The following is a 144,179-nucleotide window of genomic DNA, read 5'->3' on the forward strand; positions in this document are numbered from 1 at the left end:
TATTTATTGATTTTAGCAATAGTTGCTCTACGAAGGCTGGTGAGGAGCGAGTAGTTTGACTTGAAAATGAACATTGAAGGCCCATTCACACATTAGGTTCAGCATTCACACAATGAGTGTGTAGTGCAATGTTCTTCATCGTAAGGCCTGGGGTCCAGTGGTTGCCCCCCTCAACCCTAAGTACAGCTCCCTGACTAATTGTTTATTGGGTCTGTGTGACACTTCTTCCAAAGCTGAGAACTCTGCACACTCACCCTGACATCATGGGGAGACAACCATTCCACCACGCAGTGCTGCACTTTGCCCTGCACCTGTGTGTGTGGGGGGGCACTTCTTTAAGGGAAACAGAGCTCTCTCGGGTCCCTGCAGCATCTTGGAAGCTGTTCACGGAGTTCTGGGAAGTGTAGCTCTTCCCAACACTTTCCCCATAGAGCTCTCCCACCACTGGGGAAAGCACAGTAATGTGCAAAGGTTAGCACAGTAGGAAATAGGACTGTGCAGAACATCCCAAGCTTAGAACTGGCTGTTTTGAGTGTTTTGGAACAGAACACCCCTCATTTGAAAGGACAGTTCCAAGCCTGAAAGGGAACTAGCCCATTCCGTTTGGAATGTTCAGAGTGTTCTGACTTAAAAAACAAAATTAAAACAGTGAAGACAGTGCTGGGGGGAAGCGAGAAAGGCACCTTTAACATTTAATTAATCCAAGCTTTTACCAGAAGTACTGAGGGCGATACGGGGGGAGGGAGCAGTGAGAGAAGTGCCGTTAACATTAACTTAATCCAAGCTCTCTTACCAGCAGTACCAGCACTGCAAGCCACCACCGTGGTGGCACTACGGCTGGCATCCCGCATGGTGGTGCATCTCCGGAGCTCACCTGGCTTCCGCACATGTGCAGAGATGCTCTGGAGATGCACCACCACTGTACAGGATTAAATTAATCCAATTAAAATTAAATTAATCCAGATTCTCTTACCAGCAGTACCAGTATTGTAAGCCACAGCGCTCCAGCCCAGTCCTGCTAGTAACTACTGCTAATAAGTACTGTTAGTAATGGTATCCCAGTACTGATAGTAAGAAAGCTTGGATTAATTTAATGTTAATGATACCTCTCTCACTGCCCCCCCCCCTTACTATGTGTAAAAAAAATTTAAACAACAACAACAACAACAACAATAGTCTGAACACTTGGAACATTCTGAATGAAACAATTCTGTTCTGTCAAAACACAGGGTCGCCCCGGTGTTTCAGTCGCTCTATTCTGAGCTCAGAATGGAACATAAAACCTGAGCCATACACATTTCTAGTAGGAAATGACTCTCTCACATTCAAGGTTTTTTTGCCAAAGTGGGCCCCACTTGAAAAATAGCAAAGATGACTGGTATAGTGTACAGAGGTACAGATCTGTACACAGGTACAGTCATTCACACACTATGTTGAAGGCAGGGACAGAAGTACACTGCCTATGTACCACAAATTTCAAGGGCCTGTATCCAGGTCCACTTGAGCACAGGTACATTCATTCACACAAACATATGTATGAGTGTACAGACATCTGTACACTCGTACAGCATAATGTCAAAATTGGGCTTGGATATTTGTGTGTGTATATGTGTGCCTGTGAGAGAGAAGGAGGACGGAAGGAGATCTTTTAAATGTTTGTAATGTGATTGTCAGCATTCCTGGGGCAAGGAATTATCCAAGGCAACCTTTTTGCCCTCCAGCACTAAATTCTAGGCGTGGGCAAAGCCTCAGAGCTGGGGGAGGAGGGAAGTTTATTCACACCCTTCTTCTCCATTCAGCAGGAGCAAAAAGGCCTGAGCTCCTCTCCGGGAAACAGTCAGACCCACAAGCCCATCCTGGCTGATCTCCTCATCCTTGGCAGACCCTGGCTTAAATAGAACCCTGCATTTCAGACACTCCTCCCCCCTTCCAACCTGCTCCGTCTTCCCTGGCTGGGCCAGTGTAGTGGCCAGCCAACCCCTGGGTCCCAAAGGGACTTGTTCTCTAACTCCACCCCCCTTCCTTAATATCCCTGCAGCTGTGGACTTAATATAGTTGCTATTCCCTCTCCACCAATCTGCCGTCTCCTGGGCTGTCTCCACCCATCCCCCAGCAGCTGTTGCACTTCTCGCCAAGCCCTCCCTGACTCCTGAGAGGTAATTCCTGGGGTTGCTTTGGTGTTTGGAAGCCCCGGCTTCCCTTGGCACCCTGCCGTTTGGCTGGGTACACAACCCTGTCTCACGGGGGAGGGTAGGAACTCCGGACAGAGATATTACAAATATTTAAAATGTAAGGAAATTAAAAGTACAGGAACATGGACCATGTGGAACAGTAATGCAAAACAAAGGGATGCAGCTGCTGCAGCAAGCTGCTTCAGTTTCAACTTGTCTTTCCTTGTTCTAGCAGAAACGGCTTTATTTTGCACCTTTTGGCACTGTGTATTATTTACATACTCAATTCCTATGCAAAAAACAAAAAACAAAACCAGTCATCTAGTTCAAGGTGTTTGTAAATTAATATTCTCTTATACTCCAGTTTCATAAACATGTCCACAAATATACCCTTGTTCCATGAGGTATTTATTCAAGGAATTTGTTCATTATTAAAGGTAAAAAATTCTAGGCTTAAATACTAAGTGTTCTTATTTGCTTCATATTTTCCTGAGGGTAATTCATAGACACTAAGATGTGCATAGACACTTAGACTTGGCAACATGGCTATAGAAGGTAATGAGAAAATCATCTATTCCAAATGAATGTCTTTGAAGCTTCATCTGGAAATCTGGCAGCCTCCCTTTGCTTGCTTTTCATCATGAAGCCAGTGAATAATCCATTGCTTCCTTAGGGCCAAACTAGATGTGACTTGAATCATGTCATTGACCACAGGCCCTCTGATCCAAATTGGGACAATAGCACTGAGTAGAGGGGCTGTAATCCTGGCCTCAGTCTGGATTGGGTCTGCCTTCTATTTCCTAGAGCAAACCTGCTCAGTTTAGGACCCCCAGCTGTTTTGGGACTACAACTCCCATAATCCCCAGCCACAGTGGCCAATAGCCAGGGATTATGGGAGCTGTAGGCCAACATCTGCAGGAGGGCAGCCCTGCCCTAGAGGAAGAAATACTCCCACTGGAGCCAATGGAACCTCCCCCCCCCCGGGAAAATGTACAGAAGGGTCTGGGAGGGAGGGAGATTATCATTCCCTGCCCCCTCTGCCATGGTCTCTCAGATGCTATCTACCAGGTGTGGGGGTGGGGGGTGGGGGACAACCACCACCCCTTTAGGGCCAGTGATGTGCTGAATTAAAATGATGCCTAGTTTGGCCCTTAAAGATGACAATTAGCACTCAGATATTTCCAAAGTGTTAAGAGGACAGGATGGAAAGCTATATTTGAAATAAATAAATAAATAAAATATGAACTGTATCAAAAGCTGCATGCTACAGCATGAGAAAATGGGTCAAAGATCAATGTAATCAGTAGGGCATCATAGATTTGATGGCTATTAAAGGATTTTGCTGCAAAGAATATATAAAAAGGGCACTTTTACAGTATGTTTAAAGTAAGAAGAGAAAGGAAATTGTAGGTATGCTCAGTAAGGATGGTGAAGTGTTAAAATGAAGAGAAGGCAGAATTGCAGAAGGTGACAAAACAAAGGTAGAACTGGACAAAATCAATTTTGCTTCCATCTTCTCCCAAAAGAGGAGCTATGTGCAACCTCAAAAAAGCAGCACAAATGGTGAGAAGTCACAATTGGAGTCCAAGACTGATAAGGAATTAGTCAAGAAATGCCTAGCTACCTTAAATTCAAATTAATTGCATCCTACGGTACTAAAATAACTTGCTCGTATACCTCTGTCTAGTGAGATCATTTGAGAAATCCTTGAGAATGTGTAAGGTGCCACAAGATTGGAGATGGGCTAATGTTCTAATCTTGAAAAAGTGGGGAAAGATGATCTGGGAAACTACAGACCTGTCACTCCAACCCTGATACCAAGGAAGATTCTAGAATAGATTATAAAGCAGTCAGTCTGTAAGTATTTTGATCGCAATGCCATGATTAGTAGAAGCCAGCATGGATTTATCAAGAATAAAGCCCGCCAGATTAATCTTACCTCTTTTTCTGATTTGGTGGCTATCTTGGCAAATTGGTCAAATGCAAGCCAGATAATAATACCATCGGGTAGATTTAAAACTGGCTGAAAAACCAGAACTCAAAAACCAAAAACATAAAGCATGCTCATCAGTGGGTGCTCATCAAATGGTATGCCACGAGACTCTTATTGGGCCCGGTACTCGTCAGCAGTTTTATTAACAATATGGGTTAAGGTAGAGGGAATTATTGTCAAACCTGCATATGATGCAAAAGTGGAGTGCAGACAACACTTTAGAAGAGAGGAATACAATTCAAAATAACTTTGACAGCATGGGAAACTGGGCTGACACTAACAAACTGAATTCAACAGAGACAAATGCAAAGCTCTACACTTAGGTTTTGAAAAGTGTACAGGTATTTATTTATTTATTTATTGTTAAATTTATATACCTCCTTTCACTAAAATAATCACAAGGTGGTTCACATAGAAAAAAACACGACTATAAGAATTACACAATTAAAATTTGCTAAAATATAAACACAGATCTAATTTAAAAAAATTAAAATACATACATAAAAATACCATACAATAAAAAAGAAGCAGCAATGGAGACAATCACATAAAAGTCTGAGTAAAAAACCAAGTCTTCACATGCTTTCTAAAAGCCATGATAGAGACCAAGGAGCGTATAGCCACTGGGAGAGCATTCCAAAGTCTGGGGGCAGCAACAGAGAAGGCCCTGTCCCACGTGCATAACAACCGAGCTTCCCTCATTGTCGGCACCAAAAGCAGAGCCCCCTCAGATGACCTCATCAAGTGGGCAGCAACCCTTGGGAGCAGGAGTTCCCTCAGGTATCCAGGGCCCAAACTGTTAAGGGCTTTAAAGGTCAAAAACAACACCTTGAATTGGACCTGGAAACAAACTGGTAGCCAGTGCAGCTCTTTCAAAAGGGGAGTGATATGCTCCCACCAGGCAGCTCCAGACAAAAACCTGGCTGCCACATTCTGCACTAGCTGCAGTTTCTGGGTATTCTTCAAGGGCAGCTCCACATAGAGTATGTTATAGTAATCCAGCCGTGACGTGACTAAGGCATGGGTAACCGTGGCCAGATCTGCCTTCTCAAGAAAGGGACACAGCTGACGCACTAGCCGAAGCCGTGCAAAGGCACCCCTGGCCACTGCCTCCACCTGAGCTTCCAAAAACAGAGCCGGGTCCAGTAATACCCCCAAGCTGCGCACTTGCTCCTTCAAGGGGAGTGCAACCCCATCCAGAACTGGTAAAATCTCCTCATCCCGATTGGCTCTCCTATGGACCAACATTATCTCCATCTTATCCGGATTCAATCTCAGTTTATTAGCCCACATCCAACCCATCACAGCCTCCAGCCCCCAATTCAGGACATCCATTGCCTCCCTAGGATTAGGTGACAAGGAGAGATAGAGCTGAATGTCATCTGCATATTGCTGACAGCTCAGTCCAAATCCCTGGATGACCTCTCCCAGTGGTTTCATGTAGATGTTAAACAGCATGGAGGACAAAACCGAAACCTGCAGGACCCCACACGCCAATGGCCATGGGGCCGAGCAGTAGTCCCCCAGCACCACGTTCTGGACCCTCCCTCTAAGGAAGGACCAGAGCCACTCCAATGCCGTACCTCTGATTCCCACACTCAAGAGGCGGTCCAGAAGGATACGATTCTTCCTCCAGCATCGGTCTAGCCGTCGCCCAAGTTGTTTCATCGCCCTAAGCTCTGAGGAAAACCAAGGAGCAGATCAGGCTCCACCAAGCTGGAGAGGGCATTTAGGAGCAACCGTGTCAACAGCCCGGGCTTTATCCATTCCAGAGATTCACCAGGGCCTCGACAGGGTCACCAGGTCTGGACACTGGAAACTCCCCGAGGACCATCTGGAAACCAAGCGGATCTTATTTATTTGTTATTTCTCTGTGTGAACCACCCTGAGCCATTTTTGGAAGGGTGGTATAGAAATTGAATAAATAAATAATAAATAAATAAAATAAGCCTCCGGGGGCGGAGCATTCTAACCAGTCCACCACCCCTGCAGAGGGCAGACAGAGCAGTCAAACTAAACCCCACCAGATGATGATCTGTCCTTGACAAGGGAGTTATCTCAAACTCCCCCACCTCCAGATCATTTATTCCCTGGTCTGCAAAAACCAGATCCAGAGTGTGTCTTGCCATGTGGGTAGGGCCCGATACCAGCGGAGACAGGACCATGGTTGCCACGGAGGCCATGAAATCCTGAGCCGCACCTACTAGGGGGGCCTCAGCGTAGACATTGAAATCCCCCAAGACAATAAGTTGGGGGAGCCCATGGCCATCTCCAAGACCACCCCCATTAGCTCAGGTAGGAAGACTGAAGTGCAGTGGGGTGGTCGGTACACCAGCAGAATCCCCAACCTACCTCGGAGGCCCTACCTCGGAGGCCCACCATCAAGGACAAACACTCGAAATTCTGAGATTGCCTGACTGGGCACCTGGAAATGGGAAAGGTCTCTTGATAGATGACTGCAACGCCCCCTCCCCGACCCTCCAGGTGGGGCTGCTGCATGATCAGGAAACCTGGAGGACAGAGCTCAGAGAGATCAACCCTTCCCAGCTCATCCAACCAGGTCTCCATCACACATACCAGGTCAGCATGCTCATCCACAATCAAATCATGAATGAGAGATGTTTTTGCATTGACCTGGCATTCAACAACAGCACCCTAATCCTTAAGGGAGTGTTCTCATAGTTCCCAGGGGTCTCAGGGTTGGGAGAAGAGCTGCAAAAAGGAACAGGTCTCAATTGCCTGGACCGTTTTCCACTGTAATGGCCTGCCAAACTCCCACCTCCATATCTCCCTCTGCCCACTATTTGTGATATTGCTGCCCCCACACCATCTCCACTTTTCTGCTCCCCCAGACACATCCCCTCAGCCTGACCAAACACAGCTCCTCGGCTTAATAAAAACCAAATCCAGACTCATGCAGTCTCTCGTTCAAACTCTTGCTGGTTTCTTGATAGAAGAAAGGAAGATCCTCTGGGCCCCAGGCAGCTCGCCCCATAGCTGAGAGCCACAAGGATGAGAGCCCTTGTGCTCTTGCCCTTTGGCTCGCACCAAGAGGCTCGCACCCCTGGCTCAGCCTGCTCTATATAGCAGTAGCAGCACAGCCCCAGAGATGTCACACACCTGGGGAAAGGTGGGGCAGAGGCAAAAAAAAGCAGAGTCAGTACCCCACCCAAGCTGGTCTCACCTTGGTATAAGGTATGGGATACCTGGCTTGGCAGTAGTACATGCAAAAAGGATCTTGGGTTTTCACTCAATCACAAGCTGAACATGAGCTAGCAGTGTTCCTGCAAAAAAGGCTAATACAATCTTAGACTGCATTAATAGAATCGTGACATGGTTTCCATGACAAAAGAAGTAATAGTTTCACTTTGTTCTGCACTGGTTAGATCTCATCTGATGAGAAGACAGTCAACAAATTAGAATGGAGGCAGGCAAAAAAGGTAGCTAAGGGTCTGGGAAACAAGCCATATGAGGAAAGTTTGAAGGAACTGGGTATGTTTAGCCTGAAGAAGATAAGAGGGACATGAAATCATTATTATTCAAATACAGTACCTGAAGAGCTGTCTCATAGATAAGAACATAAGAGCAGCCCTGCTGGATCAGAATTGTATGCAGTACTCCAGGTGTGGCCGAATCATCGTTTTGTATAAGGGCATTATAATATTCGCTGTTTTATTTTCAATCCCCTTCCTAATGATCCCTAGTAGGGAATTGGCCTTTTTCACAGCTGCCGCACATTGAGTCGACACTTTCAACAAGCTGTGCACCATGACCCCATGATCCCTCTCCTGGTCAGTCACCAACAGCTCAGATCCCATCAGCGTATACTTGAACCTGGGGGTTTTCATCCCAATGTTCATCACTTTACACTTGCCAACACTGAACCGCATTTGCCACTTTGTCGCCCACTCACCCAGTTTGGAGAGATCGTTTTGGAGCTCCTACCAAAAAGAATTTGGTATCATCTGCAAATTAGGCCACCTCGCTGCTTACCCCTACTTCTAGCTCATTTATGAATAAATTAAAAAGCACTGGTCCCAGTACAGATCCCTGGGGGACCCCACTTCTTACTTCCCTCCATTGTGAAATCTCTCCATTTATACCTACCCTCTCTTTCCTCTCCTTCAACTAGATAGCAATCCACACATGTATTTGTCCCCTTATCAAATCTTGGCAAGTCCAGTATATAAAATTGCAGCCCAGTATATAAAACTGGACTGCAATGTTTTCTCAGGAGTCTTTGATGAGGAACTTTGCTGAAAGCTTTTTGGAAGTCCAGGTATACTATGTCAACTGGATCACCTTGATCCAAACACTTGTTGACACTCTCAAAGAACTCCAAAAGGTTAGTGAGGCAAGATTTACCTTTGCAGAAGCCATGCTGGTTCTCTTCAGCAGGGCCTGTTGTTCTATGTGCTTTACAATTTTATCCTTGTGAATGCTTTCCATCAATTTGCCTGGAACGGATGATAAGTTAACCGGCCTGTAATTTCTCAGATCGCCCCTGGATCCCTTTTTGAAAATCAGTGTTACATTTGCTACTTTCCAGTCCTCCAGTACAGAGCCTGATTACAGGGATAAGTTATATATTTTTGCATTTTAAATTTTTATTGGCTTTTACAATAACTTTACATTCAATTATTGAATTATTGACATTGAATTAATAAATAATAATAATAATAATAATAATAATAATAACATTCATTCATTTAATTATTGACTTCCCGCTTATCTATCTGCGCAGTTCACGTTAACTATACATATAAACCATTGCTATAATAGTTCAAAACATAGATACTCCACATTACTATTCAATTTTACCCAACCCAACCTGCTGTTATTACTATATTTCAAACCCTGCCGAAAAGTCCATATTAGAAAAATAGTTCTTTAAGTAAAAAATGGTTCCCAATCTTCACTGAAAGATTCAAAATTTTCATCCCTTATAAGTGCTGTAAGCTTTGCCATCTTTTATCAACCAGTCTTCTTTTGAGGGCATCTTAGTGTCTTTCCATTTCTGCGCATATACTATCCTAGCCACCGTGGTTGCATACATTAAAAATGTTAAATTTCTTCTGGAAAACTCTCCTTGGGTTATTCCCAGCAAGAAGAATTCTGGTCTCTTAGGAAATGTCATTTTAAAATTTTTCTTCAACTCATTATATATGACCCAGGGTTCCAGGGTTTTTTAGCTGTTTGAATTGTTGAGTTTGTTTTATTCTGTTTTATAGTTTGATTTTAACTGTTAACTTGTTTTAATTGTTTTTATTGTTCTGTAAACCACCCTGAGCCATTTTGGAAGGGCAGTATATAAATCTAATAAATAAATAAATCACATGTTGGTGATTCCCTTTTAAATGTTGAATGGCCATTACTGTCTGATCCAGTTGCAATGACAAACCATGCTATATCATTATGTACATGAGCTACAGTGAATCTCAGGCTTGCATATTCCCCTGCCTTCTTCAAACACAAAGGGAGGAAACCTGCTCTTGGCTTGGTATCTTGGTTTGTTAATTAACTAAACATTGGTTTGGACAATACTGCCTGACTGGTTTACTAAATCATATGCAGAGTAGCACATGCAGACACCTCTACTACCTGGCATGCCATTCCACCACCATACAATCATGTGGGAGGATGGACTGTCCAAATCGCTCTTGGCTGCACAATTTAAATACTATTTTCAAGATATATTTCAATTGCATGGTAAGGGGCAGTTTGGACATTTCACCCTCCCAAGTGACCATGCATCAATGGGACATCATGCAAGGGGAAGCAGGGCAACACATGTGCACTTGTTTGTGTGTCTGGGCAGCCTGGTCCCATCATTTGTAGAAAGCACCCTATTCAGACAAAAAGGGAAACTGTTGTTTGTTACAAACAAACCATGGCTGGAAGCTTTAGGCTTCTTCCCCTTGTGATTCGAGGAGGAAAGCAAAGGCTGCACATAAGCCCAAGAGTTGCTGTGGCTCCTACATGTTATATGTCATTATATAGCAAACCACTTTGTCATTACATCTGAATCTGGTCAATAATTGGTCAAAATTCATACACTATCCCAATCACCCCACCAGTTATTCAATAAAAAATGATTTTAATTTTTTATTTTATTTTAATGTTAACCACCCTAATCAAATCAATTAATCAATCAATAAAATCCTCATGTGAACCCATATCGCTCAGCGATGAAATAACAAAGTCATGAATATTTTAAATGCATAATAAAATTAAGCTTTTAAGTTTTCTTTCCACGGTAGAGTTGAGGGGGGAAATTCTAATTTTTATTCTGCTACTCATTTTTGGGGACGTCACCTCCTCTCTCTAGCTCTAGTGTGTCTCTGTGGCCCAGTGGTAACTCTCTGTGACATTATTAGGAGAGAACATATTTTCTATTTTCAGGAACACTTGGGATTCTAGAAGTGGAAGGCTTTTGATGTTCATATTGAGTATTAATAATCATTTGACATAAATGAGTCAGAAATAGGGAAAGCAGGGGGACTCAAGTCCTTGTAATACCTGATATTACTGTCAGAGACTTCTACTGTCACAGAAAGCCAGGTTTAGGCCACTTAAAATGTAGAATAATAGGCATCTCTCAAGTCAAAACAAAGGTGACTGAATTTCTTTGCATCTAATTTCACAGCAGCAGCAAACTGCTGGGACAATCTGTTATTAATTGATTTGTGCTCGGTAAACATTTGCATACAAATGATGGAAACTTTACAAAACACACATCTTATGTTGGCTTTATGTTTCCAGAATGATAGGACCAAATAAGATATTTCTTGCTTCCAGTATTATATGGGTGACATTGTTGTGGCTATTGGTTTGGGAAGGGTTATTCCCTCCACCTCACATACCACCAAAGATCTTGTGTCTTTCCTCCCCTTTTCTAGGAAACGGCAAATCAGAAGCAGAATGCTTGATGGGGTGATCAATGCAATTTTCATATTGGGTGTAAAGGACATTTAAAATTCCTGCTCATGGCAGGTTCCTGACTCTGACAAGCTGGATTTGTGCATATACCATACAAAACTAAGCTTTCTGCATGACATTGCAAATGTTGCTTATAGCTATGTAAAAGCTGAATCCTTTGCCTGACACTGAATGCACATACTTGGCTGGGAGTTGGGAGCCAGCATGTCAAGGATTTCCCCATAGCTACCATGGGCTAAAGTGGTGTAACTGATCAATGCATCATCTATTGTGAAGGAAGTTCCCCTTCCCATTAGGTTGGCTGGAATGTCATAGGCTTGTTTGGGGTGGATATGCACCTTCCCCTCTGTGCTTTGTGCAAATGCTAGGGCAGAGGGGAGAAATAAGATTTATGAATCAGCCTCGTGACATGTAATCTTATTCTTGAGATAGTACATGGGGAGAATTAAAGGTGTAATGTCTTTTCTCATCCTCCTGAAATCTAAATTGTGATCTTTCAACAGAAATAGTTTGTATGATGTGGATGAAGTCACCTGAATGGAAGCACATCACAGTTATAATATTATTGGTATGTGGCTAGCTTTGAACCAGTACAAATAGCTGAATCAGCTTTACTGGCCCATGGAGACCTTAAAAAAAAAATCTGGCTCTCCCACAGTGTTAGGTACTGTGTATATCAAAATAAATTAGTATGTACTTGCAATATGTATTTGCTGCCTCCACCTTCCTTGAATGAGTCTTTCTCTTTAATTGGTTAATTAATTTATTTTTGGCATTTATATATCACTTTTCAGGTGAACCTCCCAAAACAGTTTACATAAAACTTCAATAAATAACCATACATCAAGCAACATGATATATCTGACATTGATATATTTGTTGGAGAAAGCACTTCCTATGGAGCAACTATAGTCCTTAACTGTTTATGTTCTTCAGAAAAGGAAGTCAGAGGAAAGGGGAATCCAAGCAAATCTGTTAGTACTACATTAGGGCAAATGCTGGAGTGACCTCTGTGGAATAAGAACTTTCAACAACTCAACAGAACTTTGAGCAATGAAGGCAAATGGTATTAAGCAACTGACAAGCTAAATACTGCATATTTCCTCCTTCCACTACCCAATTCCATTAGAGTACACAGAATAAGAACATAAGAACAGGCCTGCTGGATCAAGGCCTATCTAGTCCAGCATCCTTTTTCAAACAGTGGCCCACCAAATGCCTCTGGGAAGCCCACAGGCAAGAGGTGAGGCCATGCCCTCTCTCTTGCGGTTGTTCCCCTGCAACTGAGAGGCTCCGTGCCTTTGAGGCTGGAAGTGGCCTATAGCCACCAGCCTAGTAGCCTTTGATAGACCGGTCCTCCATGAATTTGTCTAAGCCTCTTCTAAAACCATCCAAAATAGTGGCCATCACCACATCCCATAGCAAAGAATTCCATAGAATAATTATGCACTGTGTTAAAAAGTACTTCCTCTTGTCAGTCCTAATTTTCCTAACCTTCAGTATAATGGGATGACCCCTGGTTCTAGTGTTGTGAGAGAGGAAGAAAAAATTATATCTGTCCACTCTCTTTACTCCATGCATAATTTTATACACATCGATCATTTCTCCCCTCAGTCACCTCTTTTCCGAGGTAAAGAGCCCCAGATGCTGTAGCTTAGCCTCATAAGGTGCTCCAAGCACCTGATCATCTTGGTTGCCCTCTTCTGTACCTTTTAAAGTTCTACAATAATCTTCTTAAGATACGGTGACCAGAACGGTACACAGTACTCCAAATATGACTGCGCCATAGATTTGTATAAAGGCATTTCGATATTAGCATTTTTATTTTCGATCCCATTCCTACTGATCCCTAGGCCTTTTTATTACCACTGCTGCACACTCAGTCAACACTTTCAACAAACTGTTTGCCATGACCCCAAGATATCTCTCCTGGTCAGTCACTAACAGCTCAGATCCCATCAGTGTATATGTGAAGGTGGGGCTTTTTGCCCCAATATGCATCACTTACTTGCCAACATTGAACCACATTTGTCATTATGTTGCCCACTCTCCCAGTTTGGAGAGACCTTTTTGGAGCTCCTCAGATTGTGATTTCATTACCCTAGTTTTGGATTTCACTGCCCTAAATAGTTTAGTGTCATCTGCAAATTTGGTCACTTCGCTGCTTACCCCAACTTCTAGATCATTTATGAACAAGTTAAAGAGCTGGTCCCAGTACCGATCTCTGGGAGACCCTACTTCTTACTTCCGTCCATTGCAAAAACTGTCCATTTTTTTCCTACCCTCTGTTTCCTGTCCCTCAGCCAGTTACTGAACCACAAATTAGCCTGTCCCCTTATCCCATGACCGCTAAGTTTACTCAAGAGCCTTTGGTGGTGAACTTTGTCAAAAGCTTTTTAGAACTCCAAGAATACTATGTCAATTGGATCACCTTTATCCACATGCCTGTTGACACTCTCAAAGAACTCCAAAAGGTTAGTGAGGCAAGACTTGCCCTTGCAGAAACCAGGCTGGTTCTCCTTCAGCAGGCCTGATCTCTTAAACTTTTAACAATTTTGTCCTTAAGTATGCTTTCCATCCATTTACCCGGCACCAAAATTAAGCTAACTGGCCTATAATTTCCCATACCCCACCCCCTGATCCCTTTTTGAAAATTGGAGTTACATTAGCTACTTCCCAGTCCTCTGGCACAGAGCCTGATTGTAGGGACAACTTACATATTCTTGCTAGGAGATCAGCAATTTCACATTCAGAACTCTTGGGTCGATCCCATCTGGCCATGGCGATTTGTTGATTTTTAGTTTTTCAAGGCAGTTCAGAACATCTTCCCTCATCACCTCCTTGGCCCATTTCTTCAGCCTCTAAACCTCAAAAGCTCAGTCCCGGAGAGGGTATATGGTCAGTATCCTCCACTGTGAAGACAGATGCAAGAATTCATTGAGCTTCTCTGCAATCTCCTTATCCTCCTTAATAATCTCTTTCACACCCTTATTATCTAAGGGTCCAACCATGTCCTCGTCAGGTTTTCTGCTTCTGATATATTTAAAGAAGTTTTTGTTATTGCCCTTGACACTTCTAGCTATATGCTCTGCAAACTCTCTTTTTGCATCCCTTATTGTCTCTTTGCATTTTATGTTGCTTTCTGTTCTCTTCATTTGGGCAGGGCTTCCATTTTCTGAAGGAAGTCTTCTTCCCTCTTATAGCTCCCTGACTCTTCTTGTTAACCACACTGAGGTCCTCCTGAATTTGGTGGTAACTTTCCTCCTTCTTGGTATACATTCCAACTGTGCTTCTAATACTGTGGTTTTAAATAAGTTCCATACTTTCTGGAGTGATTTGACCCTCCTGACTTGCCCTTTCAGCTTCCTCTTTACCAGTCTCCTCATTTTTTTTTAGAAGTAATTAACAGAAACAATTTGCCTTTTGTTTATGAAAATTAATAAATAAGGTGGAAGCAGCTGAATAGCCCACTAATTGGTTTTGAGTTGCAGGGAATTGGTTTGGTGTGCTTGACAATGCAATCCAACTTGCGCAAACATATGGTACTTCAGTTCACATAGGTACTTCAGTGTTGGCTCCAATCCTCTACACTAAAATATCAAGCACAGTAATAAGATAATTAGCACTGAGGATCATTTCACCTGCTTCACTATATACAGTATTCTGAGTGTGGGGAGTCATTCAAAGTAAATGAGAAATAAACCCTTGGCTTTATATAGAATCAGCATGTAATCAATTTACTCTGGTTACAGGCAATTTCACATGTTACAGCAGTAGTTTCGCATGACCCTCAAGGACATATTTTTGTGTTGTAAGGTGGACATCAAAGGGAAGGGGAAATTGATGAAAATCAATTGGTTCCCCTGCTCATGTAATAAACCATTAGTTTATAAGGCACCAGTCCAGTGCTAGTCTGGATGTCAGCCACTTGATTTTTGTATTTGCATCTTTTCCAAAGGTTGCTACTCCTATAGTGTGGAGGTTTATTGGATGGAGTCTTGTTGTCCTACAAGTCTTGTTGTCCTTACATTGAACTAAGCATCTTTGTCATCACCATGTGTGTGTTCAGGTCATCTTGAGGTCACAATAGAAGCATCAGCACCAGTGTTTAATTTCAACATTCATCAATATTGGGCTGTAGGGGGCTGTTCACATGACCAGCCCTACTTGGGCTTGGGCAGCCTTACTCGGGTAGGGCTGGTCATGTGGAGTGTTGGGAGGAGGACTGATTCTAGCACTGCCCCACCAGGTAGCCTAGGTTATCTTGATTGATTGATTGATTGAGTGACGTCAACTCGGTGTCAACTCTAAGCAACCACATAGATAGCCAGGATTATCTGTCATCCACTTGGCCTTTAAGGTTTTTCAGTGGTGCATTCATTGCTGTCATAATCGAATCCATCCACTTTGCTGCTGGTCATCCTCTTCTTCTCTTTCCTTCAACTTTCCCCAGCATTATAGACTTCTCAAGGGAGCTGGGTCTTCGCATAATGTGTCCAAAGTATGATAGTTTGAGCCTGGTCATTTGTGCCTCAAATGAAAATTCTGGATTGATTTGTTCTATGATCAATTTGTTTGTTTTCCTGGCTGTCTATGGTATCCTCAAAAGTCTTCTCCAGCACCAAAGTTCAAAAGCATCAATACTCCTTCTATCCAGCTTCTTCAAAGTCCAGTTTTCACATCCGTAGAGTGTCACGGGAAAAACCATTGTCTGAATGATTCTAATCTTTGTAGGTATAGACACATTGCAGATCCTTGACTGCTGGATCCTTTACTGTTGATGGTTGATCCTAAAAGGCAGAAGCTATCCACTACTACAATGTCTTCATTATCAATGTTGAGGCTGGTTGCTGTACCTGTTGTCATTAGTTTAGTCTTCTTTACATTTAGTTGTAGTCCCATTTTTTCACTGTGCTCCTTGACTTTCATTACTAAAGCTAGCAGATCATCCACATTCTCAGCTATCAGAGTGGTGTTTCTTCCTCCAACTTTAAAACCACGCTCATATTTTTAGGAGAAAATATACAGCCTTGTTGTACTCCTTTGCCAATCTGGAACCAGTCTGTTTCACCATGTTCCATCTGGACTGTGGATTCCTGTCCTATGTATAGGTCGCTCATGAGAACAAAGGGATCTTCTGGGATGCCAATTTTCCTAAGGATATTCCACAACTTGACATGGTCGATGCAATCAAAGGTTTTTCTGTGGTCAATAAAGCACATATTGACTTCTTTTTGGTATTCTTTGGCTTTCTCAATTATCCAGTGTGCATCAGCACTGATGTCTTTTGTTCCTCAGCCTTTTCTGAAACCAGCTTGAACATCCAGCATTTCTGTTTCCACATAGGGCTCTAATCTGCATTGGATGATCCTGAGCATTATTTTGCAAGCATGTGAAATTAAATATATTGTGCAACAGCTTGCTCAATCTGTTAAGTCTCCTTTCTTTGGTATAGGTATGTAGACTGTCCTCTTCCAATCTGTTGGAAGAACAATGTCATACTCCAAATTTGCTGGCATAGTTTGGTTAGAGCCTTGACTGATTCGTCTTCTGTTGCCTGCCATATTTCTGTAGCTATTCCATCAATTCCTGTAGCCTTCTGACTTGGTAATGACCAGAATGCTGATTTAACTTCATCTTCCTGTACTAGAGGTTCTTGCAAGTAGGGAATATCTTCTAGAGTATCTTGGATGTTGATGCCCCTGCTGTACAAATTTTCAGTATACTCCTTCCCTATTGGATCTTCTCTGAATACTATCTGTACTTTGGCATCCCTTAAGATTCCAATTTGAGGTTGGAAATTCCTTCTGAGTTCAGAGATTTTTTGGGAAAATTTCCTTGTTTTTCCTTGTCTATTTCCATCCTCAAGATCTTTACAGAGGTCATTGTAGTACTGCTCCTTGTCTCTTCTAACAGCTTTCTGGAATTCCCTATGAAGTTCCTTCATGAGGTCTTTATCTTTCTTGACTTTGGCTTCTCTCCTCTTCTTGGCAATTTCCACTGTCTGTTCCGACACCCATTTGCTTTCTTCTGTTTCTTGGTCTTTGGCAGTCTCTTTTCACATCTGTTCTTAACAACTTCTTTGATTTCATTCCACAGTTCCTCTGGTTCCGTATCAATGAGGATCAGAACTTCAAAGCGGTTCCTGATAGTCTCCTTGAAAATGGTGGGTACATTCTCAAGATCATATCGCGGAAATTGGATAGCTTTATTAGTCCGGGTTATCTAGACTGGGTGAGATAAACTGAGGTAGAAGAGTGTGAGCACACCCTTCTACCCCACTCCCCAGTTGTGTGGCTGCTCAGTCTGCCCACAGCCCAAGCAGCCAAAGAGTCAGGTGGCAGGAGTGCCTGGCAGCAGGGGAAACCCCTGTGCCCTAGCGCAGTGCATTGTGGGATGCTGGAGGACTTCCTCCTCCCCTGTGTGCCTCCCAAGTGGCAGAGCCCTCAGTAAAGTAGTGATTGTGTTGGGGGAGGCAGATAGGAACCTGCCTCCCTACCAGCCCTCCTTGACCCTGGGTAAGTTGGTTGTGTGAACAATGTTTAGGAGCTGAAATCTGTTAACCTGGCAAACTCTGAACAGCTCAGTCATTCAACATATCAACTGAACAAAAGAAAACAAGTAGGACATCAAAGCTCTTTCAGACTCCGGGATATAAGCATGAGTGGATATTTTCATTCACTCACTCACTCATTCATTCATTCAGTTAGAGTTAGATATGGAATAATATGCTGCCTTTTATTTTTTAAAAAAATCACAAGGTGGTGTACAAAACAAAACTTACATAGAACAATAATTTAAACAACAATTAAAAACACCACAGTACAAACAATCAAATACAGTCAGTAGCAGCAAAGGTTGTACAACATGACCTTCTCAGGTTCCAAAGTTTGGGCAGCAAAATAATCTTTACACAACTCCTGAAGTGAGCAAAGAGGTTAAACTTCCCTGGGGAGAGAATTCCAAAGTCTGGAGGCAACAACTGAGAAGCTCTTATCTTGAGTACCCAACAACTGGACCTCTAAACATCACTATGTGGTGTTTATGCAGTGCCACCTCTGACAATCTTAATGGGCATGTGGGCACATTAACCACATTTGACAGTCATTCAGATAACTACGTCCCAAACTCTTAAGGGCTCTGAAGGTTACAATCAGCACCTTGAACTGAACCCTGTCCAGGATGGGAGAAATATGTTTCTAGTAAGCAGCTCCAGAAAGGATCCTAGCTGCTGAATTTTGCACCAACTAGCTGGTTTCTGGACATTCTTCAAGGGCAGCCACACATAGAATGCACTGCAGTGATCCAAACATGACATGAGTAAGGCCTGGGTGACTTTGGCCACATCACTCTTTTCAAGAAAGGAGTGCAGCTGGTGCACAGGCCAAAGCATCTGGTGGGCCACTGTGTGAAACAGGATGCTGGACTAGATGGGCCTTGGGCCTGATCCAGCTGGGCTGTTCTTATGTTCTTAAAGCTGTGCAAAGGCAGTCCTGGCTACAGCCATTACTGGGCAACCCAAAGTGGCACTGGATCCATCAGCAACCCCCTCCCCCTGCACCTAGGCACTTATTCTTTCAGAAGGCGTGTAACCAAAACTAGAACAGGTTGGATCTGCTCACCCTCATTGACATTTTCCAATAGCACCAATTGCATTGAGTCACATTGCTTATTAGATAGGGAGAAAAATGTTCCTACCTGGCAGCATTGCTTCAAAACAGCATGAAGGTAATGGTGATGTAGAATGCACTGCATTGGAGGTAGAGGATATCTTGATTAAGTCAGCATTCCAGTGTGATGAATACATCAGTCATCTGTGATTCTTAATGCAAAATTTACCCACTTGGCTTTTGTTTCTTAGGAGAAATAACTCATGATAACAAAAGCATGGGAAATACATCTATGATAACTTCCAGCTAGGGGTATGCGGTTCCGCTGGTTTGACAGGCATACTGGACATAATATGCCATCTTTCAGAGCAGGGGCGTAACAAGCCCATGGCAGCCTGTGTCCCCCCCCCCCCCGCCACTACATGTTCATGGGGGCTGGTACTAGCCCCTCCACACTGCCCCCTGCCTTGACTTGCCTTACTGTGCCACGTGCTGCCTACGTCCTCCTCCTCCTCCTCCTCCTCCTCCTCCTCTTCCTCTTGCCACCACTGCCATTACATTCACCACTGTTTCAGGGTGAGTGGGGCGGGGGATGCCATGTGCCTCTTGTGCAAGCAACAGAGGACACGCTCTGTAATGAATGTGTTCTGTAATAAATATCAAAGATACACATGGGGTCGTTGAATTTGGTCTGTTTACCAGATCATTTTCTACCTTGCCCATATAGGTGCTGGTGGATGGATCAGACATAAGACCCCACTTAAACTAGAAACCCACTGAAGGGACCACCAGGTTTTCAAAATGCCTTGCCTCAGTTAATGCTTCTGAGAATGGCAGTCATAGCATGTTGCTTCTGTGTTGAGGCTTATATTATATGATATTATATGTGAGAATAAAAGACTTTTAATTAGCACTTTTAAATCCCATTAATAACTCTGAGAGACCATTAAGCATGTGTATTCTGTATTTTAAATCCATGGTTCTTAAACAAAACAAAACAAAAAATAAAAAACATTTGGCCAAATAGGAATCATATCCAATTTTTACCAGGAACAAATGGCTTGCAATGACAACAGTGGTAGTGCTAATATCTGATTGTATAGATAGCAGAGCTGTGTGGATAAAGGCAGCATAACCTGAAAGACCATCCTGATGGAGCAGATGCTTGGTTAACAAGTAAACAGCATCTTCTTAATGAATATTGATGCTCCATTATTTATTACTCTGTAATGAAGAAACAGCATACCAGGGCCAGAAGGAAATGTTAAATGGATGGTGAGGGAACAGGCTCTGTCTGTCCAAAACATTGTGTGGGGCTAGCCACTGGGAGAACCCAAAGAAGATGCTTTGTGTGCTGCTGCCAGAGATTCTGCCTTAATTTACAGCAACATATTTTCTTGCTCTGTTGCCAGCGGGGTGTCAGTGAATGATATAAAAATTCAATTTGAATTCCCATCTATGTACTGCCTGAAAAACTACTTGATTCAGCATCTACTCAAAAGGAGAGTACCACAATTGAGATGAAATACTCTCGCGCTTTCCTTTAGAAAGGCTATCTTCATTTGCCTTACTGGAAACATTATTATTATTTTGTTTTTGCTCTTTGGTGTGATTCTTTTTTTCTGCCTTGCACTTTTTATTTCCAAGTAGAACAGAAACAGGAAACAAACCCCAACAGTTACTGATGCTGCCTTGTATACAGAAGCAGGAAAGCAGAGGCATAGGATCTGTAGGAGAAAAAACACATTGCTGAAAGTGCTCTTTGGGTTATAGGATGCAAGAGTTTCTGTTAGTGGGTAACTCTCCATGGAAACTGTTTGAATTATGTCTCGTTTGCTACATTGAGGCCCAGGCTCAGAATATTATGAGAGTAGGAGGAAAACATTTTCTCAAAGCTGCTTCTTGCATAATGACTTGGCTAGAGAAACTGAAAAGGTTGCTTGCCACTATTATAAGCTATTATTATTATTATTATTATTATACATTTTATAACCTGCACTTCCTCCAAGGAGCCCAGAGAGGTGTACTACATACTTAGGTTTCTCCTCACAACAACCCTGTGGAGTAGATTAGGCTGAGAGAAAAGTGACTGGCCCAGAGTCACCCAGCTAGTATCATGGCTGAATGGGGATTTGAACTCAAGTCTCCCCAGTCCTAGTCCAGCACTCTAACCACTACACCACGCTGGCTCATGGTCACAGTCCTGCCAAAATGTACATGGTATAAGAAAGATGCAAATCCTGTAAATACTGACATGTTATCTCAAGAAGTAATGGAAGGCAAAGTTCTCATTGAGTCCACAGGGTTACACTAGGTGGGTACCTAGAACGACTCAACAGCACTTGCTCAATATTACTCCTGTTAAACCTGTGTGCTTGCATTTATTCAACTGCTAGAAACTTGAAATCCCAAACTGCATGCTTATGGTTCAAAAGGTGGTGGATGGACCCATGGAACTTCTATGACCCACATTTGATTATGTTCCTATGTTGAGAATTTTGAACCTTCAGCATCTCACATTTTACCTTTAGAAATAACATCATGAACAGCATTGTTTAATACTACTTCTGCAAAGTAGGACCCATTAATATGACAAGCTGCATTTTTGTTCTCCTGTAAAATCTTCTCCTGATGTTTTCCACTCTTGTGGTTTCTTCAGTTTCTGCCGACTGCTCTTGATGCCATTGGCTGATTTCCTCTTATGTGACAATGGGGTTCTGAGCAGTCACAGCTCACCTGGCTGCCATTGGCTTAGTTGCTTTGATGTCACCAAGGCCTTTGTAGCCCCCTTGGGCCATGAAACTCATGCTCCAGAAAACCTGGGAGAGTTTTCAAAAAGCATCTTCTTCTAAAGCAAATGAAAATAAACATTGCCTAAATGCTAAGGACTTTCAAAGTGTATACAACGGTTGATTGGTTTAGTCATTTCAGAGCCTTTCAAGCAGGCAACACTCATGTATGATATATAATATTCACATTTCATTTGTTCATCCATTGCCTGTTATCTATATGATCTGATATCATGTTAGATACATCTTCCTTCCCAAATCCAAGTTTTGAGCCCTGGTCTTTGAAACAGTATGAAAATTTCATTTCATTTCATTTCATTGATCTGTAACCTACTTTTCTTTTCAAAAGAAAACTCAAAGCAGCTATTTTGTTAGATTTTTACCTGGCGAGGAAAATGAAATCCCACTGGTACCCCTTTGGGTCAACAGGAGTGCTCTTCCATCATTAGTCTCTGCTGCTCTTCCCCTAATTTCCATCAGCAATTGAAAAGTGTGTTGCATAGTTTGATGTGGGGAAATGTTTCAAAGCTGGTTTGTAGAACTGTAACTGAGATGACAATGAAACCCAATGACAATGAACCCCCAAAGAGGATAATAGTATCCTGTGCAGATTAAAGGCTGAAGGGGGAGGCAATCAAAACAAATTATAGAGGCATTATTGAATGAATGGTCACTAGATTGGGAATGTACCATATACTAGAAAAGATACTCTAGAACTCTGCCTGTAGTAAGTTGGTAGATGCTATAAATGACTAACTGTAAGTAGCTGCTGACATCAGAACTGATGCTACTGCCTTATGCCCCTAAAGTAAAGCATGCCACAACAACCCATTACTAAACATAATCCTACCACAGTGAGAAAATAGAAGCGTGGGGTGAATAGTGCCAAGGGTGGAGTTCTGAAAGGAATATAAGCCTGTGACACATTTAATCAGATGATTTAGGTTTTCTCTCTCCGCTATTCTGTTTGGGCAAGTTCCAGAAGGTGAGGATTAAAAGCATATATCTTGAGAAGGGAAGCATCTTGTAGTTGCCTAGATCTTTAGGCAAATGGACAAAGGTGGTTGCTCAAGAAAGCCCTGGAAATGAAACTCTCTTCTGTTACTTCATACTTCATGAGCATTGCTGTAATGAAAGCAGAAGCTGTATTCAGGATAACATCAAAGGCAGTTTTTCTCTGAGCCAAGGCTTTAAAAATCTTACTTTCTAATTCCATTAGATATGGTCCTTCCAGAAATCAAACCACTTTCTAACTGGTTCTACATCCATAAGAAAGGACAGGCTAGCAATGGAATTTTGACAATGACTTTGTATGCTTGTGTACTTTGTGTTGCTATAAGTCACACTGGCCTGCTCACTGAAGAGGTGATTCCATAAATGGGGTGCAACTACCAAAAAGGACCTCTCCTTAGTAGCCCCTGCCAAACAAGGTGAGACGGATGGCTACTAGGGTGAGGACCTTTTTGGTGGTTTCACCATGTTTATGGAATCGCCTCTCCAATGAAGTTCACTTGGCTTCATCACTTTGTTCTTTTAGATGCCAAGTAAGGACCTTTTTATTTATTCAGGCCTTTTAAATTTTAAATTATGATCTGATTTTAACTGATTTTTTTTTTAAAAAACTTTTAAATTGTTTTGTATTGTATTTTGTATTTTCTCCCCCTGCCCTTTTTTGTGTGTCTGTTATGACTGTGTTGTGTGTTTTTAATCTCATGTTTTAATGCTGTGTTGTGAGCCACCCAGAAAACAATTTGTTATGGGGCGGCTAACAAATTTGTTTGTTTGTTTTATTCACACAGTCAGACAGGTGTTATTGACTGGTTTGTTTTATCCAGACATCGAGTCCTTCCCAAGGACCTGGGATGGATGGATTTTATTGTCAATGTTGTTGCTGTTGTTATAGATATCATTGAAGAATATAGGCTGTTCCCAGTAAAGTTGCTTTTTGTAATTGGCTGGTGGTGATTTCTGTGGCCCCTGTGGTGTTGAGGTGCTCTTCAAGGTCTTTTGGAACTGCACCCAGGGTGCCAATTACCACTGGGATTATTTTGGTCTTTTTCTGCCACAGCCTTTCAATTTCAATTTGTAGATCTTTGTATTTTGTTATTTTATTATTATTATTTTACACAGTCAGACAGGTGTTATTGACTGGTTTGTTTTATCCAGACATCGAGTCCTTCCCAAGGACCTGGGATGCCAGAATTTTATTGTCAATGTTGTTGCTGCTGTCATAGATATCGTCGCAGAATATAGGCTGTTCCCAGTAAAGCTGCTTTTTGTAATTGGCTGATGGTGATTTCTGTGGCCCCTATGGTGTTGAGGTGTTCTTCAAGGTCTTTTGGAACTGCACCCAGGGCGCCAATTACCACTGGGATTATTTTGGTCTTTTTCTGCCACAGCCTTTCAATTTCAATTTGTAGATCTTTATATTTTGTGATTTTTTCTATTTCTTTTTCTTCTATTCTGCTATCCCCTGGTATTGCTATGTCGATTATTTTGACTTGTTTTTCTTTCTTCTTGACTACAGTTATATCTGGTGTATTGTGTGGCAGATGTTTGTCTCTTTGTAGTCGGAAGTCCCATAATATTTTTAAATCTTCATTTTCTACCACTTTTTCAATTTTATGGTGCCACCAATCTTTGGCTACAGGTAGCTTGTATTTTTTGCAGATTTTCCAGTGTATCATCACTGCTACCTTGTCATGCCTTTGTTTGTAGTCAGTCTGTGCGATCTTTTTACAACAGCTGATTAGGTGGTCCACTGTTTCATCTGCTTCTTTACAAAGGCGGCACTTGCTGTTTGTGGTTGATTTTTCGACTTTTGCTCTTATTGCATTTGTTCTTAGTGCCTGTTCTTGTGCAGCCAGTATTAAACCCTATGTTTCTTTCTTGGCTTAAGAAGTTGCCATTCTTAAGCCATTGCCAGGTCTTGGTGATGTCTGATTTTCCACTTATATTGTGCCTATATTGACCATGCAGTGGCTTCTTTTTCCATTTTTCTGCTCGGTTCTTGACTTGTTCTTTCTTGTAGGCCTGCTTTGTTTCATTGGTGTTGAATAGTTTCACATTATTGACCATTTTAAGTGCATCTTCTTCACTGTCCTTGATATATTCTTCAAGGCCTCTTTTCTCCTCCTCTACTGTTTGATGGACTTGCAGCATTCCACCTGAGCTGCGAGGGAGGTATAGCCTATCTACATCACTGCGGGGGTGCAGAGCATGATTGATGGTCATGATTTTCCTGGTCTTACGATCTAGCGTCTCTAGCTCTGCCTGGGTCCAGTCTATTATTCCTGCAGTGTATCTGATAACAGGTATAGCCCAGGTGTTTATGGCTTGTATGGTGTTCCCGCCATTGAGTTTTGACGTTAGGATTTTTCTAACTCTCCTGATGTATTCACTTCCTATTTTTCTTTTAACTTCAGTGTGTGCGATGTTATCAGCCTGGAGAATGCCCAAGTATTTGTAAAGTTCTTTCTCTTCCAGGTTCTTGATCTTGCTTCCATTGGGCAGTTCTATTCCTTCTGTTTTTCTTATTTTCCCTGTGTTCATTATTAATGCAGCACACTTGTCTAGTCCAAACTCCATTGCTATATCGCTACTGAATATATGGACAGTGTTTAGCAGTGATTCGATTTCTGACTGGGACTTTCCATACAACTTCAGATTGTCCATGTACAGCAGATGGTTGATTTGACTTGATGTTTTAGATGTTTGGTATCCGAGGCCTGTTTTGTTTAGTATTTGTGAAAGTGGGGTCATGGCGATCACAAAGGGGATAGTGAGTCCCCTTGGAAAATGTCTCTTCTAATCTAACCTGTCCAAGTATCTCACCATTGATTGTTAACTGTGTACTCCACATGCTCATTGCTTTTTAAATAAATATCTGAATATTTTTGCTGACACCAGTTGTTTCTAAACATTTTAGTATCCATGTGTGAGGCAATGAATCGAAGGCTTTCTTGTAATCAATCCATGCAACGCTTAGATTGGTTTTTCTTCTCTTGCAATTTTCTAAAATCATTTTGTCAATCAGCAGCTGGTCTTTTGTGCCTCTAGTATTTGGGCAATTTCCTTTCTGTTCAGCTGGAAGCTGTTTGTTAGTTAATAAGTGTTGCATCACTTCATCTGCTATTATTCCAGTTAATAATTTGAACATGGTTTTTTATTATTATTATTATTATTATTATTATTATTATTATTATTAGCCAAGTTTGCTCAGACCCATGTCCTATGCACATATTCTTCTTTGATTGCATATTCATAGGTCAAAACATCAACTTGCTCAGGAACCATATATGTTGAAGACAGTGGGAATTACTCAGTTCTAGGAGAAAGCCTGTCCCTCTATTAGGCAGGGAAAAGGCACCTAGACTCTGCTAGATGGGGAAGCAGGTGGATAGCTGCCTGGTAGAGTGAACCCAGAATTACTATCACCAAACTAGCAAGCACATGTAACTTCATATCAGGTCTGGATTGTGAAGCATCATCTTAAAGTACCTCAGAGAGACGGGATAAATGGAAAAGGACTTTTCCAAAGAAATAACATTGTATTTAAAAAGCAAAGCACAGCAACCACTTGTTTAGGCCAAATGATTGTAGCAAGGCTGAAGTTTGCTCGGGGGGGGGGGGAGAAAGGGGAAGCAGAAGCTGAGATAAATCACCTAGTTTGCAGTGAAAATGAACATGAAAAGGTAGGCAGGAGGAGGCACTTGGGAGAGAGGGAGGGAAAGGCAATTATATACCTCTTAGTCTTCTGTCTTGAGAACGATATAGGGGATGAATCCTGGATGGGGCTCCACACTACAGTTCTGTTCATTACTCCAGGGGCAAGGAGGAAGTGAGACTGCTTGACTGGCATCCTGGAGAATGAACCTAAGGAAGGGAGATGCATGGATTCCATGCCATAGTATCGCCTACTACTGCAAAGCTGAGGAAGTTTCCAGTTATTCCAAGCGGCTGTGTGGTGGGTGGGCATTATGATACTGTTTAATAAAGAAGGCCACAGTCGAGTAGAACCAGTATTGAACCTTCAATAAGGGTTCTTGTACAGTATTCTCACTACCCCCCATCACACCTCTGCTTTATAACAGGGCTCTTAACAGCTTTTATATTGAGCAGAGTTTGCATAGGTATGTATTGTTGTGCTACTGGTTCTACTTGACTATGGCCTTCTTTATTAAACAGTATCATGACTGCTTGTGCTAGTGAGGATTCATTTCAATATGCCTGTCTGCTTTCAATGTTTTCCCCACCCAGAAAGCTGAGGAAACGGAAAGAAGATGGCTCTGCCCTCCTGCAGCTTAAGCCTATTAGATCTACTCCTGTACTCTGGTGCAGCAGAAAACAAGTCTTTACCCTCTACCAAAATGGAGGAAAGGTACCATCAAGATTGGGAGGATGCCAGCATGGCTAACAGGTAAAGACAAGGAAGTGATAAAGGGGAAGAAGACTTCCTTCAGAATTGGAAGGCCAGCCCAAATGAAGAGAACAGAAAGGAGCACAAACTCTGGCAAAAGAAATGCAAGCTGACAATAAGGGAGGCGAAAAGAGAGTTTGAGGAACATTTAGCTAAAAGCATCAAGGGGAATAACAAAAACTTCTTTAAATACATCGGATGCAGGAAACTTGCCAGGGGGGCAGTTGGACTGTTAGACAATGAGGGAGTGAAAAGGATTATTAAGGGGGATATGGAGTTTGCGGAGAAGCTAAATGAGTTCTTTCCATCTGTCTTCATGGCAGAGGATACTAAGTGTATACCTGTTCCTGAACCGGTGACAAGAGATAATGTTCTAAACTGTCTGAAAAAATGAAAAAAACTAGCAAATCTTCAGGGCCAGACAGCATCCATCCAAGGGTCCTTAAAGAACTCAAATGTGAAATTGCCGACCTCCTCACAAAAAACACATAACTTATCCCTACAATCAGGCTCTGTACTGAAGCACTGAAAAGTAGCAAATGTAACACTAATTTTCAGAAAGGGATAAGAACATAAGAACAGCCCTGCTGGATCAGGCCTAAGGCCTATCTAGTCCAGCATCCTGTTTCACACAATGGCCTACCAGATGCCTCTGGGGAGCCCACAGGGAAGAGGTATGTACATGCCCTCTTTCTCCTGCTGTTGCTCCTCTGCAACTGGTATTGAGAGGCATCGTGCCTCCGAGGCTGGAGGTGGCCCACAGCTACCAGACTACTAGCCATTGATAGACCTGTCTAACATGAATTTGTTCTAAGCCCCTTTTAAAGCCATCCAAGCTGGTGGCCATCACCACATCCAATGGCAAATAATTCCATAGATTAATTATGTACTGTGTGAAAAAGTTCTTCCTCTTGTCGGTCCTCAATTTTCTGACCTTTATTTTCATGGGATGACCCCTGGTTCTAGTTTTTCTGGATCCAGTATTTACAGGGCAGGCCAGTGAACTTAATGTCTGTTCCAGGTAAATTGATGGAAATCATTCTGAAGGATGAAATTGTAAAGCACATAGAAGAACAGACCCTGCTGGGAGAGAACCAGCATGGCTTCTGTAAAGGTAAATCTTCCTTTACTAACCTTTTGGAGTACTTTGAGAGTGTCAACAGGTGTGTGGATAAAGTTGATCCAGTTGACATAGTATACCTGGACTTCCAAAAGGCTTTCGACAAAGTTCCTCATCAAAGACTCTTGAGAAAACTTAGCAGTCATGCAATAAGGGGTCAAGTACATGTGTGGATTGGTAACTGGTTGAAGGACAGGAAAGAGAGGGTAGGTATAAATGGAGAGTTTTCACAATGGAGGGAAGAAAGAAGTGGGGTCCCCCAGGGATCTGTACTGGGGCTGGTGTTTTTCAATGTATTCATAGATGATCTAGAAGTGGGGTAAGCAGCGAGGTGACCAAATTTGCAGATGACACCAAACTTCCAGCAGCAGCTGGTGGGCCACTGTGAGAAACAGGATTCTGGACTAGATGGGCCTTGGGCCTGATCCATCAGGGCTGTTCTTATGTTCTTATGTAACTATTTTGGGTAGTGAAATCCAAAACAGATTGTGAGGGGCTCCAAAAGGACCTCTCCAAACTGTGTGTGTGTTCCAAAATGGCAAATGTGATTCAGTGTTGGCAAGTGTAAAGTGATGCACATTGGGACGAAAACCCCCAACTTCAAATATACACTGATGAGATCTGAGCTGTCAGTGACATGGGGTCATGGTGGACAGCTTGTTGAAAGTGTTGACTCAATGTGTGGCAGCTGTGAAAAAGGCCAATTCCCTACTAGGGATCATTAGGAAGGGGATTGAAAATAAAACAGCGAATATTATAATGCCCTCATACAAAACGATGATGCGGCCACACCTGGAGTACTGCATACAATTCTGGCCACCACATCTTAAAAAGGACATTGTAGAACTGGAAAAAGTGCAGAAGAGGGCAACCAAGATGATCAGGGGTCTAGAGCACCTTTCTTATGAGGCAAGAATACAACACCTGGGGCTATTCAGTTTAGAAAAAAGACAACTGCAGGGAGACATGATAGAGGTCTATAAAATCATGCATGGTGTGGAGAAATTTGATAAAGAGAAATTCTTCTCTCACACACATAACACTAGAACCAGGGGTCATCCCATGAAATTGATTGACACAAAATTTAGGACCAACAAACGGAGTTACTTTTTCACACAACGCATAATCAACTTGTGGAATTCTTTGCCACAAGATGTGGTGACAGCCAACAACCTGGAAGGCTTTAAGAGGGGTTTGGATAACTTCATGGAGGAGAGGTCTATCAACAGCTACTAGTTAGAGGGCTAAAGGCCACCTCCAGCCTGAAAGGCAGGGTGTCTCTGAGTACCAGTTGTATGCCCTCAACTCCTGCCTGTAGGCTTCCAGCGGCATCTGGTGGGCCACTGTGTGAAACAGAATGCTGGACAAGATGGGCCTTGGGCCTGATCCAGCAGGGCTGTTCTTATGTTCTTAACTAGCTGGACCTGCACAGAACATCTGCATGCTAGGACTTTATTGCTCTCCTTAAAGTCCCGCCACAGCCCCTGCTCTATTATTCAGTATAAGCCACCCCTCTTGCAGCCACTCCCTCTCCTCCACTCGCAGCCACCCAACCCGCAGCCAACCCTCACCTCTCCACCACCTCTTTCAGCCACCCCCTCCACTCCCCCACTTTCAGCCACCCCATTCGCAGCTAGGGATGTGCACGGTCCGGAGCAGTCCAGACCGGCACCGAAGGGGGGCCTTTCTTTAAGGGCGGGGAGGGCTTGCTTACCCCTCCCGCCTCTTTGCCCCCTCCAGCGCCCGTATTTAACAGACAAACGGGGCGCTGGAAACCAGCCGCCCCCGCCCCCCCCGCCGCGAGCAGATTTACCCTTCAAAACTGCCAGTACCCCTGCCGTCGCCTGCCAGCCCTCCCTTCCTCCCTCCCAGCTGCCCGCCTGCCCGCCCGAGGACTCACCCAATGCTTTAGAAAAAACGAGAGGAGCTACCGGACGGAGCTCTTCTCGTTACGAAGGCCTGCTGCATACTGAAGGCGCTTTGCGCGCGCGCACATGCGCGCGCCGCAAAGCACGCCGATCGCCGGAGGCCCGGTCTACCCGCCGGGAAAAGGCCGGGTAGACCAGGCCTCCGATCGCCGGAGGCCCGGTCTACCCGGCCCAGCAGGTGGAGGAAGGCCAAGCCGGGGTAGGAGAGCATACTGAGGACCATACGTGCAGGCTTTATGGTAAGCCTTGGCTTTGCCGTCCTCCTCACGAGGAGATTCGGCGAGGTGTCAGAGGCTGGCGATTGGAGCTGAGTGAGTGAGTGATGCCACTGCTCTTTCTTCAGCCCTCCTGCTCCTCCTTGGCAACAGCTGCCCTTCCATCCGCTCCTCCTCTTCCTCCTTCATGCCCCCCCCCCCAGTGTTGTCAGAACTCTCGGAAGATGTGCCACGTATCACAGGATTTGTTACATACATCCTAAGACTTTTAAATATAAAGATAGCTAGATATGTAAGGGCTTTCATTCAGTTTTAAATAGCTGTTTCTCATATTTAGTGACTGTGACAATCATATTAATTAGTTCAAAACAGAATTTTCAGTTTTAAAATGAGTGATTCACTGCTAAAACTCAGTTGCTCTACAGTACAGGCAATGTCCCTCCACAGATGAAATGTTATACCCCTATACATCTGCTGTTAGGTTCCTACTTTACATCCTTCTGTCTGCCTTCGCAAGCTTCCGTGCAGTTTGCCGTGTCTTCTTATAACTTCTTGGGATCACAACAGTTTGTACACTTGACTAATTTTGTGTTTTACTTTGAGTCCTCCAAGTCACTATGGAGAAGTGGGTAGACCTGCCAGAAACTCTAGCCACCTCTAGTCAGCTCCCCACAACACTCATATGAAAACGTATAAACTATTTCCAGGGATATCATTCTAGAACTCACAGGAAGGAGACATATCTATAAAAACAGAAGCAATTCCCGTTACCACTGATGTTCTTAACAGATAGGCCACTATATTTAATTTTAAATTTTAACCTATTTGATTTATAGAACTTAATTATTTTTAGAAGAATATGGTCTTATATAACACCAATTTAATTGTCACCAAGTTGTCGATAAGACTTTCATTTTGTTCCAGACTTTCAGCCCAGCCCTATCTTGATGTTAATCATACTGCCGTGACAATCAGATGATTTATTTTGATACCTTTGACATTTCTCTCCAAGTTCCAATATTACACCCACTTTTGATGTGGTAATGTCATTACAACCTGCCAGTTTCACAGGGTGATTTTTCCTTAGGAATGTGCCATCATGTATTTAACATACCAGGAGAAAGAAAGGTCTGAAAACTAGCAGGCAGGCTACCTGATGTGATCCAATGCTAGCTTTCATCACACAGAAGGTGCATTCATGGATAATATTCACCATGTAATATTGAAAAGGTCACATCATATTGTGATGGCTTTACTAGGAGTGAGTTCATGCATGTGGTAGTGGCAGCACATCTCCTGCACACACAAATAATCCAGCTCATGCTTGCTCATGTTTGTGTTGAGGAAGGAAGCAGCAGATAAGCCAGAATTGTTCCTGGACTCAATTACATTGGTGGCTACTCAAGGACAGACCTTCTCCATTGCCCTTCTGATGCTTTGTAATATGCTTCCTCCCTGCTGGAAAAAGAGCCTCCCAATTTCTGACAACTTTTTAAAAAGGCTGTTAAGACACATTTGATCATCCAGGCTTTTAACTGCACTTATAGAATTTAACATTGTTTTTAATACTGTTTTTAAATTTTTAATTGTGTTACTGTTCTACTTTGTGTCATTTTATTGTAAGCTGCCCAGAGACATGAGTTTGGGGCAGTATAGAAATATGTTGAATAAATACAGACAGACAGAGGGCTAGTTCTCAGTGGCAGATTATCAGTAAATCTGAGACTGCCAAGCTGCACTCACTTATGTGTCATGTGAACTGAAGATTTTTTTCATTGATCCCAGATCTCCGCCATGACCAACTGACATTTAGACATGATCGTTGATGTGTTGAAGTGAACTCGGCTGGTCAATCCTGTATAAATATCAGTCAGTCAGTCGCAGTGCAGATCTGGGATCAATGAACAAATTCTGAATTCATACAACATATGCTGCAGGATCACACGTGGCTCAGAGAACTCATATTTACAGGCAATCTGTCATTAAAATGAATGCAAGAACTAGCCCATATCTGTGTTGCAGTTCAGCTGCATAGGAGCCAATGTGCTATGATGGATATAACATTGGACTTGGACAAGGAAGATTCTGGTTCAAATCCGTACTTGGTCATGAAACTCACAAGGTAGCCTCAGGCCAGTCATGATGGTACCTAGACTACCCCACAGGATTATTGTGCTTCTAACATAGAGGACATCTGCTGCATTACACTTTTCAAGGAAGGGTGAGCTATAAATATAACAACGTTGGTGGCTTTAAGAAAGAGCTGCCATCAGCTCAGCTGTCACTATATATTTGTATTTCCAGGAGGCTTTACACACAGGGCTTCTGCCCAGAATCTCCTTCACAAGAGAGTGTGTGCATTCACACACCAGCCAAACTTACCTTGAAGTCCCTTCGAGATTTTTGGACCCACTCCACACACAAACCAGGCTTTTGTGATGCGAATTCTAGCTTATCTCAACATATGTCCAGGTTTTTAAAATGTTGGTTTTAAGCTACTTTTTCTGAAAACACCAGAGCAAATAAGAGAGGCACTGACATAGAATCATTAGCATGATAAGAAGGATACTCTCTTTACAAATGCAGATCTCTCTCGGTGAGCTCTCTCTCCCTGTCCCCCATTGTCTAGAAGGAAAACACTGATGCCTGCCATGTGGACTTGTTTCAAAAGAAAATCTAGAGAGAGGTGAAGGGGTGCTTCCCTCAGTGAGTGGACTTCGAAGTGGCTTCGCTCAATGTTTACCCCAAAGCCAAGTGCGAATAACTCCCAGGTCACACACCCTCATCTATGTGAAATGTAAGATGCATGAGCCCAAGGATGCTTTCTTATAGTAAATTCAGCAGCAGATCCACATTTGTGAAAAAGAAATTGTGAGATTCAGTCCTCAGGATTTGTTGCTATTAACAGGTTTGCTGTTTTGCTGCAAGGATAGCATTAGTCTAGATGTTGCCCAATTTTATGTTTTTAAAAAGGTTTTGGGGGAAAGAAGTGAAAGCATTCTGAAAACAATTGAAAACATTCTGTTCCATTTTTAATGGTTTGCCTTTTCAGCAATACAGCTTCTAAATTCTCTCAGAACTGTCAGTTCCCATTTACTAAAATGCACAAGTTATTTTGAGATGATGCACTGAACCCTTCTGTCCCAAGGGAGGCAAAAGCAAAAAATCTGTCATTTGTGGTTCCAAGCAAGCTCCCTCCCTCCCTCCACACTCCATCCTTTCTTTTCCCCAGCATCTTTTGAGGGAATGAAAGAAAATAATTGTTCCATAATCACTGAGACGCTCAGACACATCTAGCTTTATTTGTCCTGTCAGAAAAGGTCAAGAACTACACCAAAAAATACTTCAGTCTCTGCTACCTACTGACATAAAATACATCACAGAATTATAAATTGTCCAGTGGTTGATCTGGGCATTGTTGGGGCTTACCCATGTATTTGTACATTTTAGGTGAGAAATGGATTTACAGATGAATTATGAAGGGGGAAAGGGTAGAGACAGATAAAAAGTCAGACAATGAGATTTGGCACTACAGTTTTGGCTACAGTATACAACCATTTATCATGACTCCTTTTGAACCAGTGTTCAGCTCAATGGGTTGTTTCCCCCCCCCCCCCATTTTCTGCAAACCAAATATAAGTATTTTGACGTAAAACAGATAACTGACTTTGGAGTTGACCTTTTAAGCCTCTCATTTTGTTAGGAATAAATCAGTTCAAAATTGCTTAGTTTCCTTTGAATTCAGTTCAGTTTAATTTAATGGGCATAATTGGGGCATAATCAACCAAGCACTGCTCCCACGGACCACTCCCAAGCAAATCTCATTAACACAAATAAAATTCAGATGGGAATCATGCTTGACAGATCATGCCCTGTTTCCTCCTCCTTCATGAAAGCAAAGCTGACACAAACCAACTTAGTGAAAGCAAGCACTTCTAAATGCACCACTCATCCAGGCAAGTAACTGTAGAGTACAGTACATTACCAATCAGACTATTATCGTCTATATTTTTCATAAGAAAAATAACATAAAGTCTCATTACTTCTGGTTATGTTCCAATTTATGCACCCTTGATCTGCTTGGTGTTTAGGGACATTCAAGTTATTTAAAAAAATTAAATACAGACAGGCACATTTCATGAAGGAAACTTTCATGAAGGAAAGATTGAGATCCTTATAACATCTGAAGGGGGCTTTTATTTTTGTTTACTCACAGATCATTTAGATGTAGGAAAAATGGCACATATAATGTGACTCTATAGGCGGCTTCACATGATTGGTGCAAAGTTCAGATCCCAAGGAGTGTGTACGCCTGGCAGGCATGTCATGCCAACCCACCAAAGTCCAGTTCTCAAGCCTGCACCCAACATTTGGTCAACCCTAACCTGGCATTTGTGGTCGATACTTAAAACAGAGAATGTTAGGTGAATGTCAGGCAGAAGGCTTGGGAACCGGACTTGGGCAGACTCATACAACATGTCCACTGAGAACTTGCACTACCCAGGAACCAGACTTCACACTGTCCTGCATCTCTTTCCCATTCTCATCGCACAAGTAGGGTATTTAGAGTTGGGTGTCACAGCTTATGGGGAAAGTGAGCCTAGAATAGGTTAAAAAATGCATCCTTAAGAATCTAGCCATCTTTGAGCAGGATGAATCCCACGTGTATACAGGAGAGTGAGCACAAATATATTTGGGGCCTTTCTGTCTGTTTCTTCCACATCAGCTCCACACTAAACCACAGGCTACTTTTAAAATTACTTTGCATTTGGAAAAAATGAATTTTGAGGTTCAATGGGATTAAGGACAGCTGAAGAGGGAACAGATGCAAAAACCAGATCTGGCAGGAGCCCACCTCTGGACTGTGTTCATAGAACCTTTTTTGTAAGCTATTAATTATCTGCAGAATATGTTAATTCAACTGGCTTATCTCCCTCAAAATACTATCCAGCACAGGACCCTTCTGACACCTGGGACAGAAATTTGGAGGTTATTTCAGATACCCCGATTTGCCTTTTGCACCATCTGTTCTTTTGAAATTCACATTTTAATTTATTGATTCTCCTCCTCTGGGCCTCCATAGTTAGACACTTCCATTTGCATAATGTGGGCATCAGAAAGAGATAGGGTTGCCACCTGACAAGCTGTAACTTGGTCTGTTCCTAATGAGCTTTGGCACCTTTGTTTTTCGGGGGGTGGGTGGGAGGGGGGTGTATTTTAAACTCACTTGGTAGTCATAGAAACTTTGCACACATTGTATTTCTGAATGCACATATGCCAATGAGCTACAGCCAGTATTTCCCTCTGTGAGAGGTAGCAACCACAGTACGTTCACTGTATGTGCTGAAGCTCCAAATGTACATAAGCAAGGGCCTTCCTTTTTATATCAAGGTTAGGTAGCTCCACGAGCATCAGAGAACCAAGAGAGCCTTGAGATGGGCCACATCTCAGGCACCTGAGAACTATTTGATGTTTCGAACCCATTGTGACATCATAAAGTGCCCCTCCACCGTCATTAGTTGTTACAGATTCCCTTTCACATTACATTCTGACAAACATGTTTGGGGTCATTTTTTTTCTTTTCCTGTTTCAGGGCTCCATCTTCTCAGCCAATTAAAGCCTGAGAAATTATGTTTGCCATTTCTTCTGCTCTCTTGTGAATGTTCTTGGAATTTGCTTTTTTTTTTTGTTTTTTAATTTTTATTTTTCTAACAAATATTAAGCAATGGTTTTAAAAATATTTGTACATTGTAAGATATAGTCAACACCTAACATGCCTTTGTACAAGATCTTGACTTAGTTACAAATCAACGAGAACAATGCACCAAAGAGAGAGAGAGGAAGGGAAGGAAGAGAGGAAGGGAAGGAAGAGACGAGGGAGGGCGGGAGGGAGGGAGAGATCCATTAAGATGACACCTGCACTTGGAGTTAGTTTATTCTTGTTGCACAGATAGCACGGTGCCCTCTCTGAACAAGAGCAATGCTTTAGAGACATGATGTTATTTTCCCCATTCCCCTCTATCTTCACACCATCAAATGGCTTTAATGGCCTTCTGTCTTGGTGGCCTTGGCTTCATGATTTGCCGATCCTGAAGAAAGCCAGGGAGAGACGGACCGCGAGCTGGTTTGCTTGGCCATGCTGTAATGGCTGATGACGGTGTAGAATCTGCCCCTGGAGTTGGAATCCTGAGCTGAATAGTAGGCATCCAGGGAGGCTGGGATGCACCGTTTATGCTGAAGACAAAAAAAGGCAGGACCAGTGAGTAGCAATCATAGTTACAGGCACATTTTATTGTGTAACACACAACTCATTTTGCATCAACCTTGAACATTTCCTAATCCACCTAATCCAAGAGAGCTCTTCTCACAATTTGTGAGAAGAGCTCACGGGTGGTCTGCGGGGAAGGAGGGTTTACCTTACCTTCTCCGCAGATGATCACCGTGGCTTCCCTGGGTGGGTGGACCACGCACCCAGACAACTGGAGACTCACCTGGCAGATCCCAGGACTGGGGTGCCGGAACATGCCACCACGCATCGCCCCGCCACCCAGTGCCCCAATAATGCATCGTGTGAGTGCACAGTGCATTACTGGGATCCCCCCTCCTCCAGTGTGCCAGCTGCGGCTGCAAGCAGCCACGGTTGACACACGATCAAGAAAACAAGGTTAAGGGAGCACTCGGTCCCTTAACCTTGCTTAATGGGGAGGCTTCACAGGTGGGTTTGCTGCTGTGTAGCCACCAGGATCGGGCATGATCCCAATGGTTCACACGAGTGTGCAAAACCGGCTGGGCTCCCTTAGCCCAGGTTTGCAAACTCGTGTGAATAGCCTCAAGGTGTGACAATGGAGAGAATGAAGCTATTATCACGACCAGCAAAAACCGGGCTAAAGGAGCCCAGCCCGGTTCTTGCTGGTCGTGAGAACCACTAGGAGCCATGCGGCTCCTGATGGCAAGCCCACTTATACAGCCACACCTTTAAATGAGGTTAATGGAGCAAGCGCTTCATTAACCTCATTCAATTGATCGTGTGTCAGCCATGGCTGCTTGCAGCCACAGCAGGCACACTCAAGGGGGAGGGAGGGGGATCCTAGGAATGCACTGTGCACTGGGGGCGGAGTGCCACACAGTGGTGCTTTCCTACACCAGACCCCCCGGAGCTGTTGGGCAAGATGAGGCGAGGCACTGGAGCACTGGAGTCCAGCCGCCACTCTTCTGGGCAGGCGATCTGCCCACCCAGTGAAAGGTACATGATTGGCTGCTGGGAGAGTGGGCCAAAGCCACTCTCCCCGCAAACCTTCTCCTGGCACTTCACACTGCTTGTGTGAAGCACCTCCATGTTTAGTTAGGATGTGGCAGACATAGGTTCAAATTTCCAGTAATTGTTGTTGTTGTTATTAATTCAGTTAGCCATGAAACTCACTGGATGATTTGAGGAAGGACACTATGAGGTTGTTCACATGACCAGTGATTCTCTTTATTTAGCAGGGGGGAAGTAACTGGCCCTATCCAGCCCCAGCATAGTACGTCCAGTGACTGTTGCTGGTGTCTATCTTATGTTTCTTTGTAGATTGTGAGCCCTCTGGGGACAGGGAGCCATCTTATTTATTTATTTATTTATTTATTTATTTATTTATTTATTTTTTCTTTCCCTCAATGTAAATCGCTTTGAAAACTTTTGTTGAAAAGCATTATATACATATTGGTTGGTTGGTTGGTTGGTTGGTTGGTTGACCGGGCAGGCGGGGCAGTGAGTGGGCAGAGGGAAGGCTTGTTTAACTCACCTGCCCCCCAGATGACAGATTGCTCGTTGCTGGGAGTGCGGACTGTGCTCCCAGATGATCCGCAGCAATAGAGCTCCCACAATGCACCACACATGTGCAATGCATTGGGGGATTCCCCCAGGAGACGGGCACTCTAGGCGTCCACCTCCGTGTACATCTGGGCTGGAAGCAGCCCGTGCTCACACATGAGCAGCAAGCCCGGTTAAGGGAGTGCTCGCTCCCTTAACCTTGGCTAACGGCCAGGCTAAAAAAATCACACTAGGATGGAGCCCAATCCCAGCAGTTCTCATGCACAGCCTAACCTAGGCTGGGCTTCCCTAGGGAATGTCTCAGGTGTGTCCATACTTACTGCTCCCTGGATCTCCCTCCCTCCTTCAGCCCCACCTTTTTTGTAATAAGACTTTGGAATTTGCTCTCCTATCTTAACTTCATCCAAAACTATATATCACTTCAGCCTACTTAATCTCTCTCACTGATCGGGGCAGGGGGGCTGATATGGTAATCATTATCCTGTGTTTTATATATTCTCAAAACAAGTATCCTACTTAAGTGAGCTCATCCTTCTTCCTTTTCCCTGTGAGCCCAATTCAGCATCTATGGAAAGTCATCTGAAAAGCTATACAATGCACTGTGCAGAAATGTCTGTATTCAAACATTTCAGTGGCTCATATTTATAGCGAGCCAACTCAAAAGGCCAGTTTCTGTGAGCTTATTTAGAAACATGTAGGGTTGGCCATGGTCTTCATGAAGATTTAAACCTGTCAAGTTTGAAATGATTGTGGCTGACGCAGGATGCTGCAAGCTCCTACTTCCTAAAGCACTAACCACTTTTCAGCGTGTTCTTGACAAATGATGTATTTGATCCTGACGGGAAAATGCAGGACTAAATTTCAGCCATGCAGTCAATTAGATTCTACCATTAGCACAGACAGTCCATACATCTCAGACTTCATACCTTATAAACAAATCCATCTGGGCAACTGTGGTCGTAGGTAAAAGCTTTGTATACCACAAGGAACACTATGCAGGCAAGGAACGCAAGGGCCAAACTTATGAGAATAGTGACCTGGGGGGAAAAAGGAATAGCAGTCTATTGACATATGTACAATTTCACAATTAAATGACAACCTAATAGACTGCAATCTTCACCACACTGTGTGTAATTAACAAACCATAGGAATTAAATGGATACCACCAGATCCAATATTATTGGGGGAGGGTGTTTTCTGGGTTTTCCCTCTGCAAGGCGCTAAAAATGTGCATATTATGTGCAACTCTTTTAAAAGTCTGGGTGAGGGTTTTTTTTCCCCTCAGTAAGAAAGCAATAGCGAAAGCCTCCAGAAATTGCTCCTCCACGTCCTTTGATTTTAACTGGTTACCTGCACAACTTTCTTTTGTATCTTCTGTTACACAGCAAGGACAATCATATGTTTTTTCATCTAGGCAAAGTACATATCTCTGGATTTTCCTTGGGATTCAGTGAGTTACATCTGAACCACAACTGAACACAAAATGGAGGACTTAATTTCAATAATTCATAATACTCTTTTCATGCTGTGTTAGCCAGCCACATCACAGGCTAACCACACAATCCTAGGACACTTTAGCCAAGCTACAGAACTAGATAAGAGAACTCCATCTTACTCTAGTTTCAAGCAGCTCTCTTGTGTAAGCAAGAGTATCATGTGCAGACTGTGATTCAGTAGGTTGCTACAAGGAACGTATTTTTGTGCCAACAACAAGGAGTTAAGATCAGGAAACAGTCACTACATAAAACCCACCTAGAACACTCTGGCATGGTGGTGAAACTTTACTTTTGGTTTACACCCAATTAGAGCTGTTAGGAAGGTCTGAACAAACCAAATGACTATGCATATTAGAGGAACTGTGTTCTCATTTTGCAGCTTTAAGACTGATCTACCAAACCTTCCTGAGGGTTGTTTACTTTGCCTGTGTCACTGACTCCAAGGAATGGTCTGACTGCTTGTGACTGATGGTGTAATCACTGCAAATGGACTCAGTAAAACTGTAGTGATAGGGAAGCTTTGAGGGAGGACTAGGCCTCACTAGAGCCACTGCTGGGAGGGTGGGCCTTTCCTAAAAAGGAAAAAAGCCCGGGAAGTTCAAATCCAAGGGACCAATCCAGAGGACTGGGCAGGGATTTCTGGCTCAGCCACCTACTGGAAAGGAGAAAGCTTTGGTCTGAGTCCGGTCTGTTCCAGGATAGTGATGTGCACGGACTGGTCCGGAGGCCATTCTAGAGGCCTCCGGACCGGTCCAGACATGGGCGGTTCAGGGTTCGGGCGGACTGGGGTAGGGGTTCCCTTAAGGGCAGGGGGAGGGTGTACTTACCCCTCCCGCCACTTCCCCCCCTCCGGCGCTCCTTTTTTAGTTAGCAATTGGGGCGGCAGGATACATCCCTGATGCCCCTTCCCCCGCTCAGCTGCAAAAGGCTTCACATCGCGGAGACGTGACGCGTGCGCGTGTGACGTGCGCATGTGCAAAAGGCTTCCTGAAGCCTTTTGCAGCCAAGCGGGGGAAGAGGCAGCAGGGGTAAGTATCCTGCTGCCCCAATTGCTAACTAAAAAAGGCGCACCGGAGGGGGGAAAGCGGCGGGAGGGGTGAGTAACCCTCCCCCCGCCCTTAAAGGAACCCCCACCCCAGTGCCAGACCGCAGCTCCACGGTTCCGTGCACATCACTATTCCAGGAGGTACTGTAGCAGCAGGCTGAACTGTTGGGATTTGAGAAGGGCGCAGCCTGTGAGTAGTAAGGAACAGTAGAGCTAGAGACATTAGGAAAGTTATTTTTCTTTTTTGTATTACTTGAAATCTGTGTTGCCTAAGTTAATGAAAGCTCTCTTTTCTAATTGTTTAAATTGCATACCTTTTCTTTAAATCTAATAACAAACCTTTGTTGTTTAAGTGTGCAATTTTTCATTTGGGTTCATTTTGGTTTTCATTTCACACCTCTGAAAGCCTTGGACTGCTCAGCCCTTTGGGGAGGGTTTTGCCATTTTATCCTCCCTCCAGGAACCTTATATGGACAGTGGGTTTCCCCACATCAAAATAAAGTGGATGGTGGCAGCCTACTTTGAATCCCTTTTCATCAAGGATTCAACTCCAGTGAATAACCCCTCCTCCTGTGGCTCAGGTAGAAGTCATGACAAAAACAAATTCTAAAGACTAATGGTACAGACAGTGTTGACATGCTGATTGGCAACCGCTCCTTCACCCTAAATCAACAGCTGTTCACACATGCATTCGCAAGAGAACAAAAAGGAATCAAGCTATGCATATCTTTTTAAATAAGAGTACATAACTGCAGGAAATGATTGGGTAAAGGCTAGACATGTAGAAGAATGGCTAAACTTAACAGCTTTGATCAGCCAATGAAACAAAAGCATCAAAAGCATAACCATTAAAGTGTCTTAAGTTTGCCTTCTGGAATGTTCTTTGACAATATTTTTTTTTTAAAAAATGCTTTGATTTACAGAAAATCTGTAGAATGTAAGAATAAGAGGCATTTTTTGTAGAGGAGCCGCAGCCCATAATAGGAGGTTTGAGGAGGATGAGGATGATTTTCAATTTTAAAAAAAGAAAGCAGTTTCCATAGCAAAAGGCATGAGAAAATGATCCCCTCTCTCAAAAAGGCTCAAAGTCTAAAAGAAAAATACCATAGGAAACACTAGCAACAGCTACTGGAGGAACTCTGTGCTGGGCTGAACAACAACAGTTCTTCCCCAGCTAAATATGAGGACTACGCCTTATGCCTCTTTGCCCAGTTAGTGGGGACTCTTAACTCTAACAGTCTATTTAATTCTAACTGTCATGCTATTCCTACAGGTAGGCCTAGATCACCCAAGAGATGCTAGGTTTCTACAGGAAGGGAATTTTTATCATGGAAAAGCATTCAATCATGTGATTCCTCTGCCTACATTCCAAAGTTGTACACACCCAGCAGGATTGCCCTACATGTTCCTTTTCAAGATATTAATCAGTCCTTAGGATATAGATTAACCAAGTATGGAAACAGAAAGTTGTGTTAGAAAGACACAAATTCATGAAGAAATGTCAAGAGAGCTATTAAAATTCTGAAGCGGTGAACTCCTTGAATCTCTAGCTTTCATGAAGTGAGTAAGCTGACTAGGACTGATATCTAGTATGTAGGCATAAAAGCATGAAATGCACAATTCAGCACTTGTGTGACTACCATCAATTACAACAAAACAAAGCAAAAATACTGCCAGTTTGTGCTTTAGTTCTGTATCTGGGACAATGAAGCACCTGGCAAGCTGAGGGTCACTTGTGAAATGTGATCCCTGAATAAGCTCAAAAGAAATTGTTTTGAGAATTGACCAAGGAGAACACATGACCTAGAACAGCCAAAGTGGCAGAAAGAAGTGTCAGCTGACACAATGCAATCCAACTACAAAGAATATTCGGTGCATTGCTGATCATGAGTGCAGCCACTAAATTCCATGACCAATGTTTCATATTGCCAATGGTCACAATGCCTGCTTCTACTCCTCCATCTGTAGTAAACCACAGTGCAAATGATTCTTCTTCCCCTCCTCACCAGCAGGCTCCACAAAATATAAACACTGACAGATCTTTTTCCGGTCCCCCCAATTCCCTGTTGTTATTTTCCTCTCCTTCGTTTCTCCATCCCTCCTCCTACTGCTTCTTCCAACATCCTCCCAACCTTTGGTCCCTACTTCTCAGCCCAACCATTCATCTTCCTGTTCTGCACATCAGAATATCACTTCCTTGACTTTCTCAGCCTCATCATGAGCATGGAAAAATGCCAAATGTTATTTCACCCCCAGTTAATATATGTGCATGTGGTTTTAGATTGGCTTTTAACTTCTGGGCATAAAAGTCACTCTACCTAGGGGTTAAATCTAAAAAAGATTGAGGCTCTACAAGCAATCAGTATGCAGAGCCAGGAGAGGTTTGGCAGGGAGAACGGGTCAAGCCTGCTTTTCCCACACACGAGCGGCTAGCCCACCCTTGGTGGCCGGATCAGCCGCCCACACGATTATTGGCTCCGTCATGGAGCCGGTAGGGGTGGTGGGGATCGGGGGCCACCTGGTCCCCAGAAGTCCCAGAATGCCCCATGTGAGTGCGCAGGGCATTCTGGGGAGACCCCCAAGGCCAGGAGGCTTGTTGTAGGCTCCAGGTGGGGGCCCCCTCGTGAGTTGCCATGGCGACTCACAATAAAAAACCTGAGGTTAGCAGAGCGCTCACTCCACTAACCTCGTTTAAGGGGAGGACACCTGTATCAGGCAGCAGCAATATAGGAAGATGCTGAAAGGCATCATCTCATACTGTTTAGGAGGAGGCAATGGTAAACCCCTCCTGTATTCTACCAAAGACAATCACAGGGCTCTGTGGTTGCCAGGAGTCAACACTGACTCGACTACATGCTTTACTTTAATTTGGCGGGCTAGCTGCCATTGAACCACCGGGCTTGCCTGTGAGCCCAGTGGTTCTCATGATGGAGGAAAACTGGGCTGGGCTCCCCAGCCCAGTTTTCCTCCATCATGTGAATAGCCTCATCTTTCAACAGATCACCATAGTTCCACTAGGTTCTTCACAGCTTGTCTAGTTTTATACATGCTCACTGGAGAAGCTGCAGTGTTGAATCAATCTGTGAACATCCATTTTCTTAATCGAGAATTCAGACCCTTCCTCCTGTTATTCTCTCCATCCCTGCATACAGGACTAATCTCCTACTTGTTTTTCATGCACTCCCATGGCATAGCATTATTACTGAAAGCACAGCATACAGACTGATCAAGGATAAAATGTCAGCAGTGCTTTCAATGTAGTACAGAAATAAAAAGCCATCTATGAACTGGAAGGTGACAAGCAAGAATTACAGCCATCCAAGTATTCTAGAAATACAGAACTTCATTAACATTCAAATACTACACGATCAGACAGCCAAACTACCTAATAAACCTCAGTGGGGGTTTTTAAAAGAACAACATGAACCTTGGTGGAAATGAAAGCAATATAAATCCCCACAGAAAGGAAATAAAAATTGAGAGGGAGATAAAACCTACAGATGTTATGAAGTCTTAGTATGCAGACAAAAGGGAATCAGGTCCCATTGCCCCTGTGGCATAATAGTGTATAGCACTTCAAGGGTTAAAGGTTTAATGTGTTAAGAGGTGATGTTAAATAAAGGAACAAGGACTGCCTCCCCTGGGAAGCTTCTTCAGTTTGTGTTCTTCCAAAATGGCTGCTGGTCTTTCCTTGCAAACACTACATGGTGTCAGAAGAATGGTATCCTTTCTTTGAGTCAGCAAAGAAAAAATAATTAGAACGCACAACAAAGGGTGAGTGAAAAGAAAGAAAGAAAAAGAGGAGAGTTTGAGAGAAAATTTAAGGACCTAAGTTTGGAAAGCTATGGATCCTTTAACAAATATGGCCCATCTTCAGAAATTTGATTTTTCAAAATTCAAGCAGTTGGTCCATCTGGGTCACCAGGAGTTGACACTGACTCGACAGCACAACTTTACTTTTACATTATAGGATGGTTTCTGGCTTAATGCAGAAATCACAGGAACACCATGTGAATGCTCTCATTTTTGCAATGGGAGACACTGCAGAGGATACTCTGTGTGCTTTACCCCTCACTACAGAAGATCAAAAAGTTTTTGTGGGCGTAAAAGGTACAAAATTGTTGACTCAACTTCATTTGGATCCTGATATCACTTTGGCCACTGCCATTGCATGGGTGCACCTTCATGAAACCATAATGAAACAGCTGGATCCGCAGGCAGCTATCCCAAACAATATGGTGCCTGATAATGTGGACATTGTAAAGGCTAAAAATTAAAAGGGGAAACAAATAGTTAGACCTAAGGGTCAACTTAAACCATCACCATTAATGGACCCTGGGAAAGTAAAGCAAACAGTAAGAACCTCTGGAGAAAGCCTGTGTGGGCACTTTGGTAGAAAATCTACCCATACTTGGCAACAATGCCCAGCAAAAGATGTGGAACGTAGGCGCTGCCATAAAATAGGACATTTTGCAGTTGTCTACAGAACCCCCCTCAAGAAGACATTCTACAAGCCAGTGATGAAGAAGCAGTGGAACCTATCTTTTTAGGCTCTATATTATCTATTGATCAAATGTCATCATGGTATACCAGCAGTGTTCCCTCTAATAGGGATTCCCAGAGCAAAAGCCATTGCAGCTGACTTTTACCAAGCAAAAGCCATTGCAGCTGGGGATTCTGGGAGTTGCAATCAACAACATCTGGGAATCCCTGTTAGAGGGAACACTCTATACCAGTATCAACTTGAAATGGCGGGGGGGTGTGTGTGGCGGAATCTATCTACCTATCTATATAATTCTCTAAGGCATACCCATGGCTAATCCCGTGTGTGGCAGCTCTCGCGAGAGTTCATGAGCAGAAGCACTGTGGCGATTGGGCAGTGGAGATTCCATATGCAGATAGAGGAGGAGGAGCCTGTGATGATTAAGGTCAGCTGGAATGCAACTGTTACTAGTCGGAAGATGATCTTGATTGTAGAGGAGAGAAATCTATATATAGATAAGGATAGTGGGCAGGGTCTGCAAAGAGAGGGGTCATGAGGGAGGAAAGAGCCCCTTCCGGAGAAGGAGGCTGCTATTGTGCAAATTAGATGAGGAAAAAAGATGAATAATATCTGTTAACTAATGAAGGAAGAGAGAAAAAGAAAGAAAAAAGAAGGGAGGGGAAGAAAGACAGGGGAAGAGTGGGTGGAGGAGAGAGAAAGAGAGAAAAAGAAGGGAGGGGAAGAGAGACAGAAAGAAGGGTGAGAGAAGGACCCGAGCCTGTCAGCGGCCTGAGGGGGATGAGCGGCCATGGTGACGCCCATTGGCAGCAAGGAAGGGCCCAGTCAACTACTGCTACTGTTTGGGGCTACAGAGGCCATTGGTGGAGGGAGGCAGGCAGGCAAGGGACAGGCCCAGGCCTGTCAGTGGCCTGAGAGGAACAAATGGCCATGGCTGTGGCAGCAGCGAGGAAGGGCCCGATCAAATTTTGCTGCTGCTGCTCCTCATTTGTGAAGGAGCAGGAGTGGGGCTTGGGTGAGGGTGGGGAATCTTTGGGGATAGGTGGCTGCAGCTTGGGCAATAGCAGTGACCAAGAGCAGTGAGAGGGATGGAGTAAAGGGATGGAGGAGTGACCAAGAGTAGTGAGGTGGGTGGAAGCAATGGGATGGAGGAGGAGGAGCAAGAGTGCGGCTCAGGTGAGGGTGGAGAGATCTCTGAGGTGAGGGGGCTGTGGCAGGGGGTGAGGGGAGCAATCAAATACTAGTGCGCAGATGCTCTGCGTGGGTTAAGCTAGTTCAGTTTAAAATTGATACAGGAGTTACTGCCATTCTTACGAAAGTATGACCCATCCCGAGATAGATGTTTAATTCCCTCAACCAAAATGTTGGGGGGTGCCAATAATAACCCTGTGCATGTCTTTGGACAGGTTCAAGCCATGCTGGGAAAAGAAGGGCGGGTTCTACATAATCCTGTGTATGTGATACAGGACCTCAATACACCACTGTTGGAATTGCCTGCACTACAACACTTACAACTTCGGCAGAGACTTGACAGTACACAAGACATGACATGGATTGCTGATACATATCCCCATGTTTTTACAGGACTGGGCAAACCTTCAGGACAATATAATGAACCTGCACTAGATGAACCTACAGACTGGTTTGCAGGACTAGTAGCAGTGCCAAAGCCCAATGGGAAGATCTACATTTGTGTGGATCTCACATCAATTAACAAATATATTTGCAGGGAAAGGCACATGCTTCTGGCAGTTGACCAGACATTAAGGCAGTTATCACAAGCAGGCTGCTTGTGAGGAGCGCCAGGATCCGCATGGATCTCAGAGCTCCCGCCCAGCTGAACTCCACTTTTTAGCCTGGCTCTTTGCCAAGGTTAAGGGCACAATCACACCCTTAACCCAACTGCAGTGATCATGTGTCTCTTTGGGCTGCACACAGAGACAGGCACCTATAGCACCCATCTGATGGGAAACTCCATGGTGCCTTGTGGAACCTGTTTGTCAGGGGAATCGTCATGTAGTGCCTTGTGGGATATCTCGAGACTGGGAAAACAAGTCCTGGCCTCTGTTGATCCATGCTGCTTCTGACAGTATGGATTAGGTGGCCACGTGGCTTGCATGCTGAAGACATGAAGATTGATCATCTGAGGGAAGGTAGGTTGAACCCAGCATTCCCCTCTACCCAACCTCCCCGCCCCAGTATTGGTCATGAGAATGACCTCATTGGCTCAATTATCTGATGCAAATGTTTTCTCAAAGCTTGATGCTACAGGAGGGTTTTGGCAAATTCTCTGGCAGAAAGATCTCTACTACTGACTACCTTCATTATTTTAGGAATGTTTGAGGAGAGTCATAGGGATTTATTATAAGAAAAAAATGTATTAGACACCAAAGAATCTAATCACTTCAATATTCCTGAAAAATAAATTGAGTACCCCACTGCCTTGCTGGGGGTGCGTGGGGTGTAGTTGGCACTGTTCAATGACAGTCTAAATGAACAGAAGAAATGAAGGTGTGCAATGAATCCTCATAGGCATTCATTATGAGGAAAAGTTATTATACAGCAAAGAATCCAAACACTTGAAAAATAGTAACTGTACATTTTGCTCCATAACTCCACTTTCACAAGGGCTAGAGCTTAGCTTAAAAAAAAAAATTAAAGCTGGGGATCCATGTTAGGGTTAGGATGGGGCAACTTCAAATCCCCAATAGTGCCTATGGCAGAAATATACAAAATCAGCAAAAGAAAACCTAAAGAAAATCATTAAATATCAACCAAGCGCCCCATTGCCTTTGAATTTGGTTGGTAGCTGTCACCCATGGCGACCTACCCACCACCCAAATTTGGTGTATCTAGTACCATTATAAGTGGTCTGAATCTGAATTGAATCAAATCCAAATTGAATCTGGGGTGATTTGTGGGGACAGATTCGGACACAAAACAAATTGGGTTGAATCGATTTGGGTGCAAATCAAATTTAAAAAATCAATTCATGCACATCCCTACCCATTTACTAATGGCACCTTCCAAGCATCAACCCCAGTGGCCAGATCTGAAAGATTTTCAATGATGAGACATTTATTATTTATTTATTCGATTTATATGCTGCCCTTCCAAAATGGCTCAGTGACATGGAGCATAAGCGATTCCAGCAGCATAATTTCAATGTTCAGCACAGGGTTCAGCCATTATAAAAGTTGCTTCCTTGGGACAGAGTTTGGATGCAAAGTTCCCAGGCATTTTGGATGTGCACGGGGAAGCTACAACACCTAGATCTTATATCATAAATAACCTCCGGGGCAGTGTCCATTGGAATCATGTTCATCTTCATTACTTTTCACCTTCAAATGGAGACATCTCCAGCCAGTAGTCCACGAGAGAGAGGCTGATCAGGAAATCAGAATGGGAGTACAAACCTGGTCAGGAAGAAAAGTCAGATCTCCCCAGAGACTTAATTTGTGAGACACAAATGCCAAATAAATAGTTGGAGAACATCTACTTTCTTAAAATGATAATTTTAAATTAAAGGGGTACTTTTGGGGTTTAAGTTGAAAACTGTTTAAGATTTCTAAAGATGGAAGAAAGGGAGTTGTGGCATAATGGTGTATAGCACTCAAAGGGTTAAACTTTTAACAAGGTAAGAGGTAGAATTAAATAAAGGAAGGAATGCCTCCCCTGGGAGGCTGCTTCTTCAGATTGTGTTCTTCCAACATGGCTGCTAGTCTTTATTTGCAAACACTACAGCCTCCACCCTATTCCCAAAGATGCTGGCCAGTTACTCCTTACTACTCTGGATAGCTAGGGAAACGGATGTCTCTAAAACCAGGGGGACCACTCCCAGCCTTTGAGCTGGCCTTAGTTCTGTCTCCCCTTGGGCCAAAACGCGATTACATCATGCACTTACATTTTAAAACTAGATTGTTATGACACCGGCTGACATGATGATAGAAATTACTTAAAGTAGTCCGATTGAAATTAAAAGGTCAAGTTAATTTCCTTTTAATTTTAATGGGGCTAGTTTGAGTAATTTTTCTCACGTTAGCAAGTGTATTTTAGCTTCATTATCTTTAGGGCAGGCTTAAGTCCTCTTTGGATGTTATAGGAACATGTGGAGCAGGGAATTATGGTGCCAGCAGCTGTGAGCTGGGAGGAGTGGTGGTTTTGATGGAGCACAAGTCAGTGGGTGGGATTATGACCACTACATTTTCCGTTTCCTGGCGTCAACAGATGTGCAATTCTTACATTTAGGTTTCTCAGCCAACAGACTTCCCTTGGAAGGATACACTTGGGAAAGAGAAGACTGGTGGAGGGCTGGGGAGCTAGGTGGTTTTGAACAGAGCCCTGTACAAATTGGGTCTGGATTTAAGAGGGGTCTGGGGCTTGGTTAAGGGGGGAACTTGGGGGGGGGGTGTCTGTGGGGAACATCTGAAGTCACCCTTCCAAACTCCCAGTTAGGACATTGATAACGTAAGTACTAATTGGAAAGTCAGCTCTATACTATATGCTCCAATGAAAACACCAGTTCCAAGTTTGTGGAGACCCTCAAGCGACACCCTCAGGAAGAATGGCCCTTATAACAAATAAAGGAGAGGCTCCTCTCTGTTCTCACTCCTTTTGTGGCATGAGCTGCTCTTCTTCCTCCTCCTCTTCCTCCTCGCTATGCTCCCAACACTCACCCTCTAGAGCAGGGATTCTTAACGTTGGGCCCCCAGATGTTATTGGACTTCAGCTCCCATAGTCCCCTACCAAAGGCCACTGGGGCTGGGAATTATGGGAGTTGAAATCCAATAACATCTGGGGGCCCAACGTTGAGAATCTCTGCTCTAGACCCTCACTGGCAGTGGAGGTGAGGAGGAAGCAACATCCACTAAGGCACAAGGCAGACAAGTAAGCCTTGTTCCCCCACTCAGTGTACATGGCTTGTCCCTGGGCACAGGGCTGTCCTTAGGGCATGGCAAGTAGGGCAACTGCCCCAGGCCCTGCTCTTTTAACCCCCATTAGAATTAACTGGAAGAGGGCCCTGCACTGGCTGATTTGCCCTCTCTGGACAGGCACTCTTGCTTACCCACAAAGGAGAAGGTGCACTGTGGAGCCACTGTGAGGAGCTATTGTGGAGTCCAGCAACAACTTGGGGGGCGGGGGTTTGCTCCTGGCTGGTGCATGGGTTCCCAGTAATTCCCTGGTCATGCCCATTAACACCTGGCTGTATGTAGGCACAGGTCAGGGAGGATTTTCTCTTATAACATACTTCTTTAGGGAGGCCCACCCAACATTTCAAAGAAGCTGAAACTAGAAGCTGAATCTAAGTGAATCACCAGTACAATAAAGCAAAAGCTTCTTTAAGTTAAGTACACATTTAAGATATTTTTCACAGTCATGTTCACCCAAAATTGTTAGCACCATGTAAAATCAGCCGGTTATTCTCTAAAACACTTTCCCACCTTTAAAAGGTCCAAGGATTTTTCTCCTTGCCCAGGATCTAAGACTGTATCATTCAACTACCCCATGACACCACTGCCACAGTTCTGCACATTTTGTAATTCAGAGAGATCTTCCATCTACTGAGGTGACATCCCTGTTGCTAATTCCCATGACCTGCTATCCCATGAGTGCAGGAAGGGCACAGTACAAACAAGCACATCATGTTTGCAAGCAATTTGTCAAATAATTATATTGCCTGTGCAGTAAAGTAGCAGGCTCAATTAGACTGGCAGATCTCCATCACATAATATAATTTCCAGTGGTTGTTTGGGTCCTAATGGATTTGATGTCTTAAAATGTTGGTGGTGCCAAAACACAGCCATGTGACCTATTTAACTGACAATGCAAATCCTAAACCTTCAATGAACAAAGATGACTGTTCACTTTTGCAAGTGCTAGAGAAATCTTAAAACACCTTTCCTATGCAGATGCTTTAAAGCTCTAAATATTTACAGATTTACATTTTGCATAAATATTTTTTTCTTTGCCACTGAACATCTTGAGTTATTCATCTCAAACATTCAAGCAAGGAAGTGTCTGGAATACTTAGGTTTTAGTAGAAAACACTGGGGGGGGGAGTGAAATGGCATCATAGCAAAGATCATGCAGGTATGTAGACAGCAGTCACTGCAAGATAGTTCACTACTGAGGTTGTGGATGTCCAATGATGGACATCCAGACTAATGCACTTGCAGGCACTATGGGGGTAGGACAATTTTTGCCAGTCTCCCCTCCCCTCAGAAGCCCATCGTGCCTCTCAAAAATATGTCATATGCTGGGAGGCACAATGGGCTTCAGAGGGAAGGGGAAATCATTTTTTTAAAAATCACCTCTCTCCTCTAGTACCAGCGCTGTGTTAGTCTGGATGCCCATCACTGTTACTATTTAGAATCCACTTTTCAATTTTAAACAAGTTAACAAGTGATTAAGGATATAAGAAAATGGTTCCCTTCTCCAAAAAGACTAACAATCTAAAACCAAACACAAAGGAGACATCAACAACAGCCACTGGAGAAATGCCATGCTGGGCAGAGCAGGGACAGTTGCTCTCACTCTGTTAAACGTAAGACAGCAACCACTTTAAATGGTGCCTCTTTGCCCATGAGGGGACTGTGTGGAAGAAGTTGGAAACTCTCCTTGAAGTATCCTTCTGGTCTCTGAAAATACAGTTTTGCAGCTTGCATGAAATCCAGAAAGAGTAATGTAACCTAATTCACAGCTAGGAACTGTGAACATTTATTCTCACATTCAAGCTAATGCATCCCTCTGCGAGAAGGAAGAAGCTTTGGCTGAATTTGCAGGCAACATGAAACCAGAGATTAAGGGGCCACCGGGCAACTGCAGTTTAATCAAAAAATGGACCTGCAGTTTCCATTCCCAGACTGTGATTTGTACCTTCAGTTTGTAGTGAGGTCTACCTCCTGGACCTCTGGTTCTGCGGTGCCAGTGTTACATCCAAATGCTGGCACCACAGTCTGGTTGCTTTGCAACAGGAGTTGAAGGAGGAAGCTACTCCCTCTCTCAAGCTGCTATTGGCTGCTGGGACTGTCCTTCAGTAAAGAAGGAAGCCCAGGCATCCAGCTCTTCTGCAATACTTCAAAGAGGGAGCTCTCCATTTCATCTGAATTTGAATGGGATAGCAGGGGGAGGGGGAAGCAGAACCATGGGTCCAATGGACCCACAGTTCTGAATTACTTGTTCTGCCCTCCTAATGCTACAGAGAATGTGGGCTACTGTTAGTAATTAACTATAAACAGAATAGGGCCATGTACTGGGAGAGTAGTAGAGAGGTTTTATTGTCTTGGCTGGTTCAATCCACTAAAACTATTTTGGCTCCATGTAATCTCCAGCATGCATGCATGTAGCTGACAAATAGACATTTGAAGATTATATATCCTTAATATTTAATGGAGAAAACCCTACAGTCTGGTTTGGAGCTATTAACATGAACAATAAAAGTTGCCTCCTAAAGTTTATCCTCTTAGGATCTCTGATGTCAGGGTCTGGAAAAGTAGTTGTTGGTTCTTTGGCTATTAATACACGACAGTAAGAATAATACCCTTTCATTTCCAGCCAAAGTCCCCACTTAATTCCTAGTTTATCAAACATATTTTCTAAATGGACTATCAGGAAAAGTTGTGCTGAGAAAAACTGGAACTAACTTGCCTTTCAAATCACTAATATGAGTAGGTGATGGCTCAGCGGCTAACCTTTCATAAGTGACATTTTTCTTTCTTTCTTTCTTTCTTTCTTTCTTTCTTTCTTTCTTTCTTTCTTTCTTTCTATATACCACCCTTCCAAATATGGCTCAGGGTGGTTTACAACAGAATAAAAACAATTAGAACCAGTTATCAATTAAAATCAAAACTATAAAAATAGGAAAAAACCAATTAAACATTCAAACAGTTAAAAACCATGGAAAACAAGGGCAAACATTTAAAACAATTTAAAACAGTTTACAACAATTTAAAAACCTTGGAAGGCCAGGCCAAACAGATAGGTTTCAAGGGCTCTCCTGAAGGCCAGTAAAGAATTCAAATTGCGGATTTCTGCCAGGAGTGCATTCCACAGCCCAGGAGCAGCTACAGCAAAGGCCCACCTCTGAGTCGCCACCAAACGATCTGATGGTAACTGGAGACAGACCTCCTCAGATGATCTTAATGTACGGTGGGGATCAGGCAGAAGAAGGCGCTCTCTAAGATCACTTGGACCAAAGCTGTTCAGGGCTTTAAAGGTAATAACCAGCACTTTGTATTTTGCCCAGAAACATCGGCAGCGAGTGTAACTGTTTCAAGACAGGCATAATATGGTCTCTCCAGGTTGCCCCAGAGACCAATCTGGCTGCCACATTTTGAACTAACTGAAATTTCCGGACTACGTACAAAGGCAGCCCCACGTAGAGCGCACTGCAATAGTCAAGCTTGGAGGTTACCAGCTGATGCACCACAGTTTTGAGGTCATCCTCCTCAAGGAATGGGCGCAGCTGTCGAATCAGCTGGAGCTGATAGAAAGCACTCCTGGCCATGGCCTTCACCTAAGATACCAGGGTGAGGCCTGGGTCCAGGAGTACTCCCAAGCTGCACTCCTGCTCCTTCTGGGGGATTCTCGTAACTTCCCATCAAGTCGCACAATGTTTCATCTGTGGCAGTTTGCCACCTTCATTACCTGTGAGATTTTGCATTAATAGAGCACTGCAAGGGTCTTTTAGAATTCAACAGTGAATACAAGTCACCAGTGAAATAACCAGAAAATATAGAATCCTGATACACTACAAGCTTTATTTATTTAAAAAATCTATCTTTCTTTTCTCTAAAAAGATCTAAAACAGCTTAATAATGTTGAGTTGTAAAACTACACAGAATAAAACAACATTGTGATGCACATTGTAATACAGTAAGGTTGTTCACACAGCTTTAGCCATGGGGCTCAGGAGAGCTGAGAGGAAGGCAGGTAAGTTCCTGCCTTCCCCCCAGATGAGTGGTGGCCATTTTGGGCTCCACCGCACCGTGCGTCCGCACAGTCACTGCGGCAACAGAGTCCCGAGCTGGGCTCAGAAGTCCTCTCGCATCCCAGTGTTTGTCGCGCAAGCAGCAAAGCAGCTTCTCTCATTATAGCAACTGCCCCACTTGGCACAGGCACTCTTCTCCCTGGCTCACTACCTAAGATGGTGGCAGGCCAGTTGGAAGCCCAGCTACCCAGCAACAATCACACACATGATTGCCTGTCAAGCTAGAAAGAACCATGGTTTTGTTCCACCTCTGTAAAAAGCCAGGTATCAAAGATGGGCTCTGGAGGTCTGAAGCAGCTGGAAGCAGAGGGCTCCCGGTGCTCAAGACAACATGAGCTGCCTGGGATAACCCAGGCAGCTCGTATCATGAGAACAGGCTCAGTATCTAGCTTCTGGTACATTACATTTCTCAAAAACCCAAAGATTTTTGGTTTAATAACTTTAAAATAACCAATTTTTACTCTTTAGTATGAAAGAAAAGGACGGTGATTAAATGTGTCACCACGATCCACTGAGAATGACCTGCAAATAGACCATTTTCACAGATGTACAGACTGATTTTTAAATAGATCTCACCTCATGAGAAGCAAAGTGCTAATGTGAGGAGTGTGGCAGATCTAGCACCTGATGCCCCTGCATTCAGTGTGTGCTGCTGTTATAAATGGATCATTTATACTCTCAGTACCAGAGCATTAATGTTGGCTAATGTAGGAAAACAACAAAAAGTCTGGTGGCAAATTAGGTATTGACTTCTTCAATAGCTATGTTGTCATGTCTGAGTTGGATACAGAATTGATTTAATGGTAATTTTTCTGTCCTTATGCATAGGGTGGCTACTGCACTGCACTGGCAACATCTACATTAGGTCCTAATCCCGGGGTGGGGGGAGGGTGGATTCCACATGATGGAGACAGGAGAAAAGGTTCTATCTGCAACATGGACAGAGCCACAAATTATATGAATTTATGCTAATTCACAAATGTTTGACTTGTCTGTTCTACTATTTCATCCCTCACTTTCATTTTGATTGTGATACATGCCAAAGAATTGCACAGGCAGCAAAAAAATATTTAAGCAGCTACTGTTCCTTCATGAGACTGAACAACAAAGCAAATATGCACCTGAGCTTAGTTTTCTGGGGTTTCGGTTTTTTGTCCTCAGATCATATTTTCATATTTCAGTTTGCATGTGGCTCTGACATTTAATACAACACCCCTCAGAAGTGAGATCTCAATATCAAGATCCCTGTAAAGACTGGGACTTGTTTACAAATAAATGCAGAGAAATAATGTCTCCATCCCAAAGCCAGTGAACTTTTCACTTGCAATGAAATCAAAAAGGCAGTGCATGTGTATTTTAAAGTGAGTTTTAGGACATGTAAACAAAACCAACCTCTTGAGAAAGCTGAGGTAATGAAATACTTGCATTGGTATATATGTATGCCATCATGGGTCATGAAATAAAACTATTAAAGCAGCAGCATCCACTTATGCTACACTGGTTCCTCTTGCACACGATATATTATTATAGATTATTCAGTCTGGAAGACACCTGAAGGCCATCAAGCCCAATCCCCTGCACCACAGCAGCAGCCTCTGTTTCCAGACATCCCAGCAGAGGTGCTCTTACCCCTGGACTTCGGGGCCAAAATCCAGGGCCTTCACAGCCCCTGGGGGTCCCCCAAACCCTCCTTAGTCTGTCCTGGGTGGTGTGGTCACCCAGCAGAGCATGATGATGCTTAACTTGCAGGGGGAGCCGCCAAAGGCCCTTAGGTCCAGGTTCCAAAATTTCCTAGGTGCACCTCTGCATCCCAGTTAGATTCACCCTCTGTTCCTGTCTAGACTAGAAAATGTAACAAGAGGAGAGGGGGGGGGGGAGAGATCAAGACACACAAGAGCCAGGAATAAATTCAGTGCAAGTTTTCTCATGTCTTTTTACCAATTCCCCCAGCTGGAGTTTGGAAAAATGTTTGTATTTAGTTATTTATTTTTGGAACTTGATATCCCACATTTTTATCCTGCCTTTTAAGCAGAAAGGCATCACAGGGAACCTTTCCAAAGTAACAATAAAATGTCACAATAAAATACAACTAAAAAAACACAAGAACACACCAAAACAATACTGCAGTAGAGCCATAAATATGAGTCCAAATAACAGCAACAATTAAGACCAACAGTTCAGGGCTTGTGAAACTGATCTTAGCATCTGGACTGGTTCACAGGGGCATGTGCGCTCCTTCAGATCTCCCAGTCCCAGATCATGTAATACAGGAATCTCAAACTGTGGCCCTCCAGATGTTGTTGGACTCCAACTGCCATCATCCACTGTCACAATGGTCAGTCGTGAGGGATGAAGGGAATTAATTATGAGACCCCTGATGTAGCCTTCAGGGTTAATTCCAGCACTTTGAATTGGGCTCAGAAGCACACTGGTAAGCACACAACTGAAGCTTCTGGACCATCTTCAAAGACAGCCTCACACAGAAAGTGTTCCAGTTATCTAACCTGGATGTGACCAATGCATGGAACATACGAAGCCAGAGGCAAAAAAAAAAAAATGGAGCTATGTTACCAGCATCTGAAAGATTTGTGTTTGCGGGGGGGGGGGGGGTGGGAAGGCTTACAATCAAACAAGAAATCAAGCAAATTATAATCCTCAGTAAAAGGTTCTGGAAAGGGACAAAAATGTAATTACTCCACTGAGAGCCTCAAGTAGTATCTGTCTGACCCTAATATGGTGTTAAGTGCCAAAGGGCAGCTGTTTTACTGCATGATGCAATGAAAACCTCTTCCCACTTTAAAATGACCTATTCAGTTTTACCTCCTGGCCACTTTTTAGATGGCATGCCACCAAAGAGAAAATGCTAAAAGCGCATGCAATGAAGTGACATTTTTAAAACGAATTAAGTAGCTTCGGAGATTTCTTCTGGAAGAGATGACAGTCCTACCCCATTCAGAGCTTCAGCTGCCACTTCTAACTCCATGAGAATATAAGAATAGCCCTCCTGGATCAGACCAAAGGTCCATCTAGCGCAGCCTGCTCAACTTAGGCCCCCCAGCTGTTTTTGGACTACAACTCCCATAATCCCCAGCCACAGTGTCCAATAGCCAGGAATTATGGGAATTGTAGGCCAACATCTGCAGGAGGGCCAAAGTTGAGCAGCCCTGATCTAGCGTAATATAGCCTACCGTGGCCAATCAAATGCCTCCAGGAAGCCTCAAGGCATAAAAGTGACAGCCCTCCCACACAGTAACACATATTTTACTGTGCATACTGCCTCTGAACATGGAAGTACCATCTTGATATCATGGGTAACCACTGATAGATTTGTTGTCCCTGAATTTGTCTAATCCACTACTAAAGCCATCTAAACTAGCAGCCATCACCATATCTTGTGGTAGCGAATCCCATATGTTAATTTTATGCTCTGTGTGAAGAATTATTTCTTCTTGTCTGTCCTCACTCTACTGCCAACCATTTTAAATGTGTGACCCCAATGTGTGACCTCTCTCCACGTTCTCTATCCACTTTAAATGTGTGACCTCTCTCCACTTTCTCTACACTATGCATAAGTTTATAAATCTCTATCATGCTCCTCTGCCTTTAAAAATTCTCCTCCTTCCCTCATGTTGAACCTGTAAAGATTTGGTGCTGTGTAGTCCTTTCATTGCTGTTTGGTCCCCTCCCATGGCAAAAAGCTAGGAGTGCTGACTTGTGGTCAGAGAAAGGAGAAGGACAGCCAGAAGCACAAGTGGTTCAACTTTACAGCCAAATCCCACTACTTCAGCTGCTTCTCTTTTCATCATGTGCACTTTTGCAATGGGAGGAATATGTTTGGCTTGAAGCAGAGCTGTAGGAAGGTTGGAGTGGTCCCTGGGACAAAAAATGGAGATGGTCCTCAACCTGCCCGCTACCTTCTTCAGGCAGGTGAGAGCAAAGAGCAAGCTGTCACTCAACTAGTGGCTCCCCTCTACCTCTGGGGCCCAAAGACATCTGCTCAATTATAGCTATACCCCTGGCTTGAAGCAAGTTTCAGAGAAAAGCAGTAACAGGCAGTGGAAGAGTCTCACTACAAGTCCCAGATGTAAAGTGAGAGATAAAGCAATTTTTCTGAATCTCTCACCTTCTCAAACATACCAAAAGATACAAAATCCCAGCACCTTATTAGAAGAGCTCTAAGTGTACCCTAAATGTTCAGCATGACCAAGGGTCATACTGACAAGGAGCCGGGTCTCACGATCAGTGAGACCCGATTTGTAAGAGTGAGCGGGGAGATTGGGCTAAGCCCTCTCTCCCCGCACACAAGCAGGGCAGAAGCCCTGGGCAGCCGGATCGGCCGCCCACACAACTGCTGGCTCCGTGACAGAGCCGGCAGGGGCTGGGGAGTTTGGGGGCCGTGTGCTCCCCAGAAGCTCTAGTATGCCCTGCGCAAGTGTGCAGGGTTTACTGGGGAGACCCCCGAGCCGGGAGGCTGCTTTTCAGCCTCCTGCCGGGGGTCTACTCATGAGTAACCACGGCACAGAGCCACGCCGCAGCTACTCGCAATTAAAAAACCCAGGTTTGCGGAGAGCTTGTTCCACAAACCTGGTTTAAGGGGCGGGCTACTTGAGTGGGTTACCCAGGCTCGCAGCTGAGCCCGGTGGTTCTGACGGTTGTAGAAAATTGGGCTAGCTGAGGCTAGCCTGATTTTCTACAATCGTGTGAATAGCCTCAAGCATTTAAACCCACGTAAGTTTAAACCCAAATAACATTGAAGTGGTGGATAGCTTCTGCCTTTTAGGATCAACAGTCAACAGTAAAGGATCCAGCAGTCAAGAAATACGCCGCAGACTAGCACTTGGTAGGGTTGCAATGAAGGTCTTGGAAAGGATATTTAGATGCCGTGACATGTCTACACCTACAAAGACTAGAATTGTTCAGACAATGGTTTTCCCCATGACACTCTGTGGATGTGAAAGCTGGACTTTGAAGAAGCAAGACAGAAAAAGTATTGACATTTTTGAACTTTAGTGCTGGAGAAGACTTTTGAGGATACCATGGACAGCCAGGAAAACAAACAAATTGATCATAGAACAAATCAATCCAGAATTTTCACTCAAGGCACAAATGACCAGGCTCAAACTATCATACTTCGGACACATTATGTGAAGACCCAGCTCCCTTGAGAAGTCCATAATGCTGGGGAAAGTTGAAGGAAAGAGTAGAAGAGGATGACCAGCAGCCAGGTGGGTGGACTTGATTACGACAGCACTGAATGCACCAGTGAGAGACCTTAAAGGCCAAGTTGAAGGCAGATCATCCTGGAGATAATCTATCTAGGTGGTCTCTAAGAGTCGACACCGACTTGATGGCACTTAATCAATCAATCATGTTTCTATGGGGGAGCTCTGTGGTTCCTAATCAAACATCACAAAATGTTGCATATATGGAAGCACTAAGTCTCCTACAGCTCCCATGTAGGATTTTTGTATCAGATGAGAAGCAGCGTAGGATGCTCATTCGCTTTAACTTTTGGATCCATATCCCTGCAAATGAGTCGCCCATGCCACTTTTCAGATGAAAAGTACATACAGTCTTGAGGGTTTAACTTTTACATCTTCAACCATCTCTGACATCTTTTAAAAAGTCTCTAAAGACACATTTCTTCACCCAGACTTTTAACTGATATTGTTTTGATTGTTTTAATGTTGTTTTTAGAATATTGTTTTAAGATTTTAAATTGTGTTTTAAATTTCTTGCTTTTAAATTTTTTGTCTTTGTTTTTAATTAATGTTTTACTTTTAATCTTTTGTAAACCACCCAGAGACATAAGTTTTGGGCTGTGTAAAAATATGATAGATAGATAGATAGATAGATAAATAAATAAATAAATAAATAAATAAATAAATAAACCTCTTTTCAGCTGAGAAGTGCCATGGGGTCTTATTCTCTTTAAGCCTTAAGTCCCCAAACCTGTCCATAAGCATCCCATGCTGCTTCTCAGCTGAGAAGGGATTGGGGATTTAAAAGTTAAAGCCAGTGAGCAGCCTGTGCCACATCTCAGCTGAGAAGCAGCTGCAGGCTTGCGGGGTTAATTTCTAAATCCCCAACCCCTTCTCAGCAGAGAAGTGATGTGGGATGCTTATTCACAGTACACAAATGTAGTTACGTGGGTAGTTTTGGTCATTCACGGTGTTGGGGGGCTAAATTCTAAAAAGGGTTTTCCCTTTACAATTTAAATCCCATCCAGAAATTGCACAAAAGACCAAAGCTACCCACACAATAATTAAACTTGTGTACCGTGAATAAGAACGCCACACCACTTTTCAGCTGATAAGGGTTTTGGGATTTAAGAGTTAAACCCCAAGTTCATACTGCTTCTCAGCTGCTCAATAGCACAGGCTGCTCAGTGGCTTTAATTTGTAAATCCCCAACCCCTTCTCAGCTGAGAAGGGGTTTGAACTTTGATGAAAGGTCAAAAGCACAGAAGCTAAACTCACAATATTCAAATATCTCCTGTACTTTAAGCCCCCTTAAGTGCAATGGGACTTAAGTTGTGCTATAGTCTGGATCCTCCCCACCGTTCCTACACTAGACTGGAAACTATACATACAGATCAGACAGTCAATGCTGTCAGCTTGAGGGTGGAGAGATGATCAGCTTGAGGATGGAGGGGTGAATCTTGAATCCACCTCCCTCCTCCATAAGACAAACTAAATGCTGCAAAGAATAAGAGAGAAATTGACCAAATGAGTGTGTGTGAATGTGGAGAACAGAAGGGATAAAGACTCAGTAGTTAAGAAAAGGTGGCTCTGCCTAGGACTTTGGTACTGAAAGAAAGAAGAAACAAAGATTGGGAATCAACAGTATCAGTGAGATGAAGCCTTTCCTCAGTTCCCTTTTGGTCTTTTATTCCAGTGCAACAGCAGGATCCGATTTCAGCCAGAACATCAGCCATTTATGCTTCAGTAGTTTCTTTGCCCCTCGTGCTGTCCTTTCAACACTGTTCACCACCTTTCACTTTGTACTTGGCTTTCCTAGAATTTTTTAAAAGCACACACACACATTTGAACACACTACAGAGTTCTACATGAAGTGACCCAGCTGCACTGACCATTACCTTGAACTGAGTGAGAGAGAAAATCCATGCTCATTAGAGAATGTTGTCTCTCCAAAGCAACAGTAGCTTTGCAGGCTGTAATCAGATTATTCAGCAGTACTGCTCGCATCCCAAAGATAACTTGCAGAAGATGTGGTGGTTGCCATGGCATTACATTATTTCAGTATCATTAACTGATCATCATCTGAATCTGTAACCATTTGTATAAATGAGTTGTACTGTTTAAAATATACAAGGCAATGCTTGTGTATTTCACCTAGCTTAATCACTTTGCTCTTTTAGATGCCAGGTAAAGACCTTTTTGTTCACTCAGGCCTTTTAAATTCTGATTTTCAAATCTGATTTGATTTGATCTTTAACTAATTTTAAAATGAGTTTTTAAACAGCTTTGTACTGTATTTTGTATTTTCTGTTCTTCTTTTTTGTCTGTTATGATTTAATGTGTTATGTGTTTTTATTGTATGTTTTAATCCTGTGTTGTGAGCTGCCCAGAGAACAATTTGTCATGGAGCAGGTAACAAATAAAAGCAGTAGTTGTTGTTGTTACTACTACTACTACACTTCAAGACTGTTTTCTTCTCCAATTGACTCAATTTTATTAGTCCTTGGAAGGGATTGAATGGAGTCTCAGGCATTGCACAACCTGGAGTCTCATGGCATTGCACAGAAAAATGGAAGTATCAAATATCAGAAAGAGAACACTGTAGCCTCCTTAGGTATCACACTGCCAAGGCTACCTTCTTCAATGATAAAGCTTTAGCTAAAGTCCAATTTCAGAGCCACATACCAATGAATGTTTTGTTATTTCTTTCTCTTTTGCTATCTTTCAGAACAGAAGTCCACCTTTTCCTACCATTGTTCAGAAAGCAACCATCGAAGTGTCTTTTACCCCCATGTCAGGGCATATCGAATCCTGAATTCCTTGGCATACTTGAAAGAAACACTTTTCAACATCAGCTTTGATCTAGAGTGATGGCTACAAATAAAAAAGGGAAAGCTCATACAGCTCGTTGCTCTAGAAATGAGATTATTAAAGAAATGGAGAGGGTTTTAGTCTTGTACACAGGAGAGGTAATCAATGCATGTGTCTGGATGTGGGTTGTTGTTGTCGTTTTTTAAGTTATCCTGGTTCCACCTGCACCCATTTTCTTCCATTTGATCCAGGGCTGCAGCTTAATCACAATAAATGCAGGGGACTGGTGAATTTGACTTCTGTAAGAGAAAGGATCCAGGAAAGACAAAAACCAGTACAAGACTTGTAAAGGATGGAATCTGCAGGTTCTCATCCCAAGTGATGCACCAAGCCATGAGCCAAACAAGGCTGATAGAGCAGCTGATGGGGTCCAGCCAATGCCATCACTGGGGCCATACTAGCAGCACAGCAAAGTGCCTGCATGATCCAGACAAGGGAAGAGAGCCATTTTGACACTAACTGGATCAAAGGCTTCGGGCTATTTCTCTGTTAACCAAACTATTGCCAGGGGGTCAGAGAACCAATGGCAACTGCTCTGTCAGAGGAATGAAAAGACCTTCAAATGACATTGTGTCTTGAAAGGAGAAGGAACTCAAGGCCACTTTCCTAATAGAAGATGAGCCCTGTCTACACATGCGACATATTTCAGCAAAATCTAGTATGGCTGCACAGAGCCCAATTTTTCATACAAATAAGTTCCTAACCACAAGACAAATCTTGCTGTTCAGTTCAATTTGGTTTCTTATGAAGGCTTTTGACCCAAACACAGGGGCGTAGCAAGGTTGGAGTGGGCCCAGAGACGAGATTTTAAAATGGGCCCCCCCACTCAAAGTCCAGGGCCTCCGCACACCCCAGGCCCCCAAGGATTTAAGTCTGATATTCCAAAATAAGTATGCTGCCTGGAAATACATTTCACTGAATACACACACGCACACATCACAATATATAGTGATATACATTGAGTACTATACATTTGTTTTACTTTTAATGCCTAGAACACACTAGAAAGATGAATGATTAAAATGGCCCCCTCGCTGCAGATTAGCAAAGGAGACTTTCAACCATGCAGGGTGAGCCTATGTTTGTTTTCTCAGAATTCTGAACAAATTCAGTCAAGTTCGATTCCAGGAGGTTTTTCACAGGAGGCTTTTAAAGCCCTTTAAGACACATCTTCTCCTCTGGAATAGAGGTGCTGCATTCACATGTTGGCGAGATTTACCCTGAAGTCCCTGCAAGTTATTGGGGAGCAGTTCACACACAAGAAAAATAAAATAAAATAAAAGCACAAGACATGCTTCACAGTTCTCACTCAGACCTTCTGGGTTGCAAAACAACTTGAACATAAGTGCATTTATGAATGAATGAATGAATAAAATAAATATAATACTGTTTCTTCCAGAAGTTTTTGTAATTTTTTGCCATGAAACAAGCCACTTATAGGACTTTTTAGATAGTTTTTTTAAAGCCAACAAATTTTCCAAGCTGTTTAAAAATAAATATTCAGAGACTTCTCAGTCCCTCCCCCCCCCATATCAAAGCCCTATGGCAAGCAGATGCCTATATATCCTGGGCGGGGGGGGGAGGAAGGTAACCACAAAAAGGAGTTCACACTCTACCTGGCAGCAGGGGGTCTTCTGCTGCAGAGAACAGTGGTGGCCAGTCTGTCTGCCTCCTCCTTCCTGGCTGGCTCGGGCCCTACTGCAGTTCAGGCTTCACAGAGGCCTACACGAGGCCTCCGTGGAAGCCCCGCCCACCCGCCGATCAGCTGAGAGGCGGGATAAAAGGAGCTCTTTGCAGCTTGTCTGCTGCTCCATTGCCGGCCAGGAGAACAAGCTGGAGAGACGGGGAACAGGGCAAGTGGCTGAGGGGCCTTGGGGCTGGGCAGGGGGCAATGGGGAGTCACGTGAGGTGCCTCTGGGGGGCCCCCCAAGGCAGTGGGGCCCCCAGACAACTGTCTCCCCCTGCCCTATCGTTGTTACGCGCCTGCCCAAACACTTTGGTTTTGTGTTTCCTCTTTGGTTTGTACATTTGGAATGGAAGTATGGGGAAGATTAGCATTGCCCATCAACATCAAGATGGGAGGGAGAAGAGGACCACCAAGTATCACGCCTACTAGAAGCAGCCTTCCTAGCATTTCCTGTGAATCTGCCAGTTTGCTGTCCTGGTACTGAATGAGGCCAGCACAACATGAGCAAGAGAGAGAGAACACTGCTGGCACACAGGAGAGCCATGTGTCTTGGTCCCAAATCATGCGGCAGTCGATAGAGGACCTCTCCCCTATGCTGGGGGAGATAAGCCCCTGCTAGAGATGTGCACTAACCTGTTTGGAGGCTCTTTTATGGGCCCCTGAAGAGGTTTGAACACCGGCCGGTTCGAACGTTCGGTGCGGTGGGGATAGGACTTTAAGGGTGGGGAAGGGTGCACTTACCCTTCCCCACGCTTTCACTCCACTGGCGCTGGAGTTCTGTAAAATCCCTTGGGGCGCAGCATACCTCCCTGCCACTCCTTCCCCTCTTTGGCTGGAAGTACTGGATGTTAGGGTTGTACGTTTTGTTTTGTTTTTCTGTTTTGTTTTAGGCTCGAATCTGAAACACCCCCAATTTGTTCTTTGTTCAAAATCAGCCAATCCAAAACATCCCAATTTTGTTCTTTGTTCGACATAGCAAAATCCGAATCTGAAATGTTTTGGATTTAAAAAATGGCCCCAGGGCAAAACTAGTGGGTGGGGATGGTAGTGCCCAATGGGTGGAAGCTACCACCCACATTTCAGAGGAATTTGGCAAAGGACTGGTTTTTGGTGAATTTTTGAAGTTTAAGATTTTTCCCATAGGGAATAATGGAGGTTTCAGCAAAAGTATAGCTTCATGTTGGGGGGGAAAGGGGTGGCCCAGAGCAGAGTTGGGTGGGTGGGTGGTAGTTCCCCGTGGGGGCAAGGAAGCTGCCAGAATTATTTCAAAGGAATTGGGCAGAGGGCTGATTTTTAAAGATTTAATGGCGTTTACGTGTCTCTTCCCCCATAGGGAATGATGGAGGTTTAAGCAGCCCCATAACTGCACTTAGTGGGCACCAGGGTGGCCCAGAGAGAGTGCTAGTGTAGAGCGCCCACTCTACACTAACCCATGGGGTACTGGAGAGTGGATTGATGGTTTGTTGTTGGAAATCTCATATGCTACCAGAGAATCTACACTCAGAATACCTCAGAAACAACAGAACCCAGCACCCCATGGGTTAGCAACCCATGGGGGTGGTTGTCACACTATGTGCACTACACCACCACTCGCTCCCAGCCATTGGGGAAAACCCTTAGAGTTGCGTAAACTTCAACAATTCCTAAGAAACCAGCCATTTGCCTTATTCCTTTGGAATCTGGGTTGTGGCAAGCATCCCTTGGGGCATTGCCACCCAACCCACTGTTTTGCCCCTCAGGCCCCCTTTTCTGCCCTGAATCTACCCCAAATACATGTAAACTTCAGAAATCCTTTAAAAATCAGCCCCTTTCCCAATTCCTTTGGAATCTGGGTGGCAGCAGGCACCCATTGGGGCACTACCACCTGATCCACTCTTCTGCCCCCAAAGCCCAAATAACATCAACATCACACAACAACAACAACAACAACAACAACAACAACAGAGCTTTGCAAAGAACCAGGCAGATTTCCAAAGGTCATGCACATCCACCACCACCCCAGAAAAGCAATTGATCTACACACAATAATGTGAAACAACAACAATGAAATGCACACAGCCCCACTGGCCAGTGAGGGGAAATGCACACTGCCCCACTGGCCAATGAGGGTAAATTTTACCCTTAAATGTCCTTAAAAGGAATAAGGAGGCAATTGCCAGCAGATCAGCCCATGCTTTCGCTGGCCAATCTGCGGGCTGCAAGGGCCGGAAATTCAAACAGATTTCAAAACTCAAAATGGAGAGTGAAGGAGAAAGACTTTTTGCAGTTGCAAAATGGAGTTCCCAAACAGCCGAAACAACAAAACGTTTTGTATCCAACACAGGGATGTTTTGTTTTGGCTACAAAATTTTCTGTTTTGAGCATTGGGTGTTTCGTTCCAGCTACAAAACAGCCGAAATGGTTTGTTTTGGGCACAAAACATTTTGTATCTGAAATGAAATGCACACCCCTACTGGGTGTGCATGCGCACAACGGGCATGCATGTGGGCATGTTGCAATCATGCGTGAGCCTGCCTGACATGCATAAGTGCACGTGCGACATCTGTGCACACCTGGTACTTCTGGCCAAAGAGGGGAAGGGGCGGCAGGGAGGCATGCTGCCGCCCCAAGGGATCTTACATAACTCCAGCACTGGTGGGGGGAAAGCAGGGGGAAGGCTGTGCTCCCTCCCCCACCCTTAAAGTCCTACCCCCCCACCCTGCCAAACCACCCCCGCCCAGTTCCGTGCACATCCCTAGCCCCTGCTCCTTTTCTTCCCCATACTGCCTGTGAAGAAAATAAGGGGGTTTTTTTCCCCTCCCTCAGGCTGAGCTTTTGCAGGAGAACACACAACGTAACCAGAGGGCACAAACTCCTTCCTCTCCCCCATTAATCCAGCCCTGGTTTTACCAAACTCACATCCAACAACTGTGGTTCAAAGAGGCAGAACTACTTGCCAGAGAGGAGAGAGATTGTCCTCACAGGCGAGGAGGCAAGTGGGAGCCTGTTTTTTGAAACTCAGATCTGCGGTCCCCAAGGAGTGAGGTTGACCTCTGTGGAGAGGCATGAACTGGTGAATGAATGTAGGGAAGTCATAGGCAGGTCTGCAGGTACAGCCCTGATCCCTCCTTCACACATTAACACAGATTCTGAATGACTGAACAGGGTTAAGGAAGCTCCCCAAAACAATTTGGCAGGGATCTTTGCTTCCCAGAGGCACCACCCTCAGTAGTCTTTATACTAATCATCTATCTAATAAGTTATCTGATTTCATGTATGAGATAGTCTGAGCTCCAGCTGATGAATAAGCTTGGAGAGTCTAAAACCATTGACTTGGTGTTTGATTTTCAAAGAAGACTTACAATGGCTAAGTTTGAGAACCCTGGTCTATAAGTGGAACATCATCATCATCATCATCATCATCATCATCATCACCATCATCACCATCTTCATTTGTTAGCTGCCCAACAGGACATTAAAAATGAGATAAAACCACACATTAAATCATAACAGACCAAAACGTTGTTCTAGTAAGAACGAATCAGCCTACTTTCCTTTCACTGTCTCTGCCACTGGACTAAATTTGGTTCAAATCAAGGTCCACAAGCTAGATCTCTTGCACCTCGTGTTCATGCATCCGCCACCTTGGATCAGGGTGGATGACATCATTACAAACTACACCATTGAGGTGTCCCTGTGTGTCACTCACTAAAACTACCAAATTTGGTTTAAATTGATTAGACAGTTCACAAATTAGCTCTCTTGCACCTCAGATGTTCATGTGGCCACCATCTTGAATTGGAGTGGATGACATAATCACACACGCCATTTGGGCATCCCTATGTTTCCCTACAGCTGTACCAAATTTAGTTCAAATTGGTTAGGCGGTTCACAAGTTAGCCCACTTGCGCCTCAAAGGTTTATGTGTCCACCATCTTAGAGCGGGGTGGATGATATCATCACAAACTACGCTGTTGAGGTGTCCCTATGTGTCCCTACAACTGTACCCAATTTGGTTCATATTGGTTCAGGCGTTGCGAAATTGATAGGGACACACACACACAGACGGACATACACACAGAATGTTGGGTGATCTCATAAGCCTACTGGAAAGTAGGCTAAAAATGGGATGGAACAGATGAGATAAATCATGCCTATTTCAAAGAACCACCACACCTTCAAACAAAAAAATCTACAGAGTATCAAGTATTAATTTTAATTCATTTTTATATTGTAATTTGAATTGTGTACACCACTTAGAGATGTATATATTAGGCAGTATATAAATATGATAGGTAGGTAGGTAGGTAGGTAGGTAGGTAGATAGAGATAGAATATTAGCAGAAACTAAAGCAAACTATTTCACAGTATCTCTCAAAAATAAAGAAGTCACGGATTACATCTTATTGACACTCATTAAGAAATATGGAAGCCAAAAAGTGGAGGGGTGGTGATTTTAATATTGGTTTACTTAAATAAAAACACTTAACTTCATCTAATAATTTTAGAGGAATTTCAAATGGTAGCTGTAAGACCAGGAAAGAAAATGTGAATTTATCAAATTCATTAATTAAATAGAGGCTACAAACTGAAAGCCAAAAATTAAGACCTTCCAACAACAGATATTGGGGCTATTCTCACGATCAGGCAAAATCGGGCTAGGAGAGCCTAGCCCGATTTTGCCTGATCGTGGGAGCCACCGAGCTCTCAGGCGAGCCCGGTGGCTCCCAGGTGGTTAACCCACCTAAGTAGCCGGCCCCTAAAACCGGGTTTGCGGAGCGAGCGCTCCGCAAACCCAGGTTTTTTTATCATGAGTAGCTGCGGCACGGCTCCGCACTGTGGCTTCTCACGAGGAGACCCCCCTGGAGGGGAGGTGAATCGCCACCTCCTGGCTCCGGGGGTCTCACCAGCATGCCCTGCGTGCTCGTGCAAGGCATGCTGGCACTTCTGGAGGCCGATTGGTCCCCGCTCCCCAGGGCCCATGCCGGATCTGTCACGGAGCCCGCAATCGTGTGGGTGGCCGATTCGGCCACCCAGGGCTCCTGCCATGCTCGTGTGCGGGGAGAGTGGGCTTAGCCCGCTCTCCCTGCTCAGCGCCCCCAACCGGGTCTCACTGATCGTGAGACCCGGCTCATTGTGTATTGTCTCTAAGAAGCAAACCAAGAAGGCCTCAAGAAGAGAAAGGCCATTGAGAGAACTAGGGAAACAGTTTCACTTTTGCATAAGAAACCTATGTGAGTGGTTGGGCCTGCATTATCACCTTAGGGGCCTTAACAGTAGGGATGTGCAAAACGTTTCAAATTCGCTGTTTCAGGCACAAACGTTTTGCACATCCCTACTGTTAAGGCCCCTAAGGTGATAATGCAGGCCCAACCACTCACATAGGTTTCTTATGCAAAAGTGAAACTGTTTCCCTAGTTCTCTCAATGGCCTTTCTCTTCTTGAGGCCTTCTTGGTTTGCTTCTTAGAGACAATACACAATGAGCCGGGTCTCACGATCAGTGGGTCCAGTGGACCAGCAGTTCCGCACCCACCTCCCCCACTCTCTGGTCTGAGTTAGACCTACTGCGATCTCACTGACTGCAGTCAGAGGGACTTCAGAGAAGTGGGGAAGCTGGCTGTGCGTGCTTCCTTCTGTCCTAAAGGACAACCCGTGCAGCCAACAGGAACTGAAGTGAGGGAGCAGCTTCCTCCCTCAACTCCAGTTTGAGGAAAGCCTAACTGCTATCCATGGATCGGATGTAACGGAGGCGCTGCCAAAATGCAATTATCAGCGGCATAACTCACCAGAGGTAACAACTGCAGTTAAGGGAGGGAAAATGCAGGTCCATTTTTCTTTGTTTTTAACTCCAATTCCCAGTTCAAACATGCCAGTTTGGGAACTGGAGGCAAAGGGACCTCTGGTTTCCCATTACGTGTGAATGCAGCCTAGATTTTACTTTCTGTATGTTGGTTTCCATGCAGAGAAAAAGCCCAGTCCCGGACATAATACTGACAAGCAAAACACCTAGAAGTGCTCACGATATGTTGAATCCAGCTTGTTGAATGGATTCCTGGGCTCCTTTTAGAGTAGCAGGAAACCCTTTCCAGAGGGCATTGTCTGAGTGCATTCTTGTAGGACAGGAATAAAACTTTTAAATGAAGAACATTTTGACATCTCTTTTCTGTAGAAAGAGTAGAGTAATGAAAGAAATTACTTTGGGGCATTGGTGGTTGGACCTTAATGTTGTTTTAACATCATTTTCTCGTTCCCCCACCTACACAGAGTGGCTAAGATATTTGTCATAATGTATGTACAGGATGAGTCATGCTGTTGAAGAATAATTGGTCAAACTTTTGGGATGCTCTGTAATTGAGCTGAGCTATGAGGAAATATAGTCTCATATTTCAGAAGTGACAAGCTGCAGAAATTGCACAAGATTTCTGCAAGAGGAACAATGAAATAACACTGGTTGCCCAGGGACACGAATGCCTGTCAGAAGTTACCACAATTAAAGAGATCAGATCAGTGCTGTCCTAGACAGATGACAGATGTGCTTACATAAGCTTCTCTTTCTGCATTAGACTCCAGCCTGTTCATGATAGAAGGGTGCCTAATCATTTCTTCGCCTTTTCCATAAATGATAAGCAGCTTCCAAGTTATCAGTTCTTATCTTCTAATGAGTATGTGATTTGCGATGTGATTTACCAACCACCAGGAATCTTCCTTACACAACCCCTACTGAAATCATTAAAAGTTGCATGGAGGCATCACTACAGGCCAAACTACACATTGAGGCTATTCTCACGACCAGGAGGAACCGGGCTAAGGGAGCCTAGCCCGATGCCTCCTGGCTGTGTGCTGCTACAGGAGCCGCATGGCCCCTGGCAGCAAACCCCACAAAACACCCCTCCCCTTAAATGAGGTTAGCGGAGCAAGCACTCCGCTAACCCCATTGAGTTGATCGTGTGCCAGTGCAGCACAGCTTTGCACTGCAGCAACACACGCGTAGACCCCCAACTGGGATGCTACAAGAAGTCTCCCAGCCTCAGGGCTCTCCCCAGGATGCTCTGTGCACCTGCCTGAGCATCCTCCGATCCCTGCCGCCACTACCGGCTCCATGAAGGAGCCAGTAATCATGTGAGCAGCTGCTTCAGCCGCCCCAGGCCACCTCCCTGCCCACTTGCGGGGAGAGTGGGAGAAGCCCACTCTCCCCGCCCACCCCCTCAAAGCACTTCACTTTGCTTGTGTGAAGTGCCTCATTATGTCATTAAGAGACATGCTTCACTCTGACAAAGTCCTTCTTTTCTTTTAATCCAGGGCTGCACAACTTTGGCCCTCCAACTATCGTTGGACTACAACTCCCGTCATCTGCAGCCCCAGTGGCTTAGACAAAGTCAGGGCCAACATTCAGTGCAATCCTAAATGAAAATCATGCCAATGCAAACTTGAAAGAGAAATTCTTTCAATTTCTCAGTCTAGGCTTCTATACAGGCGCGTAACAATGATAGGGCAAGGGGAGACAGTTGTCTGGGGGCCCCACTGCCTGGAGGGGCACCCCAGAGGCACCTCATGTGACTCCCCATTGCCCCCTGCCCAGCCCCAAGGCCCCTTAGCCACTTGCCCTGTTCGCCGTCTCTCCAGCTTGTTCTCCTGGCCGGCAATCGAGGCAGCAGGCAAGCTGCCAAGAGCTCCTTTTCTCCCGCCTCTCAGCTGATCGGTGGGTGGGCGGGGCTTCCACGGAGGCCTCGTGTAGGCCTCTGTGAAGCCTGAACTCCAGTAGGGCCTAAGCCAGCCAGGAAGGAAGGAGGAGGCAGTCAGAGAGGCCTCCACTATTCTCTGCAGCAGAAGACCCCCTGCTGCCAGGTAGAGTGTGAACTCCTTTTTGTGGTTACCTTCCTCCCCCCCCCCCAGGATATATAGGCATCTGCTTGCCATAGGGCTTGGATATGAGGGGGGGGAGGGACCGAGAAGTCTCTGAAAATTTATTTTGAAACAGCTTGGAAAATTTGCTGACTTAAAAAAACTATCTAAAAAGTCCTATAAGTGGCTTGTTTCATGGCAGAAAATTGCAAAAACTTCTGGAACAGTATTTTATTAATTTTATTTATTCATTCATTCATTTATAAATGCACTTATGTTCAAGTTGTTTTGCAACCCAGAAGGTCTGAGTGAGAACTGTGAAGCATGTGTGGTGCTTTTATTTTATTTTTCTTGTGTGTGAACTGCTCCCCAATAACTTGCAGGGACTTCAGGGTCAATCTGGCCAACATGTGAATGCAGCACCTCCATTCCAGAGGAGATGTGTCTTAAAGGGCTTTAAAAGCCTCCTGTGAAAAACCTCCTGCAATCAAACTTGACTGAATTTGTTCAGAATTCTGAGAAAACAAACATAGGTTCACCCTGCATGGTTGAAAGTCTCCTTGGCTAATCTGCAGCGAGGGGCCCATTTTAATAATTCATCTTTCTAGTGTGTTCTAGGCATTAAAAGTAATACAAATGTATAGTACTCAATGTATATCACTATATATTGTGACGTGTGTGTGTGTGTATTCAGTGAAATGTATTTGCAGGCAGCATACTTATTTTGGAATATCAGACTTAAATCCTTGGGGGCCTGGGGTGTGCGGAGGCCCTGGACTTTGGGGGGGGGGGCCCATTTTAAAATCTTGTCTCTGGGCCCACTCCAACCTTGCTACGCCCCTGCTTCTATAGCCTAGAATATAGCAATAGAGCCAAACTGTCCACCACTTCAGCAGGGGTGTAGCTATAATTGAGCAAAAGGGTTGAAAGAACCTGGGGCCCCTAGCTCCCGAGGGGCCCCTAGCTCCATCCATCCCTATTTTCTTCATTATCTCCCTCACTCCAAGGGGCTACCCGGCCACCTCTCCCCTAGCTGCGCCCCTGCACTTTAGAAAGAATGAAGGCATGGCCTATGTATATGTATACGCACTTCACTTCTTACTGCACTATCGCAGGAAGGTGAAAATGAAACTCCTAGCACATTGCTTGCTGGAGAGCTGTAGAAAGCAGCAGCCACCCAGCAACAGTATGTGATGATCTCATTTATAATGTGTCTCATCCTCTTTAAAAAAAAAAAAATACATAGCCAAAAACTGCTAATAAAAGTTAAGTATTCACTCTGCCTTCCTGCTACAAAAATACAAATGCAAGATTATTTCATCAGCTCTAGATAATAGATATGCACATAACCAGAGGGAGGTACTGTATATTTAATAACTTGCCTAAAATATGCATTGGAATAAAAATGAATAATATTTTTTAAAAATCCAGTGCAGAAGGCAATAAAATATAATCTATTATCTCAGCTCATTTTGGTCAGGAAATAATACCACAAAACTAATATGATGCACATGAGCCTTATGAAAAACAGGCACGAGAGGCTTACAGCTTTATCCAATTTCGGCTGTGATGATGGGCAATTAATAAGTGATATTGAGGGGTACAAAATAGAAATCATATGGACTTTGGACAAAGAAAGTGGCTTGAAAATGAAACTGCCAGGCCAAGGAGGAACAACAGTTGATCCCACCACAGCCTTGATAAGGAAATGGAGGAAGAGCTCCTTGAAATATTCACATGGATATGCCCTTCATTTCAGCAACCAACACTTGCTTCCACTCAGCCTGACACTGCTACTCTTATTTGCTGCTCTAGGTACATGTGTGGGAAGAATAGAGGACTAGAGGGACAAGAGGACAAGAATGTGGCAGGGATGGGGGAATAAACTGAGAACAGCACTCAAGAGGTAGGGAATCTAGAATATAGATGCCCCTCTAACTGGGAAAAGAGGCACGTTTCAAAGCGGTGATTCTCTTTATATTTAGCATGAGCAGAACTGGCTCTATTCAGTCCCAGCACAGCATCCCTCCTGTGGCTGTTGCTGGTGTCTACCTTGTGCATAGGAACATAGGAAGCTGCCTTCTACTGAGTCGAACCATTGGTCCACCTAGCTCAGTACTGTCTACACAGACTAGCAGCAGCTTCTCCAAGGTTACAGGCAGGTTGAACCAGGCCAGTTCGAACCAGTTCTGCACACCCATGTCCTTGGAGGCAATGGCGGTGGTGGTGTGCATAGGTGCTTTCTACCAGCTTTGACCCTACATAGAGAAGTCTGACCTGACGACAGTGACTTATGCTTTGGTAACATCCAGATTGTATTAATGCAATGTTCTCTACGTGGGGCTGCCCTTGAAGACTGTTCAGAATACTGCTGCAAGGATGCTCATGTGCACAGGTCACTTCATGAGTATCACACACATCCTATGGCAGCTTCATTGGTTACCAGTCTGCTTCCGGGCTAGATTCAAGGTGCTGGTCTTGACCTTTAAAGCTCTACATGGCTTGGGGCCGGGGTACCTGTTGGACTGCATTCACCTATATGAACCTGCAAGGGCCCTCCACTAGGCATCTCAGGCTCTGCTCATGGCCCTGCCACTAACAGAGATCTGATTGGCAGGGACTAGAGACAGAGCCTTTTCTGTTGTGGCCCCTCAGCTTTGGAATGCCCTCCTCAAAGAGTTTCATCATGCTGCCTCCCTCAGTGTTTTGGTATTTTTTTAATTTAAAACACTTTTTTTTTAAAAGATGCCTTTGGAACCTTTTTAAAAATGTAATTTTAAATGTGGTTTTAGCCTGGTCTTTTAACTTGTTTAAATTTCTTAATCTTTTATTTTACATTGCATCTGTTTTATTAATATTGTGAGCCACATCGGGTAGTAGTGTACTGGAGGGGCAGAGTATAATTATTTCAAATAAATAAATAATAAATAAAATATTCCAAGACCTTTTTCTGTTGAAAAGTGGAATTATTATTATTATTATTATTATTATTATTATTAGAGGAGGAGGAGGAGGAGGAGGAGGAGGGTTTGTTATTGTGGCACCCTGAAGGCATTTTTCAAGGTTATTTTTAAAATTTTATTTTGGCAGAAGTTTTTGTGGACTAGAGCCCACTTCATTGCATGAAGTGTTATCTATTTATTATACACAAGAGTGTGTGTATCTCTCTATTATACAGAGAAAAAACTATAAGCAACATAGAGAAAAAACTATAAGCAATAGAGCCAAATGGCCTTGAAATGCAATTGGCAGAATCTGTGACCATTTTATATAATACTGTAGTGATGGGAGGGCTTTGAGGTAGGACTAGGCCTCACTTACAGCAACTGCTGGGAAGGTAGTTTGTCCCACATTAAAATAAAGTGGCTGGTGGCAGCCTACTGTGAATCCCTTACAGACAAGGATTCAACCCCAGTGAACTTCCCTCTCCCCCTCTGACTTGGTTAGTTGTCCTGACCAATGCATAAATGTATATGCAACAAACACAGTGAAAGCATTACAACAGCACTCATCATCAAGGCAGTTGAGGAGCTTGTTGTATTCTAGTCAGTAATCTTTTGCAGTTTGTTTGTATCAACATTTGTCCCAAGGGGGATCCTGTAGAAAGGGGAGGGGAGGAATCAGGAGGAAAAAAGAGAGGGGAAGGAAAAATGGAGTTGTTGCTGAATTAACCCTTAGTTAAATCTACTTAAGATTTCCTTGTGTATATGTTGGAAGCAACTATAAAACAGAGCTATAATTGTAGCCATGTATTGCCATAAATAACGTGCCTCCAGGAAACTATAGCCCTGAGAAGGAAACATTAACACTGGCTTAAGTAGGCTTTACACTACTCTGATCTCCATTATTTCTTTCTTAAAATCACATAGCTTTCTTTAAAATCACATAATTGGGTCCTTGAGCAGAATTAACCCTAATTCTGCAGTGAGAGTATCATGTAGCAGGATTACAGATCTAAGTAGATTATTACTGTACTGATGATCATGCTTCTATTTCTTAGGCATATTTGCCTCATTCTGATATTGATGAGGATATGTAACTTACTCCTTTATGCTTGAAGTTATTGTGAACAATGTATCTAAAAAATTTTTTTCTCATTTTCAGCTGCAAATTGTTCACACAGAGCTATGTCTACTGTGGTTTTCTTTCACAGACATGTGACAGGTGCAGATGCTCTCTTCTCTCACAACCTTCTCCATTCTATTGGGAAATTTGGCCAAGACAGCCTAACAACATGACTTGGGGAAAACAACCAGAAATCAAATGTTCTTGCTAAATGCACAACACCACTAGCACTTAAGACACTCTAACACTCTTACATTCAAAATCCAGTTCCAGCCAAAAGAATGCTAAAGTTGCCACTTCAAAACTCTACATGAGGATTTGAATCTTTCCCCCAACATTCAAACATCTGTCTCCTAAAATCTTCCAAATGTTCATTTTTAAACAAATACTAAATGTTGATAGACTTTTCCTTCTAATATTCATAAATCATTTTAAAATAGCTCTTAGAGGCCTTATGCCTGGTTAGCTCAATATACCTGCCCAGTCATGTCTGGTACACAGGGACAAACTACATATTACTTTCAGTGTGTGCTTTACTCTGCATGCTTGTTTCCACAGTTTGTATTTGCCAAGGGAAAAAAGCTCTCAATGATCCTGAGAGCTTTATTCCCCCCGGCAAATAGAAGCAACAGGGGATGGGGAGCAAGCCTATGAGGTAGACTAGATTAAGAGAGATTGACAGGCCAAAGATCATTCAATGAACATCTGAACATCATGGCAAAGTGGGAATTTGAACCTGGGTCTCCCTAGTCCTAGTCTGACACTTTGAGCAAAGAATCAGCGAATCCATCATCTGTGTGTCTCACACTTGAGAAAAGGTGAGAAGACACTGAGATGAGGACCACCGTGGATGGTAAGGTTCAAACCCCCTCCCTCCGGCATGGCCCCAATTCACAGGGGCCAGATCCAGTGACTATTTGACATTAAAAACAAGCACACACATTCAAAGCACATGCTTAAAGTAATGTCTAGTTTAACCTTCAGTGGAAGCATTGTCCATAACCATGATTGTCATCGGAGCATTCTATAGCAACTTCTAAGGGCACTTTCACTCATTCATCTAGCTAGGCATGAGATGTGTATGTAAGCAGGCTTCCATAATCATTGTGCAGCCGGGTGGCACGCTGTGGTGCATTCAGCTGCTGCTGTGCATGGAATTCCTCAGCCCCATCCTACAATCAGGGCAACATCCCCACAGCCATCTTTTAAAAACCCAAATGCTGCTGGACAGCTCTGTAGGAGGAAGATGGCAACTGGGTTCCGCTCCCTCCCATTTCCCGCCAAAAGCTGATCAGTGGGGCTTAAACTTTTTTAATCATACAGCAAGCACAGCCCAAGCAGCTCTCTTGGGCTGGGGACATAGTTTTGCTCCTGGAATAGTAATGTTCTTACTATTGCATGTTAGACTGGCTCTCTAACATGCTGGACACCTGCAAGACAGAGATTAATTCTGTTGATCCCCAGGAAAACAAATAGGAACACCCAAAACACAATGTCCTGAGCTCCTTGGCAGGAAGGTAAATCCATATGAAATATGTGAAATACCCCCGGCAAAATGAGCAAAGAGGCATTTTTTAAAGTGGGGGTTCTTTTATATTTAGCAGGTGGGGGGAGCAACTGTCCCTATCCAGACCTAGCACAACATCCCTCCAGTGGTGGTTGCTGCTGACTACCTTCTGTTTCTTTTTAGACTATGAACCCATTTAGGACAGGGAAACATCTTATTTACTCATTTATTTTTCTATGTAAACCACTTTGAGATTGTGGGTTGAGTGGTATATAAATATCCATATTTGTCATAAATGAAGAAATAAAATGTTGACCATGGGCAGTTCAAACCAACAAACATAATAACAATGGGGAGCAAAGCAATCACTCAGAATTGGCAACTCCAAATCAGTGTGATGTAATGGCTAAACCCAGTGGTTGGACTTAGACTGGGAAAACCATCTTCAAATCCCCACAAAGCTTCCTGAGTATGGGCCAATTCATATGATTTCCCAACCTAAACTGACCCCATGGGGATGCTGTGAGGTTAAAAGTGGGGGTCTGTGCACACTGCCCTTTGAGAAAAGTGGAATAAAAATGGGGCTACTGATGGGGTGGGTGGGGACAGAGCTTCCATCCAGGCCCAGAGGCAGCAGAAGGGCTGAAAGGGAAGGCCTGCCTGTACCTGCCCACCCCTTAGTGACCTTCTTTCCCCCCTGGCCAGCAAAGTACTAGTTGAGTTATGGCCTCAGTACACTACCTTAATGGGCCTGGCCAGAATACATTTCACGTCCTGTGCTCATTTTCAAATGAAGAGTGGAAGGCTAGAGCAGAGGATGAGGACAATTCCAGAGAAGGGTCCCCTGCTGGGAAGGAAGCAGAGAGGAGAGGGAAGGAAAGGATGGAGGAAAGGTGGGTGGGAAGGGAGGCAGGCAATCTTAGCCGGCCTGATGGATGACCTATACTGGGGAATTGACAGAGAGAGTGTGACTCTGCTGGTTCTTCTGGATCTCTTGGTGGCATTCAATACCATTGACCATGGTATCCCTCTGGATCGCCTATGGGAGTTGGGGATAGGGGGCACTGTTTTGCAGTGGTTCTGGTCATATCTCTTGGGTAGATTCCAGATGGTGGAGCTTGGTGACAGTTGCTCCTCAAAACAGGAGCTGTTATATGGAGTCCCCCAGGGTTCCATTCTGTCACCAATGCTTTTTAATATCTACATGAAACTGGTGGGTGAAGTCATCAGGAGATTTGGTGCTGGATGTTATCAGTATGCTGATGACACCCAAATCTACTTCTCCTTTTCATCTTCAGGAAATGAAACTCATTCTCTAAATGCCTGCCTACAGGCAGTAATGGGCTGGATGAGGGATAACAATTTGAAGCTAAATCCAAGCAAGACGGAGGTGTTCATTATGGGGGATTAGAATCTGAGGGGTGAGTTAGATCTTCCTGTGCTGGATGGGGTTACACTCCCCCAGAAGGAGCAGGTGCACAGCTTGGGAGTACTTCTGGACCCAGGCCCCACCCTGGTATCTCAGTTGGAGGCCATGGCCAGGAGTCCTTTCTATCAGCTTCGGCTGATTCAACAGCTGCATCCATTCCTTGAAGAGGATGACCTCAAAACAATGTTGCATCAGCTGGTAACCTCCGAGTCCCGGCTTGACTATGGCAATGCACTCTATGTGGGGCTGCCTTTGTACGTAGTCTGGAAACTTCAGTTAGTTCAGAATGCGGCAGCCAGACTGGTCTCTGGGTCAACCTGGAGAGATCGTATTATGCCTGTTTTGAAACAGTTACACTGGCTACCAATATGTTTCCGGGTAAAATAAAAAGTGCTGGTAATTACCTTTAAAGCCCTGAATGGCTTAGGTGCAAGTGATCTTAGAGAGCGCCTTCTTCTGCATGATCCCCACCGCACATTAAGGTTATCTGAAGAGGTCCGTCTCCAGTTACCACTGGTTCATCTGGTGGTGACTCAGAGGCAGGCCTTCTCTGTAGTTGCTTCTGGGCTGTGGCATGCACTCCCGGCAGAAATCCATAATTCGGGATCATTACTGTCCTTCAGGAGAGCCCTTAAAACGTATCTGTTTGGCCTGGCCTTCCAGGGTTTTTAAATGACTGAAAAACTGTTTTAAATTGTTTTAAATGGTTGCCCTGGTTTTCCAGCTGTTTGAATTGTTTAATTGGTTTTATACTGTTTTTATAGTTTTGATTTTAACTGTTAACTTGTTTTAATTGTTTTTTCTTGTTGTAAACTGCCCTGAGCCATTTTGAAAGGCCAGTATATAAATCGAATACATAAATAATAATAATAAATAAATAATAATCTAGGTACATGCAATGTATGCCTCGCAGCTTGGGCAAGAGGGCTGAGGCAAGAAAATGGGAATCTGGCAGGAACAGCTACTCCAAGTGCTTTGTGCACTGAGTGGAGGGTCAGCAGTCCACCACACAGTTGCCAATAAATTGTGGGGAGAGGGGAAATCCACATACAGTGGATGGGCCCCCCCAAAATCCTTCTGGTTCCCCTGAAAATATAATTGATTTGGATCCAAAGGTTCCCTTCCTCTGATGCAATGAATTTTCTCTGATGGAAGGAGATTTCCTTCAGAAGGTACCCACCTTTAGATCCCACCCAGTATATGCACTATTGTGATAATTTCTTTGAGATAACTTCTGGGAACACAAACCAGGAAGTGACATTTAGAAGAGCCCTAAGGCTGTAATCCTATCCACATTTACTTGGAAGTAAGGCCTGTAGGACACAGTGGAACTTAATTACAAATAAGCATGGGTGAGAATAGGCTGTACATATGAGTCCAATGTTCAAATGCAAGTTCAACTTGGTTGGAAGACACAATTACTGCTGTTTCCTGTGCAGAGGGAACAGAGCCTAATAATAATTCTGGAGCAGGGAGATGAGCCATCCCCTTCGTCTGAGATCTTTGCACCAGCACTGTTCTCGTTTCGCAGTTGAGCACAGGATCCATTTGTTACACGCAATGTCTTGATTTCTCCTTTGAAACGAATGGAGAAGCCCTTGGAAGCAGGGGAGCAGTATGTGTCTGCCAAGACTCCTACCTATGCCCATAAGAAACCGATAGATCAACACAAGTATAATTTAGCGTCTGCTTTTTGACAAATGGCACTCAACTCCCTTACCTTTTGATCCTTGAAAGGAGTGAAATGTATTTTCTGTAGGTATGAGGCTTGAAACTGAAAGCTCTCCGAAGCTGGACAACAAAGCTAATTTCACGTTCTTTCAAAAATAATTCAATTCCAGACCTTTCCTGTGAAAGCCAAGCACCTTTCAGCTTCCATAGTGGGGAAGGATGGCTAAATCAGATATGCTGGATCAGCACTGAACTGTGCTATTTTTAAAACAGAATCAAGCCATCTGTAGTGTTTTAATTATTCCATGATAATTAGCACTGAACATAGCTAGCTAGCAATTAGCATTTCTTACCTTTAATCTTTCTGTTACACCATCAGTGAAACTGACTGTGAATTCAGCAATTTTGGGCACTCTGAGTTTTCCTTTGTTCTTCTGGTCTGGTTGATATTCTGTTCTTGTTTTCACAATCACCTAGGGGCAAATGTTGACATCTTAACTTTTCAGAGCAAAGCATATATTTTTTTAATCTTAAATGTTACTTTCCCATAAGCTCTCTCTCCTTGGATAACCTCATGCATGGGGCAACCTTTTTTAAAAATAACTATGAGGAGGAGTCCAAATAAGTGTATCATCAAATCCCTCCACAACTGTGAGAGATCAGGTTTGATTTTCAGAGGAGAAAACATCCCACATAGTGAAATCCTCATTGGTCTTAATAGAGCCCTATTTCTCCCCTTTAGGTACTTAGAAACACTATCAGGGCAGCCTGGGGGATGCAAAAGCTGTGTATATCTTCCATATTCACATCTAGTCCTCTCTTTGCTACTGTGCAAGTTACTTATGACCCAGATTGTGATCCAAGTATTTTCAGTGCTACCAAACATAATTTTAACTGATCCTTTACTAGTGTGCTCTTGGAATCAATCTCTAGCTTTGCTTTTACAGTAATTCAATCCTGTTGTCCAATCATCATCATAGGCACAAATAAATACTAGAAATACAGACAGCTTACTCATATTCCCAAAATGTAGCATGCATATTTCATTTATAGATCTGCCTTATATGGATATCTTGGTAAACTGAATCCTGATCAATATGATCTATTTACTATCGAACTGAAGGGTAGGATTAAGAGAAGATTCGGATGATACCTCCCCAGTCTACTTGATTAAAAGGGGGGATGCACCAAGTGTATGCCCATTGTGATGGCTTTTGCCACATCCCAGTGCCCTCCTGTTGGGACATCTTTCACAATGTCCCAATGCCCAAATAGTATTTGGGTCATGCATAGAGTTGAAGGAAAGAGAAGAAGAGGACAAGCAGCAGCAAGGTGGATGGACTGGATTATGACAGCAATGAATGCACCACTGAGAAACCTAAAAGGCCAAGTTGAAGACAGATCATCCTGGAGAGAATCTAACTATGTGGTCATTAAGAGTCTACATCAATTTCACTTTTTGGGACTCTTGTATCTGGATTCTTTGATCGTAATAAACTGAATTGAATTGAATTGAAGGCACTTAATCAATCAAGTGGCAGCTCAGATTAATAATCCCACACACAGAGACACAATATAAAGGACATGAGGACATTGTGAAAGGTATTACTGTACAACAATCACACCTTCAGTGCTCCCCACTTTTAATCATGTGGGCCAGGGAGGTCTACACTAGCCCTGTATGGTACAAGAAATATGAGGCTGCCAACAAAAATGGCAGCCCTGTGTCAAGACCCCTTCCTTCACCTCCATAACATGTAGTACAACTTGCCACACAGCCTGGCACTATTACACTGTGCTCCCCCTCCCCCCCGCCCTTCCACCAGCAGTAGCCAGAGATGTGGAGCAGGGGCAAGGGAGTGCATCAGATAAGGGTAACACAGTAGGTTGCACTAGACGTTATTGAAAGGGGGGATTTAACATGGAGCTGCAGTTTTCTGCAGCAGCTCTGTGTTTCTTGGAACATTTAGTTCCACCCTAAAATGTCTGTATTCCCTGCTTCTTTGTCTAGAAACTGCAGATGTGGCTGGATGAACACTGGCCTAGCAATGAAGCATCTTACTCTATTACTCTTTAAAGCATTAACCTGACAAAAAAATCAGTATGGTCTGAAAGCTTGCATTATCTATTTTAAATACTAACTGGACTTAATAAAGTTGTTTTCTCCTGTTAGAACTGGTTTGAATTTATTTGTTTGTTTGTTTGTTTAGAATATTTATACCCTGTCCCTCCAGTGCAATACTGCTCAGGGCAGCTTACAACAATGATAGACACAGATAAAAGTAATAAAATTATATATATTTAAAAGTCAGATTAAAAACAATTATTCGGTTCAAACTACAACTGAAAATTATAAAAAGCTAAAGAAGTTAAAGAAGCTAAAGAATTTACCAGATATAACAAAACAATAATGATATTAAAAAGCCTCCTTAAAAAGGTGTGTTTGCCACCTGCCATATCCCTTTCCCCCACGAGCAGCTGTCAATACGGGGCTAGTCATTTGATTCATTTGTACAACACCATACACACATTTCCCCAGGTCATATTCTGGTTTATATTGTAGTTAAATGTCTGTGAGCTACTTTGAGAACCTATTTGGCTGAAAAGTGGGCTAAAAGGTTAACACATAAATATCTGGGGAAGGAAAGAAGCTTCTGGGTAGTGCTCATCACTGCAAACATGTGAATGATGAAACAGATACTTAGATTTGACTGACCTTCTTTCCAGCTAGCAGCTGCCATTTCCCCCCAAGAACCCTCCTTGGAATGATAATGAGGCTGTCCACACAAAGAACACTACCCAGGTAGGGCTGCTTGTGTTGAGCACTGGGATAGCTCCCAATCCCAGCGCTGCCCCGAGTAACCCAAAGTTTTCCCCCGGGCTATTACCAAGATAGAAGGGTGCAAGCAGGGAAGAGAGCTGGCCTCGTAGTAGCAAGCATGACTTGTCCCCTTAGCTAAGCAGGGTCTGCCCTGGTTGCATGTGAATGGGAGACTAGAAGTCTGAGCACTATAAGATATTCCCCTCAGGGGATGGAGCCGCGCTGGGAAGAGTAGAAGGTTCCAAGTTCCCTCCCTGGCTTCTCCAAGATAGGGCTGAGAGAGATTCCTGCCTACAATCTTGGAGAAGCCATTGCCAATCTGTGTAGACAATACTGACCTAGATGGACCAATGGTCTGACTCAGTATATGGCAGCTTCCTATATTCCTATGAGTATGCCCTTCTATCTCCCTACCCGGTCATGTGTATGCTTAGGCTGCAGGCAGCCCAAGTTGCCACAAAGCTGGCATTGAGGGATTTCTGGAGGCTGGGCTGCATTCCCACAGACTCCAGGACATGTGAGCCACACAGACCAGTGAAGAAGAGTAAAGATTGTCTGGGGGGCGGGGAGGTAAGCTTGATCCTGCCTTCTCCCCCACGCCCTCCCCGCCCCACTCACAGGTTGTTTGAACGGCCTTATTATGTGTTGAAGAAGTATGGCTGGAAGGGAGTTGTGAGACTGGAAATGCAGCCACTAGGTAGAGCCATGGAGAGAAATGCAGCCCGTGCTGCTGCCACCAAGGGTGAGCTTGGCACCTCTCCGGTTGTTGTGCCCTGCTCATCCCCCAAATGCCACCACTTTCACTGCCTACAAATGGGGCAGCAAAAGGAGAGTTATTTCAAACCAGTCCTATCCACAAACTAGTCATTTCTTTCAGACAAGTTCTAAATTATGGACTAAATGATCCCTGACAGAAGACCTCCACTGATGTAAAATGTTGATGGGAGTGACTCCATCCTCCTTGCCCACCATTATCTTAAAGATATCACTTAGAAAGAGCTCCTGCTTTCTTCTCACGAGGCTCTCCTGTGTATGGTTTTAGGAGGTGGTCAGGAAGACCTTGCTTCTATCTCTCTTCTAATGCTAGAGTTGGGGTTAATATTGCTGTCCAGACAGATCCTTGCACAAAACAGCAGGCTGTATGAGGGTCCTGCCCTTCTCCACCAGGCCACATCTTTGGGCTGCCAGATTCTCTGCCCAGCTCCAGACATTCCGACACAAGTGTCCCTATTTTCATCTCTGACATGTTGGAGGGTATGTAAAATGGTTTTTAGAAGTGGTGCATGAATAACAATGCATTTATCCATTCATTTGTTGCTCAACAAATTTTGTAAAAAGGGAAACTTGGAGGGGGGGAAACTGTAAGTATTCCAGGGATTGCAGGGAGGTTTGGCCTGCCACCATCACAAGTATCGTCCACAGCCAGCTTCAGCTTCACGCTTGGAAGAGTCATGTTTTCCAGAACTTGTCTCAGGAGAGGAAAGACTTGTTTGGACTGAATGAAGCAAGGTTGCTTCCAGAGCATCCCCACTGCTCCAAAACGTCTGCCTCCACCCTAAAGGTACGCAGCCCTGAGCAGTTCACATTTCCTTCACATTTCCACCACCATTTCTTTCCACATCCAGCATTCTCTTCACAAAGTAAAGAGCTTCCCTCCTCAGCAACTAAACACCTTCCTATTATACGCAGATCCGTTAAGCTCCCTGGTAGGTCAGTGAGCTGCTTGCCCCCAACACAGAATTTTGCAAATCAACGCCAATCTTTTGTCCTGAGCCACTGGGCAGGCACTTATTGAATACTGCTAACTTGAAGTGTCTTGATCTCCTCTTACCCACTAGCAATCTTCGTGCTTTGCCTGATTCTCTTGTGTCTGACTCGTCACTGGCCTCTGACTCTGGTGTTCTGATTTAGCACAGTAATCCTGCCTTTGCATGCCCCTGGTTAACCCCAAAGACACTCTCAGCCTGCCTCATTTGGCTTCATGGCCATCTTTCATTTTCCCTAGCTGATGTGTGGCTATCCCCAGTGCTGGTGGATACTGGAGATCAGACCGCAGTATATTTGAAACTGGCTGTTCAGGAAAGGAGAATAATCTTCAAACAAAGGGCCTAAAATACAGCTAGAGACTATAGATAAGGATGGGGTGGGGAGTTTCCTGTCACCACCCTCAGCCTCTTCACTTACCTCTGAGGCACAGCCTGGGTGCCCAATGTTCTTGTTTCGCCATTGTCAGTGTTTCAGCTCTACCATTATGGTATTGCCTGTGCCCATGAATTGAAAACAAACACAGCAGAACATAAGAACAGCCCTGCTGGATCTGGCCCAAGGCACATCTAGTTCAGCATCCTGTTTCGCAGAGTGGCCCATGAGATGCCTCTGGGAAGCCCACAGGCAAGAGGTATGTGCAGGCCCTCTCTCCTGCAGTTGTTCCTCTGCAACTGGTATTGAAAGGTATCTTGCCTCTGAGGTTGGAGGTGAAGAATCCAACTCCCCAAATCTGTTTTGTAAACAGGTGTAAAGTTTTGCACATGTAAGCCCTTTCATACCTTATGCAGCAACAATACTCAGCAGAGAAAGCAGGGAAACCTGGCTGTCTGGTGAGTGAATCCATACAACTATATACTGCATGCATTTTCAGATATTCATTTATCACATGCACTTCTGAGTAGACATGCCTAGGCTTGCACAACACATCTCTCCTATTGAAATCAGTGTGATTTTAAAATGCTTAATTTTGATGGCCAGTATTTCTTCAAAGGAATGTCTTTAAAATATTGAAAGAATAAAACATGGAATAATGTTCTGAGGCAAGGCCATTAAAATACAGAACAATACCAGCAAACTATGTCACCTGTCTCAAAAAGACAGTTCATTAAAACCAGAGAATGTAGCTCCACTGAGCTGCTTGCTTGCAAAGAATATTTGTGCACTGCATATATACATTGGGAAATCAGCAAAATAAACACAACCACCAGTTGGCCAAAGTATGTGGAAAAGTCTTCTGAAATTCTAATTGCATCGATGCACCAGAGAAGGAGCAACTTTTGACATCCTCCCTCAGGAAGTTTTCTGTGCCCTGTGAAAAATTTGACCCTGATTGTTGTGCAACCCTCAGGAAAATATTTTTGGGTGAAACAGAAGGTTTCCTGAGGGAGGGGAGGGCGTCAAAAATTCCTGTTTCCTCGGTGCAACATTTCATAGGAACATAGGAAGCTGCCATATACTGATTCAGACCATAGGTCCATCTAGCTCAGTATTGTCTACACAGACTGGCAGCGGCTTCTCCAAGGTTGCAGGCAGGAATCTCTCTCAGCCCTTTCTTGGAGAAGCCAGGGAGGGAACTTGGAACCTTCTACTCTTCCCAGAGCAACCCCATTCCCTGAGGGAATTTATTACAGTGCTCAGGCTCCGGGTCTCCCATTCAAATGCAACCAGGGCAGACCCTGGGACAAGTAATGCTTGCTACCACAAGACCAGCTCTCCTCTCTCATTGCTAGTGTGGAAGTTCTGTTAGGCCGCTTCTCACACTGCACTGGTGCTTCCTTGTTCTGTATGGCAGCCACTGCTGAGATCTGTGAGCTTTGCAATAACGCATGCTGCCTTTCAATCGTAGATATGTGAGCTGAACAAGCACCAAGCAGCATTACCAGTCTCTCTTGCTCTGTTCCTTGCTGCAGTGCTTTTATGTTAGGCTCGAATACAGCATTTCCACCCGTTTCCTCCATGCCCTTTGTAAAGTCTGGACTATTAATTGTAGAGAGTTGCCCATTAGCACCTGCCAAGTAGTGCTCCCAAACTGCCTCTGTGTTCTATTTATAAACCAGACAGGCATTGCATCCAGCCCCCTTTCAGCTCTGCAGCAAGGGGAGATATCCGTCTCCCACTATCTAATCATGGAGTACAATGCAGAAGCTTTGCCAGCACATCCATTTTCCTTCTGCAGTGTCAGATACACTCCTAGTTTAAATCCCTCTATCTACTTTCAAATCCTTTCTTCTGCTTTAATTTATGTCTGGTATGTAGATGAACTCTTATCTGGGCTCCCCTTACAGTATCCCATTAAGCAGCAATTATGGACTTTAAAAAGTGGGACGATACCATTTTTAGAAGTGTGCTTGGAATCCATATATCCAGAGATAATTTCTCAGGAAAGAGGTGCCAAGGGAAAAGCCTGCCTGGAAACAATGTCCTCTGACCTGAAAATCCAGACCTCATGTGCAGACGGAGGCGGTGATGGCTCTGACATGAAGAGCAGACTGTGGGACTGAGTCTCAGCTCAGACTGAGTCCTGTGTATTTTCCCTTTATTGATTGTCATTAATTCAGATCCTTTCATTCATGCTTTAGCTCCTGCATAAAGCAAATTTTCTGCATAAAGCAAGACACCTGAAGGACTGCCTACTCCCATATAGTTCTGCCTGGCCTATGAGATCATGTCGAGAGACTCTCCTCTGTGTTAAACCACCTTCTGAAGCACAATTGTTGGTGACGTGGGAGAGCCTTCTCAGTGGTGGCCCTGGCTCTCTGGAACTCCCTGCCCCTTGATCTTTGACTCCCTCTCTGTTTAATTTTAAATGAAAGTGGAAGACTTCTTTATTTGGGCAGGCCCTAACTCTATACAAACTTCTCCTTGACTGTTCTGTTTTAATTATTGTCTGTTATCCTGGGTTTCTGCGATTTTAGAAGTTAATGCAGTTTATTGTGGGTTTTAAAAAAAACAATTTTTGCTATAAGCCACCATGAATTCACGTATGACAAATGGAGACACATACATCTTTAATCAAGCAAGCAATCAAATAAGTAAATAAATTCCCAATGCAGTAACTATTCTAGCTCAAGCATCATTTGGGAACCATGGCTGTCTCTGGGGATGGGGGGAGCATCTGCAGTGAGACACTTTTTAAATAAGTGGGAGTTCTGTAGATGAAGAAGAGAGTGACCCCTTTTTCATGATCAATGAGAAGGGCTTGAGGGTGCACAGGGAGGAAGGCTAGAGAAGCTAACCTCCCATGCAGATTATCAGTGCTCTGGGGCTGGGCACACAGATCACGCAACCAGACGGGCACCAGCTGTCCCTGGCAGCGTGGAAGGTCGGGGGCCGGGACGCATTGTCCCGCTCCCCAAATATCCCTTAATGCACTGTGCAAGTGTGCAGTGCATTTTGGAGATTCCCCTCGGCGCTGACCAGGAGACTGCTCGTGTGTCAGTGTCACACGGTGCCAACACACCATTATATAGACCAGGTTAAGGGCACACTTGCACTCTTAACTTCAGCTAGCAGGCAGGCGTCTTTGGTGGATTTGCCGCCGCCTAGGTGCCGCTGGTGGTTCTCGCGCACAGCCAAGTCTGGGCTTAGCTGCACATGTGAACAGCCTTGATGTCTCACATTACCATTTGAGCACTTTGTAAGATCCAAGGTCCACTGTAACTTCTTGCAGTGAAGCTGCCACAGCCCTGACCCCTAGTCATAATGGATGTTAATATAATCCTCATGACTAAGTGCCAGAACTGATCACTGGACCGGCCTCCCATCTAATATTTGTCAATTCATTAAAATGATTATGTACTCCTATGTGGATATTTAGTCCCATTTTGTTGCTTCACTGTACCACTTTAAAGCACAGGAATTTCCATGCTGTAAAGTGTCTGAGGTGTAATGCAGGTCACGTGCTACCATATCAGAGGTGAATATAAGAACATAAGAACAGCCTTGCTGCCGGATCAGGCCCAAGGCCCATCTAGTCCAGCATCCTGTTTCACAAAGTGGCCCACCAGATGCTGCTGGAAGCCACAGGCAGGAGTTGAAGGCATGCCCTCTCTCCTGCTGTTACTCCCCTGCAACTGGTACTCAGAGGCATCCTGCATTTGAGGCTGGAGGTGGCCTATAGCCCTCCGACTAGTAGCCGTTGATAGACCTCTTCTCCATGAAGTTATCCAAACCCCTCTTAAAGCCATCCAGGTTGGTGAAGAAATCAAAGTGCTTGTACACTGCCTAGCACAAGGATCAGCATTACAGCACAACGGTGTGGTAAATTTCAGCTGTAAAGTCAGCAGATCAAAGAAGAGATCCTGCCACAGTGTGCATGTTGTTGAATGCTGACCATTCAAACAGTGTTCTGTATATATAGGTTATATGTATGGAGCCCAAGGATATTGTTCCCCCTATAGGCCTCTTAACTTTTAATCCAGTCCTGAAGATGACATAAGCTTCAAAATACAGCAATGGATCCAGAAGCATCCTAACCTGCATGGCTAAGAGAGATGTTTATATGCCACTGATTATGAGAGCTCTTAACCTTTTAGTAATCAAGGTTTGGTGATCATAATTTCATGATTATTTAAAGGTCTGTCTCTCCTGAAATGAACCTGCCCACCCACTTCATTTGTCACCAGAAGCTCTGTTCCATGTTCCTCTGCCTTCAACAGTCCATCGAGGTGGGATTGGGGAGGACATGTTTCTTCTTCGCTGCTAGGGATGTGCGAACCAGCTCAATGTCGAGCCGGTTTGTCATCAAACCAGGCCTATTTGACAGCTCACCCGTGAGCCAAACCAGGCCCGGTTTGGCTTGACCTCAAGTTGAACTCCTCGGGCCAGCTCAGAGGTGCAAATTTTTTTAAAACAAGACTTACTGTCCAGTCCAGTGGCCTCCGTGGGGGTGATGCCACAGCTTCGGGGGGTCTCCAACTGTCCCCTCTCCCCCCACTGGCCTCCCCCGGTCATTTTATTGCCAATTCAGCCCATACAGGCCTTTTCAGGCCTCTGCCAGCTCACAGCAGCCATTTTGAAGGCTGCCACATGTACACACTGGCCATCCAGGCATGCCCAGGTAAGTTTTGTTTTGTTTTTAAAATTATTTTCAACACACACACACACTTTGAGCTGGGCCTGAACCGGTTTGGCCTCAAGTCAAACTGGGGCCAAGATTAGTGTGCATGGAACTGAACTGGGCCCAGTTCAGTTTGAGTCTGGTTCAATTGGAAGTGAAACGGATCTCCCAGTTCTGTGCACACCCCTATTGGTCGCAGTCCCCAGATTACAAAAGTCCCTGCCTCAAAGGTCCTCATTTTCCAGTCTCTGGTGAAATCATGTTTATTTTGCCATGCATTTTAGCTAGCTTGATTCTTGCCTCTTGTGGAGCTTTTTCTTCAAGGAAAAGTTTTTTCTTCTAGTTTCAGATTCTCTTTTAATTGTTGTTGCATGTGATTTTTAATTGACTTGTTGTTGTTGCTGCTGCTGCTGCTGCTGCTGCTGCTGCTGCTGCTGCTGCTGCTGGTATAGCTGGATTGTGATTTTTTGGTAAGCCATCTTGGATGCCATTCTGAGCATCAGATGGCAAGACAGAAATGTTTTAATTAATATTGCCCTCTCCCATCTTATACTGCAAACAACAAATATGAACCAGTGATACATGGATGTAGCTGCAGCAGTGGTTAGAAATGCTATCCAGATTGCAGAGAAACTTCTGCCAGCTGCATTTCTGTATAGCTCAGTGCAAAGTGGATTTTCCCAGAGTGCCTATAGATACATTCACAGTTGAGGACAGCTGTGAGGTGCTCATATTGCAAAGAATAGTCACTGTGTGAAGTATTTCCACTCATCTGTGGCCCATATATACTTTAAACAGGAAGGGAGGATATGGAGGAAACTATGCAATGACCTCCACAGAAAACTTCTTGGTGAGATGATAGGTCATCAGTCATCAACAGCCTCTTGAACTTTGATGCCAAGAGCAAATGAAACTGTTCAAAGGGAGTTCCATGAACCTCATATTCAACTATATAAATAGAAATATATATTTGTGAAATTTAATTGCTCACAATGTACACATCAGATTTCTCTTATGTGTAAGATTTGCAGTATAAAAATATAAATTCTATCACCCTTTGACATCCTTTTTCATTTCTCACTCATTGAGGCGATTCACACGAGCAACAGAAACTGGGCTAAGGGATCCCAGCCCAGTTTCTGCTGCTTGTGTGCAGCAACAGGAGCTATGCGGCTCCCAGAGGCAAGCCCACTTAAATGCTCCCCCCGCAATTAAATGAGGTTAGCAATAGCAATAGCACTTACATTTATATACCGCTCTATAGCCGGAGCTCTCTAAGCGGTTTACAATGATGTAGCATATTGCCCCCAACATTTTGGGTACTCATTTTACCGACCTCAGAAGGATGGAAGGCTGAGTCAACCTTGAGCCCCTGGTCAGGATCAAACTTGTAACCTTCTGGTTACAGGGTGGCAGTTTTACCACTGTGCCACCAGGGGCTCTTAGTGGTTAGCGCTCTGCTAACCTCATTTTTTGGTCGTGTGCCTGCTGCAGCTGCTTGCAGCCATGGTGGACACACTCAGGGAGGGGGGAGAGGAGGTTGGACCCCAGGAAACATGAGTGGTGCATTACTGGGACTCCAGCGGGAGGGGTGCCGTGTAGCAGTGCTTCCCTGCACCTGACCCCCGGAGCTGCCAGACAAGCCGCGGCCAGGCACAGGAGTGCCCAAGCGAAGCCGCCACTCATCTGGGTGGGCGATCCACCAACCCAGGGAGTTCCATGTGCTCGCCTGTGGGGAGGTAAGCACTTTCAGGCTTCCTCCCCGCATAACAGGGTAGCCCTTCCCACTTGACCGTGGGAAGAGCTTCAATATCATTTTAACTGCTGGAAAGTTCTTCCTTAAGACAGAAGAATCCCACTTTGGGAGACCATGCATAGTGTGAATCCCAAAGCCCTCCTCCACTATTTCTTATTCAGTGCATATTGCTTATCATCCTACAATCAGCCTGCTTGTGAGCTCTCGTAGATTAAAAAACAAAACAATAAAAACCAGAGAACTTGATATCTGATTCATTCCATGTGTGCTATTTAGTACTTCATAAGGAATGGGTGCCAGATTGCAATCTGGAGATTCTACATGTCTCTTTAAATGTTCCAGGCACTGGGAAACCATGAAGCCCCCCACATCTCCCACCCCATCCCTCCACAGTCCCTCGACCTCCCTTCCCCTTCCGCCTGCTCCAGCAAGCAATGCTCTCGTTTAATCCAACAGCAGGACCTATTCAAAGACAGAGATTAAGGGTGGCACCCTGGCTATTTCTGTTGGAAGTCAAAGGACTTTGCACTGTCTCTTTGTCTCAGACAGTGGAGGACAGACTAGTAAGTCAGAGGGCTAGAGAGTCAAGACATTGGTCATCCCTTCTCCACTGCTCTGATGCTATCCCTTTGAAATGTAGATTGCTACTCTTAGGGATTCAACTTCCTTCCTCTCTCTCTCCCCTTCCTGCCCTGCTACCTTGCAACATGGCAAGCCTCTCTCCCTGCACCATATGTGCAGAGAAGATGCAGAATCCATCTGCATCCAGCTAGATAGATAGATTAGAGATCCTAACTCCTCACTTTCCTATCTAGAATGGAGTTCCTCAATAAATGCCTTATATATTGATTTGAAACTATGAACTGGTTCCAAGTTACTTTACTCTCAGCATACACGCATGCCTAACTAAATCCGCTGTGTTGTGCCTCTGTGCACTCTGCTATAATGAGAAAGGGATTCTCTCACCACAGAGAATTTCCAACAATTTCCTTGAAATATTGTCTCAGCTACCCCCAAAAGAGAATACAGTTAACACCTCTACGACATCCTTGAAGCAGAAGGCCTGAGGGATTTAGCTGAACATATGAAAAGCCCCAAAACTGAGGAAATTGAAGTGAAGAGGCACCTCAGATCATAGAGAAGCATTCATCATAAGGCTTGAAGAAGAGAGCCTCATACATCATGAAAGTATTATGAGCACATAAGGAGAGTATTATGAGCACATATCCCAGGTGCTATCATCAGTCTGGCTTGCTGAAAAAATGTAAGCAGCACCAATACAAAAAGATCTTCTGCATGGCCTCTTCATCCATCTTAAATACCTCATAATACAACCTCAGGCAGCTCCTTTTGTCCCATGCTAAGTCTTCAGAATGTCACTACCTGAATTTACAAAAATAATCAAAGTGAAGATGGCTTTGGCTATCACCACAGAATCAAGGTTAGATGAAACACAAGTGCTTTGTGCTTCCTCTTTTTGCACTCCTGGCGTAACATCCAAAGCAGGAACTCATACATCTGCCCTAAAGTGAGATGCATATACTACAGGTATAAAGTAGTACTTGAGAAAAAGAACACACTATTTTAAAAAAACAAATATAGTCTGACTGAGATCTAAAAACATGGCCAAGCTAAACTAAGGATTATCAGAGATTCCCTACTTCTTTTGAAGTGAAGAGTATTAACTACCACTGCTCTTGCCTCTGTCTATCATCTTGCTCTCCAAGTAAGTTCTAGCATGGCTGTCATGTGGTATGTGTGAATGCCTCAATTAAAAAAAAAATTATTAAGACAGGTCACATTTCCCTTTTTTGCGAGGAATGAAGGTTATAGTGACTTCCTATGATCACTCAAGGAGTTTGTAACTGAGTATGGGTTTGCACTGAATGCATATGACAGTCCAACACTTCATCTGCACTGAGCCAAACTGATGCTATTAGGAAGCACTAGCCAAGTCATAATCATAATTGGCTTTAGTAAGGTGCATTCACATCACTTGGTAACAGCCATCGCATGCTCTCTCTCTCTCTCTCTCTCACACACACACACACACCGCTGTCCCCATACAAGAATCAGTGCTGTGCAAAGACATTGCAGATCTCACTAGGAGCTAGTTTGTGCTTCCTCACTCAGCTGTCCAGATCTGGTTGCCCGGCAGGCAAAGGCAATTTGCAGGTCCTTGGAGAGGTTTAAGGGGGAAAGTTGACACAATACCACTCAGACACAGACTGCGCCCTTAAGTACCACTGAGCCTCAACAACCCCTATTGGGTTCCACCTCCTTGCCTGGAGAGGGAAGCCTTCGAGGGACAGCCTTCTGGAGTCTGGCACTCCTCCTCTGCTCTACTTGGCCCGCCAAGCTCACTGCCAGCGCTAGCATGCAGATATTGGGGGCCATGATGGTGTGGGAGAACCCAGCTCTGTAGTGGGCTCAGATCGGTTGCCCCAGGGAGCTTCCTCAGGAGACCTCAGCCCCAAGATTCTCTCAAGGCCAGTCTGGTGTCATGATCCAGGGCTGGGGTTAGTGCTGACCCTGCCTCCTCAGTGTCCGACTCAGAGTCACTACCATGTACTGAAGCTTTCCGTTTTAGCTGAGCTGAAGGCCACAAAGCCCAAGGACACATACACTAATCTGATTCTGAGGCCTCACTCCCTACAGGGACCAGAACCAAATGGATAATGTGGACACACACGTAACCCCCTTGCAGCCTTAGACCCTTTCCTAGCCTTCCCTGTCTCCCCACCAACAAACCCAAGTGAGAGTTGAGCAACTGCCAGAGCTCACCCAACCTTTGATGATTTACAGGCAAATTCCCTCTCTTTTCTCCATCCTGGAACCAAACAATTGCCACCCTGCTCCTCATCCCATGGACTCAAAATAGAATCTGCTGTGCTGCATGACTATATTGGGGTGAAGGAGAAGCAGATCACATGCTTTGTAAATATAAGGCCCAAAGTTATAGCCCTGGTATCTCCAGTTGAAGTATCCTTGTTAGCAGCACTGGAAAAGGTTTCCGAGACCTTGGAGATTTAACCCTCTTAACTTGCATTTATTCAAAATATTTTCTTCACTTGAGAAAATCCAAAATCATTTATTGGCACTTTCTTCTTGTACTTAAACTCTTCTGCAAGACTATAGTGATAATATTGAACATAACTGGGCATTGTGAATGCTTTAAATTATTCATTTAAGGAAAGGACACATAGCCCTGGTGCAATTCCCACTTTGCCGCCAAGGAGTATATAATATATTGCAGGTCAGCTGGTACAAGAAGTGCAGATCATGAAATTTTAAAATACTGCTTCTCAGGATTATTAATAATAGAAAGTCTCGCTCGCTGCAGGAGTCCCTAGGTTTGGCAAGATTGATAAATAAAACATGTTGTTCCTGCCAAGGAGAATGATTGCTTCCAGGTTCGGAGCTGGACTGTGCACTCTTACAAAGCTCATGGCCAGGGCATTCCCTGAGTTACAAGGAACAAGAAGAAATACCAGAGGAGGAGTCTCACACACTTGTTTTCAGAAAGCAGAATCCTGACTCATCCAAAGCCATGTTCAAAGCTCATGTTGATTTCACTAAGGAATAGGCTATCTGTTACCCAGCTGTACTCCTTAAGATAACAGCTACCATTATCAAATTGGGTATGAGATTTGAAAGTGTCCACATGGACTTCATTACTCAGATCTTCAAAAACCCACAGAATATTTTTTTGATATTGCTTTGTATTTTTTTAAATCATCCATTCCCTAACATCTCTTAAACTTTAAATGCATAGTTGCTTTTAGCCCAGAGTTTTCCAGCCATCTTTCTCCTGCCTTTCCATATCCTCTACCCTCTGATCCTCGCCAATTTCAAAACTACAGCCTGTTCCATTGCTTTTCTCTCTTCCTGATTCTTTGCCTCCATATCCCCTCCTTCCTCGTCTTGAGTCTCCTCCTATTCTTTGGCTTCTTTCCCTCTGCTTTTAAGCATGTTTCAGTCTTTCCCATCATCATTGTCATTGTCATCAAACAACACTCTTCTGTGACCCATGCTCCCCTGCCTTCGGTGTCCCACACTGCCTCCATCTTTCATTTCACTTTGATATTCTCCAAACATGTGGTCTATACTCACTGGCCCTTCAGAGCTTCTGCCTCATATCTTGGCTCTCTCTAATCCAGCTTCTGCCATTCTCACTCTGTGAACCTGCTCTTATCAACATTTCCTCTGGCAAAATTAAGCAGCCTTGATCTCAGTCCTGCCATTTCTCACTTCCCTCCTTTTGGACTTCTAAGCCACCAGCTTTCCTCTTCTCTCCTCCCATCTCACTGACCACTCATGCTTTGTCTCCTTTGGGGACTTCTCATCTCCCCTCCTCGAGGCCCTTTGCCTTCTTGTGTTCCTTTTGAACTTCTAGAGGAGACTTTTTCTTGTCATTTTGCAGATTTCCGTTGATTACCCTCATTTTGCACCTGCTGTCCAGTCCTTCAGTCTCTGCCTAATATTGCTTTTGCATGGCCCATCCATGTCTATTGAACATGAGACAACTGAGTTCCGCCCCCCATCCAAACCCTCTCTTCTCCCACACTCCTCTGTCACTATTGGAGATACTGTCATCTCTCCTTTCTGAGACAAACAACCTTTGAATCATCTTTGAGTACTCACTATTCTTCTCATCCTGTCTGTGATTCAACAAACTGTGCTTTCTTCTTTTCAACCATCTTCACATTTTTCTCTATATATTGGTTGCAAAGATTCTCATCCCTGCCTAATCCCTGCCTTGATTATTCTTGGGACCTCCTCCTTCCTCTCTTTTCCTCTTGCCAAAAGTCCTCACTCCATTGGCTTAGAATGTCACTACTAGACTAGCCCTTTTTCTTCACATGCTATGGTCATGTCACCCACCTTACTAAATCCTTTTAAACATTTCCTGTAAAAATTCATATTAAAGTTCGAATCTTTCTTTCTTTCTAAAACTTTTCATATGTAACACTTCATATCCTTATTCAAATCTATTTCTATGCCTCCCCAGCACTTGCTATGGACTGAACTACACATACAGAAAGTTCACATACTGCAGACCTTCCTAGACTGTAGCATGTCAGACTGCAGGTGCTTGAACATTACATTGAAATCTCCCTGCCTACAGAAAGCTAGCATGTCAGGGATAAGAGTTCTACACATTTGACCTTTCCACATGCAGTAAATCTTTGACATGAGGGAGAATTTGAACTTTTGGTGACCCATCTGCAGTCTGAAGTGGTACAACCCCAGGAGGGGCAATTTCTAAATATGTGTGTCAGCCCTATGTCCCCTTACACCCCTTTCTATCTACTCTCAAGACCATCTCCTCTCTTCCCCCCTTGGTTCCTCCTCCTATTCAGGAGCCAGTGTGCTACAGTGATTAGAGTAACTAGGACTGCAACTAGGAGGACTGAGAAGACCCAGGTTCATATGCCTGCTCTGTGACAAGGCTTGCTTGCTGGTCCATGGGATGGTCACTGTTGCTTAGTCTAACCTACTTCACAGGTTTGTGCAAGAAAAAATGGCAGGGAGAACCATGTATACCACCCTGAGCTCTGTGGAGGAAGGGTGCAATATAAATGTAATTCCCATTTAATAATCAGCTGTGCTGCTCCCAGTGTGTCAAAAAAACCTTCTCTTTCTCAAGATTCTCTCTCTCTGTCTCTCTCTCTCCTTCTCTAGTTTCCTAGAGGGCTACTTTTTTCAAGCAAGGCCATTCCTGACTCACCCAGGCTCTTACTTGCCCTTTCATACTTCCTGACCTCTCCTTACCCATCCAGTGGAGACGTTAAGCCTTCTAGGAAGAGACCATGGCTATTCACAGCCAGCACACCCTGGTATTGTATTAACATTTAGGGACACCAACTTACAAATCTCTGCACAGAACTACTACACCCCACCTTTCTCCCTTTATGCCAAAGGGGGCCAGCCTTTGGTGCTGGGCCTTTGGGGTGGGACTGAGGGCTGGGGGGAGGTTATATTGTGGGGGAGGGACAGAGGTCTGGGTTAGAGGTTGCTGGTCTTTTATTTTTATTGGGTTGTGCCAGGCCTTTTTGCAGGTATGTGTTTGGGCTTTCTTGAGTGGTTTGGTATGGAGGGTGCGGTGCGTCCGGCAGTTCCGGGGCAGCTATTACTGTAGAGGGCGGGGGGGAGGAAATAGAAGAATTGGTGCTGGCAGAGCAGCGGGCCATTACAGGGGAAGGGAAATCACTAATTTTAGTAAGTGTTTCCACTTTCAACTGTCTTGTCAACTCTCATGCCTTGGGGAGCAGCTCCAATTACTCACAGAGTCTGGCCTTGCTCCTCTGCAATGCCAGGTCGGTTCAGAATAAGACCAAAATTGTTCATGATTTGATCATGGATGAGGGAGCTGACCTGGCATGTATAACTGAGACCTGGATAGGGGAGGTGAGTGGTCCAGTGTGGGCTTAGTTTCTCACACCAGGCTACTCTGTTGTGGAGCAGGCCAGGGGAAGTGGGCAGTGCGTGTGTGTGTGTGGAGTGGCTGTGGTCCATAAGAATACCATCTCCCTTACCAGGGCCCCTGTGAGACAGTTTACTTATATTGAGTGTGTATTTTTGAGGCTGACTACTAGGAATAGATTGGCAATTATGTTGGTGTACCATCCACCATGCTGCCCAACTGACTCCCTAACTGAGCTGATGGAGCTGGTTGAGGAGTTGGTGTTGGAGTCTCCTAGACTTTTGGTGCTGGGGGACTTCATTGTGAGGCTAACTTGTCTGGTGCGGCTCAGGATTTCATAGAGGCCATGACAACTATGGGCCTATCACAATTAGTTTTTGAACCAACTCATGTTGCCAGCCACACACTCGATTTAGTCTTTTGTTCAGATCAGGGAGGTGTTCCGTGGGTGGGAGATCCAGTGGTTCCCCCATTGTTCCCTCATTGTCATGGACGGGCCACTACCTGGTTAAGGTTGGTTTCACAGCCACAATCCACCACTGCAGGGGTGGTGGACCTATTAGGATGGTCCGTCCAAAAAGGCTGCTGCACCCAGTAGGATTCCAAAAAGACTTGGAGGGTTTTGAAGTTGGTGTGGCCAGTGATTCTGTTGATGCCCTGGTGGGAACCTGGAATAGGAAACTCACTAGGGCAGTAGAAATGATTGCTCCTAAGCATCCTTTCCAGCCTGCTTCTAAAATGGTATACTGAAAATGGGGCTGAAGTGGCTGGGTAGGTGACTGGAACGCAAGTGGAGGAGAACTCAGCTCGAATCTGACAGGACCCATTTGAAAGCTTATGCGGTAGCCGTACGTGCAGCAAAAAAAAAGAGATTTTGGTCTGCACACATTGCATCTGCAGGTTCGCGTTAAGCAGAGCTATCCAGGATTGTGAAGAGTTTGATTTCTGCTCCTTCTGCTTTAAACTAGTTCCTGGAAACATTCTGCTGTGACGCTTTTAATGAGTTCTTTGCAGACAAAATTTCCTGGTTTGGGGCCGACTTGGACTCCACTACTTTTGCAGGGTCTATGAGAAGGAGGTGTCCAGCAATCGCTCTTGCGGTATTAGATTAGATCAGTTTCAATCTGTGACTCCTAAGAATGTGGACAAGCTGTTTGGGGTGGTGCAGCCTACCACTTGTTCTTTGGATCCTTGCCCTACTTGGCTGCTTCTATCTAGCAGGAAGATTGTGGGAGGTGACCTGGTTAATATCATAAATGCATCTCTAAGGGAGGGTAGGGTGCCTCGTTGTTTGAAGGAGGCAATGGTTAGACCACATCTTAAGAAGCCTTCCCTGGACCCCTTATCAATGGATAGTTATAGGCCAGTCTCCAATCTCCCTTGGTTGGGCAAGGTGATTGAGAGGGTGGTGGAAGATCAGCTCCAGGCATTTGGGGAGGAAACTGATTATCTGGACTCATTTCAAACTGGCTTTAGAGCTGGCTCTTGGGTTGAGACAGCCTTGCTCGGCCTGATGGATGGCCTTTACCAGGGAATTGACAGAGGGAGTGTGACTCTGCTGGTTCTTTTGGATCTCTCGGTGGCGTTCAATACCATCAACCATGGTATCCTTCTGAATCATGTGGGGGGAGTTGGGGATGAGGGCACTAATTTACAGTGGTTCTGCTTCTATCTCTCGGGTAGAATCCAGATAGTGAAGCTTGGTGACAGTTGCTCCACAAAACAGGAGCTGTTATATGGAGTCCCTCAAGGCTCCATTCTGTCACTAATGCCTTTTAATATCTACATGAAACCTCTGGGTGATGTCATCAGGAGATTTGGTGCTGGGTGTTATCAGTATTCTGATGACACCCAAATCTACTTCTCCTTTTCATCTTCATGATCAGGAAATGACATTCATTTCCTAAATGCCTGCCTACAGGCAGTCATGGGCTGGATGAGGGATAACAAATTGAAACTGGATCCAAGCAAGACAGAGGTGCTCATTGTAGGGGCTCAGAATTTGAGGGATGAGTTAGACCATCCAGTGCTGGATGGAGTTGCACTCCCCCGGAAGGAGCAGGTATGCAGATTGGGAGTAATCCTAGACCCAGGCCTCAACCTGGTATCTCAGGTGGAGGCTATGGCTAAGAGTGCTTCCTATCAGCTTCCTCTGATTTGACAGCTGCGTCCATTCCTTGAAGAGGACGACCTCAAAACAGTGGTGCATCAGCTGGTAACCTCCAGACTTGACTACTGCAATGCGCTCTATGTGGGACTGCCTTTGTATAGAGCCCTTGTACAGAGCCCTTGTATGGAGGAGAGCTGGTCTTGTGGTAGCAAGCATGACTTGTCCCCTTAGCTAAGCAGGATCTACCCTGGTTGCATATGAATGGGAGACTTGATGTGTGAGCACTGTAAGATATTCCCCTTAGGGGATGGAGCCACTCTGGAAAGAGCAGAAGGTTCCAAGTTCCCTCCCTGGCATCTCCAAGATAGGGCTGAGAGAGATTCCTGCCTGCAACCTTGGAGAAGCCACTGCCAGTCTGTGTAGACAATACTGAGCTAGATGGACCTATGGTCTGACTCAGTGTATGGCAGCTCTTATGTTCCTATGTTCCTATGTAGTTCGGAAACTTCTGTTAGTTCAAAATGTGACAGCCAGACTGGTCTCTGGGGCAACCCGGAGAGACCATATTATACCTGTTTTAAAACTGTTGCACTGGCTGCTGCTATGTTTCCTGGTGAAATACAAAGTTCTGGTTATTACCTTTAAAGCCCTGAACGGCTTAGGACCAAGTTATCTTAGAAAGCACTTTCTTCTGCATGATCCCCACCGCACGTTAAGGTCATCTGAGGAGGTCTGCCTTCAGTTACCACCAACACATCTGGTGGTGACTCAGAGTCGGAACTTCTCTGTGGCTGCTCCTGGACTGTGGAATGCACGCCCGGCAGAAATCCCTAAGTTCATTATTGGCCTTCAGGAGAGCCCTGAAGACCTATCTGTTTGGCCTGGCCTTCCAGGGTTTTTAAACTGTTTTTAAACCATAAAGGTTTGCCCTGGTTTCCCAGGGTTTTAAAAACTGTTTTAATCATTTTAATAATGGTTTTATGTTGTTTTTACAGTGTGTGATTTTAATAGTTAATTGATTTTAGTTTTGTTTTAATGTAAACCGCCTTGAGCCATTTTTGGAAGGGCAGTATTGAAATCAAATCAATAAATAATATGTTCCTTATATGGAAATGAGCTCATTTAAATTTTTTAAAAGAATTTGTTTTATAGCTGCTTTCCTTCACACACTCAAAGAAAATTAGATAGATTTAATGGTTTATTCAGCAACAATTCCATTTTCTCCTTTCCCTCCCTTTTCCTTTCTGATTCCACCCCCACCCCATATTCTCTACAGGATCACCACTGGGTCAAACATCCAAAAAACAAAACAGAAAAAATAACTTGATAGAATACAACAGAACTCAAGGCCTTTAAACTACTGACTTGTTTCCTAACTGAGAAAAAACCATCAGTCTCTCTTCCATCTTATAATGCTTGATGCCTGGCAAAGCTAAACATGTGTCAATCAAACTCTTTACAAGACCCAGTCTCGTGGATCACATCAAGCAACCCATAAAGCAAAATTGATTGCAAAACACAGTTTATGCTGGACGAAAAGCACAGCATAGCAGCATGAACCTATCCTCATTCCAAACCAGGGCCAGATTTACTGAAACACACAGCACAAATATGCCTGTGGTCCCAAACATGACCTCCCAGGTGCATGTACATACACCGCATTTAAATGACTGTCACTACATGGCAACAAAAATGCATTATATTTACCTATCTGTCTTATGCTTATGAACAATCTACACGAAAAGAAGGAGAAAACATTCATAAGAGTTGCACAAAAGGGACTGCCAACATTTTAAAGAGAATCTGAAGACCTGGGCAGGGAAACATTAAAATGAAATTCTGCAGAAAAAACAAATGCAAAACACAGCACACAAGGGACAAGAGGAATCAACCCTTCAAACACAATGAAGGGATAAAAACAGCAGAGTGAAATGGTTAGCTTGTAATGTTACTGAGAAGAAAATGAACAGAATTGTTATTGCCAAAGAATAAGAACTGTATGGGGAAACATTAGCAGAAATGTATTGTACAATATCCACAATATGAGAAATAACACTACATTACATTGAATGTTTGACCATAGCTGGCTTATGGGATAGCAATCTGAAAACAACAAAAAGCTTACCAAATAATTCTAGTCACATGTTAACGGGATATACTTATACGTGACTGAATCCACCAGAATATGGACAGAGGTTTGCATTCAAATGCACATCCTGTTGAACACAATAGAGTGTGGGTAGACAGCATCAGTACGTAGATGTGAAATTAGATGTCTATTAGGATGCACATCTGATTTTTGCCTACAGATCCTAATGCAACAAGCAATATGTGTGTGGATGCCAGCTTTTGTACATGGATCACCTTTGCTGGATGAAGACTTAAGCTGGAGGAAAGTAGGTATATTGCTTATAATATTATGAAATGCTTTCTAACCATGGGCATGATTCAGCCAGAGTTTCAGTGGCATAGATGTAAGCATACATTCAGCTCTCCAACTGAAATCAGAGTGAATTAGATTATGCTCCATGTACTTAACAGCATGGAAGTAAATCCTGTTTAAAACTAAAGCACTGAATTTACAGAGGCACACAAGACTGCAACCAATGCCAAAAATTGGCTAATGCAGAATCTTAATTGGAGAAGGTTTTTAAGAACAGGAAGACAAATCATCTTGCAGGTGTAGTACATTTGGGTGTTGCCTCTGCACAATAAATGACCATACTGCACATTATAGAGGAAAAGGCTACCAATGGTTATTAGTCTTCATGGTAATAGGCTACCTTCAGGCTCAGAGGCAGGATGCTTGTGAACACCCCTTACAGAGGGGGCAACAGTTGGAGACGGGGCATGCCTTCATCTCCTGCCTGTGGGCTTCCCAGAGGCATCTGGTGGGCTACTGTGGCAAATAAGATGCTGTACTAGATAGGCCTTGGACCTGATCCAACAAGGCTCTTACATTCTTATCCCCAAATTACTCTCAGCAACAACTGCCTCAGAATAACCTAGAACATGAATTGCAAGCAGGACTGGCCTTAGGGGTGTGTAAGCCGGGTGGTCACCCAGGATGTCTACCTGAAGGGGCACCGAGATAAGCTTGACACTCGCTGTTTGTTGAGTCTACTATCTCCAGTGAGCTCAGGAGATGGGGGGAATGGCAACACTGATAAACGAAACATAGGGGACTGCCAAAGGCATTCCTCATTCCAAGGTGCTATTTCTCCTAGGGCCAACCCTGATAGTAAGGAGCCCTCAGCAAGCAAGCAATGTGGCCCAATACTGTAGCAAACAGAAGTGAATTAACCTGCAGCAGACATTACTTCAAACATTGTGATCTTTGGGTCATTTTTCTATGCTGTTTTATTTTCCATCATCTGTGGACCTTCTATTGTAGGACCACTATGTTTAGGAGCTGATGAAGTAGACTCACAACTGTGTTGAATGACATTTGTCCTTCAGGGAAAGAGAGCACAATGCAACTACCAAGATAACCCTGGCACTTTTGTGTACATCTGGGAGACCACAGGACATATAGGTTCCGTTGTATTCTATTTAGCAATCTTTTGCAATTCGTTTGGATATTTGTCCCAAGGGGGATCCTGTAGAGAGTGTGGGGGAGCAGTCAGAAAGAAAAAGGGAGGGGAAGGAGAAGGAGAAAATTGAGTTGTTGCTGAATAAACCTTTAATTAAATCTACTTCAGATTTTCTTGTGTGTATGAGGGAAGCAGATATAAAAGGTTGTTTTCAAAATAGCCACATTACTATTCATTGTTCTCCTGAAGTGACTCAGACCTGGTCTAAGCATGCAGCAGAATGTGGTGGTCAAGTTCTAAGACAGTAGAAGGGGCTATACCACTGCAGTCTGCTGGTGGGAGGAGCACATCTTTAGAAGACAAACACAGCAGGGTACTAGAAAACTTCTCCTTGATGTGCTAAATTACCATGTAGGGAAGCATTCAAAACTAGCAGCATGAAGTGCTACATCTGCAGCATGAAGTGGTACTGTCCACTCTACCATCTCAGCATTCTCCCAACTCATGTGTCATCTGTTGCATGCATGCAGACCAGGCCTCAGACAATACCTACAACAGAAGACTTCAGACTGAAGAGAAACAACTTAGTAGAGGCAGCTGCCCAGGACCCTCAGAAAGTCCCACTGAAGATCCTGAGACCACCCCTGTGTCCATAGCCTTCATATGATGCTGGCAGAACCCCTGAAACCTGGAACTGACCCTGCTACCTAGCACAATACTTCCACTTCAGATATGCAGTCCCATATTTCTAAATTTGAATTTTACACCAGCTTCAATGTCTGCATATTGAAAAATCACTGTTGAAAGGTCTTCCATATGGCAACACACAAATAGCACTGCACAGTCAGATGAAGTAATGACTGGTCCATAGAGGGCCACTAACCCCTTTCCAGATATTAGAGATGAACCATCCATGAACACTCTAAACAGGTTGCTTACTCCATTGTTCTACAAGGCAGACTTTTCTAAAATGCCAGTGCACAAGGGTATCTGCCAGACTCTCTTGTGGATGAATATTTCTTTTCCACATGAATTTGCCCAGTCCTTTCCTCGTCCATGTCTACTATTAGCTGTATCCCATGTTAATGAGTTCCACATCACCATGTGCACTATCACTCTTCCCTGCTGTGCTTTTTAATATGTTGCATGATAATTACATTGCTCATCTAGAGCTTGTACTATGTGGTTATCTGCTGCTGTTCCCTTATTCATTTATTAAATGCACTTCTCTATTCACTTTTTACATGAACAGTATTCATAAACTGGTCACATTCATCCAGAAATGTACAATGTTCTCTTCTTAATTATCTCCACTTTCAGGTAGATGCTGGATACTTGGAACTCTAGGTTCTATGTACTTGGGTGCCTCACTTATTTCTATTAGAAGCACTGTGCCGGGGTGGGGCGCTTTTAAATTTTGTTTTTAGATATTATTTTTCTGTTTCTTTTCTTTTCTGTTTCTTTTTCTGTTTCTTGTCGCTAACAGCCTGCTTTAGTGTTTGATGGCTGTAACACGTTGAGCTAATACATTCAGTGAGTTATTTAAGATCTATTTTTGAATGGTAACAGCTAATTTATTAGCAATCATCATGTATATATAATTAAGATAAGGAATTTTTTCCCAATTTCTTTTCTGCATAAGCTACATCATTTTGCACTTTTAGCACTTGATTTAATTTCCCTTCATGAGGCCTGTTCTTTCACTGATTTCAATCCTGAAGTGTGCACAGAAATTTAAGTGTGTGCACCACTTGGGATTTATGGGAGGTACAGAAAGATTAAGAACATTCTCTGTGTGAGCCTATTTAACATCTTACCTCAGTGCCCAACAATTTCTTGCTTCAAGGGAACCAAGCATGTACTCCCTTTGCTAGAATGAGAAGGCATATGGTTCTGACTGGAATTATTAATTGTTGCCACCTTCTAATTTTAAAAAGTTTAGTATCTTGAGCTGAATGTCTCTGAATATTTACAGAAAGAGAATGGAACACTTTCCTTTCTCCTTTTTTTTTAAAAAAAATCCTAAGTTTCTGTACTAAGAATTCAATATTTCTGAACATGTATAGAGAGCCTTTCTTATCTGACAGAAAACAACTTTTTCAAAGAAGTCCACATAAGAATACATCTAAGCATGTGTAGAATGCTCCCAGAAGGATCCCATATTTTTCTTTTAAAAATATTGCTGAAACATCTTACAGAAAGTGAGGAAATAAACAGAAGTACCTGGTGGAAATTTTCCTTTGAAGCCACTCTTAAAACTGCAGAATCTCTGTCCCACAGGAGCTAGATCAAAGGGGAAATTGCTGCCAGGTAAAACATGTCGCATCATGCACAGGGCCACAGTGGATATAAAAGCCACCCCAGGCACGTGTTCTTTTTCAAAGCAATTCCTGTTGACTAGAAGTCTTGCACTTGCATATATCCTATACCAAAAATGAAACTGCCACCACAACAGTTGTACATCTGTGGTAACAGGAAACAGATTCTCTCTCTCTCTCTCTCTCTCTCTCTCTCTCTCTCTCTCTCTCTCTCTCTCTCTCCTTTCATTCTTTCTTTCATCTCCTTGTAAAGGTAACTATCCACAGAATTAAATTCCAGCTAAATCTCTCTTCTTACATCTCTGGTAGCATGAGGCAGGAATGTGCTCTGTGTCACTTCAGTCTGCAGGAAGACAGCACATTTCAAGTTCAAACCAAACCAAACCAAACCTCCCTGCATATAGAAAATTAACCCAGTAGGAAAAAGGCTAGACTCCAGCCGCTCTCCCTCATAAGCCTTCAAAAATGCAATCTGAAGTGGAACAGCACAGGCTCAGACTGGCCCACAAGGCAACAGGGCATATTCCCGGTGCGCCCCACAGGAGCGTGGGGCGCCCCCGTGCCCTGCTGCACTTGGCAGCAGTGAATACTCCCACCTTTCAGTACCCATTCTGCTCAAAACCAGGCGGCCTCCCCACAAACATTCCTCCGCCCTCTCAGTGCCCCCAGTCCGGCCCTGGTACAACATACCCTACCATCAGAGGTGCACATCCAGCTCCTAGGTATTTAAGGACTTTCCCATTCATTTTATTGAACTCCCCCCACCCCGTCTTAAGTGAGGACTTGCTCTGTAAGCTTTCCCCCGTCTATCACCTCATGACTCTTCTACTACATTCTGCTGCATGCACAAATGAGCCATCAGAGCTATCATGACTCTCCTGGTTTTTTGCCAGGCTTCCAGCTTTTCATGTTGTTTAATCATTCTTGTTGTTTTGAAGCTGCTTTTCACAATGAATGACTATATTGATATTATTAATAATTTAATTTCATAGTAATGAATTTGAGGCTTGTCTTTGGTTCTGTGTTCTTTTGTTTCCCACGTTTGGATGTATAACCTCTGGCCAAGAATTTATTTCTCAGCTGAGTTTAGGTTATGGCTGAGTATAGGTTATGCTTAGGTTATAGCCTGTATCCAAAGGCATTAAATGGCAAAATACTTGAAATTGTTTGCAAAAACAAGAAATGCTCTTAGGACTGTAATGATTTCTCTGGGACAGATAAAGGAAGGAGAAGAATCTCCACTATGAGAAGATGGGAGATGTTCATATGCAAAATCCCCATGGGATACTGTTCATCCCAATTTATTGCAAACCATCTACAATAATCTGATAGTCTGGGACAATGCTATGGGGTTTTTTAAAAAAAGGAAAAGTCACAAAGTATTTGCCAGGGTGGGAAGTCAGGTTATGAACCTCAAGACTAGGCTGAACTAGGACTGGGGAGACCCGAGATCAAATCCCCCTTCAGCCATGATACTTGCTGGGTGACTCTGGGTCAGTCACCTCTCTCTCAGCCTAACCTACTTCACAGGGTTGTTGTGAGGAGAAACCTAAGTATGTAGTACACTGCTCTGGGCTCCTTGGAGGAAGAGCGGGATATAAAATGTAAAATAAATAAATAAATAAATAAATAAATAAATAAATAAATAAATAAGATGTAGTACTTCAAAAGTACAGTTTTAGCAGGGAAAGAAAAGGAGAAAAGCCTGCTTTCTTGTTTGAAACCAAACCAAACCACCAGTCACGGTTACCCTCCAGTTTCTCTTCCTTCTTCTCATTCCTCCCCTTTCTGCTCCAATGTTTACTTCATTTCTGTGTTCCTTTGCTGACTGGCACACTTTTGTTCATGTACTCATATAAAACAGTTCACAAAATGTCCACCTAAGGCTGTTCAGTTACAAATAATGCAATGAAGAAAGCTGCCCCCATCACGCTGCTTAAAGGGAGACCTATTGCCCCACCTCCACATACCCACATGTCCTCGACTCCTCCAGTATTTCCATGTCTAAGGAAGATAAGAACTACCCTGGACCAAGTCTGTCTCACCAAGTGCCCTGTCCTCATCAGTGGCCAACAACAGATCCATAAGAAGAAAAGGAAATTAGATTTACAGTGAAGTCTCAATCATCATTTGATTCACTCATTGTGTGTGATTGGTCATCACTTCTTCCATGAACAATTTAATCTTTTTTTAAAATAAAATAAAACAACAACAACAACAACACTTTGGCCCAGGACAATGCATTGCATCCACAATCTATTTTATATTTGTTTGTGATTTTAAGAGGTGACCTGTGGCTGAAAGATCCTCCTCTAGTACACTGCCTGTTGAAGCAATGTCTGCTGGCTGCAACCAATATGAACATTCAAAAGATGCAAATGGAAGGGATGGTATGTGAATGGCAGATTTCATTTGAAAATGTATGTTGCGTAGGGAAAGAGTTGAAGTCCATATTGTCCTTAGGACTTTTCATTCAGCAAGGCTCTCATTTGGTGCTTTCTTGTCTAAGGTATTTGTTTCAGTGGCCTGCTTGTCTTCCATTTTCAGGAAGCAACACCTGCTAATTTGTTTAAAATTAAAACATGTAAGGCACCTGATGCTTTCTAATTGCTTTCTAGTGTCATCAGATATAACTTTAATTTTCCAAAAGGGATACAAGAGGTCTACAATTTACATCTATCAGATATAATAAAGTAATAGCTAATTTGTAAACTACCCAGATATTTTATATGGGGCAATATATAAATACAATAAATAAAACAAATAATGTATTGAAGGGAATGGAGGATGCCTTCACAGATAGGAGATCCCTGTGTATGCAGCAGTGCTTTTATACCCTCAAGGAAGCATCCGAATGAAGCAAAGGACCTTTTAACTGGAGTTTTGGAAAGTAATTACACAATTTTTGTCCTCATTGTACACCAGAAATTACTGTTACTTTCCAAAACACCACCTTATAATATTTAGCTTGTTCCTCACAACAATCTCAGGAAGTAAGTTTCATGAGTTTGCTTAATTCTGAGGCAGGGCTCCCAATGTTCTCTTAAGAAAAAAAGAGACTTGCCTTCTGAAGCATCAGATACAAATGAGAAATGCTTGCAGCTCTGAACAACCAGCTTCATCACATACTGAGTCCTCACATGATGAGGTCTCAGTTGCAGCCGCAGGGTGATGCACAATCTCTTCAGATATTTCTTTCCACACTTTCCAGATACTACCTCAGAAGCCTGAGATTCCTTTCCCACAAAACTCAGGATTGTATGCCTTTCATGCCCTGATCCAGGAGACCACCAGAATTTGATGTTGAGATGACATCTCAAGAACCTTCAGCAACCACTCTAGCTGTCCCATCCACTGGTGAATGATGGCTCTGGTCCAGCTATCATTCATTAGTGTCATCAAGTAGTGCCATCAGCCAAGAGCAGAACCACAGCAGATAATGGAGCTGCAGCTGTATAATGGCAATCGATATAAAGACAACAGTTGCTTGTGCAATATCTTATAGGAGCATAGCAAGATGCCATATACTGAGTCAGACCATTGGTCCATCTAGCTCAGTATTGTCTACACACAGACTGGCAAGGGCTTCTTCAAGGTTGCAAGCAGGTGCCTCTCTCAGCCCTGTCTTGGAGATGCCAGGGAGGAAATCTAGAACCTTCGGCAAGCAAGCATTCAAATGCTCTTCCCAGAGTGGTCCCATCCCCTATATCACAGTGCTCACACATGTAGTCTGCCTTTCAAATGCAAATCAGGGTGGACCCTGCTTAGCAAAGGGAACAATTCATGCTTGCTACCACAAGACCAGCTCTCCTCCCATATTGGTTTAGATTCCTAGATTCTAATTGAGCTCCTGGTTTCCAGGCTTCTTTCTTTTAATGCCTTCTCAGTGCCTTGCCTACCAGATCCTAGGACTAAACAACCCATGACAGCCAACCTTAAGGAAATCGGGTCCGTTTCCCTCAAGCTATTCATCTGAAACCAGCAAGTCTTAGCTCTTTGTCTGAATAGAGTCAGGCCTAGACAGTTGGTCACTTTAGTTTCCATTTTAAAGATGGGAGAAGAGGCTGAGAAAGTGATTTGCCAAATGCCACTCATCATAGCTGAATAAGAACATGAACCCAGATCCCAGGTTTTCTAAACCACAATGAAACACATTATTCACTGGACAAACCAGTTAGTTCATTCAGAACTATTACAAATTGAGTATGACATGAATTTTGATAGGCAATTGCCTTTTTCATCAGATGCATGAAGGGGATAGGGTCCACATCTGATTATGCAGGCTCTTGCCTACATGAACTCATGGCACAGTTTGTTACTCTTCAGTGCCCACTAGGCTTCTCTTCTGGCATTCAAACTGACTGTTTTCATTTGGAGAAGGAAATGCTATTGGGGCAGGAGTGGCAATTTTGTTTTTCCACATTTTAAATTTTGTGTTGAAATCTTTAGTCTTCATGGGGCAGAGGGGATGTGAGTTTTATATGTCTTTGAGTAAACAGCTTTGGGGACAGGGGAGAGAGAGAACCTTTGCTTCATTGTAAACTATGTTTGCAGCTGCACAAGGGGAGAAATGAATTCCAGAAAGTCAGCACTTAGAAATAAGCGTCTTTCATTTTAGTAAAATAGAGGGGAGGGGAGCAAAATTCCATCATCAGCCTCATTTTCAGAAATTTTACATTGCACAAAAAATACCCACCTAAACTGTGCCTCTTTGAGAAAGCAGGCAAATGAAATCTTGCAATTAGGTAAGAGGTATTCAGTTGTCTTTGTCTCATCCTTTGTACCATTTCCATTCCTCAGTGTCTGCATCTCAAAGTTCTATTAAAGGAATCCCTCTGTATCTGACACTATACATAGGAGAGGTGAATTCTACTCTTTGGGCATGAGGTTGATTCTGCTGGGGTAACCTAACAGAGCTCATTCACTTACATCATTTTTCTCCTATAGAAGTGTTAGCATTATACCATCCCCATGGTAGCAGAGTGTTTTGCGCATATTTATTACCTGTACAATTTGAGAACTGAACATATTTATTCTGCTGTTACTCCATGAGAGCTACATCTTATGTGTATTGTGTATGTCTATGTACACACAGACAAACAGAACAGACAGATGCAACACTACAGTAATTCACATTTTCCCCAATAAGAATTTATATAACCTAGCTATTCTGGCACATAATCTTATGGTGAGATGTGTTTATGGCACCAGATTACCTCTCCCAGTGATAGAATTGATGTGAGTCAACATTGCTTTTGGAACGGACAATAGGCTACATAAAGAAAACAGATCAATGAGCAGCCAATCAATGATACCCACTTTTTAGCATGCCACTTGCTTGGACTGGGAGTTCTACAAAAGCTATCTCTTTCCATAAGCCAAATGAAAAAGGAAATGAAAGGATGAAATGTTACTTTGCCATATTTTACACAAAGGAATTCAATTGTTCTTCTAATCTATAGAAGTCTAATATCATAGCAAATGACCAATTTGGATTGCAGTTATAAAGCTAAAACATGGTCCTGGAAATTGTTTAAAAATATACCCAAATCCTATAATCTCAAAGCAGGTGCAGAAGACAACTGATTCACCACACAATTCTTTTAGTGGTTCAGATGCAGTTTAATCTGATCCCCACTCAGTGTTAATGAATATTTGTATGAACAGGCTATGCCATTTTCCAGAATTCAGTCATGTACCATTTCCCAGCTTTTATGTGCTCATCTGTCTGTTGTGCTTTTAAAAAACACACACGTCAGGCCCTTTTTATATGATAGCTGTTAACTGGAACAATAGGTACTTAATGCTTCTTCTAAGAGACAACAGAACAGCTCAGTGAAAAAAGCATTGTTGCTTGTTCTTGGGGTTGGTTGGTTGGTTTCCCCTTTTACCTTTTCCGGAGCTGGGAACTGCAAGTGATTTACTTCCAAGGGTGTTATCAAAGGAACTGTCTGGAAACCATCCTCATTGGACGGTTGTTGCTTGTTCTTGTCATTCAAATTGCTCCCCAGTTTCACCATCCTTAGACCTCACTCTCCAGACCTAAAACATATTGAGATGACCAGCATTAAAAGGGAGCAAGGACTGCAAATTAAACAAGATACATTGATTGCTTCCTGCGATGCATCAATAGGTTCTGCAGATCAGACCTTTGTTCTCATTTGCATTTCTCTGCCAGGCTGATAAAGAACAAGCATCTCTCACGTTTTGTAGCACTTCCTTTCCAAGCACCATTGAAAAGAATACAGCACCAAGCATGCTTTTTGAACCACCCTCCAAGAGTATTCAGACACAGACCATATATAACAAGCACAGTTATAAATCAAGATTGTGTCCGATGAGCTAACCCTGCCCGCCCCCCTCCATCCTTGCTGCTTTATTGTAATTCCATGGAAACAGTAGACTTGTACAAGGGATGTTTTTGGCCCAGGGTTTGGGTTGTTTTCTTTTTCCAGTCATGACTGTTTTAACGCCTTGGAGTGTGGTGCTTAATGGAAAGCGTTATTTAGAAACCCCTTGCTCTTCGGCAGCTGATAGGGTCTGCCCTTAAAGAATGGATAACACTGTTTTCTTCTAGGATTGCATTTGCAGTCATCACATTGACGGTGCTCATTAAAGAACCTATTTTCCCTCTCATGTTTTCTTACTGCAGATAAATCTGCACCAGCAAATGGCAGGGGCGGGTGGGTATTACAACACACGCACGCTTGGTAATCAGAACAAACAAACAGCCCGCACACAACCGCCCAGCCCATCCGTCTCCCGCTGTGTACTTACTGCGGGGCACCCCACGCTCTAAGAAGGAGGCTCAGGCCGATTGCGCAAAAGGGCTGGCAGTGGCTTCTTTTCCGGGTGGTGCTGAATGGACAGCGCTTCGGTCCTCCGCCGGCTGATTCCAAACGCTACTGAAAGCGAAGCAGGAACCGAGTGCAGCTCGAGTCTGCGGCACGCAAACACTCCCAAGCTGGGGCGGCGGCTTCTATGTGGGATCTAGCACCACCTGCTGTTGCAGACTATGACCATAAGCGCTTGCAAAAGAGAAAAGGAGGATGAGAAAGGCACCTGCCCACAACGCCGCCTAAAGTCCGCTCAGGGAAGGACAGACCAGATGCCCATGTAGCATTGCCTGCATGTTCCCAACAATAGTGTTTTCTATCCTCCTTGCGTGCTTCGGTGGGCTATGATGTCATTTGCAAATTGGCATGTCTTCAGCAACCAGGACAGCTTACAGGCAGCAGTAACAGAACTGGCTTTCTCCCTACGAACTTCCACCAGTGCTCACTGTCCTTGGATAACTGATCAAGTGGTGAGGAGTGACATTTTAACATTTTAAATTCGTCTTGGTCAAACGAGAGCCAAATCTCAATAACATATCTGAGATTTATCTTCTATGATAATTGGAAATCAGCTAGTAAATTTTAAGCAATAACAGGATTTAACCACCAAAGAAAGGAACATGCATTTGCTAAGGGCCTGGCTTCAAGACAAGACATGTGCTGATGCAATCCCGAGGGCATTTACTAGGCATGGAACTTACTTCTAAGTAAAGAGCTTTGGATCAGGTTGTAAGATTAGGAGAATGGCTTGCCTGTAAAATGAGATAAAGGCTTTCTTTCAGTCTTTCAACAGAAAAGTCAATAATGTATCTAGTGCCACAGACATAAAGATGTCAAGGACTAAATTTGCTCTGACTTAATTGCACTTTCCAGCCACTCCTCTATCTTGCTGCACTACATTTTTCAGCTACTCATATAGTGACTTTTAACCACTGACCTTCTGGGCCTCATGTTGATTCACAACCCCATTTTCTTGCTGGAGAAAAATGTGACAAAGGATCCAGTCCACACTCGTACTTGTGAGTGAGTAAATGATTATTCTTCCCTCTACCAGCACAGAGCCCCAAAGAAGCAACAAAATGAATCTGAAGCTGCTCAATTCACACAAGACACCAAAAAATGCCTTTGAACTTCTATCACACTATTTGTACCATGTGTGAATGTTGTGCCTGCAGGTTAGAACATAGAAGAGAAACTGAAAACTAGAAAAGCAATTTTTCATAGTAGGTTTCACATCAATGTGTGATAAGAAGGAATAATGCTTCATTGTGCACACACAAAAATCCTTTGTTTGCTTTCCCCTACTTAGAGTTTCTTCACACATTATATTTCAGTAGTATACCTAAAATTGTTTAGATTTACACCTAAAACTGTAAAATATGATGTGACCAGCAGATGTTTGAATATGCATGTTTCCTATAGGTATGCTCATCAGAGAGTTCAGACTGGCTGTGGCTGTATATGCCAAATGTACAATTGATGGTGAACCTGGGTTTGTTGCTATGCAAAGTGTGAAATGACATGAAGGTCTACAAGAAATGGAGCAATTCCCACACAAATAGGAAAGGATTAGTTGAAGTAGTGAGTGTTGATTGAAGATATCTTGATATACACCCCACTTGGCCTTCGGAGGTGGGACTGAGGGCTGGGGCCAATTGTATTGTTCTAGACTCCTGAAAGGAAGAATCCTGCTGACTACAGTATTATTGTTGTCTAGTAATTGGTTGGGCCTGGTACAGGTATGTGTCTTGGGTTATCCAGAAATGGAGAGGTGGGGGACAACTCTGGAGCAGCTATTCCAGTGATGATGGGGAATTGATGAAGATATGGTGCTGGTAGTTCAGTGGGCCACTACAGGGGAAGAGAATTTAGATATTTGATTGCTGTTTCTCCTTCCAGTAGGCTAACCACCTCTTTGACCTTGGAGAGCAGTACCAATTACCCACAGAACCTCTCCTTATTATTCTGTAATGCCAGGTCAGTACAAAGTAAGTCTGAGATCATCCATGACTTGATTATGGATGAAGGATCTGACCTGGTATGCATTATGCAGACCTAGTCAGGAGAGGCCAGTGGTCCATTTTGGTCCAAGCTTCCCCCAGTGGGTTACTCCATGGTGGAGCAGGTGAGGGGATGTGGGTGGGGAAGTGGGGTGGCCATGGTCTATAAGAATCCTATCTCCCTTACCAGGATCCCTGTCAGGGAATTGGCCTAAACTGAATGGGTGTATCTAAGCCTGGGGACCAAGGATAGACAGGGACCTATGTTGGCATACCCATCACCCCACTGCCCAATAGAGTCCCTAACTGAGCTGACAGATCTGGTTGCAGAGTTGGCATTGGAGATGGGGGAGTGGGCTTCAATGTTCATTCCAGGACCGGGTTGTCAGGAGTTGTTAGGAGTTCTTAGCGACCATGACAACTATGGGCCTATCCCAATTGGTCTCTGGACCAATGCATGATGCTGGTCACATGCTTGATTTGGTCTTTTGCTCTGATCAGGATGGTGTTTCATGGGTGGGGACTCCTGCCATCTCCCCATTGTCATAGATGGACCACTATCTGGTTAAGGTAGGACTTGCAACTACAACCCACCTTGGCAGGGGTGATGGATCTATTAGGCTTATTTATTTATTTATTTATTTATTTATTTATTTATTTAATTTCTACCCCGCCCAAACTTACATCTCTGGGCGGCTAACAACAATTAAAACACATATAAAAGTTTAAACAGTTCAACATATAACACATATAAAAGTTTAAACAATACAAAAAATTAAAATCATAAAATTAACAAACAGTATTTTAAAAACCTGAGAAGGCTTGGGTAAAAAAAGGGGTTTTCAAATGTTTTTTAAAAATAGCCAGAGATGGGGAGGATCGTAACTCAGCAGGGAGCGAATTCCACAATCTCGGGGCAACAGCTGAGAAGGCCCATCTCTGTGTGACCAGCAAACGAGTTGGTGGTAACTAGAGACGAACCTCCTCAGATGACCTCAATGGGCGGTGGTGTTCGTAGCGAAGAGGACACTCTCTTAAATACCCAGGACCTAAACCATTTAGGGCTTTATAAGCTATAACTAGCACTTTGTATTTTGCCCGGAAACCTGTCGGCAGCCAGTGTAACTCCATCAGCAAAGGAGTAATGCGGTCTCTCCGAGATGACCCAGAGACCAACCTGGCTGCCGCATTCTGAACCAACTGAAATTTCCAGACTACGTACAAAGGCAGCCCCACGTAGAGCGCATTACAGAAGTCAAGTCTGGAGGTCACCAACAAATGTACCACTGTTTTGATGTCATTGATTTTGAGAAATGGGCCCAGCTGGTGTATCAGCCGAAGCCGAAGGTTAGTCCGACTGGGAAGGTTATTGAATCCAATAGGATTCCAAGAAGCCTTGGGAGGGTTTAGAGTTGCCTCTGCTGTCGATGCCCTGGTGCAAACATAGAATAATGAACTCACTAGAGCAATAGACACAATAGCTCCCAAGCGTCCTCTCCAACCTGCTACAAAACTACCCCCGAGGTATTTGGAAGAACTACGGGAGCTGGAGCGGTGAGGTAATCGACTAGAGTGCAAGTGGAGGAAGACTTGGCATGAATCCAACAGATCACAACACAGAGCATATTTGAAGATCTATGATCTGGCAGCGTGGGAGACAAAGAAGCAGTTCTTTTCTGGCCTCATTGCTTCCACAAATTCATATCCATTGGAATTGTATAGGGTTGTGAGGAGACTAGTATGTCCCCCCCCCCTTGAATTTGAACTTGGATCCGTCAGTCACTCACTGTGACATCTTCAATTACTCTTTTACAGATAGAATATCTCATATTTGGGCCGAACTGGATGCCACAGTTACTGCAGAGTCTACTGTGGAGGGCCCAGCAACTCCTCTTCTTGGATTAGATTGGATCATTTTCAGTTTGTGACAATGACAAAGGAAGTGGACAAACTGCTTCGGACTGAATGTCCTACAATCTCTTCTCTTGACCTTTGCCCAGCTTGGCTTATCTCATCTGATAATCATGTTATCAGAAAGGGTCTGGTAAATATAAAATATGCTTCTCTGAGGGAGGACGGGATGCCTTCTTGTCTTAAGGAGGCTATTATTAGACCTTATTTGAAGAAACCTGCATTGGATCCCTCAGTTATCTAATTACAGAACCATTTCCAGACATCCATGGTTGGGCAAGGTGATTGAGCGGGTGGTTTCCTCTCAGGTCCAGGCAGTTTTGGATTATATAGATTATCTAGACCCATTTCAAACTGGCTTTCAAGTGGGCTATAGGGTTGAGACTGCCTTGGTTGGCCTGATGGATGATCTCCAATTGGCTATCAACAGAGGGAGTATGATTCTGCTGATCCTTTTGGATCTCTTGGAGGCTTTTAATATTATAGACCATGGTATCCTTCTGCATCGCCTGAAGGAGGCAGGATTGGGTGGCACAGTTTTACAGTGTTTCCATTCCTACATCTCTGGTAGATTACAGATGGTGTCACTTAGAGACTGTTTCTCTGCAAAGCGAGAGCTAAGGTGTGGAATTCCACAAGACTCCATACTGTCTCAATGCTCTTTCCATGAAACTTCTGAGAGAGATCATCAGGAGGTTTGGTGCAGGGTGTTATTAATATGCTGATGACACCCAGATCTATTTCTCCATATCAACTTCATCAGGAAATGGTATAACTTCCCTAACTGCTTAACTGGAGGCAATAATGGGCTGGATGAGGGATAACAAAAAACTGGCAACCTTCTGCATGTTCGTCAAGCATTTCCCCACTGTGCCACTTAAGGATCTGTACACCATTTAGAGATACACATAACAGGTGGTATGTAAATATGACAGACAGACAAACAAACAAACAAACAAACAAAGTAGAAAGTACAATATCTAGAATCCATACTCAGCAGCACATCTCACAATATCTGAAGAGACATCACCTCCTTAGATGTACCTTTGATGTGACAGCCTTTTGCAAACACTTGGGTGTCAAGTAGCAAGAGGAAAGTGAATAGGAGAAGAAGGGAGTAAATAAAGCAAGCAGTGACTGAAAGATAGTAATCTTTTATCTCTTACCACCATTATTACATCAGAGTGTTTGTAAGAGATAGCAATGGGATAATGAAAAATGAAATGAAATTAATTATTTTCCAGGGATCACAGAAGACACTCTGGACAACTTGTCACAAGACAAAATGGCCATTTCAACCAGCATGATGTCACCTGAATACATCTTGGAGGTTAAAAAGAAAAAATGGAAGAGCATAATATTGGGGGGGGGGCAGAACCACACATATAGCAACATTCCTTATTACCATGATTTGGGGAGAGGAAAATATGTATGACTTGTTATGTGTCTGATCTGCAATTCTGGATTTCTTCCATAAGGCTGAGGAAACCCCTGCAGCTACTTTAGAACATTTGAAAGGCAGATTTTTGCATTTAAAAACTTTCTATGAACTTACCAACTCAGTTCTTTGCAAATGTATACAAAGCAGCAATAATTAATTTATAAAATTGGGTGTTTCATGTTTGAAGCTGTCAGCAATGCCCAGACTGAGAACAAGTTAAATCTCAGTAGGGATCCTATTAAGATAGCATAAGGGAAAGCAAGTTAGAAACAACAAAACTAAGAGAAACTTTGAGATTTTACTGCATAGTAGATATAATCTGACACTTCCACCCACACTGGGCCCAGGGTATGCAACAAAAGACTCTGTGGGAACATCAAGCATCGCTTTCTGCCAGCAGAAAATTGTACCCTTGTTTTATACTTTTAATAAAAGTCCTAAAGTATATAATTTTCAGGCTTAAAAAGTATACATGATCATTTCAAATTATTCCTTTTCTCCAAGGGGCCAAATCATTTTAGGTATGCTTTTCTTTGCCTTGGATCAATAATGTTGCAACACATGAGCAAATGTATCAGGGAAGTCAAAAATTCATATTCTGTCTTGTTTTAAAGTCCAGTGTCACATATAGATGAATATCTATAATATGAATATTATGTTTCTCTCCCTAACTTTTCTAGCCATTTCTGAGTGATGTAAAGATAAGCACATTTCCTGTCTTCCTGTTAATCTTGTTTTGACTCCAAGTAAATGTTTTTCTTCATCATGCACACTATTGAACATATTGTTCTTATTAAGTGTGTGTGGAGAGCTGGTAGCAAGCATGTTGTAGCAAGCATGACTTGTCCCCTTAGCTAAGCAGGTTCCGCCCTAGTTGCATATGAAAGGGAGACTTGATGTGTGAGCACTGTAAGATACTCCCCTCAGGGGATGGAGCCGCTTTGGGAAGAGCAGAAGGTTCCAAGTTCCCTCCCTGGCATCTCCAAGATAGGGCTGAGAGAGATTCCTGCCTGCAACCTTGGAGAAGCCACTGCCAGTCTGTGTAGACAATACTGAGCTAGATGGACCAATGGCCTGACATATATGGAATTGTCATATATGACTCAATATATGGCAGTTCCTATGTTCCACACACACAGGGTGAAATTTTGAAATTGCTGCAGAGGCAATATGCTTGTGCTTATGCCAGCAAAATCCTGGCAGATCAGCCCTGCTTCATCTCAACTGAACTCTGAGGCTCTCTGTCTGCTCTAAAAATACCAATAAGCACACACTGCACCTGTATTTTGCTGGCACAATATTGTTATAATGCTAAGGGGATGGGAATGCTCAAAACTACCCATTTTTAGCACGCATTTTCAGTATCACACTGAAGCCACTGAAAATGGCTTCCACATTATGACTTACCTGCTTTGACTACAAGGTGTAGCATAAAGCATAATGTTGTTCCAGACTAGAGCCTGCTGGAGAGTTTCTAGGAGGAAGGTGACACTAGCATGGGAACTTTCCACCCCAGGCTCCAGAATGATGTCATGGCCAGTGCTGTATAGCTAGCCTAGGCATTACATTAACCATGGGAACTGACATCCCTATGGTACAAATGTGCACACACATTGCATGATTGCATGAGTTGGGGCCATCACACAGCAAATTTCTCTACCTGACAGGTAAATGCCATTACCATGGACCATGGGTGAGAAAATGCACTATATTTATTATTTGCTTATTGTAAGGATTTTATATCCTCCATTCCCAAAAGTGGAAGTCCAAAGCAGGTAACAGTACAACATAATCTAAAAACATCACATACAATAAAATAATGAATACATATGAAAACAGCATCATAATTTGAACGAAGGTTAAAAAGCCTTATGGAATAGGAATGTTTTAACAGCCATTTTAAAATGGGCAAAGAGATGGCCCCGACCCATGCAGTGAATGGAACTCAACACTACAGCAGGGTTGTGTGGGGGGAACCTCATGAACGGGGCCCTGATTTTCCTTGCTAATAGAACAAACCAAACAGCTAACATGCAGTACTATGATTGCAGCAGGGGTGTTGTAATGCAGAAGCTATTTGCAGCAGCCTCCCCTGATGTTGGCATTGTGTGCTCTAGCTCTAACAGTCTTTAGGATGAAAGCACATGGGCATGTGGTGGCCCTGTTCCCTTCTCCACACCTTCCTGTCTTTATGATTATTTATATCTGGATCACTGTGTTGCCTCTTATCAGCACAAATGAATTATGATTACAGAAAATTGCTGTGAACTCCTGCCTAGGTAGAGGTGAGAGCTAAACTGTTATGAAGTAAGGAGTGTGCAGCAACTAATCAGGCAGTCTAAAAAAAATCTCACTGTGTTCAGTGGGAAATGACATTGTAGGGGTTACATACAAGCAACTCCCTCGTTCTGGACTCCATTTTTGGAAGCAAAGTGCCTCAATTTCTCTTGACAGCTGAGATCCAAAACTTACATCCAAACAAGATTATATCTATCACATTTTATAAAGCATAACAAAATATATAACTTTTAAAATATAAAGTGAAGTATAGCCCGTTTTCATCAGACTGAATATTGGCTCTGTTTTCCACCCCTTCCTCTCTTATTTGTCTGCTCATGGATTCTAAACATGTGCACAGGACAAAAGAAATTCATTCCATCATGATTCATCCCTACCATACAAATCAGGCATGCTCATCATAAACTTGGTAACATCTCTGCTTCTGAAAATATGTTTTTTTCCCCTTCCAATTCAGACTTGAAATGTAGGGCCTAAGCATACTGAATCTCATTTGCATGCCACGTACAGTGTGTAATGAGCAAAAGATTCCAATCCTGAGAGATACGGAAATCAAGAAGAGACAAAAGCAATCAGCATCTCTTATAAAGTACATCTAATCTCTTAAGAGCAAATCTAATTTTCTTTTTTCTTATCCTTTACTGCTCCCTAATGAAAATCTAAACCCACATATTTATTATTGCAAGATACAATTGTTCTAACCCAGAGCCCCTTCTGAGCTATGATGGAGCTCGTGCACATACAGGCTTCCCAGTTCCCTTTAGTGGAGGCGGGGTGTGGGGAGGGGGGCAGTTTTGTTCTCGTGTCCTCCATGCATGGAGCTGCTCCTTCCACTGAAAGAAATGGCAAGAGAGCACCATGTGCACACTGGAGTTTCTACAGCAGCAAAGAAAGACTGGATCCAGATCAGAGAAAAGAAATTAGCCCTATTTGGATACTATATTGTATGAATGTGCAGATGAGATGTGTTTATAAACTCATACCTGTTTATGTGTGAATGACAGTTATACAAGTGCATTTTAAAAGTGAGCTTGGGTACAGGCCCCTCAGTGCATGGTACAGATAGGCCATGTACTTCTGTACCGCATAACATCTGCGGATGGCTATACCTGTTTATAGAACTGCACGGAGATCACACTATATGTACATATAAGTGCCCGCACCTATGTCTCTGTGTATATCTGTACATGTGTTCATTTAAACAGTGAACCTGGATACAGGCCTCCTTAAATGTTTGGTACAGACAGAAAGTTCACTATTACATATGCAATGAATGTGTGAATAATTTGTGTATAAAGTATACTGAGGCTGTTCTCATGAGCAGCCATGCCCAGGCTTAAGCAGTCACGCCTGTGCTTGGCTGCCCGTGAGAACTGCCAGGATCCACATGGTTCCCGGTAGTCCCGCAGCACCAATCCCAGCGCTGAAACCCTCCCCATTAATCCAGTTGCCGGGGTCATGTGTCAGCATGAGCGGCTTCCAGCTCACAGTGACACAGATGGGCACCTAGATCATCTGTCCCTTGGGGGAATCCTCAGCACTCAGCTTGTGGTGCACTGGGGGATACCAGGAGGCCAGGATGGCGAGTCCCAGCTTCGGTTGATCCGCACTGCCGGTAGCAGCACAGGTTGTGTGGGTGCATGGCTTGCGTGCTGCAGGGGGGAAAGCGGTTGTCTGGGGGAAGGTAGGTTGAACCCTGCCTCCCCACCCCTTGGCCCGCCTGCACGGTCGTGTTAATAGCCCCACTGTCATTTTCTTGAAGTTAAAATAGCAGCCGTAGGGACCACAATCAAAATTGGGACCATGGCACTTGGGCAAGGGTTCAGACAAACATACACACTTAGCCATTAAGATCTCATTAAATGGTCTGGATGACTAATCTCTTAAAAGCACTTTACACCCATATCATACAGACACAAAAGTCCTTTTCAAATCCAGAAGCCTATATACATAAACATCCTTCAGAAAACCACAGGAACTTCATACAAGCACGCACATGCGCATGCGCGCACACACAGAAGCACATCCCCCTCTCATACTCACAAGAATTAATAATTGAATCGAATTAATAATAATAATAATTTCACACAGCTCCCCATTTATACACTCACACACACACACACACACACACACACACACACTCACAAATGCCTCTCTCACCCTTCTCCAATCTCCTGCCTTCAATACTACAATTCTCAGCCTTGCCATCCTTGCTTAGGGAAGAGGTTCTGACCCAAAGTGTGGATTGCACTCGCTGCCAGTACTAAAAAACATATTGAGTCCTTTCGCACAACTGGGCGGGGCGGGGGGGAGGCTGCGTCCAAGTCACCTTCCCCCTAGACAATGAAGTAATTGTCACTGGGCGTGTGGACCGTGTTCGCAGACGATCCACACTGCACCAAGCACTGCAGATCTCTAGGGGCTGGGATGACACGTCCTGGCCTCTGGATGTCCCTCGATGCCCATGCCCTTAACCCTGCCTAAAAGCCAGGCTACAGAGACGGGTTTGGCAGTGTGGCAGCATCGGGATCTGCGTGGATCCTGGTAGTTCTCATGGGCAGCCAAGCCCAGGCTGCCCAAGCCTGCTCTTGAGAACAGCCTTATAGACTTGCATTTACTTTTTAAAAGCTAATAACTTAATTAAGTAAAGTAAAGTTGTGCCGTTGAGTCAGTGTCGGCTCCTGGCGGCCACAGAGCCCTATGGTTGTCTTTGGTAGAATACAAGAAAGGTTTACCATTGCCTCCTCCTAAACAGTATGAGATGATGCCTTTCAGCATCTTCCTATATCTCTGCTGCTTGATATAGGAGTTTCCAATAGTGTGGGAAACATACCAGCGGGGATTCGAACCAACAACCTCTTGCTCCCTAGGCAAGTTACTTCCCTGCTGCACCATTAGGTGGCTCAATAACTTAATACCTAAAAGTTATTAAGTTACTATAACTTAAGTTATTATATCTCTCAGCTATAACAGTGTTTGCATTGATATAAAATAATTTCTTCCCATTTCTGTGGAAGCTCCCTACTTTGTAGTATGTCTTATTCCATCGATGAATGCATATCAGAACCTGCAGCTTCTCATCCATTAGTGGTATAATCAGTGCCTGTGGCTGTTATGTGGGCGGGGTGTGTGTGGGTGTGGATTGCAGAGCACAGAGAGGGTGAAAGCTTGAGCTTTTGGCAAAACACACAATGGTCCCAGACTCATCCACACCTTTGAAATGATAAATGAGGGCATAGGAAGAGCCCTGCTGAATCAGACCAAAGATCCACGTACTCCAGCAAGAATCCCATTCTGTCCCAAAATGGCCAACCACCAAATACATCTGGGAAGCCCACAAACAGGACTTGCAGGCAATAATCCCCACCCCCAGAACAAAATTAGTATTCAGATGTATACTATTCTGACTATGCTATATAGAAGTAGTATTAATGTCAGAGAGCTCCTCCACAAGCTTGAACTCCAACATGCAGCTTTCCCTTCTCAAGAAGGAAAGAAACTCTTAAGAAGCTGGAGCTGAGATTCCTCCAAGTGCTTTTCCACAGTGGCACAATCAGTGCTATCGCTCAGGGCTGCTGCTGGAAATCCAGCCATTATGCCTACCACTGCTGAGCCACTTTCCTTCCATATTTAATAAAATTAAAAGTGGCAGGATGAATTTACCAATAGAGGTGCATAAATATGGAAGGTCTTTGCATCAGTTTCTGTAAATGGATTTAGTTTACTAGTATAAAAATCATATTTTAAAAGAAATAAAAACTCATTTTGCCTTTAAACGACTACTCTGTGTGTGTGTATTTTTTATCAGCAATGTAAGATGATGACCACCCTATCTTTTTCAAAAATGCATGCTAAGATTCACATAACAATTTAATAACACAGGAATAAAAATCAGTTAGAAGATGCAGACAGCTTAGGTTTGTATATTTATTTCACATTTTATTCTGAAAAACTTATTAGTACAGTAAGCATACAATTAACATAAAAGTATTTTTAATGTCTGTTGAATGCAATGCATACAGTACGCACTTCAATCAAATAGTAACAAAGTACAGTGCTGAGTTACTTAATCAGGTTTAAAACAACATACTGATAACTACACAACTTAATCAGACCTGTATTAAAATTGTTACTTCAAAGGCAAAAAAAAAAAAAGGTTTCCACAAAACTTGCATAGGACTTGCATTCTAATACCTTTGATTCAACGATCATGTTCCTCTTGCATGTTCAAAATGTTATTGGGTAACAACTAGAATAAAAACAAGCTAATGTAAATCCTGACACAATCTTCATTTTCTTCTTCCTTTCTTTGCTACACCCATCCAAAAATGGCTTCATCCTAATGGAAAAAGAAGATAAAATTCAAACCTGGTGATTAATTTTTCTTTTACAATAAAAATATTTGTTAAACAATTACTTTCATTTGTTCCTCACATCAAAAGCTAAAGTTTTATTTCAGTTTCATCCATCTACAGATTTAAGAATTGAAGTACATTAAGGGATATCTTCAATTCTACAAGTAAATGTCACTAAGATGATAAAAGAAGGCTTCCATATCTACTTGTCCTAATTGGAACGGTGGATCAGGACACCATTTTTTCACTGCTTCTATACCTTTAACAACAGCTTGGCATACACCTCCTAGATTTCTCTAGCAATATAGGGCAGATCTACAGTATAACTTCCCATGGATCAAGTTGACAAGCAGAGACTACTGTCCTGGTTCGGATTCCATGTTGTTCAGTAAACTTCTTTCTTAGATTTCCCCCCTAACTCTGGCTTTATTTTATGCAAAATATTGATACCAGATCCTGTAGTATTTCAGAATATTTCGCACTTATGGCTGTAAAACATCACAGTGAGAAACTACTTGACTTGACAGTCTCCTACTGGCAATAGACGAAAGAACTGAAATATGGTGAACAAAGTAATTCCAAACTCTGTAGGGCAGTTCCATTATTATATATTGTTATGTAAATTTATAACTCCATGACTCAGCTGGTTTGCAAAGAATAAGAAGTTCTTTCCTACCAATATTCAAAGCTTCTGATGGGTTCCATGACTCAAGTGGTTCACAAAGAATTCTACAAGTATAATTCTACAAGAATAAGAAGATCTTTCCTACCAATCATTCCTGATGCATGCTGGATGATTGAGAAAGCCAAAGAATACCAGAAAGAAGTCAATATGTGTTTTATTGACTACAGAAAAGCCTTCGATTGCGTCGACCATGTCAAGTTGTGGAATATTCTTAGGAAAATGGGTGGCCCGGAACATCTCATTGTTCTCATAATAAACCTATACACAGTCCAGACGGAACATGGTGAAACAGACTGGTTCCAGATCGGCAAATGTATAAGACAAGGCTGTATACTTTCTCCTTCTTTATTCAATTTATATGCTGAACATATACTGAGAGAAGCTGGATTAGAAGAAGATGAGTGTGGTTTTAAAGAAACATCAATAACCTGCGCTACACTGATGAAACCACTCTGATAGCTGAGAATGCAGATGATCTGCAAGCTCTAGTAATTAAAGTCAAGGAGCACAGTGAAAAAAATGGGACCACAATTAAATGTAAAGAAGATTAAACTAATGACAACGTGTACAGCAACCAGCCTCAGAATTGACACTGAAGACACTGAAGTGGTGGAAAGCTTCTGCCTTTTAGGATCGACCATCAATAGTAAAGGATCCAGCAGTCAAGAAATACGCCGCAGACAAGCACTTGGTAGGGTTGCAATGAAGGCCTTGGAAAGGATATTTAGATGCCATGACATGTCTACACCTACAAAGATTAGAATAGTTTAGACAATGGTTTTCCTCATGACACTCTATGGATGCAAAAGCTGGACTCTGAAGAAGCAAGATAGAAAAAGCACGCTTTTGAACTTTGTTCCTCTAGAAGACTTTTGAGGATGCCATGGACAGCCAGGAAAACAAACAAATTGATCATAGAACAAATCAATCCAGAATTTTCATTTGAGGCACACATGACCAGGCTTAAACTATCATACTATGGACACATACAAAGACCCCGCTCCCTTGAGAAGTCTGTAATGCTGGGGAAAGTTGAAGGAAAGAGAATAAGAGGATGACTAACAGCAAGGTGGATGGGCTTGATTATGACAGCAATGAATGCACCGCTGAGAGACCTTAAAGGCCACATCCTGGAGAGAATCTATCTATGTGGTCACTAAGAATCGACACTGACCTGATGGCACTTAATCAATCATTCAATCCTACCAATATTCAAAGCTTCAGATGGGCCAGCTCCAGGACCTTTCCTTGGAAAAATGTACCAACAAAAGTGCTTCTACTATATCTGAGATAAATTAATAATGTATGTTGTGTCCACTGGTGATGGACTTGGACTCAAAACATTTTACCACAGTGTCAACAGCCACCCAGTTGATCACTTATATAGAAATGCTTTGGAGTTAAGTGAACAACTGGGTGGCTGTTGACACTGTGGTAAAATGTTTTGAGTACCAACATCCTAAATACCAAATGTATGAAGTGCACAATTTACAGTCCATCCCTATCATCCATTCCACAACTTCTGCTTATTTCTGTTTTAAACTTTCTTAGACTCTTAAATAATGGTCTGTATGGCTCCAACAGAATAATGTCTTATACCTGAAGCTAGTGAACTGCTTTCACAGATGCTGCAATTCAATCTGCATTGCCAGCCACATTATCTAGGAATTGGGACACTGCCACCCAATGGAATGTGATGGCTCTTTTTTAAGAACCTATGCTCCCATATAGAACTTTACTGGCCATTTTTACAGAGTCATGGTTTCAATCTGTTCTACCTAAAAATGTGCAAGAAGCAAGGTCTAGGGGATCACCAGCCATGGTCAGAAGCTCTGAGAAACAGTAGTTTCCATTAATGTCATTGTACTGTAAGGAAGTTATAGCAAGTTACCCTGAAAATGCTATCTTATTACCCTGACAGCATCTCAATGTTTGTTTTTTTGCAGAAATGGGCAGAAACGTCTCGTACTTCATGTTCAGCTAAACTCCCTGATTCTTCAGGATTTTCCCACTTATTCCAAAACTATGTGGATCTATGAGGTGAAATTTTTAGGTTTATTCCAGCAATAGATTAGACAGACTGACCCTATCCAACCCCAGCACAGCATCCCTCCAGCAGCTGTTGCTGGTGTCTACCTAATGTTTCTTTTCAGAGTGTGAACCCTTTTGGGACAGGGACCCCTCTTATTTATTTATGTATGTATGTATGTATGTATGTATGTATGTTTCTATGTAAGCCACTTGGAGGATGTTGGTTGAAAAGTGGTATATAATATTCATAGTAGTAGCAGATTGACTAAAAACTTATAGCATCTGTATGCATTTGCTTTCCATAGTTTTTAATGCTCTTATATACCTTGTATAAGTAAGCCATGCTAAACAGAAATCCTAAAAATGGTTTCATACCTAGCTTCATTTGCTATCATGGCCTTTTTAGTATTCCATTCTCCAGAATTACATTCCCCACAGAACGGTATTAATCTTTGCTCCCTTTCTCAAATCTCACATCTTTTGCTCTTAGCATTATACACCCAGGAAGGCCATACTGGCAGCTGAAGGCAGTAGAATCTTGTTCAGTGCTGTAGTTGCAAATTCAGAAGTACAGAAGGTGCTCTCCATGACAGCTCCCATGGCCATTCCCACCCACCCACCCCCCTCCACTACACCCATGATCAGGGTGTCAGGTCAGCAAAAAGGTGGAGGATCAAGCATTAAGGCTCCAAACCCACAATTTGTAACACCTGCCTCTATCTCATAAGTACCAGGCCCACTCTGAAGAGGAAAAGTCGTAAGAAGCCTGTTTGTGCAGCACATTTTGGATTCAATTACTAGTAGAGGGAACCTAGAATGCCTACTGCACCATAGCAAAATTGGGCAAGACCCATTTTACCAAGTATATTATAAAAGTATTTCCTATATTCCTGCCTTGTTACTGAAACTGAATTGTGTAACTTACTGTGTCAATACAGGAAGTAGCATTTTGTCCATTCTGGGTTAAACCACTGCCTGTAGAAGTATTTCACAAGAGGGGACAATTATATCACTTTTATTTGCACTCAAACTTCTCATTACAATTCCTATGAAGCAGTGTATATTATTAAAATTGCAATAGATCATCACCTTTGAAGAAAACACTTTACAGAGATAACAGAGAGTGCCATTAATAATCCTGCTTTTATAAACAGCAGCACTAGTGCAAAACAGAAGCTTGTTGATTCACTTTTGTTATGCAGCCCTACTAGGATTACTCCAATGTCTTTTTTCTACCTATCGGATAAAGAATTCAGATCAATAGGAGCCTTATCGCATTGGATGCAAATAATAGCCAAAGATAATTGCCACGATGTAATCCTAATGGATGACAGCAGAAACAGGCATCAGAAAAATACATGAAAAAAATTGCCAATGTCCATTTTTTCCTAATACTCAAACAAGACTCTTGAGAAGGCAGTTTACTCTCACCACAGCCAATGCAAGAGGGACACATTTCTTTAAAAATAAAAGTGCTAAATATTCATCAAGACAGAATAACAGAAGAATTCTGGTTTGCTAATGGAATTCAAGGGAGGATTTTAGGTTTGGGTTTTGTTTTTGTTTTTTAATCAAACAAAAATGCCCTCCAAAAAATATGCAGCTCTTGTAATTTAGCAAGAAGGCAAGACAGGAAATGGCAATAAGGAACCTTCATTTCAAGTACTTAAGTACTGTAAACCACAGCTGCAACAGCTGCAGACTTAAGCAGAACATCAGTAACAAAGGCCACAAATTAGTTCCTCTCTTTGCATGAAGGACTTGCAAGGGATTGGAAATATCAGTAACTGATGAATGTGTACATCTAGTCTGCAGAGTGTAGCATCTAGCAAAAGCTAGTTGTGGTTTAGTCCCACTGAAAGCATCATAACCATAGCACGTCATTCATTCCTTAAAACGAAGATCCTAAGCAAACTTAAATGGAAGTAAGATCCACACAAATCAATGGGATTTGCTTTCAAGTACACATTCTTAAGTTTGGGTTGCCTCTCCCCCATTGATTTCAATAGCACTTACTTGCAATTAACTTTTGGTGAACTTTGACCATTAGGTACCTACTGACCTGTGCTTGTCTGAGGTTAGACATTGGTTTCATATATTAATCCTACCCACATTCACTGGTATAACTTTGGTGCAGTAGTGTAGGTCACTGTTCATGCTAGCAAGGAAAAAGAGGGCAGCACCAAAACCAGACAAATAGAGATGAAGCCTCCAAAAATTGCTCTGAACAAAAGGTTTACTAGAGACCATGGCCCCATTTTATTTCCCCAATGATAGCGCTTTTTAAAAAAATAAAGGAGCCTTAAAAGATATGAATCAATTTGAATCTGCTGATCATCAACCATGGTCCAATCTCAGCCTTACCAAGAGTATACTGTAATAAATTCATTGCCTCTACGCAGATTTGAACATTATCACCACAGTTGCTCAGAAAGTTCGAGCCATAGTTACTAAGTGGACAGCACTATGGAAGAAGGTCTTACAGTAATTGGGAACTGAAACATGTTGTGTTCCTTGCACATTAATGATGTGCAAGATAAAGATGCATGGTTGCCCTTGACAAAAGGTCACTTTGCAGAAGTATTCTACAAAAAGTAGCCTGTAACATGCTACACCTGTCTGCAAATGAATTCATGTTCTGAGCACCTCATTGTTCATGCTCATACCGTTAAAGCCCATCTATAAGATTAGATTTCCCCAACAAATAATTAGGAACTTTAGATAATTGAAGTTTTGTGAATTGGGGTTGTATGGCATGTGAACAATGGGGAAAAGTACAAAATATTAGTAATGGAAGGGAAGCCACCAACAATTATTTGCAATACTTTAGTACATATTCTATGCTTGCATTGTTTGCAGACCTCTATTAACATTAATGTGAGCTAAGTAGACATAGTGAGTGGGAGAATATGTCACTTTAAATTTAACAGATAACACTTAATGGATTGGTAAATCTGTTTTCTAAAACTAATTAAACTGTGAAGTCAGAAATTCCAATTATGTTTGTAAGCATAATATTGTGTTACTTGGAATTGTGCAGCAGCTACAAAGCTCTAATGGAAACTGCATCAATAGAGTGTCAGTTTTAATTCATGCTTCATTTTCATGTAATGAAATTGCTGCATCCCGGCCACAAGTGGAGGGAAAATATCCTCACATTACTGTAAGCCACAACCAGCATACACGAGGGATCGCTTATTTACATGTTATACATGTACAATAGGAAGTAATCTCCTTTCTAATTTTACAGATGAAGAAACTTTCATGTTAGATTTTATGCACTGACTTCTTCATTGCAGAAGGAACAAAGGGTATAGCAGTTCTTTAGTGCATTGCTTATTCATATTGTGAAGCAAACCCAGCATTTTCTGTTCACATCTGCTTCTAAATGAAAAGGAACAGCACAAAGTTTTACCCCCAGTCTTAAACATTTGTGCACGTAACCAGATACAATGTAGGAAAGGGCTCTTCCATATTTAATGGCTGTGCAGAAGAGAGAGTAGGAGCATATGCCATTTGTCATTCGAGGGTAAGAAAAACGGAAATGCCCTATACTACACAGTTATTAAAGACACAAAAACTCAGGCCTCTGTACCATCTTAGTGCCTTCTAGCATGTTCATCATAATGTCATTTGTAGTATCATGCTCGGAATTATTGCACTGGCACAGCACTTAGTGAAACCCCTCCTCAAAAGTTATTTGATGATGATGCAAGTCTTGAGATTCTCCAGTAGAGTGGCACAGAAAAAGCATGATGGACCTATAATCAGGCCCATAGAAAGCCTAAATGATGTGGGGGGGGGAGTGGGGGGAAGGCTCCAGCCCCAAACATGAACCCCTTGACTGGAGTCACCCAAGTGGTTAGACCTGACATACCAGAAACTTCTTGCCCTTCATCACCCAAATAGAACAATTCAAATCAGAGGCCCCAATCCAGTTAAACTTATCTGTGATGTAAGCCCCCTTAAGATCAATGGGGTTTAAATTATTTGCAGTGATGCTGTTTTGATTCCAACAGCATTAAGTATGACTAACTTTAGTTGGACTGACATAACATTCTGGACAACACAACACTACCCAACACTACAGCCCCAAATAACACATGTTGTTTACCAAACTGGAATGCAAAGTCCTTCTTACTAGATGGTGTTGGTAAAATTTAAGCCTGATTATTACTGCAGTCTGACACTCCAGGCAGAACAATGGGACCAGGAGTACTGCAAAGGACTTGCTACTTACCTTCACTTAAAAGTTGGCTATGTGACATCATCAGTCTGCTTCGAAAGTGCTCATTTTCTTCTACCATTTTAGAAATTACTTTTGATACTCCAAGCCAGACTGCAGACTAGAAAAAAATATATGGTGACAGAATCTCATTGCCTTATCTATGACAGAGACTTTTCTAGGGGTGAGACGACTAGCTGGCAAACTGACTCCTATTTGTTTGTAATTCTAGTTAAATAACTGGACTTAAAACATTACTGTATATTTATTTTAAAGCTTTAAAATCAGGGCTGCACAACGTTTACTCTCCAACTGTTCTTGGACTACAACTCCCATCATCCTCAGCCACAGTGACCAATGATCAGAGATGATGGGAGTTGGAGCCCCAAAACAGCTGGAGAGGCTACGTTGTGCAGCCTTGCTTTAAAGTCACTAGTGAATTATTTCTCCCTGCTTTTTATCCACCCACATAAACACAATTTCCCATGAATCAGCACCCGAGAACCTGTTCCTTCAGAGCTGGGATCAGAGTGAGATGCTGATCCTTGTACAAATAGCAGTAGATATCTTACAGTACCCGTTACAACAGATCTAGCACGAGAGTGATAGAAGATTCTTCTTTCACCCTCTATGAAGGATATTTCCCTCCTAAGCATATTTTCCAGAGCTATTCAGAAGAATCAGTTTGCAGAGACTGGCAACAACACAGCCTGTCAATCTGTCAATGTTGATGGTTTCTGTGTTGTCTGCCAGTCTTCCTTGGCAGTACTCTCAGTGCATTTTATTTCTATGTCCCCTTTGTCCCTCACTGTCCCAATACCAATCTTTTTACATTTCCCAAACATCCATTCTTGCTTCCTCTTCTCAGAACTGCAGCATCAGGGGTGGTTATTTTAACATTTCCCTGCCCCCGCACTTCGAATGAATGCTGGCTTTGTTAAATTGCATCCCTTGCACCCATGCATTTGAGGATAAATTTGATGCAATGTGCTAAAAAAGGGAGAGAGGATAATGAAACAGGACTCTGAAATAACTGAGCCGTGGGGTCATGAAGAAAGCCAGTGTAGTGTAAAGGTTTCTGTTGTGCTCGGATAGGGGAAACTCTGGTTCAAATTCCTGCTGAGATAAGAGCCTTACTAGGTGGTTTGGGGCAAGTCACTTTCTTGCACATCTATATTATCTCATTGGGTAATTGCAAAGATAAAATAAGGGCCTCATCTCCACCAGTATGAGCTTTCTGGTACACAGACCAAGGGCAAGCTGCATAGATAACGAGGTATCTAAGAAAGGTGGACTTCTGCCAAAAAAACCAAACCCTGGCAGATAAAATTAAAGTGTCTAGATGTATAGGAGTAATGAAGAAAATCCTCTTTTTGAGAAAGAGAGTGAAAGGATCCAATACTGAACCACATCTGCAATGTTAATGGTCAGGGAAGAGGACAGTGTAGTATTTGAGCCATGCATCCCATCGTACAATAGCTTGCCTTTTTAACAGGAGATCTTAAATTATCTTTTTAATGAGCTGCAGACATTTGCATGAAAGAAGTGGAATACAAATATAGGCAAAAGGCAAAAGACAGGAAGCAGTGTGGACTGCAGCACTGACTCGCACAAACAACAGAAGCAGATTGCTCAAAAATCAACCAAAAACATACTTTTAGGGCCAGTTCACACGTAACTGCAGACAAATGCATGTTTTTACCTATGTGCATGCTAGGCAGTGAGCCCTGCCCAGTTGCCTGATACATAGAATCATAGAGTTTTCAAACTGGAAGGGACCTTGATCTTCTAGTCCAACCTCAGAGCAGGAAACTGCTACAGCATCCCCGACTCTTTGTGAAAATCTCCAGCAGACAGCCTACCACTGCACGAAGTTGACTGTTCCAGTGCCAAATAGCTCTTACAGTTAGGACATTCCTCCTAATGTCTGGCCTGAATCTGCTTGCTTTTAATTTCAACCTATTGGTTCTATTCCTGCCCTCAGGAGCAACAAAGAACAAGTCCTCTCCGCTTAGTCTTCTGTTCTCCAGCTAAACAAGCTCCTTCAACCCTCCTAAAAGATCTTGGTTTCCAGACCCCTCATCATCTGGGTTGCTCTCCTCTGAACTCATTCTAGTTCATCAATATCGTTCTTAAAATGTGGGCCCCAGAACTGGACAGTACAGCCCTGCTGGATCAGACCCAAGGCCTATCTAGTCCAGCATCCTGTTTCACACATTCACCTCTAGGGAGCCCACAGGCAAGAGGTATGTGCATGCCTTCTCTCCTGCTGTTGCTCCTCTGCAACTGGTATTGAGAAGCATCGTGCCTCTGAGGCTGGAGGTGGCCCACAGCCACCAGACTAGTAGCCAATGATAGACCTGCCCTCCATGAATTTGTCTAAGCCCCCTTTAAAGCCATCCAAGCTGGTGGCCATCACCACATCCCATGGCAAAGAATTCCATAGATTAATTATGTGCTGTGTGAAAAAGTACTTCATCTTGTCAGTCCTAAATTTCCCGACCTTCAGTTTCATGGGATAACCCCTGGTTCTGGAGTTCTAGTCCACCCAAATGACAGGTCAGGCCAGAGGCGTATCTAGGGAAAATAGCGCCTAGGGCAAACACTGAAATTGCGCCCCCTGTCCAAGCATCTGACACCCATTTTTCAGATAACTTTACAATAATATCAGCTGAAAAATACAAGTCAGGTTCGTTAATCTTTTAATATTTCAAAAACTATTTTAGCAGTGGACTTAGCCAGACCAAAAAATGCTGGAAAAATACAAATTTCAGTATGCTGGGGCTCATAAAATACCCTAATACTATGTGGAGGTGTACTTGGAAAACTAAACAGAAGTGCCTGTCTAATTCTCTACTATGTATTGTAGCATCACCATTACATAAGTTTTAAAAATCAATGGAGAATTTGACTTTTCCCAGATACTCTGTAAATAATTAAAGGATATGCAGAGTAAACTGTGTCACTGCTTGGAATATATTCTAGTCTTTCAGAAAGACAGTTAAAATGAGAGAAAGAGAGCAAGAAACTCCAAGTGGGCCTTAATATTAAGGATTTCACACTGATTCAAAGACAAATTCACCACTAATAGCCATATTAGCAAGACATCACATTTAACTCACTTATCACAAGAAGCAAAGTAAGAGCAAATGAATACAATCCTAGCTCATAAGCATCAGCTCAGTATTCACAAGCCCTGATTCTCTGTACATAGTGCCAATCTGAATATGTGTACAGTGACTTATATTATATACTAGTAATTTTAAGGCCGTTAGATTAACGGGCGCTAGTAGACCACCCCCGCCCCCGCCAGTAGGCCCAGTCCTTCCGCCGCGGCCCCCGCCGCCAGCGGGCCCAGTCTCCCTGGCGTGGCGGCCGCCGCCTTCGGGCCCAGTCTCCTTACTGTAGCGGCCGCCGCCATCGGGGCCAGTCGCCCCACCGCGGCCACCACTGCCTCGCCCGCACTCCCGCCGCGGCATCCACCACCATTGGGGCCAGTCAGCCTGCCACGGCCACCGCCACCTCTTGCCGAGGCCGCGGCTCTGCCGCCGCCTCGCCCGCACTCCCTCCACGGCGGCCGCCTCGCCCACACTCCTGCCGTGGCGGCCGCCACCATCGGGTCCAGTCACCCCCCCGCGGCCACCACCGCCTCGCCCGCACTCTCCTCCCTGCGTTGGTGGTGGCCGCTTCTCCTCGGCCCGCCGCTTCTCGTCCTCCCAGCCCCAACATGGCCGCCGTGTCTCTGCGGCCGTATCTTTCTCGGACGTTCTGGGCATGCGCTCCGCTGAGAAAGACACGGGCCGAGAGCCACGGGATTACACTGTGGCTCTTTATTATAGAGGATTATTATTTTTTACCTGTAGCCCCTTCGGGGGGCTTCCTAAAGGCTGAGGGGTTTGCAAAGGTTCCTCCTCCCCCCACTGGCCTCTAGGGCCTCGCAGGGACCATTTGAGCATGTGCAGTGGCCATTTTTAAAAATCTTTTTTTTTTAATGGCCACTGAAAACAAAATGACCACCGTGCATGCTCAAATGGCCTCTGCAAGGCCTGGCATGACCTAGGGCCTCACAGAGGCCATTTGAGCATGCACAGTGGCCATTTTGTTTTTGGCAGCCATTTTTTTTAAAAAAATTAATTTTACAAAATGGTGCCCCCCCTTCAAGTGGCGCCCAGGGCACATGCCCTGCCTGCCCTACCCCTAGATACGCCCTTGGGTCAGGCCATTTTCAGCCCATTTTGGTGCTTTCTGCGCACATTTGAAGAGAGCCCCAAGATGGGCCAAAAACAGCCCAACCTGTATTTAGTTGGCAGGAGGGCCCATGGAAGGAGATTTTGCCACCTCCACCACTATCCCAGATGGCAGGGGGTGGTTTAAGGGGGGGGGAGAAAGTGGGGCAGGGGGCCGGATCGGCCCGTGGGGATTAGAGGCAGGGAGAACTAGCACAAAGATGCTCTGTGCTGGCCCAGCTAGTATTCCTGATTCTTCTTGCAACATTTTTAATAGATTGCCAGCAATACCATATGACACATTACTAAAATATTCTTCAGAAGACTGTCATCATCCTTATTTTGAATTGTACATCTGTGACATTTGGATGTATTAAATATGAGCTTATTACTTTGCACATAAACTAATGAGTTGTCAATTTAATAAACATGTTGGATTTTACCCTCAAGCACTAGGTGAACTTTTCAGCAAGAATGGAAATACATTTTATGGTACAGAATGAAATGTGCCTTCCTACTAATAGTCCTGCTAGTCCTGTCCCTTATCAACACACCCTATAATCGATGCACTCAGATTCTCAAATGTTTGGAACTGAGGCTCCTTTTCTAAACTTACTTGATCTTCTGGGACCTCCTTCTCACCAAGCCTCCACCAGCTATATGTTTAGCAGGTAAGTGTGTGGAGATTCTCACAAACAGTTCCAAGCATCCCACTGCTACATGTGAGAGTGTTTGGGTCAGGGTGAATGGATATTAAAGATTATTTTAGCATGTGTGTTACCCCCTTCAACTTTTCCTCATCATGCTGGCTCTCTATCCTAGAAACAGGGCCTGCCTGACTGCTCTATGAGCCTGAAGGAAAGAACTGGGGCAGACAACGGAAGGAGAGAACCACTTCTTTCTCCAACTGCACAACTTCCTCCATGCTTCTGAGAACCACTTTAGACTCAGTTTTTCCTACATAGAAACAATTTCTATGGGGGCGGGGGGAGTAAAGTGCATGGCAAGTGTTTATTTTTCCATGTGTACATGAAACTGCTTGATTCCAGACCAGGTTCTCATAGCAAAACTACACCACACTTCTCAAGCAATGGCATACATGGTTTCCCTTAAACAAAGATTATCTTTGTGTATGAAAAACATCACATGCAAGGCAGGTTCAAACACTTCTTAAAAGGAGTGGTTAGAAATTCCACTCTCAAAAGGTGAAACCATACTTTACAGGTAACACAAGGATAAGATCAGAAATGGCATAGCATCCCCAGGCTGAATAATTTCTTCTTCCATAATTTGTAGGAACCTTTATCCTGTGTTGTGACATCATTCTGTTGTGTCCCAGCCTCTACTAGTAGCAAAATCGGATATGCATGTGAACCACCCCCAGGCTCCACATATTTGAGAGTAGGAGAAAGAGCGTCCAGGTCACCAGGTGTCTCTAGGCAAGTCTGAATTTCAGCATCTTTTAGGAAGCATTTAGTTCCTCATATTGGGCAGTATTTTAAATTTCTGGGACCAGCAGCTGTTTCCCTAGGATCATATTCTGAAGCAGCACATTGTGCATAGAGCAGACTAATACCACTCGCACCATTATACCTTAGGTTCAGAGTTGGTGAGGAACAACTTTACAGCATGCAAAATGGTTAACTAGTTCAAGCTGTGACACAATATAACATGTCTAATGTCATTAGCCTGATATTCTACCTTTTTCTTTTGCTGTTTCTTTTGGATCACATCATTATCATTTTCCAAGGAAGAAGGGAATTCAAAGCTATCTCCTTGTGTCTCTTGGTTGTCACCTATTAAAACAATTGAATTGCATTTATTTTGGGTTTCCTTATAAGCTACTGATACCAGACTAGTGCCATGTGACTGTGAAAGATCACACAGTTAAATCAGATCAATTCAGATTAAAATCTCATCCCCCCCACCATTGCAATCATGGTGCAAGTTTAGGAGCTGATCTCTCTCTCAAATTACTTTGAAAGATCAATACTTCATATCACTTGAAAGCATGAATGTCAGGCTTCCCGAAGGCACTGCCTCATATGGCTCATCTTGTTCTTGAGATAACAGCTGGAACTACAGGGAAGATGGCAATCAGAAATGGGTTTTTTTTTAAAAAAGGATCCAGTAACTTGCCTGCTGCTGATGTGATAAATTAGTTTCTCTCTGCAGTACAAATTAGAGTTTTAAATTTTTATTTTAAGAATCCAAATACATCTTTCAATGAGTTAAAATCTGAAGTTTTTTCTTTTCGTGGATTACCTGCACCTAATATAGGTGCATCTTCTTTTTGAGACACCATGCATAAGGCGGACTTTTGAACCTCAGTGAATTAAATGTGCTTGTGAAATAATTAGTACAGAACTGGATCAGAACTAGTGATTTGTTTGCAAACACATTTCAGTTTTAATCAATATATCTTATATTGCAAATTAGATTTTAGTTTGGAAACCAGGAGCTTATTAACCTTTTATATTAATAATTTTTGACATTATTATTTACCCTAGGAATGCATTAAGCTGAAGAACAAATAATCCCCTCCCCTGAGTGCAAACGCCATGATTCGCCTAAATAGAATGAGCATAATTTTAGATATTTTGTGGGGTGGGGGAATGAATTGAGATAAATAAACAACAAAACAAAACACAGTTCCTCTGCCATTAATAATTGTATGGCTGGGAGAATTTCAGCAGATGCCGTTTCTCCTGTTTGTGATACAGGAAATAACAGATAAAAATACACTGGTTGACATCTGACTTAATTTACTAGAGGAAGGACTATTGAAAAATAGTAGTCCTTTACAGTAACTCCTGAGTAGTAATACTGAGTGATTCAGTCAAGATGTCAGCCACAGAAAGGGGGAAGATATGTGTAAAAAAAACCCCAAACCCCTCCTTTTACCTTTATTTTAAGGTACAAGATGATGCCCTTTATTGAATTTAGAAATTCTTAGTACCTTTTTATTTGTGGTTTCTGGCCTTTGCAGATGGATCAATGAGCTCTGCTAAGTTTCCCAAGAGCGAGTACTTTTTTAAAAAATGGAAAACTGAGATATGATAATTTCATGAATTTAAGGAGGCAAACCTTGGTACTATAGGCATTTAAATTCCCCATTTTAAAATTCATGTGAAATGTCTCTACCCAGTTTGCTGATTCAGGTTATTCTGGAGCACAAACTGACAAGCCACCCCATGGCAGGAGAGCAGCATGTAAACATTGCTCACAATAAATAAAACAAATAATAATACCCTATACTCTGCTCCTACCAGTTTGTTTCTGACTGCTGTGGGCTGTGGAGCTCATAGAGACATTCTTCCTGCTCCAGGCTTCTTTCAGTGAGGATGGTGTCTCAGTCCCAACCTTCCTGGCTTTGGGGATCTTCCTGGATTTGGACTCCTTGGCCTCATTGCTCTTGTTCAGGGCCTGGTTACTATATACCCCAGCTTCCTTAGCACCCATCCTAGAAGTGGCTCCAAGCATGAGGCATGGGCTTCTTCCTCCCCCATGGGAATTATGGGCTGCACCCGCTGAGTCTATTCTGTCAGAAATAGTAGAGACAGCCTTGTCCCTATGGTAGGAGTGGGTGTCTTTCAGAGCCTCACGCTGTCTGAGGCCTCCATAGTGAATTACAGTGCCACAGCGGTGGTTACCAAAGCGATTAACATAAACAATCCGGAACCTCTCTCGGCCAAATTGGGGATGGGAATTGGGCTTCATACTGACTATGCAAGCCCCACAGGTCAGGAAAGGGGCTAAGCGCTCTCTCTCCTCATGAAGCCAGCAGAGAAGAACCTGGGCTGAGCCACTGAACAAAACGCCAGGGGGTGGCTGGGGGGTGCTCTGGGTGAGGCCACAGCTTGGGGTGAAGAAAGGAAGGGAGAGAGAGAGAGAGAGAAGAGAGAGAGAGATCCTTCAGTGATAGGTGGACAAAAGAAAGGAGTACTGTACACTTCTTACTCTTATGCCTCTGCATGCATGACTCATACTGCAGTAGCAGTGATTAAGCAACTTCTTTCCAGGGGGTGAGCTTGTATTTAGATTGTCATCTGATAGTCAGACTTTTAGAGACCTTCTTAGCAACAAAGAAGCCCTTGCACTAAGTAATAACAGAAGCACAAATAGAAGCATCTGGATTGAAACAGAGGGTTTGCTTTCCCTACCACCTTAAATGCTGGACTACAACTCCTATCATCCCCAGCCACATTTCCTGAAGGCTGGGGGTGATGGGAGTTATAGCCCAACAACTTCCGAGGACCGAAGTCTGGGAACCACCAGTGCCCTATCCCAATCTGGTACGTACTCTCCTTTTGCAAATAAATAACTTGCTGTAGTAATCATCTAAGCACTGCTGTCGATCAGAAAGGGAAGTCAGTATGGAATGTGAAACAATGAGTGCATGGTCATTTACTGTGCTGTCTGTTGAACCCTGACTGTTGTCCACACAGGAACTGTAAGTAAAAAGGCCAGTTTTATATTATGGAAGAGATGCAGGGTAAAAATGCTAATAATGCTATTCCTGGCAGGGCTCTAAAACGCAGAAGGAGGGTTTCTGCTAGTATAAGAGAGGGAGAGAGAGTCTGGAAGACAATATGCACTTAAGGGGACAGTGCACAGTTAATTCATTGTGCCTGAATACAAGAGGCCCATTCACACATTATGTTCAACACTTGTACAATGAGTGTACAGTGTACACGAGTACAGATCTGTTCACATAAAATCATAACCATAAAATAATTCACGTGTTATGTTAAATGCAGGTACAGAAGTACACTTCCTATCTGTACCATGCATTTGAAAAGCCTGTATCCAGATACACTTTTTTAATGAACGCAGGTACAGTCATTCACAAAAACACATGTACGAGTATACAGACATTTGTACACTCATACAGCATAATGTCTGAATCAGACTAGCATGTTTTTTGTACTCAGGAAGTGCTGTGGCTGCTGTGGTCAGCCATTCAGTGTTGATGGACTGTAAAGTGGACAGGTAAAATGAACTATTAAATAATGTGTAATGCTTCTTTTTTGCATGCAGGCTTGAAGTTGAAACACTCACAGATATGTGCAAGTAAATGGACCTCAAGTTACCTTTAGTTTGTCTGGAATCAGTGGCCAACATGAAGGGCAGTGCTTCATTGATGTTAGGGACCTACTGTGGCTGCTGTGAAACTTGAAAGCCAACTTTGATGGAGTAGCGCAGCAAGGTTGCTGCAAATAATCTTAAAAGCACTTCTGGGCAGTCATGCAGTGCTGTTTTCATTGTGGCACTGCTCAACTGCCTGCGGTTTTACGTCACTCTGCATCACACTTCACTGTCAGGGTTGCCTTTCAAGTTGCGAAGCAGCTCCACCAGGTTCCTAACATCAACGTAGGGTTGCCTGTCATGTCGGCCAGTGTTTAGAATTGATATGAACTAGATGAGGGCCAATAAGCTGAAGTTCATTCTTGACAAGACAGAGGTTCTGTGCGTAGGTGGTTTGTCTGCTCAGGGAAGTGGCATTCAACCTGTTCTGGACGGCATTGTACACCTCCCAAAAGGACCAGACACAGTTTGGGCGGGTGGGGGGGTGCTCGTGGATCCAGCTTTGACATTGAAGGCCCAAGTGGCTCCTGAGCGACTTCCACCACTGGCTGGTGCACCAGCTGAGGCCTCTCTGGGTCAGAGGTAGTCTAGCCACAATTATCCATGCTCTGTAACCTCATACTACAGTATATGAGGCTGCTTTTGAAGACTGCCAGAAACTCCATTTAGTCCAAAAAGACAGCTGCTAGGCTACTGACTGGAACCAGCCATTGGGACTATATTAAGAGCCCCACTGTTTGCTAGTCCAACTTGAACCTGAACTCATTTATTTACAGTCAACGACCAAATAAACACTACAGTGCTAGTCCATTTCCAAGCGCAATTCAAAGTGCTGGCATTTTGGTCACAAATGGCTTAATACCTGAAGAAATCAACCTGCCCATGCACTGAAATCATGTCTGGGAAGTGGGTTGTAGTACCCATTTTATGAAAATTTCTCCTATGCACCTCTCTTTTCAGTATCAGATGAAGAGCTTTTCATTCATTCTCCCAGGCCTTTTAAACTGATTTAACTGCTGCCTTTAATTTACTCGTTTATGGGTATTGTTATTTTATTGTGATTTTGTTTGCCCTGTTTTTGCATAGTGTCCTGAAAACACTGTTGAAGATTGGTAGAGAAATATTTTAAACAAAGTTGACAGTTCATAGGAGAGGTGGAAATGAACTGAACTGGTATATACATATTTGTAATAATAAGGGCCAGTAATGGCAGCTGGGGAGAAAGAAGAGCATAATATAAGTGTGATACCACCCTAGGAAACACATAACCCATCACCACACAGAAACCCAAACATCAGACACACCAAAACAGGCTCTTCAGATAATCTGTGCTCCTGGTGGGGGGGGGTCTGTGTAACCATACAGAAAATCTTACCTTAAACATACCACACAATCCATGGAAATGTGCTAGCTAGCATCTTCTCTAATGGTGCAGCATGCAATTTAGTAATCCAGAGTCACACTGCATGTGCAGGGAAAGTAATTTTTGCCAATCCCCCCTCCCAGTGGTGCTCTTCGAGGAGGGGCAAAAGTTGGGGGCAAAAGTTGGGGGCAAAGGTTCAGGGCCTCCACACCCCCTGGAGGGCCCCCAAATCCTCTTTAGTCTGTCCTGAGTGATAGGGTCGCTGTTAGCCTACACTGTGCCAGGCGGCCAAGTGTGATTGTGACCTCTGCCGGGTGCTTTAGAGACAGAGGGGGGAGTGGGGAAGGAATTTGTGGGGCGGGAATATTTTATGTATTGAAATATTTCTGCTAATGCATATTTGCATAAATATACCTGCTTATACCATTCATGTGAGTTCAGTTGCGCTCAAAAACCCACGTGCTAAAAATACTGTGTATGTCACTGTGTGTGTGTGTGTGTGTGTGTGTGTGTGTGTGTGTGTGTGTGTGATGCTTAACTTACGGGGGGGGGCTCTAGCAAGGGGGGAGCTCCAGAGGCCTTTAGGTCCAGGCTCCAAAATTACCTAGGTGCACGCACCTCTGCAACCCCTCCCCTTGGAAATGGGACCCTAGCAAGAGCTGCTCTCAGCTGCAGTGTCTCATAGTGACCACTGGGACTTTAGAGTCATGGATGGAAAGTGCTGGACTTCTCCCCTCTGTTCTCACAGAGTTTGTAGTCTCCACTTGGTCTCTCCAGAGATGGCTGTTTGTTTAGTCTCTCTCTCTCTCATCCTTCTTGTTCTTCAAACTTAAAGAAGAACAACCAGAACTCCTGCTTGGCTGAGTTCTCACTCTACTGGCTTTGCTCTGCTAATGGGAGTTGAACTGCCTTTCTTCTCCTACAGAAAACACCCCCCTGTGACCCAGAAGTTATAGATGCAGCCCTCATGAACCTATTTCTGGGTTGCAACGAGTGCTTCTGGGGAGAATGGAGATGGGCAGCGGGGGAAACCCCACATGCGGAATGACACTGGATTCCTAAATACTGCAGAGGTATTTATGCGCGCACGCACATCGGGGAGACGTGAAGCTTGCGCGTGGCGTGCGCAAAAGGCTCCGGCAAGCCTTTTGCACTTAAGCGGGAGAAGGGGCGGCAGGGAGGTATCCTGCCACCCCAATTACTACAAAGAATACGCGCGCTGGAGGGGTGAAAGCGGAGGGAGGGGTAAGTAAACCCTCCCCCACCCTTAAAGGAACCCACCCCACCCGAACCGAACCGGCCAGGTCCAGACCGGTCCAGACAGTCTGGAGGCCTTTAGAATGGCCTCCGGACCAGTCCGGACCCATCCCTACAGGGGAGAGCATAACCTCGGCTCCCATAGAGACCAGCACTGGCCTGTGAGGACTGCTGGGGCAGCCCACCACCACCACCACCTTCCCAGGCGTAGTGAAAGACCTGTGTGAAAGGAAGGAGGTGCCGACAAGAAAGGAGGTGCCCAGGTCTGAGAGCTCTTGTCCTCAGCTATTAAAAAGACCATCAATGACCTGAGATAACAATACTTTGCAAATCTTATATAACTTGTTGGTTTGTTTTTTAATATTGTAAACTGCTTTGGGTGCTTTGTCAAGGC

General features: G+C 43.5%; 2 protein-coding genes across 6 annotated transcripts in view; both read right to left on the minus strand.

Moving 5' to 3' along the window:
- Positions 1-33,462: 33,462 nt before the first annotated feature.
- On the minus strand, positions 33,463-113,037 carry NSG2 (neuronal vesicle trafficking associated 2). 2 transcript variants are annotated; one of them, XM_053295335.1, is made up of 5 exons: positions 112,847-113,037; positions 111,961-112,111; positions 80,632-80,751; positions 38,921-39,031; positions 33,463-36,418 (listed from the first exon to the last, which is right to left on the minus strand). In XM_053295335.1, exons 2-5 carry the CDS (start codon positions 112,087-112,089, stop codon positions 36,227-36,229), a joined length of 552 nt encoding a protein of 183 aa, XP_053151310.1. In that variant the 5' UTR covers positions 112,090-112,111; positions 112,847-113,037; the 3' UTR covers positions 33,463-36,226. The 2 variants fall into 2 exon arrangements, with proteins under 2 accessions (XP_053151310.1, XP_053151312.1); XM_053295337.1 differs by lacking the exons at positions 111,961-112,111; positions 112,847-113,037 and adding exons at positions 105,975-106,034; positions 106,765-106,823.
- An 11,431-nt stretch (positions 113,038-124,468) lies between these two features.
- The window catches only part of C2H5orf47 (chromosome 2 C5orf47 homolog), a 20,282-nt gene continuing 571 nt past the window's right edge, over positions 124,469-144,179 (minus strand). For 2 of the 4 annotated variants that reach the window (XM_053295331.1, XM_053295333.1), the window contains exons 2-6: positions 139,347-139,936; positions 137,779-137,873; positions 131,867-131,972; positions 128,552-128,601; positions 124,469-124,894 (exon numbers count right to left, since the gene is read on the minus strand). In XM_053295331.1, the coding sequence (XP_053151306.1) occupies positions 124,868-124,894; positions 128,552-128,601; positions 131,867-131,972; positions 137,779-137,873; positions 139,347-139,936 (868 nt within the window). In that variant the 3' untranslated portion in view covers positions 124,469-124,867. The remainder of the gene's footprint in view (positions 124,895-128,551; positions 128,602-131,866; positions 131,973-137,778; positions 137,874-139,346; positions 139,937-144,179) is intronic. The other 2 variants (XM_053295332.1, XM_053295334.1) reach the window with 2 other exon arrangements.

Source organism: Hemicordylus capensis, chromosome 2 (genome assembly GCF_027244095.1).
Source record: "Hemicordylus capensis ecotype Gifberg chromosome 2, rHemCap1.1.pri, whole genome shotgun sequence".
Lineage (NCBI taxonomy): Eukaryota > Metazoa > Chordata > Lepidosauria > Squamata > Cordylidae > Hemicordylus > Hemicordylus capensis.

Bases quoted from the DNA above. Each gene is read 5' to 3' on its own strand.
- NSG2 (XM_053295335.1), bottom strand. From the start codon at position 112,089: ATGGTGAAACTGGGGAGCAATTTGAATGACAAGAACAAGCAACAACCG. The intron at 80,752-111,960 runs GTAAAAGGGGAA...ATTTGCCCCTAG, and splicing joins AGTTCCCAGCTCCGGAAAAG to GTGATTGTGAAAACAAGAAC. The intron at 39,032-80,631 runs GTAAGAAATGCT...TTTTCCCCCCAG, and splicing joins GTGTAACAGAAAGATTAAAG to GTCACTATTCTCATAAGTTT.